This window comes from Lissotriton helveticus, chromosome 12 (assembly GCF_964261635.1).
Source record: "Lissotriton helveticus chromosome 12, aLisHel1.1, whole genome shotgun sequence".
Taxonomy (NCBI): Eukaryota; Metazoa; Chordata; class Amphibia; order Caudata; family Salamandridae; genus Lissotriton; species Lissotriton helveticus.
The window spans coordinates 761460789-761581434 of NC_136073.1; the positions used below are offsets into that span (position 1 = coordinate 761460789).

Genomic DNA, 120646 nt, shown 5'->3' on the forward strand with positions numbered 1-120646 from the left:
TAACAGTAAAAAGAGGTGTAACTGGGAGTATACATAGACATGTGATGCAAACGTAACAGAATATGTCATGAATGGGCGGAAACATAGGAGGGGGCTACCTAAGGAGCCGGGACCTCTAACCTAATGGTGCGCGAAAACGGGCAATGACGTGTTACTAGGAGAAGCTGGGGGCTACGAACTCTGTGCTAGGAGCAGAGACTAGAGTCTGGAGGGTCGGAGCGACATGCACCTAAACCTTATCTAGTATCTGATGTTTAGGGAACATGTTGATATAAACTAGAAGTCATGAGGGGAAAGCTAACTTGACTCTAAGACTGGACCATGCATTATTCTACATGTAGTGCGTGATGAAGAATATTAAATGACCATTAAATACAGTATTTCTCTAACGTGGAGACGAGAAGGCTAGACAATGACGGAAACTATTGATGCAGTTCAGTAGCTTAGGAATGCAGAGAAGAAGGACTGAACTGATAGCTGGAACTATAACATACTCTTGGCAGACTCAGAGGCAGAGCCGGGCTGCACCGGGCATTGCGAGGCAGGAAGTAAGTGAAAGGTCGAGGATACAGGTGGGGGCTGTATCGCTCCTCAGCGAGGCTTTCAGGAGACAGGAGCTGAATCTGTGGTCCGGGCCCTGTTGAGGCCTGGAAACGGGGACTTTATAATGGAATAACGTGCACACTGAGAAACGTGGCAACATAACTTTACATAGGCCTGATATTCGTATTATTCACGAGGACTGGAAAATGACATATCAGAGGTGGACACAACTGTAATTGCGTCAGTAATCAGACATGGGGAATAACATATGCATATTGGTCATGCACACATAACATATGATGGATGAGGCGTAGGGACACAGAACATGGCAAAATTTACTTTTCCACATTCCCTCCTTGTCACTACGTTTCCATCAGGAAACATCAATTTTCATGATACCATCTATCATTTCATACAATACCATTTGCTCGTCTCGAATTGTCTTGGAACGGGATTTAGAACGGGGCTTGGGACTAGGAATACAAGAGGTAGCACACATGCTGCAAATCGCAGGGCCACATTGTATACAGGGGCAGCAGCTGAATATGATCGCTACTGCAATACCTAGAAAGGACAGGACTTTCCATCCCCATGCGGAAATTATATTCCAGAACCAACCTGACCATGTCCAGGTGCCTGGATCTTGGTGTAACAGATGGGCAATTTTATGGAGTCTGGTTATAGCTGAATAAACAGACGGCGCGTTATTTGGAATGAAAATACAGCAACTAGATCCGATGACTCTACAGGCCCCGCCCCTATCGGCCAGTATGACGTCAAGGACGAGACGATTTTGCAAAACGACAAATCTCATAGCAGATTGTTCTTCGGTTAGGTTACCTAGAGCAGAGGCAGTCTCATTTACTACAGCTTCAAGGGTTCTTGTTAACCTACGGATCAGTTTACTATTCTGGACAGGTCCTACAAAGAAGAAGAAACCTTTATTGAAATCTGTATACTGTTCTAGAGTAGTTTCAGTATAATCGACAATTGGGGACTCCCTTCTATGTCTAATGTGTACTAGATGTGTGTTTCTGTGATAATCAGATGGGGCTAGGAAAACAGGTGGCAGTAGGAAGGCAATGTAACAGGTTCCCTCCCAATCGAGGGGCAGACGGACATATGCGGTCTGACCACAAATAAAATAAGAGTGACGTGAAGCTTTGAAAACAGATTTCCCACTGTCACTATACTGGATAACAGTAGTACATTCACTATGACCTACATGTACGGAACCATAACTACGGACACATAATTCGCCTTTGACAGGTAGTACTGAAATAGCAGGTAAGTCTGGAGTAGTATCAGACTGAACATTCAGGACCATGAAATTCGACGAATAATTACCTAAATTATATACTTCATTTTCTAGATCTAAACCTGTTCTGTGGGGGAAACCTTTCTTGTCTGGAAAACATGTACTGTTAAGAAAAGACATATCTGTTGAGGATGACGTTAACGTGGACCATGCTCCACACGAACCATTGTGTGAGAATGGATAAGGAAAGAGTGGCAGAACTCCTTTCGGTGTCTGGAAAGGGGGGAGTCGACCACACACCCAACAATTAGTGGCATTGCTGGTCTGGTGTGAGTAATGTAACATACGGATAAATGAGTTGTTGCGCATAGCGAGGCGGTAAGAGAGTTCATGAGGAGGCAGATCACTAAACGTGTGCTCTACTGTAGCATTAGCAGACATATTTACATGAGGAACTGGAAAATACAGATAGAACGCATAGCTGGTGCAGGAAATCATTATGCTGATGAATAATATGAAACTCAGAAAAACGATACATCTGATTGAACTTTGACTGACTCTCTCACTATGGGGGTCTATTTTATACATGTCAGAAACAGTCTAACCGTTTCACCTAGGGGAGGACTTATACAATCAAACTGACTGACTTATTTTACTAGACCTGAGCTTTAACTTATACTCCTGCTGCGGAGTTTTCTCTACCAAGGGAGGGGTTGTAATAATGTCTTGTGCGGGACAGTCCTTTAAAATAATGTCTTGACAGTCTTTCGAATCTTGGGAATCCTTGGAAATGTTTTTAGAAGCTGGTTTCAGTCCTTTAAAAAGTTTAACATGGGACAGGTGGATCCATCCTTTTCTGCCTTCCAACTTGACGGCTGTACGGGTGGTGAGGAGGACCTGACGTGGCTCCTTCCAACGTGGTTCCAGCGGACTTGATCTGTCAAAATTTCTGATCATCACCAAGGAGCCTGGAACGATCTCGTGCGGTGCCACCTCGGTATTGTCTGGAAATGCGGCAGCAACCTGTGAACGACATGAGTTGAGGGCAGACATCAAGGAAGCTAGGTAATCTGTCAGCATATTACATGAAACATCGGTAATACTTCGGGGTCTAGGAGTACCCCACATGTTAGGGGGGCGGCCGAATACGACCTCATACGGGGATAGACCTGATCTGGAATGTGCGACCATGCGCATATAAAACAGGGCGACTGGCAGAGCTACTAGCCAGTCCACACCTTTTTCTTTACAGACTTTAGCAATGCGGATTTTCAGGGTCTGATTATGTCTCTCTACGAGACCGGCTGCTTCAGGATGGCGTACACAATGGAACTTCCACTGGTACCCTAACAACAGGGAAACGTGCTTCATTAACTCTGAGGAGAATGGCTGACCGTTATCAGAATATACGACTCTAGGGAGTCCATATCTAGGGAAGAATTCACGAACCAACTGCTTGGCAGTGGTCGCGGCTGTGTAATCTGGGACTGGATATGCTTCTGTCCACCTGGACAAAGCGCATACAACTACAAGGACATACTTGAAACCTCGACATCGCTCCATCTGAATATAATCCATCTGGAGGACCTCAAAAGGGTGGTCAGGGGGCTGGAAACCACCTTGTTCCACCGGAACACTTTTACCTGGATTAAACTGACAACATATCATACAGGTACGGACTTTCTGCTTGGCTGCAGCTCGTAAATGCTTGTTGAACCAAATGTTCTGAATACTGTCTAACATAGCTTTTTCTCCTAAATGGGCTGGACTATGTGCGGTATTGATAATGACTTGAACCATAGAATCGGGGAGAAACCATGTGGCTCTACCCTTCGTTAACCATCCTTGATCTGTCTGGACCCCTCCTTGTTCGGACCATTCCTTGATTTCATCGGGAGTAGCATGTAACTGGATATCTATGACATCTTGCGTAGGGTCCTTAACTGTCATACATGTAGTCGGATCTGGAGTATGTGTCATGTTAACTGGAATATCTGGAGTCTGTGCTGTAAGCTTGGCTGTGCGATCTGCTAGATCGTTACCTTGAGAAATAATGTCAGTAACTTTCGTATGTGCTTTGCATTTCATGATAGCAATAGATGTCGGTAAATGTATGGCATCTAACAGGGCTTGAATAAGGAGACCATGCTGAATCTTGGTTCCATGAGAAGTCATGAAACCTCTCTCCTGCCAGAGCACTCCGAAGTCGTGTACAACTCCGAATGCATAACGTGAATCTGTGTAAACATTAACTTTCAGGTTCTTGGCATGTATACAGGCTTGTGTCAGAGCGACTAGCTCTGCTGCTTGAGCGGACAGGGTATCAATACGGTGTGTTTCAATAACTTCGGTGTCAGTAGTTACTGCATACGCGGCGACTAGTTCTCCTGTACTAGTTCTCATACATGAACCATCCACATAAAGTGTCAAGTCGGGATCTGGTAACGGAATGTCTGTCAGGTCTTGTCTTGGCTTTGTCGTAATGTTGACTACTTCCACACAGTCATGTGGGTCAGGATTTGAACTAACTGATGGTAACAGTGTAGCAGGATTCAGGACGTTGCAGCGTCTAATTTCTATGTGTGGCTGGAACAGTGTCAATTCATAACCTGTTAAACGTGCAATTGTCAAGTGCTGTGTTTGTGTTCGATTTAAAAGAACTTCTACTGAATGTGGAACTTGTACTGTCAGGGAATGCCCTAAAACTATGGAATCACTTTGTCTGATAGCTAGTGCTGTGGCTGCAACTGACTTGAGGCACGCAGGCAACGCCTGGGCGACTGGATCTAATGTGCTCGAAAAATAAGCACAGGGCTTGTATTGTCCTGCTTGATCTTGTGTGAGAACAGATAATGCTGTACCTTCGCGTTCAGTAACGAAAAGTGTAAAAGGCTTACTGTAGTTCGGTGTAGCTAGAACTGGAGCTTGACATAGGGCTTTCTTTAACTCGTTGAAACTAAGTGTATGTTCAGATGTCCAAGGGAGGACAGTCGATACGGCTGCCTCCTGTGTCGTTAACTGTATCAGTGGCTTGGCTAGAAATGCATACTGGGGAATCCATTGTCTACAATAAGAAGTGAGGCCGATAAAGGCACGTACCTCCTTCTGGGTTCTGGGCTGGGGAAGACTCGCTATTAACTGGATACGGTCTGGTGTCAACTGCCTACCCCTCTTGGACAGCAAGTGTCCTAAGTATACCACTTGCTGGACACAGAATTGAAGCTTCGAAGGTGACACCTTGTGCCCCATCTCGGCTAGAAAATACAGGACTGTAAGGGATGCTCGCTCGCAGGCACGTTCAAAACGGGCTGTGATCAGTAGATCATCGACATACTGGAGCAGGGCAGTGTCAGTTGGCATGTGAATGTTGTCTAGTTGTCTCTTGAGTGCTTGACTGTAAATACTAGGACTTTCTGTGAAACCTTGAGGAGCGCGTGTAAACATATAGCTCCTTCCATTTAAACAAAATCCGAAAAGAAACTGGCTGTCTGGATGAATCGGAACACTAAAAAATGCATTCTTGAGGTCTATGACAGTGAAAAACATGGCTTCGGAATCAATGGCTGTTAACAGGGAAGAGATGTCTGGGACAACTGGATACTGAGGAATAATACATTTATTAAGCTCTCGTAAATCAATCACTAATCGATATACTGGGGGTGCATTTGGATCAGTACGTTTCATGACTGGAATGATCGGAGAATTACATACATTGGAGTCAGTTTCTACAACTACTCCTTGAGCCATGAGCTCGTCAATAATTTTGGATAAGGCTGCTACAGCCTCAGGTGGCAATCTGTACTGTCTGATTCGTGGTAACACTACACCTGGCTTGAGAGTCACACGATGGGGTGTGATTTGCATGTAACCTACATCAGTTGGACCTTGCGCCCATAAATGCTGTGGAACATTAGACAATCTCGAATCAAAATCTCGTAATACATAGTGACCCTTAAAGTCACGTAGGAACAGACGTATTCCCTCTGGGGAACAGCAAATAACTGCACCTAATTCTTTCAGTGTCTTAATGCCTAATAGGTTTTCTGGACATGACTTAGTAAGTAACAGATCAGTAGTGCGGGACAATGGGCCTACTTCTAGAATAACTGGCTTAGATATCTCATTAACTATTGGCTTTCCTGAAAATCCAAGGGAAACATTTCTTGAGCCTGAGAGCGGAGCCCCTGGAACTTCGGCATGACTAATTGTGGTCCTACTTGCCCCTGTATCGATCAAAAACTTTCTATCTTTCCCTAATACTTGACTGTGAACATAGGGACCTTCTTGATCTACAGGTATCTCGATGAGAGGCAAGCCTACCTCCCTCTCTAGGCTGTTTCATGAATATGACTGGTACTCTGGATACTCAGACTGCGCATACTGGTACATCTGCGATGTAACGTGCTGTGTTGCAGCGATAGGCTGCGGTACTGTAACTGTCTGTTGTGCATTCTGTGACTGAGGAATCTGTGAAACTTGTTCTTGTCTAGGCGGACGTGGTCTTTCTTTAGTCTTACCAGTAGCTATGTTATGTTTCAGAACTGCACACTCGTTTATAAAATGACCTGGCTGTTTACAATAATTGCAGTTCCCTTTAACGGGAGCTGCAGGATGACTGGCTTGATTCGGACCCCTCTTCTGACTGTCTTGAGGAACAGATTGTGCAACTAGCACTTTCATTTTCGTGTCTTTCATACGTTTTCTTTCGTGTTCTTGCTCTTCCCTGATTCTATTCTGGTGATACTGGAGCATCTGGAGCATCTGGGACGGGGTATTTGCTTGCCAGGTGCTTTCGACTTTCAAAACTCGATTTTTAATTTGTGGGCTTGAATTCTCGACTAATTTGGTAACGAAAAGATGAGGGTATGACTCACTACTTGTCTTGAGACCACTATTAATACTGAAACATTTCTCGAATCTAGAATAAAAATCACTAATATCTTCATCTTGTTTCTGTTTACAGGCTGAGATTGCATCCCAGTCTTCCTTCCTCGTTGTCAATAATCTGGGTAAAACTTGAATCAATAATTCTGGTAATTCTTTACATTTATCTCCAAGACCGGTACCTGGTACTCGTGCCTTGTCTTCAGCTTCTAGAGCTGTCCAATCGATCTTTTTCTCTCCCACCTCCCATTCTTTTTCTTTTAACTTTTCATATACCCCTGCGGGTAACAGGACCTTTAACATTTTAATGATATCTGGGTAAGTGTATTCTCCCATACGGAGCATGTCTTTTAATTCTCTATGGAACCCTGCTGGATCTTTGTCATGACAGGGAATTAATTTCTTCATTTCAAGAAGTTCCATCTTTGATATTGGAGTGTATACAAACACTCGTTGCATTACGCCACCCGCCCCTTGGACTGGGTGGACTTCTCGTAACGGATTCTGTCTGTCTATGTAGAATGGTTTACTTTCTGGGGGTGAGACATGAACAAAATGCGGGTTCAGGAACGTTCTATATTTGTGGCGCTGTTCTAGAATGACACTAATTAAATCGGTACCTAGACCTCTCCATCTATACTGGAGTAACTCGTTCAGGACATCGTGTAACGGGCCTGGGTCAGAATGTTGACCCTCATACAGAGTAATAAGGTGTTGGATCATATACATACCCACCAGTCGTTGCTCGGCTGGGGGCAGTTTCAGAAACATTTGTGCCACTATTTCGTCTGGAAAAGTGGTAGAATCAGTAATCCATCGGACTGCTGATCGGACTAGTTCTTGTTCATGCATAGTACTTAATTCACTGTAACCGACTCGTGATTTCAGAATGTGATCGGTAGCTTGAAATACTTGTTCTAGGGAACCTTGTTCTGGTGCTGGATGATGAAAAATAGACTTGTGTTCTAGGCGTAAATGGCGATCTGGAAATCTAGATTTTCCTACATACGCTATTCTGGCGGGATTCTCTTCCTCTTCTTCAGGATCAGAGATACTTTCTTTCTCGCTTACTTGTGCTGCTTTACGCTGTTCGTGTAACCTTATTATTTCTTTACGAATTTTCTTGTACATACTCTCCATGGCACCGACGGTCTTGTGCTTACCCTCGGCTATATTATCACTCCACCTTGTCAGGATTCTCATTTCGGCGGGATCTTTAGACGGGTAATCTTGTTCTCTTATTAGACAATTGATCAGGAACTTTAATATCATGAGCTGGATCTCGGCTTTCCTTTGAGACATAATCTCGCCAATACTTTCTGGATCATCCCCTGTACGGATGAAACGATATATTCTGTCTAGATCTTCTTTCATATTCGGTAAGGTGACTAGATACTCGGTCACTCTCCTTACACGTACGGAATATAAAACCATATTATACTCGCCTGCGACTGGATCATAGACACATTCGCCAAGGGCTTGTCTGATTTCTGTGACAGACTTATTACTTTTAGGAGTACGCTGTGATGCTTGGGCATGTAATTCGAGTGCTGATAAACGCTTGTGTGACGGCGGGGTTTGAGGAAGACCTCCTCCCGCGGCCCCTAAACTGGAATCGTCGACTGACATTCTTCGTCCTGGCAGGGTCGGTAATTGTAACGTGGGCTGGACTTGTATAGCGGACTGGGCCGGGGGAGCTGTTAAGGGCACCCCGGTGTCTAGAGGGGTAGGAAGTGCCTGATTTACAGGGACTGGCGGAGCGCGAACAGGATTTGCATATTCGGGGACTGTGTCGTCCAAATAGGACGAAATAAAAATATCAGCTGCGGTCTGTTTGTGACGTAGCTTGGTCGGAACTAATGGCGGCGGGAAATTACTGGATGCCTCTGGGGTCGCTTTTGGCAAACCTTCGGCAAGGAGAGGATACATACCCTTAATTAGGGCATGCCTCTGTCTGTCTGACTGTTCGGCTTTGACTTGTTCACCTATCTCGATTAATTCTCTTTCTTGGGCTCGTTCCTGGGATTCTCTACTTAACTCTGACTTTCTGACTTCCTTTTCCGTTCTTCTGTGCGCTTCTTTCCGCCATAACTCGATGGCATCTTTCTGTGACTGTCTGGCTTTCTTTTTCCATAATGCTTCTTCTACTCGCATGATACATTCGGCATCCCATGTACCCGATACGGGCCATCTATACTTTTCTTCTAACTGTTTGGTATACTCTACCCATAAATCTAGATACATTATGGCGCTTATGCCATGTTTCTGATACATAAAATGACCTGGACTGTCCCTAGGCGGGACAGGAACTGCTTCCTCTAACAGACCCTTTCTAGTTTTTAACTGACATAATCTTGAAAAGAGCGGCATTGTAAACTTGAATCGGAACACAATACAATACACGAAGAACAATAACAATTGGGAAAACAATTCAGGCATACCACGATATTAGAAATACATTGAACAACATCATAACATAACAGTTCGGACAGAATACTACCTGAAAATACTGAAAACAGAAACAGAACAGATTTTCTCGAGAACGGAACAGACTAGAGTTACTGGATGCACTGCTGTAACAGTACGGAACATACCGGTCCCACAAAGGGACGCATCAAGACCCGTATCCACCTAGGTGAACACTTCGTTTGTGAGTCTGGGCACCACCAACCCACGGACCAGGAGTCAATTTAGATTGGTCCTGTCTAGATACTACCCCAGCAATGGTACTCACCGGGCAGCACGGAACGGAAAGCCTCGGACGGGACTGGACTGCTACGACGACGAACTTCGGACTTCGGACTTCAGTTACGGGTGGGCCTCCGGATACCTCGGACCTTGGACTCTCGGCTTGGGCTCTGGTCGGGACTCGCCGCGTTCCTCCACCGTCTCGTTCGGATGCTGGACCGCCTCCTCCGTCTCCTCCGTGGGCCTGAGGGATACTTGAAGCAGAAATATCTGCACGTGGCCGGTATGGTTCCGTCACGGCTGCAGAGGGTCAGGGGGTCGGCGTGGCTTCACCGACGCGTGGGGAAAGGGCAAGTCCCTATTCGGGCGCCATTATGTGGTATATAAATAAATAATACCGGATCTATTTTTGGATGAATGAATGAATAACAGATAGCTCAATAAAATAAGAGTCAAGATTCGAGGTAGTAGGAGTTTCTGCAGGTTTATTACAGCATAAGGACAGGATCAGGACAACCTGCATAGGAACAGAGGTAACAGGGCCCAGCAGGACAACTGGGGCCCAGCAGCTGCCGGGGCTTGGTCTGGGATGAGCGCGCTAACTTTTAATAACAATACATTGACTTATATACATAGCGCAACACATAGCATTACATTGCAGTAGGCGTAACAGTGGGTGGAGCAGAAGGCGTGACGCGTAGCAGTCGCGAAAGATAACAGTAAAAAGAGGTGTAACTGGGAGTATACATAGACATGTGATGCAAACGTAACAGAATATGTCATGAATGGGCGGAAACATAGGAGGGGGCTACCTAAGGAGCCGGGACCTCTAACCTAATGGTGCGCGAAAACGGGCAATGACGTGTTACTAGGAGAAGCTGGGGGCTACGAACTCTGTGCTAGGAGCAGAGACTAGAGTCTGGAGGGTCGGAGCGACATGCACCTAAACCTTATCTAGTATCTGATGTTTAGGGAACATGTTGATATAAACTAGAAGTCATGAGGGGAAAGCTAACTTGACTCTAAGACTGGACCATGCATTATTCTACATGTAGTGCGTGATGAAGAATATTAAATGACCATTAAATACAGTATTTCTCTAACGTGGAGACGAGAAGGCTAGACAATGACGGAAACTATTGATGCAGTTCAGTAGCTTAGGAATGCAGAGAAGAAGGACTGAACTGATAGCTGGAACTATAACATACTCTTGGCAGACTCAGAGGCAGAGCCGGGCTGCACCGGGCATTGCGAGGCAGGAAGTAAGTGAAAGGTCGAGGATACAGGTGGGGGCTGTATCGCTCCTCAGCGAGGCTTTCAGGAGACAGGAGCTGAATCTGTGGTCCGGGCCCTGTTGAGGCCTGGAAACGGGGACTTTATAATGGAATAACGTGCACACTGAGAAACGTGGCAACATAACTTTACATAGGCCTGATATTCGTATTATTCACGAGGACTGGAAAATGACATATCAGAGGTGGACACAACTGTAATTGCGTCAGTAATCAGACATGGGGAATAACATATGCATATTGGTCATGCACACATAACATATGATGGATGAGGCGTAGGGACACAGAACATGGCAAAATTTACTTTTCCACACCGCCATGCGGGAGGGGTAGGACCACGCCATGAGGCCGGGTCCAACACGTAGCAGCTGCCCACTACTTGCTGGGCAGCTGAGGATAGGGACAGAACAGGGCCTAAACGCTGCAGCTGGCACTAAGTGCTGCTCAGCTGGAGAAGGCCAGGGTAGGGAGGAAGGCGTGCGTCTCAGTCCAAAGTACAAATCCATAGGAAGAAGGAAAACCTAAACGGTGCAGCTGCCCACTACTTGCTGGGCAGCTGTGAATCAAAAACTGTGGCGGGGCCCTCACTGGACCCCAGGACAAGGACTGGGCAAAAGGGCTGGAGCCCTCGGGCTCTGGGTAAGTACTGTGCATTTTGGGGAGCACTCTAGGCTCTAGAACAATACTGCGGGGCCTCGGAACCCTCTGGCTCTGTCAAATTGGTTGGAGCCATCTGGGCTCTAAAAATATGGTGTCCCAAGGAGCCCTCTAGGCTCTTAAAAGAATGCTGCGCCCCCTCTTCATGAAGGAGGACTCGCCCCCCCAGTACTGTGGCGCGCGACGGTACTTTAAATACAAATGCCCAGGGTAGGAGCCACACGGGGCACCTGAAATTACAGTCAAAGTGGTGGGGGAAGGAAATATGCCTGCTGAAACGTTGGGGTGGCCCACAGCCATCCGGGGCCGCCCGACATGTAACTGAGCCACTGTGCAGTAAAGGCACCACGATGCCTACCCGGAGCTTCTCCCCGCAGCCCTCCACACTTACCGGGCTGTTCTCTGGCGGGGGCTCCTCCGGGCGGCCATAGCTCAACTCCTGGCACTTGCGGTGGGGGCAGGCACCGGCAATGTGCCTCGCGCCCCCACCCGCTGTCCACTGCTGCTTGCTGGTGCTCTTCTTCACCCAGTCCCCCATCTCGGGACCGGGACTCCAGGAAAGGTGCCTGCTGGGTCCGGCTCGGCTTCTTTTCTCTCTCGGCCCGACACCAGGCGGGGGTGGGACTTTACTTCCGGGGCTCCCTCCAGCACATGGGAGCCCCGGGCTGCGGGGAGGCCATCAGTCGACCGGCTTCGTTTTTTTCTCTTTCCCGGGTCAGCGGGCAGCCAATCGTGGCGCGGCGGCGGGTGGGACTGTCGTGTATTTCTATAGGTTCTGAATCAGTCCCCCTATTCCTGACCCTATTCTGGTTAAACTAACTATCAAGTTAACTAACAGTCAGCCCATGAGGCAAGAAAACCCCAATGATGCAGATACCGTTATCTGACGCAGTCACACTACGGCACAGGAACGTGTTATCTGATTAGGTCATAACGCTTGAGATCTAATTAGACAAGCGACATTCCTCCAGCCCCTGATAAGGCATACGACGTTCTCATAACAAATCAAACCTATGACAACCTGGAAATCCGTGCGGCCATTGTTTTGATTTCACAGAGAACTTTAGTAAAGAATGTGCTAACGAGCAAGTCGTATGACATCTTTATTGACGTATCTATGTCCATCCTTACGTCAATCTCGGCACCTTTAAGGTATAAATATTGCCGACCTTGCCCTATGCAAACACACGCGTGGTGACAAGACGGAGCAGCCACACTTGCCGAAGCCGAGAGCAGAAGCAGACCCCGCTGGCAGCAGCCCCGCCTTCCTGACGCGCTGAGAGACGCGCTGCTATCTCAAGCCGAGAGACCCAGCACCGGCGCTTTCGGGCAGCCCTCGCAGGCAGCCTGGAATATCGAGAGCAGAGAAAGAGATACTATTCCTCATCCATCCTAAATTCCAGGTACAGAACTGAATAACCCCTCACAGAGAATTCTTTAGTTATTCACTTGGCAAAAACAAACTTAACTTAAACTGTAACTTTCTATTCCCGCCCACGCATTAGACTTAGGTCAGGTACACGGGGTAGGCGTATTTAGAAACACCAGTTGAGTACGTTTAGTCAAATGTATATGTGTATGTAAATATATTTTAATCATTTTAAACATCATATGGCTCAGAAACCATATCAATGTTTTTACAGTATTATTTTATACTATTGCTTTTAATGTATGCACTTTACTTAACTATAAGTATTGCAATAATATCGATCCATTTCTCATGTATGAGAAAAGAGACTGATCAATAAATAACATCTTTTATTGAACACGCCCGTCTCTTCCTTTTCTCTACATTCTGATGAGACTAAGAATGCACGTACTGACTGAGTAAAATAATTGCCTTGTGCTCACACGACTCTCGAGATTGACTCTTGATTAGGGGAGAGCAAAGTTGTCATGTTCTATGGTTGTCAGAAACTAAATCCCTTCTTGTCTAATCAGGGGAGTTAATTCCTTCCTTGAACATTCGAGAAAGTTTCTAGCGAACTCTGAGCTTAGCTGGCAAACCCAAAAATTAAGTCTAGTATCGACAGTAGTAGACCTAGTTAACGTCTGGCCTAGGCCTTTACTGCTGTAGGTACTATTCCAATGCGCAGAGCCTATTGGGAAAATAGGAGCTACACTACATGGCGCCCAACGTGTTTGGAAAGGGCGATAAAACTAACGTAAGACATTTAGAGTAACTCAGTCGTGCTTTCTCACTCAGACCCCTTTTCCCAAAAACTCCAAAGACGTCTGGAGTGGGTGAAAGGTTATATCCTCCAAAACCTCGCAGGAGGGAACTCCTATGTATGGTTCTTGGTCAAGTCAACGTTGAAGGATAAACAGTTCCAAAATATTGTGCATCTAATCTTTGTTCCATAAAGAAACCTGATCTGCAAATAGACATAATACCATCCTGTCTGTAAAATGGGAGACAGTGATGAAGAAAGAGAGGCAGTTAGATTAGCAACTGAACTCGCAGATGCTGATGCTACCATGCAAGCAGCAGACCCGAATATAACACTCATTCCGGTCATTAAAAGGAGATCTATAACCTTAAAACTTATAGAAAATGGACTGACACCTAGAGGTGGCACAGTCATATTCGTAATTGAGGCACACGAATATCGGCAGACAGAGGTATACTATTCATGGATACATTTTCCGGCAGCAAATGCTGTAACAAAGTACTTCCACTATTACAAAGTAGAGGAACCTCCTGAAACGTACACTCCTTTCGAGGAGGTGGAAGTACCACTCAAATTCCAAGAGCATTTGCTCTTATTTGATGGTGCCCTAAAACATAACAATCACATTACAAGGCTCGGTCCTTTAGGAAGACCAGGAGCAACGTGGCCGGTCTTAGCCGGATACACACCACATCCAGACATCGAAAGAATGCCTGCAGCAGAGCTGTTAATACAGCTAAAACAACTACTAAAAATTCATAGACAATTAGTTCAGTATGTAATGCGGACTTCAACAATTCAGCCAGCGATTAAACTTCCACAGCTGACCCCTCACCAGGGGAACACAAATAAAATTACACCACAGAACATCCAATCCTGCCTAGGTAAAGTTCCAGCTAAACGGGAACAGATACCATTCTGGTTGGCACAGAAAATTACCCAAATAGAGGCGGTGTTTCCTGACACCACCCCATTAGAAAAACACAGGATTCTGACTATATGTCTCCCAATGGGAATCGCACCACACATTGAGGACTGTGACACTTGGGGTACAGTCTTTGCTTCCATCTACACAAAAACGCACGGTGTTCCATCCATTTCGGTAATACCAGATGTGCTAAAACAAATTCAAGATGAATACGGTCCAGAACCTGCTTTAACTCTTGGTATGAAATTACTGAAAGACTTCAAGCAGGTCTCGGCTATATTACTAGCCAACATAAAAGGTGAAGCAGCAAACGTGGCGATCCGCCAGAGGTTAAAAGAGACAGATATAGCAGACCAACCAGCTGAAATTGCCAGAATCATAGAAAAATCCTATGAGGAACTAGGTAGAGATAGTCTAGGTGGAATACCAGTAAAACCGCAACTGACTACAAGTCCAGAAAAAATATTTTTTAATAATAATAATTCACCAAAAAAGAACTGGGATGGAAACAAACAATCCAATCCTAAAGAAAAGAAATTCCAGTCCCGAGGAAGGTCTCCTAGGCGAAGAGAGAAATCTCCAAACCAAAGACAAAGGTCACCGCAGAGTGACCCCTCTGGGAATAGATATAACCTTAGAAATAGGGATAATATTAAAAAACCTGATAGATATCAAGACATTGATACACGTCCCTCTCAATCTTTTCAGAATTCCTCGCAGAAATCGGAAAGAAGAGGACGATCAGAAGAGCACGCCAAGTCCAAAGACAAGGAACCTGCTCAGCTAAAAAAGAAATTACAATTTCCAAAAAAGAAGGTAGCCAGTATCAAGGTAGTTAAAAATGCCGAGAATACTGAGGACACAACTGAAAAACGGAGAATGGGCTCAGACAATGCTAGACAGCGCAGCAGAGGTGAGCATAGCTCGCAAAGTCCTTATGAATCATCTGGAGACAGTGGACACGAATGAATACCTTCAAGTGGAAACTGCAGACACCAGAGTTAGCAAGCCCCACAAGATATACGAGATAACATTACGTATAGAGGGAGATAAGACTAGGAAAATTAGGGGACTATTTTGGGATAACCTCTCAAAGGGTTATGACATCCTTCTAGCTGAAAAAGACTGGCCACCAGAGTTTGTCAGGGAGTGCCCTCATGGCGAAGAAGTAATTATGCCTGCCTTCTCGAATCAAATACCGATTCATAAAAAATACACACTTGCTAGAAAGTGGGCAGTGGCCTTAGCACCTGCTTTATATAAAAATCATGTAGGATGGGATGAGGACTCCCCTCCTCACAAAATCCAGTTAAAATCACAACCTACTGCACAAAGGCAGTACCCAATTAAGCAAGAAGCTAAAAAACAGGTAAATGAAATACTAGATCAGCTAGAATACCAGGGGGTGATTGAAACTTGCACCTCACAAATGAACAATCCTTTGTTTCCGGTCTCCAAACCAGACAATTCATATCGTCTAGTTTTGGATTACCGACACCTTAACACATGTTGCAAAACCTTTGCAGTGCAAAACTCACACAGTGCTGCACTAATGAATAACATAGTGCGCAAAAAATACAAAACAACCTTGGACATCTCCAATGGATTCTTTTGTCAAAACATAGCACCAGAGAGCAGATATTTAACTGCATTCTCAGTAAATGGCACTCAAAAGCAATTCTGTCGGTTAGCCCAGGGGTACAAGAACAGCCCGGGGGTATTCTCAGCGAGAGTAACAGAATTACTACAACTATATGATGATGAAGCATTATCTTATGTCGATGACATTTACTTAACAGATGATGACTTGGAGACTCACTTGAAAAGGGTGAACACCATAATACTTGGGTTCGCTGCAGAGGGTTACAAATTCAACTTTAAAAAATCCAGAATTGCCCATCTGACAGTCTTGTACGTAGGATATGAATTATCAAGTATAGCCTGGTTGACAATTTTCTAAGAACTAGAAGAATTAAAAAATCTGAAATATGAAAAGACGTATCCTCTGCCAATCGACATTCTTCCTCTACGACATTACGCCTGTGTAATCTATACAGACGGACATGCTCAACCCTCCGTTTGGGGAGAACATGCATACAACCCCACATGTGAGATTACAAAAGAAGTGTGGCGCGGAGGTAAACTAAGACCTCTATTAACAAAATCACACTCAGTAGAAACTAATTCAGAACTACAAACTGAAATAATAGCATTAAAAATGGCGCTAGATAATGCGGATCGCGAATTCCCGACACGTATAGTTTCAGATTCATATTACTGCGTCAAAGCATATAACAAGGATTTGCAGACATGGATTCAGAACGGTTACAAAGATGACACAGATGCACCAATAAAGCAGAAACTGCTCTGGGAACAAGTAGCTCTTTTGAAAAAAGAACTACCAAAGACTCACGTGACTCACTCACTGAGTCATCAACGTGATGGCGTTCACGTTGTGGGGAATTCATTGGCTGAAGCAGCCGCAGCGGCAGCCACTAAACCGGCTCCCGTAGATCGAAAAAAGCGTACATTAAAATACATTGACGGTGAAACGATGCTGGCGGTGAAAACGTCATCAAAAGGCGACTGCTCAGCGTTACCGATCAACTATCCACTCAATTATACATACATAATCGATGCAAACTCCGTCCCTTTTGCTCGAATCCCTGGAGTGGGGGATAGAGTGATTCCAAACATGGACAGGAGAAACTTGTTAATCGCAGACGCACACATGGGCGAGGGTCTCAGACACCTTAAATTAAAAGATTCTCTGGAAGAATTACAATCACGGTACTGGTGGCCAGGCATGAGCCTGCACTACACCATGTTTGTAAAAAACTGCCCAAACTGCAACAGAGATCGCAGTGGGGAGAGAAACAGTTTAATACCTCGTCGTATCAAGGCAGATAATATTACCAGCAAAAAGAATGGCTTGCGATTAACATATACAGGCTAGTTTCCACTTATAATGTAGATCACCAGCACTCGGCTGACGTCCGGACTATTATACAAGATTTGCGAGTCTAAATGGCATATACGCTAAGAGCATGCTACGTTCGACCATTGTTTTCACTCAGGCAATCCAGCCTGGGGGGGAAACATGGCCAAATGAGCACAGCCCAGCGGGAATCTTCTCACTTCCTTCCTGAGGGTACGGGATGGTGTAAAGAAAAAACCAAGGCAGAAAGCAATCTATAATAGAAAGGATATTAGGTTCGGGAGCTGGGTGGGTCAAACATCTAATAAGTGTCCAACGTAGTCTAAATAACTTGCCAAGAAATTCTCTGAAGGGATTCAGTCCGTACGAATTATTATTCGGAACTAGGATGTTGATCTCTGACCTTGATAGTCAGACTTCAGTGGTAATAGAAAAAACCTTTGATGTCAAAGACCGTTTGGCTATTTTGCAGGACTTAAACAAAACAAGAAAAGACCTGAGCAACATACAGTTGAAACAACAGCCAACGACCACTGAAGAATCACCACCTGTCCCAGCAAGACCTGTCTGGATTCCAAAAGTCGGGGATCTAGTCAGGGAGAAGATCGCGGTAAAGAAGGAATTTGGGCCTTCTTACAGAAAAGCAGTTCTTGTCTTGTCTGTCAACGGGACAAGATCAGTTGTACTACCGCCACTTGCTGGTAAAAAGGAGAACCGAGTTGTATCCATCGACCTGGTAAAACCACAACATGTGGCCGATAACAAACAGTAGGCCAAGTGGACTCCCAATAAGTAGCAGAACACCAAGGTTTGCTACCAGCACAGAGGTCCTAACAAAAAGGCTAATCACATTCGAAACGCCTAAAGAAGAACAAGAAGGACTATGCAACAATGCAATAGAACTCAGACCTCTTAAAACCCAAATAAAGACATTTAGCAGAGACACACCAATCTACAATGAAGTGCCGAGTGACAATGCAGAAAACAAAAATCCTGAACCAATTGGAACAATTGACAGAACTGCATCCGGTTACTTCATCAACTTCGATGATTCCTCTGACGGCTTCAGTGAATCAAAGACACAGCCATCATCAAAATCCTTTAAAGACAAAGCGAAGGAACTTTTGAAACAACTGAAAGAAACATATCTGGTTTCTCCATGGATTGAATTTTGGGTGGGTTTTGGCGCATTTATCCTCATACTTTGGCTCATCATGGTATTTACTTTGGGACGCTTCATTGAGGGAAAATATGCTAAAATGGACACAGCAAGTCAGAACATCAACTTGGTCCTCAAACCACACACATCTTCACACGTCAAGAAAAGAGAACTTTCTTCAGAACTTTCTTCAGCCAACTTCACAGCCAATCCGATACCTGGTGGGGTAGCCTGGGACAACACTGACTATGAAATTTATGGTCCGGTCGAGATCCTGAAATATCCACACCAAATCAAGATCTCCTTGAGTGACTTTGCAATACCAAACTCATTTGCTGATGATTGGGACTTCGAAAGTATTAACAACATGATGTCTGACTTAGTAATGTCTGCTAAATTTACAAAACATGATTATTTGCAAGGTTCTACAAATTATGATAGTATGTATTGCTATAACCATTATGGTAACCATTTTTTACATAAATCTGCACAACCTAGAAATGTTTTAAGTTATAATCAATGGGAACATTGTGCGACACCTCCAAAAGGAAGCTCTAGAACCGTGTATGACAAATATTCATATTTTTCAGGTTTTAACACAAGTAATGCTGAAACATTTTATTTTAAATTGTCAAACAAGACAGGGATGAAAACCATGATAACCAACACAAAATTGATATATTCAGATTCATTCTTTGAAAAAATGAATACTTTTGGATTTGATTATTGGGACAAAAATGTTGATTTGAAAAGTGTTTGGGGTACAAAAGAATGGCAAGTACAGGGTATAGAAGCTTTGTTTAGAGCCTGCATGATCCCAGAACAAATGATATTTTTAAATGACACTGTTCAAAAAACCACCTGTCTTGGCTTAGCCAAAATCAAAGATTTAAATAAACCGTCTATTCCAAAGCCAACAATGTTCAGCAATAGCTCTGATACAGATGAAGAGATAGACGTAAACCATATACTAAACCAAAACAGAACACATCCTGATTGGAAACAATGGTTGATCTGGCCCACAGATACAAATCACTGTCAAGATAGATTCCTGAATAAAACACAGGGTTTCAAAATGACCAGGCCAGACCCTAGATATCCCCAAAGAAATCACCCAGGGATAATAACAACCTACAGTGTGGGCAAATTATGCCTTCAGTGGCTACAAACTTCCACACTGCCTGAAATTAAGCAACACCTAACTTTACTTACTGATGGTGCTGACTTGCGTGATTTCATAATGGGACCACGCAAACAGCGTCAAAAGCGTTTCATAGCAGCCTCTGTATATGCAGCATACAATGAGGCCTGGAAGGTTACTCAAATTGAAACAGCAGAAAGAATACGGGAAATTGACCGTATCAATTTGGAAAAATCACTTTCTGTAGTGGACAATGGGTTAATGACTCTGTCCTCCAGAATTTTTTCATTGGACAGCATTGTGTCTTCAGCAATCGATATATTATCGCAAGACTTACTGTTATTACAACATGGTCAGTCACAATTGCGTTCTATTGTACAGCTTGGCTGGACGTTACAAAATCTGCGTTCAGGCTATGTGCCTTGGCGTTTAATCAACACAACGTCACTATTCCAAATCTTTAACCTTACTGATAGACAAATCGGTATGGCGCAAAAGGGTGCTGATTATACAATCTTGAGCATTGAAAAACTAGAAAGATTACAAATGACAATGTCAGAACGACCTGTCAGTGAATGGATAATCCACGGAATCATAAATATTCCAATCTCAACCTTCAGGTTTCAATACTGCCAAAAATATATACAGGCTGGCATGTACGAGAAATTGGGAAAGGGGTACCTTAAAACAACTTGGAACCTGCCCTATTCACATGCATGTGTCAGTAATAAAGGACAGAAAGTGTTTCTTAGTGGCAACAATTGTGCTATGTCACTAAGCGGCACGCTTCTGTGTAACGGAATTAGTTTGCATGGAGCCTGTGAAGGGAATTCATACAACCTTTCATGTCACCAGCAAGGCGCACCTGCAACTGAAATAGAACCATTCTTTCAAAGACTCTATAATGGGAGTTACATTCTTATTGTAGACCGCAGATGTTGCAGTCTTATGCCCGGGACTCCTTATCTAGTAACTACAACGGCGAAGGTCAAGTGCTGTGGACGTTCTTTATTCCCCAGCTCCTTTCCAGACAGGGAGGCAAGGGCATGGCCCAGTTTGAAAATTACTTCTATTCGAATAGATACTTTAAGCAGAATGAAAACAGTGCTTCTTCAGACGCCTACAAGGCTCACGTCATCAAAAGAAACGTATGATCTACAAGTCGCAAGGACGACTGCAGAGATACATACATTATTATCAACTAATTCCCCCGTACATTTCGCGGAAATCCTGAGCGAAATCTTAAATATTTCTGATACCAATGGGATCTCAGGGGTATTTAAGAAAGTATTTTCGATGGCATTAACACCATTCAAAGCCATACTGGGTATTTTTCCAGATTTCGTCCATTCGATTTTTGGCGGACTTCCCCTGATCTTGGGACTAATTGCAGGAATCCTATTCCTAGTCCTTATTTTTCGTTATGGCAACCCATGTCACAGATCAAACTCTCGCGACAATGGAAGATACGATCCTAGCCATTGGATACCGGAACCGGATATCAAAAATCCTGGGACTCTCCCGGCTTAGAGACCTAAACATGACTTGGTTTCTATCATTTCGACCAATGTGGCAAAGGTGTGTTTTACCTGTACTAAGGTGTCTGCTATGCGGAGAAGAATGCGTGTTAGACACCTGTCTGACGCTACAATCGGATGCGCCAGTGGATGCAGATACACTGTTGGTTCCTACCAAGGTTCACGCTTTGTGCTGCCCTCAAAGGCTGCCAATCCTGATGACGGCATTCCTGGAATCTTCACCACTGCGATTGAAGAGTAGTGAAGTTCAAGATGAAAGCAACATCGAACAGGTACGACCTTCTGTCAGCAATGCGAATCAGAATGTCAATGGAGACAATCATGCGCACGAATGCATGGTTACCCCTATTTCCGACTTAGTGGAACTTTCCCATGAAGCTGTTGACAGTTTTTTCGAAAGCCTGAATGATGTGATGTTCTCTCTAGAACAGAAATAGAGACTTTTGAGTAAACTCGCACACGGCGTTCCCTGAATTCGGCCTTCAACTTTAAAAATAAAGTCACATGAACAATTTCACTCCAGCTCACGGACAGCAATATTTTTCAGCAAGCCCCTTAAAATATTTTTCTACATATTTCTTCCGGGACACTGATCTTCTGCTTAAAGTAAGAAACTATTCCTAGAGAACTAAAATTTCTATTTTTAGATACTTTATAGACTTTAGCTGCTCGCTGGGATGTTCACAAATATTTTATTATGTGATGAAATGGTCTCGAACTTCCTTTCTGTATAGCAATATTAAGAGCCATTTCATGTGTATTTCTCATATACCAATAAGCAATAATGCATAACAATGCGTGTTTACTTTTGCATTTAAATCATAGCTTAAGTGCATACAATATATATGACTGCAATTTTTCAGTATATTTGAAAATTTCGAAATGCATTTATGTATTTTGGGGTGGTAAGGTATACACTATACTCTATAGTATGTTGTACTATGTTATACTATGCATAGATTAGTAGATATGACCATAGTTAGCGTGGAGTGGGTGTCGTGTATTTCTATAGGTTCTGAATCAGTCCCCCTATTCCTGACCCTATTCTGGTTAAACTAACTATCAAGTTAACTAACAGTCAGCCCATGAGGCAAGAAAACCCCAATGATGCAGATACCGTTATCTGACGCAGTCACACTACGGCACAGGAACGTGTTATCTGATTAGGTCATAACGCTTGAGATCTAATTAGACAAGCGACATTCCTCCAGCCCCTGATAAGGCATACGACGTTCTCATAACAAATCAAACCTATGACAACCTGGAAATCCGTGCGGCCATTGTTTTGATTTCACAGAGAACTTTAGTAAAGAATGTGCTAACGAGCAAGTCGTATGACATCTTTATTGACGTATCTATGTCCATCCTTACGTCAATCTCTGCACCTTTAAGGTATAAATATTGCCGACCTTGCCCTATGCAAACACACGCGTGGTGACAAGACGGAGCAGCCACACTTGCCGAAGCCGAGAGCAGAAGCAGACCCCGCTGGCAGCAGCCCCGCCTTCCTGACGCGCTGAGAGACGCGCTGCTATCTCAAGCCGAGAGACCCAGCACCGGCGCTTTCGGGCAGCCCTCGCAGGCAGCCTGGAATATCGAGAGCAGAGAAAGAGATACTATTCCTCATCCATCCTAAATTCCAGGTACAGAACTGAATAACCCCTCACAGAGAATTCTTTAGTTATTCACTTGGCAAAAACAAACTTAACTTAAACTGTAACTTTCTATTCCCGCCCACGCATTAGACTTAGGTCAGGTACACGGGGTAGGCGTATTTAGAAACACCAGTTGAGTACGTTTAGTCAAATGTATATGTGTATGTAAATATATTTTAATCATTTTAAACATCATATGGCTCAGAAACCATATCAATGTTTTTACAGTATTATTTTATACTATTGCTTTTAATGTATGCACTTTACTTAACTATAAGTATTGCAATAATATCGATCCATTTCTCATGTATGAGAAAAGAGACTGATCAATAAATAACATCTTTTATTGAACACGCCCGTCTCTTCCTTTTCTCTACATTCTGATGAGACTAAGAATGCACGTACTGACTGAGTAAAATAATTGCCTTGTGCTCACACGACTCTCGAGATTGACTCTTGATTAGGGGAGAGCAAAGTTGTCATGTTCTATGGTTGTCAGAAACTAAATCCCTTCTTGTCTAATCAGGGGAGTTAATTCCTTCCTTGAACATTCGAGAAAGTTTCTAGCGAACTCTGAGCTTAGCTGGCAAACCCAAAAATTAAGTCTAGTATCGACAGTAGTAGACCTAGTTAACGTCTGGCCTAGGCCTTTACTGCTGTAGGTACTATTCCAATGCGCAGAGCCTATTGGGAAAATAGGAGCTACACTACAGGACTTCCCTCCAAAACAGGTAGTCCCGCCCCGCATTAGGCACCGTTCTGCCTGGCTTCCTGTTTTGCAGCGCTCGGGCCGCGACGGTGAAAACTCAGGGCATAAATGAGGGGTGGGCACCCTCAAAGTCTAAAATAAATGGCAGAAGCGAGGTGGGCACTCGCAAAGAACCATATAAACGGGGTGGACACCCGTAATTAAATAAATAAATGCGAATAAAGGCGCAGGGTGGCACCTGCGCGTTCGGGGGCAAAGAAAGGGCAGGAGCGCTTCCCTCTTTGGGAAAACGACAGCGCTCTGCCCAGTGATGAGAAATAAAGCGCCCTCAAGGCGCTGGGGGGCACAGACAGCACCAGGGCACTCTGGGATGACCCCATAAGCAACCAGGGACCCAGCAACTTGGGTAAAGAAGGAATCCTGGGGTAGGGAAAGGGGAGCAGGCAGCTCCTACCAAAGAAACAGTCCTCCAGTCCCCCCAGGTCCAAAAGAAGTCCATCAACAATCCAGGGGCTGGGCAGGTCCCAGGGAGGCAAGCCTTCCCCTGGGCCCAAGCAGCAGCACGCCCCTGGTAGATTCCAGTCAGAAACAAGAACATTTGACAAGAGGTCACAGCCTCCTTTTATACAGAGAAATCCTTTGTCTAAAGGTGCAGAGTGGGGGAAGAACCAGTCGCAGCTGGTCTGGGATCACCCTTGATGTGCTCAGCCCCTCACTCTATTCACTGGCAGGGCTAGGTTCGTTAGACGCACCACAGGGGGCAGAGCCAGCATTGTGTGGGGAAAGCCCAGCCCTATTCAGGACCCAGGTGCACCCCTCCCTCACATCAGCATGCTAATCTCTCCACTCACCACTGGGCAGGCCCACCCAGACTCCTGGAGCCTGGCTCACCAGCCAATCACATGCCAGCACCCTTACTGCACACACACACCAATGTCTAGAAGTGCCACTTCCACACTGGACACAATCATGCAGCATACATCATTGCGCAGCATTCAATCACATGAGTCCGCACATAACAGACTCGAGCCTGCACACCCCACACATCAGGAACTACCAGGGACACATACATTTCCAATGCATTCCTATAGGAGGGCACGCCTACCTTACCACACGCACGCACTTTACCCTGGGACAGAGTAGTAAAGTGCGCAGAAACCAAAAATCACTAACACCATGTCACAAATAAAAGCAAAAAGTTCAGGGGTGAACCTGCCAGAAGGGCCAAGTCCAACAGTGTGTGAGGGTGAGAGGGTGTGTTAGGGTGTGTGTGAGGGTGAGGGTGTGATGGGGTGTGAGGGTGAGAATGAAGGGGTGTGAGGGTGAGAGGGTGTGTGAGGGCGAGAGGGTGTGTGAGGGTGAGAGGGTGTGTGAGGGTGTGTGAGGGTGTGTGAGGGTGAGGGTGTGGGGTGTGAGGGTGAGGCTGAGGGGGTATGAGGATGAGGGTGTGAGGGTGAGAGGGTGTGTGATGGTGAGAGGGTGTGTGAGGGTGAGAGGGTGTGTGAGGGTGAGAGGGTGAGTGAAGGTGAGGGTGTGTGAGGTCGTGGGTGCGTGAGGGTGTGTGAAGGGGTGTGAGGGTGAGGGGGTGTGAGGGTGAGGGTGTGAGAGAAGGTGAGGAGATGTGAGGGGATGTGAGGGGGTGTGCGGGTGAGGGGGTGTGAGGGTGAGAGGGTGTGTGAGGGTGAGAGGGTGTTTGAGGGTGAGGGGGTATGTGGGCATGAGAGGGTGTGTGAGGGTGAGGGTGTGTGAGGGTGAGGGTGTGTGAGGGTGAGGATGAGGGGGTGTGAGGGTGAGGTGGTATGAGAGTGAGGGGGTGTGAGGCTGAGGAGGTGTGTGAGGGTGAGGGGGTGAGGGTGAGGGGATATGAGGGTGTGGGTGAGGGGGTGTGAGGGTGAGGGTATGTGAGGGTGAGTGAGGGGGTGTGAGGGTGAGAGGGTGAGGGGGGGTGGGGGTGTGTGAGGGTATGTGAGGGTGAGTAAGGGTGTGTGAGGGTGTGTTAGGGTGTGTGAGGGTGTGTGAGGGTGAGGGTGTGTGAGGGTGAGGGGGTGTGAGTGTGAAGTGGTGTGAGGGGGTGTGACAGTGTGAGGGTGAGGGGGTATGAGGATGAGGGGGTGTGAGGGTGTGTGGGTGAGGGTGTGTGGGGGTGTGAAGGTGAGGGGGTGTTAGGGTGAGGGTGAGTGAGGGTAAGGGTGTGCGAGGGTGAGGGGGTGTGTGAAGGTGAGGGGTGTGGGGGTGTGAGGGGGAGTGCGGGTGAGGGGGTGTGAGGGGGTGGGGTTGTGAGGGGGAGGGTGTGGGGTTGTGAGGGTGAGGGGGTATGAGGATGAGGGTGTGTGAGGGTGAGAAGGTGTGTGAGGGTGAGAGTGTGTGTTTGAAGGTGAGAAGGTGTGTGAGGGTGAGAGGGTGAGTGAAGGTGAGGGTGTGTGAGGTCGTGGGTGTGTGAGGGTGTGTGAAGGGGTGTGAGGGTGAGGGTGTGTGTGAGGGTGAGAGGGTTTTTGAGGGTGAGGGGGTATGTGGGCATGAGAGGGTGTGTGAGGGTGAGGGTGTGTGAGGGTGAGAGGGTGTTTGAGGGTGAGGGGGTATGTGGGCATGAGAGGGTGTGTGAGGGTGAGGGTGTGTGAGGGTGTGTGAGGGTGAGGATGAGGGGGTGTGAGGGTGAGGTGGTATGAGAGTGAGGGGGTGTGAGGGTGAGTGAGGGTGAGAGGGTTGTGAGGGTGAGGGGGTGAGGGTGCGAGGATGAGGGTGCGAGGATGTGGGTGAGTGAGGGTGAGGGAGGGTGTGTGAGGGGTGAGGTGGATGTGTGAAGGTGTGTGAGGGTGAGAGGGTGTGAGGGTGTGAGGGGATGAGGGTGAGGAGGTGTGTGAGGGTGAGTGGTGAGGGTGAGAGGGTTGTGAGGGTGAGGGGCGTGAGGGTGTGAGGTGGTGAGGGTGTGAAGGTGAGTGAGGGTGAATGAGGGTGTGTGAGGGTGGGTGGGGGTGTGAGGGTGAGAGGGTGTGAGAGGGTGAGTGAAGGTGAGGGTGTGTGAGGTCATGGGTGCGTGAGGGTGTGTGAAGGGGTGTGAGGGTGAGGGTAAAAGAGAGCGTGAGGAGATGTGAGGGGATGTGAGGGGGTGTGTGGGTGAGGGGGTGTGAGGGTGAGAGGGTGTGTGAGGGTGAAAGGGTGAGTGAGGGTGAGGGTGTGAGGGTGTGTGAGGGTGTGTGAGGGTGAGGGTGTGTGAGGGTGAGGGTGTGAGGGGGAGGGTGAGGGGATGTGAGGGTGAGGGGATTTGAGGGTGAGGGGATTTGAGGGTGAGGGGATGCGAGGGTGAGAGGGTGTGTGATGGTGAGATGGTGTTTGTGGGTGAGAGGGTGAGTGAGGGTGTGAGGGTGTGTGAGGGTGTGTGAGGGTGAGGGTGTGTGAGGGTGAGGGTGTGATTGAGGGTGAGGGGATGTGAGGGTGAGGGTGTGTGAGGGGGAGCGTGTGTGATGGTGAGGGTATGTGAGGGTGAGGGTGTGTGAGGGTGAGGGTGAGGATGAGGGTGTGTGGGGGTGAGGGGGTGTGAGAGTGAGGGGATGTGAGGGTGAGGAGGTATGTGAGGGTGAGGGGGTGTGGGGGTAAGGGGGTGTGAGGGTGAGGGTGTGTTGGGGGTGCGAGTGGGTGAGGGTGAGTGAGGGTGAGAGGGTTGTGAGGGTGAGTGAGGTGAGGGTGTGAGGGTGAATGAGGGTGAGTGAGGGTGTGTGAGGATGGGTGAGGGTGAGTGACAGTGTGTGAGTGTTTGTTAGGGTGAGAGGGTGTGAGGGTGTAGGAGGTGTGTGAGGGTGAGGGTGAGGGGGTGTGAGGGTGGGGATGAAGGGGTGTGAGGGTGAGGGTGTGTGGGGGTGTGAGGGGGTGAAGGTGAGTGAGGGTGAGAGGGTTGTGAGGGTGAGGGTGTGAGGGTATGAGGGTGACTGAGGGTGAGTGAGGGTGTGTGAGGGTGGGTGAGGGTGAGTGACTGTATGTGAGGGTGTGTGAGGGTGAGAGGGTGTGTTAGGGGTGTGTGAGGGTGAGGGTGTGAGGGGGTAGGGTGTGTGAGGGTGATGGGGTGTGAGGGTGAGAAGGTGTGTGAGGGCCAGAGGGTGTGTGAGGGTGAGAGGGTGAGTGGGGGGTGTGAGGGGGTGAAGGTGAGTGAGGGTGAGAGGGTTGTGAGGGTGAGGGTGTGAGGGTATGAGGGTGACTGAGGGTGAGTGAGGGGGTGTGAGGGAGGGTGAGTGACTGTATGTGAGGGTGTGTGAGGGTGTGCGGGTGTGTTAGGGTGTGTGTGAGGGTGAGGGTGTGAGGGGTGTGAGGGTGATGGGGTGTGGTGAGAAGGTGTGTGAGGGCGAGAGGGTGTGTGAGGGTGAGAGGGTGAGTGAGGGTGGAGGTGTGAGGGTGTGTGAGGGTGTGTGAGGGTGAGGGTGTGTGAGGGTGAGGGTGTGAGGGAGGGTGAGGGGATGTGAGGGTGAGGGTGTGTGAGGGGGAGCGTGTGTGATGGTGAGGGTATGTGAGGGTGGGGGTGTGTGAGGGTGAGGATGAGGGGGTGTGGGGGTGAGGGGGTGTGAGAGTGAGGGGATGTGAGGGTGAGGAGGTATGTGAGGGTGTGGGGGTGAGGGGGTGTGGGGGTGAGGGGGTTTGAGGGTGAGGGTGTGTTGGGGGTGCGCGTGGGTGAGGGTGAGTGAGGGTGAGAGGGTTGTGAGGGGGAGGGAGGTGAGGGTGTGAGGGTGAATGAGGGTGTGTGAGAGATGGGTGAGGGTGAGTGACAGTGTGTGAGTGTTTGTTAGGGTGAGAGGGTGTGGGGTGTGTTAGGGTGTGGGTGTGTGAGGGTGAGGAGGTGTGTGAGGGTGAGGGGGTGTGAGGGTGGGGGTGAAGGGGTGTGAGGGTGAGGGTGTGTGGGGGTGTGAGGGGTGAAGGTGAGTGAGGGTGAGAGGTTGTGAGGGTGAGGGTGTGAGGGTATGAGGGTGACTGAGGGTGAGTGAGGGTGTGAGTGTGGGTGAGGGTGAGTGACTGTATGTGAGGGTTTGTGAGGGTGAGAGGGTGTGTTAGGGGGTGTGTGAGGGTGAGAGAGTGAGGGTGTGTGAGGGTGTGTGAGGGTGATGGGGTGTGAGGGTGAGAAGGTGTGTGAGGGCGAGAGGGTGTGTGAGGGTGAGAGGGTGTGTGAGGGTGAGTGAGGGTGTGTGAGGGTGAGGGTGTGGGGGTGAGGGTGAGGGTGAGGGGGTGTAAGGATGAGGGGGTATGAGGGTGAGAGGGTGTGTGAGGGTGAGAGTGTATGTGAGGGTGGAAGGGTGTGTGAGGGTGAGTGAAGGTGAGGGTGTGTGAGATTGTGGGTGCGTGAGGGTGTGTGAAGGGGTGTGCGGGTGAGGGGGTGTGAGGGTGAGGTGTGAGAGATGGTGAGGAGATGTGAGGGGATGTGAGGGGTGTGCGGGTGAGGAGGTGTGAGGGTGAGAGGGTGTGTGAGGGTGAGAGGGTGTTTTGAGGGGTGAGAGGGTATGTGAGGGTGAGGGTGTGTGAGGGTGTGTGAGGGTGAGGCTGAGGGGGTGTGAGGGTGAGGTGGTATGAGATATAGGGGTGTGAGGCTGAGGAGGTGTGTGAGGGCGAGGGTGTGTGAGGGTGTGTGAGGGGGTGAGGGAGAGAGGGGTTGTCAGGGTGAGGGTGTGAGGTTGTGAGGGTGTGAGGGTGTTTGAGGGTGGGTGAGGGTAAGGGATGGTGTGTGAGGGTGTGTGAGGGTGAGAGGGTGTGAGGGTGTGTGAGAGTGTGGGGGTGTGAGGGGGCGAGGGTGAGGAGGTGTATGAAGATGAGGAGGTGAGCGTGAGGGGGTGTGAGGGTGAGTGGGTGGAGTGTGAGGGTGTGACAGGTGAGGGTGAGTGAGGGTGAGAGTGTTGTGAGGGTGAGGGTATGAGTGGGTGAGGGTGTGAGAGTGAGTGAGGGTGTGTGAGGGTGGGTGAGGGTGAGTGACAGTGTGTGAGTGTGTGTGAGGATGAGAGGGTGTGAGGGTGTGTAAGGGTGAGGAGGTGTGAGGGTGAGGGTCCGAAGTAAATGGTGGCAGGGCAGACATCATAAGACAGAGAGAAGAGACTGCTTTGTGACTGCGTTGGTCAGTTTCCGAATCAGGATGGGCGAAGTCAGCACAGTCTGCGAGGGATCAACGTGTCTAGAAGCAAAGCATAGAGGATGTAGCATTGCAGCTAGCAAGTCGAGTGTTTTCAAGCTGAGTGTCCCTAGAGAGATGGCAATACAGCAACAGCATTTGAAGAGCAAGGCTACTGTAAAGAAGCATAGTAGGCTTTCCCTTTCGTCCTGAAAAAAAACACGAGAAAGGTGCAGAGAAAGCCAAACGAAACATGACTTCTCCGCGAAATGAATGCAAAGAAAAAACAAGCAAAGCGGACATCAAAGGAAGGGTCGGAGGGAACGAGCATATGGGGTGTGAGCGATAACGAAAGTTAATTGTTGTGAGAGGGGAAGCAGGAAGTGAAGCAGAGCGCGCTCTGGCGAAAGCCGTCTGCTGCTTTCAAGTCTGTTGGACCCGGCCTCGTGGCGTGGTCCTCATTGACCCGTGCAGCTCCCCATGGCCCTGATTCACCCGACCATTCCCTCCATGACCCACATCCCCGACACTGGGCTTCCCCGTCCTCTCCCTCCATTTTCCCTGGTATCCGAGGCCAATGCCCATGTCCCTGCACCTAAGATGGCCGCCCCGGCCCTAGCCCGACCTCGGCCTTCGACGCCATACCCAGCCAGGGGGTAGAGCACTCCCTGTGAGCGAGAGAGGGAGGAGTAGCTCGATCACACCTCCCACCTCCCCTCGAGAGATGAGTATCGATCACCCCTCCGGCCTCCCTGAGGGCTGGCTCCAGGCCTGCTGAGTGTCTGGGATCCCTCCAGACCCAACTTGAAAGGATGAAAGGAGCCGCCGAGGCGGAACCCGCAACAACCGGCCCCCAGGTGCTAAGACCTCCGCCTGCGAGGACTCCGGACATCAAAGGCGAGGAGTCCTATATCAAGGGTTGCTCTGGAATGATCAAGTCAGTTGTATCCTGGACTAAGTGAGCCCTGCTGACCTCGTCGCGGCTCCTACCGAGCAGAGAAGGACTTCTACTCGAGAACCACCTGAGCCCTGCTGACGCTGTCGCGGTTCCCACTTGGCAGAGAAGGACTTCTGCCCGAGACCACCTGAGCCCTGCTGACACTGTCGCGGCTTCCCTGCTACCTTGAGAACCTCCTGAGCCCTGCTGATTCGATCGCGGCTCCCTACAGACCGTAAGAACTGCTACATCCTTACTCCAGCCCTGCTGATTCGATCGCGGCTCAGAAACTATCCTGGTCCGGCTGGACCCAAGATCACCCCGTATCCCCCGGCTCGAAGATTGAGAGCTGTGTGCCGGATACGCACCCGCAAGTGACTTTGAACCTTAAGACTGTCCCGCTACCGTATCCCGACCGAGACTCTTTGAGCCCTTGCTCGCCTGTACATAAGAATCTGCGGATCATAAAGATCCATTTTTACTTGAAGATAAAGAATACGTTCTCTTAATCCTACGGTGTGGTGTCCCTTTGTCGAGTGGTGCTAGCGCAGCGCGTACGATCCTAGATTCGAGGTCCTCTCCCTGAGGATCTCCCACCATTACTCGGCTGTGTTCCTAGGAGAGGTGGATCACACGGTGGTCAGGTGCCAAGTCTGCCCTCCCCTGGGATAGCCCCTCTAACATTGGTGGCAAGCGACGGGATCCGAGTTCACAATCTAGAGATCGTACAGTAAGCAGCTGACGCACTACCAAACGAAGATGACGGAAAAGAACACCAAGAGTTCCACTGAAGCCGACGCGAGTACCATGTTCCGTGCGGAACGACTGGAAGAGTACACGCACAAAGAACTGAAAGAATTTTGCAAAGCACGAGGCATCGCTACCACAGGCCTGAATACGAAGGAAGACATGCAGAAATCCCTACAAGCTTGGGTAGAGTCCGAGGAAAACCCTCCCCCATCAGGAGGAGGGGCAGAGCAGCCGACCGAACCCGACCCCAGCCCAAGAGTAGGCAGCAGCGCTCCAGTACGGAGCAGCGCACCAGATGGGGGCCTCTCCCTGGAAGAACTAGAGGACAGAGACCGAAACCGAAATCATGAACTTGAACTGGCAAAACTCAAAATTGAGTGCGAGTTAAAGCTAGCAGAGAAGAGGCTAGCGGTAGAGCAGCTACGAGTGCAAGGAGAGTTGGAGGAGAAGAAACTACAACGGGAACACGAAGACAAGAGACTCCAGCTGGAGCACGAGCGCGGCCTGAAGGAGATCGAGCTAAAGGCCCGGAGCGAAGAAAACCGACCCCCGGGAAACCGAGAAGCCGTTCCCCCGGTAGAGCCAAAAGTCCACATCCCCAAGGATGTGGTGAGAGAATACTATAAGAACGACGATATCCAGCAATGGTTCAAGGCCTACGAAGTCGCCATGACCTCCCACCGAGTTCCACAGAAGGATTAGGGAGCTGGGTTGTGGGGTCGATTCCTGAGCGAGGGGAGAGACACCCTGCTCGATCTGCCGTCCTCAGTACAGACCTCCTACAGCCACATGAAAGAGGCCCTCCTCACAAGATACGGACTCACCCCTGAAATGTATCGCCAGCGGTTCCGAGAGTGCAAGAAAATCCCTGGCACCACGTGGGTGGAGTACGTGAACTTTTGCAGTCGAGCATTAGAAGGGTGGATCAAGGGCAGCAAAGTTACCACCTTTGAAGGACTTAACGACCTCATTGCATGGGAACACTTGCCCGCGAACTGTTTTGTGGACCTACGCCAGCATTTGCTGGACAGCAAGCTTGCAGACCCAAGGAAGCTGGCCGTGGAGGCGATCGCTGGGTGAACAACCGGGTCCCCTGGGGCCCCGTAGGAGACTACCCCCGTAGCAGTCAGGGATCTCCTCGCCAGAGGGGAGGGGGGAACCAAGGAAGACTGAGGGATTCCCAGTCAGGACCCCAGCGTAGCCCCCCCCCCCCCGAAGCCAACCCCAGACATTACCAGCACCCCCTCCAGCCAATCCCGCTCCCCGGGTAACCGTGGGCACCGGGTCACCATTTCCTGTTTCCGTTGCCTAAAGCCAGGGCACTACGCCAGTGACCCCCAGTGTCCCATGGCCCCGAAACCCTCTACAACAGCTCCCCCAGCCCGACAGGTAGCCAACGTAGCCCTAGGGGAGGAGATGGAGGACACTGAAGACTGGGAACCCGCTGCCATGGCCCTAGTCTCCTTAGGAGACAGAGAGATGATTCCCGGGGCCCACCTACCCAACAATACCAAGAAATACCGGCAACTGGTGACAGTGAACGGCCACCGAGTGGAGGCCCTTCGCGACACTGGAGAGAGTATCACCGGTGTCCTCAGCCACCTAGTCAGAGAGGATCAGATCATTCCGAATGTCCTGTGCCCCGTACTGTCCGCTGACAACACCGAGAGTGAATGTAGAATGGCCCTAGTACCGTTCGAATGGGGGGGAGTGATAGGAAAATTATGAGTCGCTGTCCGAGCCTCCCAACCTGTAGACTGTCTCCTGGGCAATGACCTAGAAAGTACCCCGTGGGGACAGGTGGAGCGCAAGACCCACCTGGGCATGATGGGCCTACCCGAGTGGGTGTGCGCCACCACCCGATCCATGTCCGCCCGACTACCCCCCCTCGGGGCGGTCGACGCCGAGCCTCCCAGCCACCGCCCTGTAGAAGAAGATAGGGACGACCGAACTGAGCCCACCCGCCTCTCCCCTGGAGGAGAGCCCATCACCGACAACGAACCCTTGCATCCCGAGCCCGGACAGATCCCGGAGCTAGATGACCTGCCCGAGTTGGCGCAGTGGTGTCACGAGGGGGGGCCCTCCCGAGAAGAGTTCTGCCGGGAGCAAGCCACTTGCCCATCCCTGGTCGGACCCCGGCAACAGGCCGCGGCCCAAGCTGCGGGCGACCAAACTGGAACACATTCCGTGTATTAGGAGAATGACCTCCTGTACAGTGAGCAGAAGTCTTCCGAGCTAGGGTCAGCCCGAGTGCTGGTGGTACCCCTACGCTTCCGAGACTTCCTCCTGGGCCTGGCCCACGATGTACCCCTGGCGGGACACTTGGGCCAGGACAAGACCTATGACCACCTAGTTACGCACTTCTATTGGCCCAAGATGCGAGCGAATGGAGAAGCACACTGCAAGTCCTGTCTCACATGCCAGGCTAGTGGAAAAAGTGGAGGAACGCGCAAGGCTCCCCTCCAACCCTTCCCCGTCATCAGTACCCCCTTTGAGCGGGTCGGGATCGACATAGTAGGGCCCCTGGACCCTAGAACCTCCCAAGGTCACCGATTCATCCTAGTCCTGGTGGATCACGCCACCCGATACCCCGAGGCCATCCACCTCCGCACCATAACGGCCCCCGAGTGGGTTTTCCCCGCGAGGTCGTGAGCGACCGCGGCACAAACTTTATCTCCAAATACATGATGTCCCTGTGGCAACAATGTGGAGTGTCCTACAAATTCACCACCCCGTATCATCCCCAAGGAAATGGCCTAGTGGAGCGGTTTAACCGGACACTGAAGGGGATGATCATGGGCCTAAAAGAGCCCCTCCGGCGTAAGTGGGACGCCCTCCTCCCCTGCCTCTTGTTCGCCTACCGGGAGGTCCCCCAGAAGTCCCTTGGGTTCAGCCCATTTGAGCTGCTGTACGGGCACCCCGTGCGGGGGCCCCTCAGCATGGTCAAGGAGGGATGGGAAACGGCCCCCGAGAACCACCTCCAGATGTGTTCCGCTACATTCTCACCCTCAGAAACCAGACAAGGAAATTCCGAGCGCTGGCCGAAGCCAACCTCGAAGCAAGTCAGGAGGAGATGAAGCGCTGGTATGACCAGAATGCCACTCTGGTCGAGTTTCAACCGGGCCAGCAGGTCTGGGTGATGTCCCCGGTGAAACCCTGTGCCCTCCAAGACAAATGGACCGGCCCCTTTAAGGTCGTGGAGAGGAAAAGCCAAGTGACCTACTTGGTGGACGTCCAGTCCCCTCGGAACCCCCTTCGAGTTCTCCACGTGAACTGCCTCGAGCCTCACTTCGTGCGGACGGAGTTGATCCTGCTTTTGGCCACCGACGACGGAGCGGAAGAGGAAACGGAGCCTCTCCCTGACCTCCTGTGTGCCAAAGAGAAGGATGGCTCCGTAGACGGAGTGAGCCTCTCTCCCTCCCTCACTCCTCAGCAGCGTGAGGACTGCCGCCAGCTCTTGGGGCAGTTCCCTGATTTGTTTTCCTTGGTCCCCAAAATCACCGACTGGTGTGTCCATGACGTGGACACCGGAGACAGCCCGCCGGTGCGACACCGAGCCTACCGAGTGCCTGACCGAGTCCGGACCTGCATCCAGGCCGAAGTCTCGAAAATGCTCACTCTAGGAGTGGTCGAGCCCTCCAACAGTCCCTGGGCCAGCCCAGTGGTACTGGTCCCGAAAGCCGCGGCCCCTGGTGCTGTCCCCGAACTTCGGTTTTGTGTGGACTACCGGGGGCTCAACGGCATCACCCGAGCAGATGCCCACCCCATTCCCCGCGCGGACGAGCTCATCGACCGCCTGGGGTCTGCTCGCTACCTGAGTACCTTCGATCTGACCTGCGGCTACTGGCAAATTGCGCTCACACAGGGAGCCAAGGAGCGGGACGCCTTCTCCACCCCGGACGGGCACTATCGCTTTCGAGTGATGCCGTTCGGGATGAAAAACGCCCTGGCCACCTTTCAGAGACTGGTGAACCGAGTCCTGGCCGGGCTGGAAGAGTTCAGCGCCGCATATTTGGACGATATTGCGGTGTTCAGTTCACACTGGGACGAGCACCTCCGGCACCTCCAGAGGGTGTTGCTAGCCCTGTGCCAGGCAGGCTTGACGGTGAAAGCCAGCAAGTGCCAGATTGGGCAGGGGTCAGTGACCTACCTAGGCCATCAGGTCGGAAGCGGGCAGGTCGCCCCTCTCCAGCTGAAGATCGATGCCATCCTGGCCTGGGAACCGCCCACCACCCAAACCGAGGTCCGAGCCTTCCAGGCCGCACCGGCTACTACCGGAGGTTTATAAAAAATTACGGCAGCATAGTAGGTCCCCTCACAGAGCTGACGTCCAAAAAGCAGCCCAAGCGCGTGCACTGGACCCCCTCCTGCCAAGAGGCGTTCGACGCCTTGAAGACCGCTGTGTGTTCCGCCCCCGTGCTCCAAGCCCCGGACCACTCCAAGGAGTTTGTGGTCCAGACGGATGCCTCCGAGCATGGCATCGGAGCCGTACTGTCCCAGCTCAGTGAGGAAGGCATAGATCAGCCCGTAGCCTTCATCAGCAGAAGGTTACTGCCCCGAGAACAGAGATGGAGCACCATCGAACGAGAAGCGTTTGCAGTAGTCTGGGCCCTCAAGAAACTCCGACCCTACCTGTTTGGAACCCACTTCCAAGTCCAAACAGATCATCGACCCTTGAGGTGGCTCACGCAGATGAGAGGAGAAAACCCCAAACTGCTACGATGGTCAATCTCCCTCCAGGGGATGGACTTCACAGTAGAACATCGCCCTGGTACCGACCACGCCAACACTGACGGCCTCTCCAGGTTCTTCCGTCTCAGCGAAGAGAACCCCCAAGAGGATGGGTAGTTCTCCCCGACCTTTAGCTGAGGGGGACGAGTGTTGGACCCGGCCTCGTGGCGTGGTCCTCATTGACACGTGCAGCTCCCCATGGCCCTGATTCACCCGACCATTCCCTCCATGACCCACATCCCCGACACTGGGCTTCCCCGTCCTCTCCCTCCATTTTCCCTGTTACCTGAGGCCGATGCCCATGTCCCTGCACCTAAGATGGCCAACCGGCCCCAGCCCGACCTCGGCCTTCGGCGCCATACCCGGCCAGGGGGTAGAGCGCTCCCTGTGAGCGAGAGAGGGAGGAGTAGCTCGATCACACCTCCCACCTCCCCTCGAGAGATGAGATTCGATCACCCATCCGGCCTCCCTGAGGGCTGGCTCCAGGCCTGCTGAGTGTCTGGGATCCCTCCAGACCCAACTTGAAAGGATGAAAGGAGCCTCCGAGGCGAAACCCGCAACAACCGACCCCCAGGTGCTAAGACCTCCGCCTGCGAGGACTCCGGACATCAAAGGCGAGGAGTCCTATATCAAGGGTTGCTCTGGAATGATCAAGTCAGTTGTATCCTGGACTACGTGAGCCCTGCTGACCTCGTCGCGGCTCCTACCGAGCAGAGAAGGACTTCTACTCGAGAACCACCTGAGCCCTGCTGACGCTGTCGCGGCTCCCCTGCAACCTTGAGAACCTCCTGAGCCCTACAGACCGTAAGAACTGCTACATCCTTACTCGAGCCCTGCTGATTCGATTGCGGCTCAGAGACTATCCTGGTCCGGCTGGACCCAAGATCACCCCGTATCCCCCAGCTCGAGGATTGAGAGCTGTGCGCCGGATAAGCACACCCGCAAGTGACTTTGAACCTTAAGACTGTCCCGCTACCCTATCCCGACCGAGACTCTTTGAGCCCTTGCTCGCCTGTACATAAGAATCTGCGGATCATAAAGATCCATTTTTACTTGAAGATAAAGAATACGTTCTCTTAATCCTATGGTGTGGTGTCCCTTTGTCGAGTGGTGCTAGCGCAGCGCGTACGATCCTAGATTCGAGGTCCTCTCCCTGAGGATCTCCCGCCATTACTCGGCTGTGTTCCTAGGAGATGTGGGCCACAGGGTGGTCAGGTGCCAAGTCTGCCCTCCCGTGAGATCGCCCCTCTAACAAAGTCCGATGCCAGATGCCAGCTTCGCGCTTGAATGACACACATGCACTGGCCATAAACCACATTCCAAAGGTCTTTGTGAGCATTTTCTGGTGCCCCTTACTAAATATCTCGCTAACAAGCATTGCTAAATCAATGCCTGAGGCTCGACTTAAAAAGGTGAGATACCCATGAGGTATATTTTCATCTAATCATTGTCAGTGGTGATGGTTTCAATATCTCTTGGTCTGCCTTACAACCTGCAGAAATATTACTATTTAGTGGGCTGGCAATATGAGTTCTAAATGTTAAAAGCAGCAACAGAATGAGTTGGTGTTCAACCTGGCCCTCTAAGCCAGGTCACCCCAGATGTTTGCCTTCCGTCGCTGAACACAGCTATGTTGGCTTTTAGGACTCTGTGCACATTCCTCCTGCTAATCACTGGTAAACTGAGTGTGCTTTCCCTTTAAAACAGGGTAAAATTGGCCTACACCTGACTGGTACATTTAATTTACTTGTAAAACCCTAGTACATGGTACTAAATGTACCCACTGCTGTAAATTAAATGCTACTAGTGGGCTGTAGCACTCATTGTGCCCCCCTGTCCCCCACTAAGGTAGCACTGCAAAACATATCTTACCTCTGCCACTAAATCTGTAGTATAATTTTTAACTAAACTGCCATTCCAACCAGGCACAATAAGCCTTTTGCTAGGCCTAAGCATTCCTGTTTAATACTTGTAAGTCACCCCTAAGGCAAGCCCTAATGGCGCATAGGGCAGAGTGAAATTTATTTAAAAAGTAGCAAAGGTTTACTTCAGTTTTACATGCCCTGACAATGAGAATATCTTAAATGCATGACTCACTCTCTCACCTTTGTTATCCTAAACAGTTTTGAGCCAAATATAGAAAAGAGTGAAGTTTAGACAAAGGGGCCATCCCTCACCTGCAGACTGGCACTGAAAATGTAAATGGTACCTTCAAAACCTCTCATCAGAACACTCCTTGACCTGTGGAAGATTAAGAAGAAGAACTGCCCTGCTATTTGAAGATGGAAGATTGGACCTATTTGACTTGAGCTCAGGCTCCATGGAAATGACTCCAAGAGTTAGTTGACTGACCTCCTGTTTGAGCTACAAGGACAAGGCAACCTTCCAGGGGCCTCCCTGCAACTGCAAAACTGACCAGCACCAACTGGGCCTGCCTGAGCCCTACTGCCGGCCTCTGCTGGAGTGAACTCTGATCCCTAACAGGTTCCCATCCAAGTCATGGACCCTTGGCTAGCATCAGAGTGTTCCCTCCTTATCTGAAACCACAAGTCCTAAGTCCCAGGTGAAGATTCAAGTTTTTGCCCACTCTGCGACTTTGAATGGACTCCTCATGTCACACGACAACCGTCTGCAATGCCTGCCAACTTGAATCTCCTGCGACGACTTTCTCTTCATGTCTGCTCCTAGATCCAGCACCACGCAAAGAAACGATGGATGGAATGCTGAATGAATCAAACATTGACCCCCCACTCAAGAGATCTGGGTTAAATTCATCGTTATTTTGCTCCCCATGCCATCCCAGTTTAGACACAGCGATATGCAAAACAGTCTTGACCCTGCTGTTCATGGTTACAGTCCTGTCGAATGGCCAAGCCAGGCCATCCGTGTAGCAGAAACAAGCATCCTAGTATCTGCTTAGGGGTATCACCCCTCGTCAGCAAGGCTAGCTTCAATCCAGTGGCACCGTGTGCAAGGGACCCATGCCTGGGCATACCCATCCTACTTATGGAGAAAAGTGCTATGCAAACAAATGATGGCTGGAAGGCTGAATTAATCTAAATCCATTGTTCCTTTGCTCACCATGCCACCTCAGCTTAGACCCAGCCAAATACAAATCAGTCAGGATCCTGCTCCTCATGGAAACAGTCCAGTCTGAACTTGCTTAATTTAGTGCAATTCCGTTCAGGACTACAGGCTGTAGCCTTGTCCAAAGTTACCTATGGAAATGAACATGGAGAAAATGGATTTTGGGACCATCCATTTTTCTCGGTCCCCACTTGACGATTCACCACAAACCTTTCAAGACAGTAGCTGAACGGAGCACCTCATTAGTTTTGAAAATTTTGCGAAGATTCATCAAAGGGCCCCAAAGATATTGTAAAAAAAAAAACTATTTTTGTAGCCCCAGCATGCGTCTGCCTGGTTGGTTTGAGTGCAGCACACCTGAACATCGTTAGGCTGAGGAGGGTCGAGAGACCACCTGATGGGGAGTGGCCACGATATTTAAATCTGTGCGTTTGGCCCCCCTGGAAGAAGGAGCCCTTGAAACCGGCACTGATGAAGCCATTTGAAGGCTGAAACGCATCTGTCTAAGCGTTTCATGGACTTTAGATACTTGTGCAAAACAAGAGCTATTAAAGCCTTTTTAATCCCCGGAGCTGAGTCGTCCCTTTTTCCCTACCTGGGAGAAAGTTTTGGTGTCTATGTTTCGCCAGGAAGCAGGCGCTGGTTGGCGACTGCCCTCTCGGTCTGGAGCAACGCTGAGAGCCTGTGATTTCTGGTAGCTGTATGAAACTGCAACACGTCGCCCCCCATACTTTGGGGGAGAGGAGGCAACACTGTTTGCCTGAGAAGGAGACAAAGGAAGGCAAAATCATTCCAAGTACATCTGGCGGCGTTGAGATCCTTAGCCAACCAGTTGGGACTTCACATGTTGTTAGGAGATGCCCTGTCACTGAATGGGCTTCCTCTGAGGACTCCCAGCCCCAGCATGCATCTGCCTGGTTGGTTTGAGCGCAGGACACCTGAACATCGTTGGGCTGAGGAGGTGGGAGAGACCACCTGATGGGGAGTGGCCATGATATTTAAATCAGTGTGTTTGCCCCCCCCCCCCCCGGAAGAAGGAGCCATTGAAACCGGCACTGATGAAGCCATTTGAAGGGCTGAAACGCGTCTCCCTAAGCGTTTCATGGACCTCGCTTGTGCAAAACAAGAGCTATTAAAGCCTTTTTAATCCCCGGAGCTGTGTCTTCCCTTTTTCCCTACCTGAGTGAAAGTTTTGGTGTCAATGTTTCGCCAGCAGCAAGCAGGTGCTGGCTGACAACCGCCCTCGGTCTGGAGCAACGCTGAGAGCCTGTGAACTCTGGTAGCTGCATGAATCTGCAACGTGTCGCCCCCATACTTTGGGAGAGAGGAGGCAACACTGTTTGCCTGAGAAAGGGACATACGAAGGCAAAATCATTCCAAGTACATCTGGCAGCGTTGAGATCCTTAGCCAACCAGCTGGGACTTTACATGTTAGGAGATGCCTCCGTCACTGAATGGGCTTCCTCTGAGGACTCCCAGCCCCAGCATGCATCCGCCTGGTTGGTTTGAGAGCAGGACATCTGAACATCGTTGGGCTGGTCAGGGGCATGAGACCATGTGATGGGGAGTGGTCACGATATTTAAATCCATGCGTTTGGTCCCCCTGGAAGAAGGAGCAATTGAAACCGGCATCGATGAAGCCATTTAAAGGCTGGAAAGTGTCTGCCTAAGCCTTTCATGCACCTCACTTGCTCGCACAAAACAAGTGCTCTAAAAGCCTTTACAATCCCCAGAGCTGTGTCGTCCCTTCTTCCCTCCCTGGGAGAAAGTTTTGGTGTCTATGTTTCGCCAGCAATCAGGCGCTGGCTGACGACCGCCTTCTCGGTCTGGAGCAACACTGAGAGCCTGTGAACTCTGGTAGCTGAGTGAAACTACAACTCATCGCTCCACATACTTTGGGAGAGAGGAGGCAACACTGTTTGCCTGAGAAGGGGACATAGGAAGGCAAAATCATTCCAGGTACCTGTGGCGTCGTTAGGATCCCTAGCCAACCAGTTGGGACCTCACATGTTGTTAGGAGATGCCCCGTCACTGAATGGGTTTCCTCTGAGGACTGTCAGCCCCAGCATGCCTCTGCCTGGTTGGTTGGAGCACAGGACACATGAACATCGTTGGGGTGAGGGACCACCTGATGGGGAGTGGCCACGGTATTTAAATCTGTGAATTTGGCCCCCCTGGAAGAAGGAGCCATTGAAACCGGCACTAATGAAGCCATTTGAAGGCTGAAACACGTCTGCGTAAGCGTTTCATGGACCTCACTTACTTGCGCAAAACAAGAGGTATTAAAGCGGTGTCGTCCATTTTTCCCTCCCTGGGAGAAAGTTTTGGTGTCTATGTTTCTGCAGCAAGCAGGCACTGGCTGACCACCGCAGTCTCGGTCTGGAGCAACGGTGAGAGCCTGAGAACTCTGGTAGCTGCATGAAACTGCAACATTTTGCCCTCCATACTTTGGGAGCGAGGAGGCAACACTGTTTGTCTGAGAAGGGGACATAGGAAGGCAAAACCATTCCAGGTACCTGTGGCGGCGTTGGGATGCTTAGCCAACCAGTTGGGACTTCACATGTTGTTAGGAGATGCCTCGTCACTGAATGGGTTTCCTCTGAGTACTCCCAGCCCCAGCATGCATCTGCCTGGTTGGTTTGAGCACAGGACACCTGAACATCGTTGGGCTGAGGAGGGGCGAGCGACCACCTGATTGGGAGTGGCCACAATATTTAAATCTGTGAATTTGGCCCCCCTGGAAGAAGGAGCCATTTAAACCAGCACTGATGAAGCCATTTGAAGGCTGAAACGCGTTTGCCTAAGCGTTTCATGGACCTCACTTACTTGCACCAAACAAGAGCTATTAAAGCCTTTTTAATCCCTGGAGCTGTGTCGTCCCTTTTTCCCTACCTGGGAGAAAGTTTTGGTGTCTATGTTTCGCCAGGAAGCAGGCGCTGGCTGACGACCTCCCTCTCAGTCTGGAACAATGCTGAGAGCCTGTGAACTCTGGTAGCTGCATGAAACTGCAACGCGTGCCCCCCATTGCCTGAGAAGGGGACATAGGAAGGCATAATCATTCCAGGTACCTCTGGCGGCTTTGGGATCCCTAGCCAACCAGTTGGGACTTCACATGTTGTTAGGAGATGCCCCGTCACTGAAAGGGCTTCCTCTGAGTACTCCCAGCCCCAGCATGCATCTGCCTGGTTGGTTTGTGCGCAGGACACCTGAACATCGTTGGGCTGAGGAGGGGCGAGAGACTCCCTGGTGGGGAGTGGCCACGATATTTAAATCTGTGCATTTGGCCCCCCTGGAAGAAGGAGCCATTGAAACCAGCACTGATGAAGCCATGTGAAGGCTGAAACGCGTCTTCCTAAGCGTTTCTTGAACCTCACTTTTCCTGCACTCCGCGTTAATCGGAGATCACTGAGTTCCAAAAAACTCCACTTCGCGTTGTGTAGCAGAGTTTTTTACCTCGTTAGCAATCGTCAGCATCAAGTTGGCGAGCGCGAGCTTGGAAAATCAACATCCCGGCAAGATTTCTCAATGCAGGGGGCAACAGGTTTCTCTTGCAAGTGGTCGCGAATGCTTGTGACAGCTCGCGTTGAGAAGCTGCCCGTTCCCGTTAAGAAAGCTGGCGCGCGAGTAAAAATCTACTTGAGCGGCACAAAAGGAAAGCAGAGACCACTTGCACTGTGCATGGTGCCGTTCGCAATGATTGCACAGTGCGGACAAGCATTCGGCACTGTCCAATCACTGCAAACAGCGTTTTCCTCTCATACTCCGCCACTCGCATAGCTCTGCTTAGTGCGGCGGAGATTTGTTTGCAGTTCGCATAGTGCCGCATAGTGAAACTCCGCAAACTCCGTCCAGGTTTAGTGCAGAGGCATTAGGCAGGAAATAAAGCAAAGATATATCAAACAATGTTGCTATCATAATACTTCATAATAAAAGCAACACAAAATAGTGGCCAAAAATTATTACAACATGCAAAAAGTGTGCAAATTGCACACTGCACGCTTGGTTATTACAACCATTTTCAAATGGTTTAAAACATTGAAAAAAAATAGCAATACTCCACAAGAATTGACAACAAATATAACTGTAAATTAGGAAACCCTTCCCATGATGTACATGGTTAATAAACAATGTATGCTTTTTCATTAAAGTGTACGGAAAAGTGATGCATGGATGTTTGAATTAATCTCATTCATTGGTAATTACTTGGGACGCATCCCAATCCATCATTATTTTCCATACCATGCCACTTAAGTTTGGATCCAACCATATGCAAATCACTCTTGACTCTGCTCCAATGAGAACAGGCTAAGTTCTCCCTGAACCGGAACCAAGCAACCCAGGAGTGGTTTTACCCTGGTTAGGGCTCATCAAATAGGTATAGCTTTGTCCCTGTGACACAGTGTATGTCCAGACGTGGTTTCAGTGACACTGTGCCACTGGAACAAAGCTTACCTGAATTCAAAATCTTGTGGGCATTCCCATATTGAGGAACGATGACCTTTCTGCATTTTAAATAAGGATAATCCTGCTTCTTTTGTTTGTTGGAATTTCCCACACACCAGGATTCTCAATTCATCTTCCAACCTCTCCAGATTCTGTGTGTGTGACATCATCAGACATTGCCAAGGAGCAGAAATAGAAACATAACAAACAGATGGTTGCTGATAGTGTCATAAGGGCTCCATTAGTGCTGCCTAGGAAACTGAGGCTAAGAGTTCTAGATCTCTGGTGCAGTGGTCACTTTCCTTGGAGACTTGGAAGGAGGCAGTTGGAGCTGTGTTAGCTTGTGAGAGCTGCAATTTCTTTCAATACTGACATTTATTAGTGAGCTTGAATACTACTACAACTGGTAAGGTCATTTATGTGTTAGAGTGCTTGACTGAGGGTGTTATGTAGAGGTTTGTGGTTGGGATACTCAGTCAAAATGTGACAGATACTTCTTCCCCAATGTTACAAGTGCTTTAGATTATAATACACTTGAAATTTAATGGATGGGATATCTGTGATGTTTTGAATCTAAAACATTGTGTTAATATTAAACTTAAATAGAATATAGACATTGTTCTACCTCCAAAGGCCTGTGTATTTAAAGAATCCATGCGCACTTACATAAACACACACACATACTGGGGACAAATGATGAAACTTTACGTTAAAGTTCAGGGACTAGTGTTTATGCATTAGGGGAATAGATGTGAGGTAATGTGGTTTTAGGTTAGAGGTTTAGGGGTATAATAGTTAAGATTTTGAGGTACAGATTTAAGTGTTATGGGTTTTGGGTATAATGTTAAGGAGTGAAAAGGTTAGGAGTGAGGGTTATGACGGTTATAGGTGCTAGGGTTTAATATTGTGGGATATACGGTATTAGGATTGACACTTTTGGGTATAGGGTTAATGGATTAAGGGAACAGAGATTAACACATTGAGTTTAAGGTATAGGGCCTAAGGGTATGGCTTGTGTATTTCAGGAATCTTTTTAAGGCTATGGTGAAGAGGGTTAAAAGTATAGGTTTAGGATTAAAGAAACCCTGATATTACATCTCTTTAATAATATAGAGGAACATGTTTTACATATGAGTTATGCTAATGAGTATTTTTTACAATTTTATTAATCTGTATGAAAAATACGCAGGTTTACTTTTCATACTAACATTGCACTCAATTTATTTCAATGGAACACACATGACTTTCCAGCCATCTATTTCTCAGTAAACAACATGAGTTATCTAGGTACACAAACACATACACTCAAACACGCACCTCTTGAGTATGTAGTTTTATTGTTATCTATAATAGTTCCTACGACAATCATAGATGTCTCTCTGATCCTCTTCTTTCTTAGCTTTAAACTAAGTACCCATAGAATTTTGTTCACTAAGCACCAGTTTAGATGATTTCTCATTTCAAAAAAAGATTATTATTTATGTTAACATGTTTAATTTGTTTATGATTGGTTGTGTTTGCTTGTATATTTTCAAAACATCTATAAATGTGGTAATTGTGCGTGAAGTGTTTTAATTGATAGGGGCTGAAGTCTGTACATATTACGACCTACCTAATTTGTAAATTTATTTTATTGTCAAACATTCCCTTAGTGGTTCAGAGTTGATGTTCTGAAGTGAAAAATACTTTTGTTGATTTATTGTCCTCAAAATGTTACAGGCATATCTAGTTTTTGCTTAGCTATTTCGTTTACAGGTACGTTGTGTTTGTTGCTGCACTGTTGGGCTGGTATTGTTGTTTTTAAACTCTGCTCTTCCTTCTGTCTGTTCATGTGAGTCTTGTGTTTGAGGGCTGTCAGGCTGTACACCCGTGTTATGAACCTGTGCATTGGTACGGTATAGGAGAAAAAATTATAGGCTGTGGGGAAAAGAAGAAAGATTACTTGTGTTCTGTTCAAACACTATTTACCATCTAGAGATATCTAATATATGTTGACGTTAGAGTTGGGCTTGTCGACCTATCAAATAGGAAAAGATGAGATACCTATGAGGTATATTTGCATCTAATCAATGTCAGTGGTGATGGTTTCAATATCTCTTGGTCTGCCTTACAACCTGCAGAAATATTACTATTTAGTGGGCTGGTAATATGAGTTCTAAATGTTAAAAGCAGCAACAGAATGAGTTGGTGTTCGAACTTGCCCTCTAAGCCAGGTCACCCCAGATTTTTGCCTTCCTTCGCTGAACACAGTTATGTTGACTTTTAGGACTCTGTGCACATTGCTCCTGATAATCACTGGCAAACTGATTGTACTTTCCCTTTAAAACAGAGTAAAATTGGCCTACACCTGACTGGTATATTTAATTTACTTGTAAAACCCTAGTACATGGCACTAAATGTACCCATTGCCTGCAAATTAAATGCTACTAGTGGGCTGCCGCATTCATTGTGCCCCCCTCTTCCTAACTAAGGTAGCACTGCAAAACATATCTTACTTCTGCCATTAAATCTGTAGTACAGTTTTTAACTAAACTTCCATTTCAACCAGGCACAACATGCCTTTTGCTAGGCCTAAGCATTCTTGTTTAATACTTATAAGTCACCCCTAAGGCAAGCCCTAATAGCTCATATGGCAGGGTGCAGTGTATTTAAAAAGTAGCAATGGTTTACTTCAGTTTTACATGCCCTGATAATGAGAATATCTTAAAGGCATGATTCACTGTCTCCCCTTTGTCACCCTGGACAGTTTTGGGCCAAATATAGGAAAGAGTGAAATTTAGACAAATGGGACATCCCTCGCCTGCAGACTGGCACTGAAAATAAAAGTGGTACCTTCAAAACCTCTCATCAGAACATTCCTTGACCTATGTAAGATTAGGAAGAAGAACTGTCCTGCCATTTGAAGATGGAAGATTGGACCTGCTTGACTTGGGCCCAGGCTCCATGGAAGTTACTCCAAGAGTCAGTTGACTGGCCTCCTGTTTGAGCTAAAGGGACAAGGCATGCTTCCAGGAGCCTCCCTGCAACTGCAAAGCTGACCAGCACCAACTGGGCCTGCCTGAGCCCTACTGCCGGCCTCTGCTGGAGTGAACTCTGATCCCTAATAGGTGCCCATCCAAGTCATGGACCCTTGGCTACCATCAGAGTGTTCCCTCCTTATCTGAAACCACAAGTCCTGAGTCCCAGGTGAAGATTCTGAAGTTTTTGGCCACTGTGCGACTGCGAATGGACTCCTCATGTCACCCGACAACCATCTGCAATGCCTGCCAGCGTGAATCTCCTGCGACGACCTGCTCTTCATGTCTGCTCCTAGATCCAGCACCACGCACACAAATGATGGATGGACTGCTGAATGAATCAAACATTGATACCCACTCAAGAGATCTGGGTTAAATTTATCGATATTTTGCTCCCAGTGCCATCCCAGTTTAGACACAGCCATATGCAAAACAGTCTTGCCCCTGCTTATCATGTTAACAGTCTAGACCAAACTGAAAAGCCAGGCCATCCTTGGACCAGACACAAGCATCCTAGGACCGATTTTGGAGTATTACCCCTCATCAGCCATGCTAGCTTCAATCCAGTGCGACAGTGAGCAAGGGACCCATGTCTGGGCATACCCGTCCCACTTAGGGTGAAAAGTGCTATGCAAACAAATGATGTCTGGAATGCTGAATTAATCAAACATTCATCCCCAGTCAAGAGATCTGGGTTAAATCCATTGTTCATTTGCTCACCATGCCACCCCAGCTTAGACCCAACCATATACAAATCAGTCTTGATCCTGCTCCTCATGGAACAGTCCAGCCCGAACTGTCAAGCAAGGCCTTCTCTGGACCAGAAGCAAGCATCCTAGGACCGGTTTCGGGGCATCACCCCTCATCAGCCAAGCTAGCTTGAATCCAGTGGCACAGTCAGCAAGGAACACACCTCTGAGCTTACTCATCCCACTTAACGTGAAAAGTTCAGAGCAAACAAATGATTGACGGAATGCTGAATGAATCAAATGTTGACCTCCAGTCAAGTGATCTGGGTTATAGCCATTGTTATTGTGCTCACTATGTCATCCCAGTTTAGATCAAGCCAAATGCAAAACAGTCGTGAACCTGCGTCTCATGGTAACAGTCTAGACCGAACTGAAAAGCCAGGCCATCCTTGGACCAGACACAAGCATCCTAGGACCGATTTCGGAGTATCATCCCTCATAAGCCATGGTAGCTTCAATCCAGTGCGACAGTGAGCAAGGGACCCATGTCTGGGCATACCCGTCTCACTTAGGGTGAAAAGTGCTATGCGAACCAAACGTTCATCCCCAGTTAAGAAATGTGGGTTAAACCCATTGCTCTTTTGCTCTCCATGTCATGCCAGTTTAGACCCAGCCATATACAAATCAGTGTTGATCCTGCTTCTCATGGGAACGGTCCAGCCTGTACTGTCAAGCAAGGCCTTCCTTGGACCCGAAAAAAGTATCATAGGACCAATTTCGGAGCATCACCCGTCTCAGCTAGGCTAGCTTAAATCCAGTGGCACAGTCAGTAAAGGACACACATTTAGGCTTACTCATCCCACTTACAGCAAAAGTGCTCAGCAAACAAATGATGGACGGAGAGCTGAATGAATCAAACATTCACTCCCAGTCAAGATAACCAGCACCAGCACAGTAGACTGCAATGACTGCCAAAGAGAAGCTCTAGCAACATCAATAGATTTGGGATTTGTCTTGCGTTGTGTTATCACTTTATTACTTTGTTTGCGTGCTGCATAAGTACTATACACATTTACCCTATCTTAAGCATAAGTGATCTTGTGCCAAGGCACCAGAGGTTAAGCATAGGTTTACTTAGTGACTTTTGTGGTTAACCAGACAAGGATTATGTTTATTACTTGAGTGGTGCTTCCACCCCTCTCACCCAGTTTCTAACGCTTGGTCAGTTTAAATTATTTGTTTATGAATGAAGCCAAAGCAGAGTTATCAGTACATGCCTGGGAGGTCTCTCAGGTGCAAGGAATTCTTTTAAATGAGACCACATGGATGACCTCAGAATGAATCTATCCTTTGTGGCAGAGGGGGCATTGACGCAGGGTTTTCAATTATCGCTATCCAGACCTTTTCAAATGATTGTCGCTAATGGTGCTTAAATCAGACATTTTAACATAACACTCTTAGGCTAAACAGGACCATAGGAATTTCGTGTGCACCTGGCAAAAAAAAGTTATTGCAACAAAGTGCCATCATCACTTGTATATTTTCCCCAAAATATTTAGCCATAAAGGACACTTTACAGTTCTTCAAATTTAAGTTGAACCACAAAGGGCCATCACCCTTTACATGTTGTTTTGTTCCTATTAGCGGAATAATATTTATAGTGAAATTATCCGTTTAACCCACTAATACATTTTGAAGCTGATTATTGAATTAGATCTCTTGCAATTTCTCATGCATCAACTAAACATTTCGGACTAGCGATCATTTAACACAACTGCCATGTTTTGCACGCAGGGGTCCTAGGTAGCATCAAATAGATGATGAGATGGAAGCTTGAGTTGTCTATGATCAGGGCTGGACTGAGAACCAAAACTAGACCCAGCAAAGTGCTCGGCGGACCGCCTGGGGGGTTAGGGGTGAGACCGAGTTGTTTGCCAGTGCCGGTTTCGGAGGATTTTGTTACAGGGTCCGATATTATAGCTGTGCTGCAAAAACGGACCTGTAACAAAAACAACACCCCACAGGCCAAAACCATCCCTCACACTGGCGACTCACCGGGGAAAAACCTAGTGCCCGCTACGCCCAGTCTGGCCTTGTCTTTGATGCATCTCAGAACCCTGAGGCAAAAGCCATTGCCTTACTCACTGATAAGCCTGGTATGTTGCCTCCCACCACACCTCTCTTTAAATCTTTCTCCTGCCAAAATATAAAAACATTATTCCTGGCCTCTGGCTACCCTACCACATTTCTCTCTAGAGCTTTCCTTTCCTTCCTTGCTCCAAGTTGTGCTCTCTGCTCTTCATCCAATGCTGACAGGCTCTCTGAGAGCCATGGCAGGATAACCTGGAACTGATTTATCAGTTTGCAACAGTATGAAACAACTTTTTTCTCCCAGTTTTTCTGTCATAGCAATAACAGGATTTGGAATTCGGTATTCATGCTAATGGCTCTCCCTTATAGTCATACATAGCAAAATATTAATGGCTGGTGAACAAGTCACATAACAGACTAGATATTTCACAGTCAGGTCGGCGGTAAAATGTTTGAGTCTGGTGCGCAAGGCACAAACATTTATTTATAAAGTTTTGTATAGCGCCAACGTGACCCTTACGGGTATCAGAGCGCTTCACAATTTTGGGTAAGAGGGATACAGTATTGGGAGGCAAAATATTCATTACATAATTATGCAAAGACATGTGCAGGACTCCTGTAGGTGTTGGAACTCATCACATATGGGTACAGTAATGGGTGAGGAACATTCGAACATATGTATGTACAGTGCATGTTAACAATGTTGTTCACAATGTGTGGGAGTAGCTTCTGAATGTAAGTCTGAATATCTTTTCCCACTCACGCAAGACCTTGAATCCTAATGTTGCAGCAAGATGGGCTTTCCAGATCCCCTTGCTCTAAAGCTTTTTACCCTTTGATAACACTCCAGATTGTGCCGACTTCATCATTTATTGGTTAAAGAAACTTTTGGAGGAACTCGTGTGATATTTGACTTATATGATTGATTATCCAGCCAACAGTTGTTAACCCAGCTGTTTAGTTTGTTGCGCACTACTAAGTTTGATTTTATCCGCGTTAAGCACTGGATAGGAAACAGACTCAAAAGAAGCCAAAAGGCCTAAAAGAATCAGGAATGCAACAGATGGAGGGCATTGGTCATCAAGGCTTAATCAGAGGAGTGCATTGGTCTAAAACCTGATTCAGTTTGGTGGCAAACGATAAAAATGATACAGGTCGGTAATTGACATAAACTTTAATTATGCTCCAAAGGCAGCAGCATTTTCCCACCCATTAGGTACCTGGCCTGATACATTAATTCTGTAAGTTTATTTCAAATAATTTCACAAACTGTGTGAATGATCTTCATCTTACAGATATCCAGAAGAGATCTTGATAATATCTCTTTCAGCTGCTCAATTAGCTCTTCCTATTTTATAGGCTTATAACGCATAAAAGTGTTTCCTTGAGAAGTAGGGTCCAGTTAAAATGTTATTGAGGGGTCTGCAGAGGGTGAGCTAATTTCTAAAATGCTTCCTGCAAAAAAGTAATAGAGTTGGTTGTATAAAGTGTAGGAGGGCAGAGACTTACATCTTTCACAGTGAGTGGGCCAAACTCTCTAACAATCTCCAAAATCTGTCTAGTCCGAGAGGTGAACTTATTACTCTGAGCACAAAGTGAGTCGAATGTTTTGTGTTAATGGTTATTTTATAGGTTTTAAAATCTGGAAATGACATTCTTATTAGGGTTTGAGTTAAAACCTTTCCTCCAGTGTCTTTAGACTTTCTTACATGCTTTCTAGCAACATCAATTTGCTATTGATACACACTTCATACAACTTTCAAGAGGACAACAGAATCAAGACCAGTCGGCACTACAATGTCTTCATCTACCTTAAACAGATGCATCAGGTGGATGATTGAACAAGGGAGGGTAGAAATTTGCAGGTGTGACCCACAATCAACAGGAGTTTCCAAGGCACTAAAAGCCCTGGTAGTGGGAGCTGGATTGGACAACATTTTCAAGGATGTCAAGTGGTGTGGGTATTCTACGTTTAAGTGGTTTTATTTTAAAGCTATGCAGTACAGTCGGTGGTGAGTACGCTTTAAACTATGCATAATCCTTCCCTACGGTCTTGACAAAAACTGAGATTTTCATAGACATTGCAGAAAGAAGCTCGGATAATTACCATTCTTTTCTTAAGATGATGAGACAAATAGTTCCTTAATGGATTTCCACCTTTTACTGAATGGTTGGAAAGTAAGACTTGGGGGTTCAATGAAAGCAACAGGTTGCTGTGACAGTCATGGCGACATGGATGATGCTAGAGCAAATAAAATTGTCATGACATGCTGCTGTTTTAAGGCTTCTGGTAGGCATCAGACTGGATCCAGATATTTAAAAGCAGCAGTACTCTTGTATACCAGTAGATGGCGGTGTGCACCTCCGTTCTGACGTTGTTCCACTCAGAAGACTTGGGTGTAAATAACCACCATCCAGGCATGCTGATGCCAGTTCCTTTGTATACATGCTTTTTGAGGCGGAAACAGAGCTTACTCCTCCTCTCTTTGACAACTATTTTTCTCCCAAAACGTTCTTTTTCAGAGTCCCAGGGACAATATGTCACCTACCAAATCAACAGGGCGTAAACATTTCAGGGAAGGTTGAAAACCAATGTCTGTGACAGATCCCCATGAACTATGTCTGTGGTGCCTAGGGTCTGAGGAGGTCCTTCACCTGACCCTACCTACAACAGAGGTGAAAACTAACATCTTGACGAACAAGTTACTTACATTCCATAACGCTTTAGCTGGTAGAGACTCTATCAAGACGCTGATTCTTTATATGAGAACATTCCCTAGTGTCAGACTGCATCCTGAATAATTTTTTGCAATTTCCCCTTGCATGCTGGTAGTTGGCATCGTTTGGCACTGCATCGTATTGTTGGCGCAGTCAGCAGCAGATGTGACATTCGCGGTGCCAACATAGGCCCCGGCCCAGGGAGCAAACCTCCGTTCATAACAGTCTTTTTTTATTTTTAATCCTTGCAATTTATTATGATATGAGCTTTGCAAAAGGAAGAAACGAAAAGAAGATGTGTACAAAGAATGTGTTTGTATTGTGGTAAATCTGGATATTATGTAAAAGATTGTCAGAGTAAACATAGAATTGGTTTCAGGACTTCAGGTCAGGTTTAGGTGTCTCAGGGAATTATATGGTTATCAAGTTTGGACAATCATTAGAGATACCTTTGATCACTAAGAATGTTCCTGCAGAGGTTAGGGCAGTAGATGGTTCAGCATTGCCTTCAATGTTAATATATGCACACAATCTTTGTGGTGGGTTTTGCAAGTCACTATGAATAAAATAGTTTTGATCTGATTGATGCCCCTCATTAGGTGGAGCCTAGCTATTGCGTTAGCAATCGCTATGAGAGATTATAGTAAGGGGAAAAGAAAAGTCTACCAAAGACCTCTGGAATGCGGTTTATGGCCAGTGCATGTGAGGCATTCAAGTGCGAAGCAGGCATCTGGCATTGACTTGAAAGCAGCAGACTGCTTTCGCCAGTGCGCGCTTCGCCTCAGTTCCTGCTCCCCCTCTTACAGCAATTAACTTTCGTTCACTCACACCCCCATATGCTCGTTCCCTCCCACCCTTCCTTTGATGTACGCTTTTCTTGTTTTCTCCTCCCTACCCCTCTCTCTCCACCCTCCAACTCTACCCTCCACCCTCCAACTCCACCCTCCAACTCCACCCTCCAACTCCAACTCCACCCTCCAATTGCAACCTCCAACTCCACCCTCCAACTCCAACTCCACCCTCCAACTCCACCCTCCAACTCCATCCTCCAACTCCACCCTCCAACTCCTACTCCACCCTCCAACTCCAACTCCACCCTCCAACTCCAACTCCACCCTCCACCCTCCACCCTCCAACTCCACCCTCCAACTCCAACTAAACCTCCACCCTCCAACTCCACCCTCCAACTCCAACTCCACCCTCCAACTCCAACTCCACCCTCCAACTCCACCCTCCAACTCCAACTCCACCCTCCAACTCCACCCTCCAACTCCACCCTCCAACTTCACCCTCCACCCTCCAACTCCTCCCTCCAACTCCTCCCTCCAACTCCAACTCCTACTCCAGACTCCACCCTCCACCTCCACCCTCCAACTCCAACTCCACCCTCCAACTTCAACTCTACCCTCCACCCTTCAACTCCACCCTCCAACTCCACCCTCCAACTCCACCCTCCAACTCCAACTCCACCCTCTAACTCCACCTCCACCCTCCAACTCCACCCTCCAACCTCAACTCCACCCTCCAACCTCAACTCCACCCTCTAACTCCACCCTCCAACTCCAACCCCACCCTCCAACTCCACCCTCAAATCCTCCCTCCAACTCTACCCTCCACCATTTAACTCCACCTTCCAACTCCACCCTCCAACTGAAACTCCACCCTCCAACTCCACTCTCCAACTCCACCCTCCAACTCCAACTCCACCCTCCAACTCCACCTTCCAACTCCAACTCCACCCTCCAACTCCAACTCCACCCTCCAACTTCAACTCCACCCTCCAACTCCACCCTCCAACTCCAACTTACCCTCCAACTCCAACTCCACCCTCTAACTCCACCCTCCAACTCCAACCCCACCCTCCAACTCCACCCTCAAATCCTCCCTCTGACTCTACCCTCCACCATTCAACTCCACCCTCCAACTCCAGCTCCACCCTCCAACTCCACCCTCAAACTCCAACTCCACCCTCCAACTCCACCCTCCAACTCCAACTCCACCCTCCAACTCTAACTCCACCCTCCAACTCCACCCTCCAACTGCACCCTCCAACTCCAACTCCACCCTCCAACTCCACCCTACAACTCCACCCTACAACTCCATCCTCCAACTCCACCCTCCAACTCCACCGTCCAACTCCAACTCCACCCTCCAACTCCAACTCCACCCTCCAACTCCACCCTCCAACTCCAACTCCACCCTCCAACTCCACCCTCCAACTCCAACTCCACCAACTCCACCCTCCAACTCTACCCTCCAACTCCACCCTCCAACTCCAACTCCACCCTCCAACTCCACCCTCCAACTCCACCCTCCAACTCCAACTCCACCCTCCAACTCCAACTCCACCCTCCAAATCCAACTGCAGCCTTCAACTCCACCCTCCGACTCCACACTCCAACTCCACCCTCCAACTCCAACTCCTCCCTCCAACTCCAACCTCCACCCTCCAACCCACCCTCCAACTCCACCCTCCAATTCCACCCTTCAACTCCACCCTCCAACTCCACCCTCCAACTCCAACTCCACCCTCCAACTCCAACTCCACCCTCCAACTCCAACTCCACCCTCCAAATCCAACTCCACCTTCCAACTCCAACTTCACCCTCCAACTCCACCCTCCAACTCCAACTCCACCCTCCAACTCCACCCTCCAACTCCACCCTCCATCTCCACCCTCAAACTCCAACTCCACCCTCCAACTCCACCTTCACCCTCCAACTCCACCCTCCAACTCCAACTCCACCCTCCAACTCCGCCCTACAACTCTAACTCCACTCTACAACTCCAACTCCACCCTCCAACTCCAACTCCGCCCTCCAACTCCACCCTCCAACTCTACCCTCCAACTCCAACTTCACCCTCCAACTCCACCCTCCAACTCCAACTCCACCCTCAAACTCCACCCTCCAACTCTACCCTCCAACTCCACCCTCCAACTCCACCCTCCAACTCCAACTCCAACTCCACCCTCCAACTCCACCCGCCAACTCCAACTCCACCCTCCAACTCCAACTCCACCCTCCAACTCCAACTCCACCCTCCAACTCCACCCTCCAACTACACCCCCCAACTACACCCTCCAACTCCAACTCTACCCTCCAACTCCAACATCCGCCCTCCAACCCACCCTCCACCCTCCAACTCCACCCTCCAACTCCACCCTTCAACTCCACCCTCCAACTCCAACCCCACCCTCCAACTGCACAATCCAACTTCACTCTCCAACTCCACCCTCCAACTCCAACTCCACCCTCCAACTCCAACTCCACCCTCCAACTCCACCTCCACCCTCCAACTCCAACTCCACCCTCCAACTCCAACTCCACCCTCCAACTCTAACTCCACCCTCCAACTCCGCTCTACAACTCCAACTCTACCCTCCAACTCCACCCTCCAACTCCACCCTACAACTCCACCCTACAACTCCAACTCCACCCTCCAACTCCACCCTCCAACTCCACCCTCGAACGCCACCCTCCAACTCCAACTCCACCCTCCAACTCCACCCTCCAACTCCAACTCCACCCTCCAACTCCACCCTCCAACTCCACCCTCCAATTCCACCCTCCAGTTACAACCTCCGATTCCAACTCCACCCTCCAACTCCACCCTCCAACTCCAACTCCACCCGCAAACTCCACCCTCCAACTCTACCCTCCAACTCCACCCTCAACTCCACCCTCCAACTCCAACTCCACTCTCCAACTCCAACTCCACCCGCCAACTCCAACTCCACCCTCCAACTCCAACTGCACCCTTCAACTCCACCCTCCAACTCCACCCTCCAACTCCAACCTCCACCCTCCAACCCACCCTTCACCCTCCAACTTCACCCTCCAATTCCACCCTTCAACTCCACCCTCCAACTCCACCCTCTGACTCCGACTCCAATTCCACCCTCCAACACCAACTCCACCCTCCAACTCCAACTCCACCCTCCAACTCCACCTCCACCCTCCAACTCTGCCCTACAACTCCAACTCCAACTCCACCCTCCAACTCCAACTTCACCCTCCAACTCCACCCTCCAACTCCAACTCCACCCTCCAACTCCAACTCCACCCTCCAACTCTACCCTCCAACTCCACCCTCCAACTCCACCCTCCAACTCCACCCTCCAACTCCAATTCCAACTCCACCCTCCAACTCCACCCACCAACTCCAACTCCACCCTCCAACTCCACCCTCCAACTCCACCCTCCAACTCCAACTCCACCCTCCAACTCCAACCTCCACCCTCCAACCCACCCTCCACCCTCCAACTCCACCCTCCAACTCCACCCTTTAACTCCACCCTCCAACTCCAACTCCACCCTCCAACTCCACCCTCCAACTCCACCCTCCAAATCCATCCTCCAACTCCACCCTCCATCACTCAGGAACACCACGACATCCCTCAGGGACACCACCACATCACTCAGGGGCACCACCACATCACTCAGGGGCACCACCATATCACTCAGGGATACCACCACATCACTCAGGGACACCACCACATCACTCAGGAACACCACCACATCATTTAGGGACAACACCACATCACTCGGGGACACCACCACACCACTCAGGTACACCACCACATCACTTTGGGAATACCACCACATCACTCAGGAACACCACCACATCACTCAAGGACACCACCACATCACTCGGGGACACCACCACATCACTCGGGGAGACCACCACATCACCCAGGAACACCACCACATCACTCTGGGACACCACCAATTTACTCTGGGACACCACCACATCACTCTAATACACCGCCACTCCACTCAGCCCAACCACATCAGCACTCAGCACCACAACAGCACTGTCCTTGCTTGCTACCAAAAAGCATTGCCATAGCCAATAGGACCCTCCAACTCCAACTGCACCCTCCAACTCCAACTCCACCCTCCAACTCCACCCACCAACTCCAACTCCACCCTCCAAATCCACCCTCCAACTCCACCCTCCATCTCCAACTCCACCCTCCAACTCCACAATCCAACTCCAACTACACCCTCCAACTCCAACTACACCCTCCAACTCCAACTCATTGAACTCTCACAATACGTCTGTCCTCACATCCAGTTCAAAGATATACACACACACACACATAATCTATTACAGGGGCACTGGGTGGCCTGCATTCATAAAATATCATTGTCACCCACACATCCATTCTGCGAACAGGAGGAGTGTAATGCTCCCCTACAAGTCGCTTATGCCAACTACAATCCCTCCAAGAAACCTGCCCATTCCTTATTTTGATTCATCTACATACTTACTCCAGTAACTTATAAATTAGCTGATTAGGTCATTTTAAAGGCTTTTTGAACAGCCTAGGTGCCATCTTGAGCTGCTCTTACCATCTATTTCCTTCATATTATACATTTAACTTGCAACTTGAAAAGCAACCAAAAATATGTTTAAACAATGACGCTGTAGTAGACAGAGAATAGTTGTGTCACAAGCAGGTGATGTTTTAGGGCATTATTCTCATATAGCAAAATGAAGCTGATTCCATGTAATAAAAGCACTTGGGATAGTTAAAAATCATTTACAAGGTTCCATAGGGCCAACATGTTTCATCCCAAGTCTAGACAATTTTTTAGTAGTCACTTATAGAAAGGGAGTGTTACTTGATGAAAATAGGAATCCCCACAGTTTCTGATATAGGCCAATCCTTTTATGAAAACAGTAACTTAAGGTCTGGGTTTTAGGGATGAGAAGTGAGGAATTCTTTTGTACAGCACATTGCAGTGAAGGTGTTTTCTCATTCTATTTGGCGAAATGATATTGAAATATTTTGGTATTTGGGGATTTAGTATAACAACAGCATAGGTGAGAATCAAGTTTTCTTTTCTCCTCTCGCCTCCCCTGAACTGAACCTTGGATATAGAGATAATATTCTTTCTCTTATAATCCCTTTTAGACATCAGAAATTATTCATGTTAAAAAATAAGGTCGTAGTTCACAGGCCCGTCTTGAATCTCCAGTGTTTATAAAGCATATATTGTATACTGTTGCCTACTATGGGAGGCTAAGCCACTGATCTCCGACTTTCAATGCTCATGAAATCCTTTGATCTAAAATTATTGTGACAACTGAAGTTCTTGACTCAACTCATTACTTTTCTTTCTTGATTCCTAGTTAATTGTCTACAGTCTAGTTGAGTGAGCACCATCAACCACAGTTGAAATTTGAATTTTACTCAATTCAGGATGTCCAACAATGTGAGTTTTGATTTCATGCCTGTAAGTGTAAATGAGGTATTATGCTTAATTGTCATTATCAGGGTTTGAGTTTCTGAAATAAAGATGAGTAAAGCTATTTGAGTGAAAATTCACAAGTTAAGTCCCGATTCTAAAAGAAGCTGCAGGTGAACAAAGGTAAAACATAAGACATGCAATGTTTTAAAACAGGAGAGGAAACAATATAGTGTCACCTACTAAAAACACAGGGAGCGAGAAGAGTTTTTGTAGTGACCTTTGAACTATGTTTTTGCTTGATGACTGAGAAATGATTGGACCTAAATATATGGGAGCAGATTTACAATCCCCATGTGCCGCGGTGCATCTAGTTGCATGAGGCACTTGTGGCGTAGCCTGCTGAGTGATATTTACAAGCACAGGTAAAGTCATTCTGCGTGACTTAACCTGGGCTCGTAAGTATCGCCCCAGTTCATGAAACACTTTGCGTGTTAGGGGCGGGACATGGGTGTTGATATGGGTGTTCCCACGCAACACCCATGTCCACTGATGCATTTCCAGATTTACAAGAAATCCTAAATCTGGAAATGTGTCAGAATGTCAGAAGGTGCCCCTTCCTGCACAAGAACAATCTCCCCATGAAGCAGGCATCCTTGCACCACTTTGCAAGGATGCCTGCGCCGGCGCATGGCAGCTGTTTGTGTGCCAGCGCAAGGGGAAGCAGAGAGATGCAACATACTGTTGTAAATATGTTGCATCCCTGTGCTTTGAAACTAACGCAGTGCAGCACAGCAAAATGACTTGCTTCATCTTGCTGCGTTAGTTTCTTTTAGATCTGCCCCGCGGTTTCTTCCCAACTTACAATGTTAGTTTAAAAGTTCGGGAGGATAAGTAGTGAGCACATTATAGTGCCTACTTTAAAGTTTTCACTTTCATGAAAAGAGTTGTCATTTGGATGTTCTCAATTTTGTTGACAATCAGTTTAGTTTCTTCAAAAAAAAGTAGGGATGTGATCTCTTTCCCATAGTTGTACAATCATCATGTTTAGAGCTCGCTCCACTACAGGCCTTCAATGTGAAGTGAAAGAGTTACACTTGGTGAAACAATTTACTTCCCCTTCAAGGCAGGAGTGAGATATAGGGCTGCTCACCGAGGAGGCTCATAGAACGTGAAACAACACCGAATCAACCCCAGCCCACAAAACTACTCCTGACCCACCCACCAGCCAACAAACCAACCCGACCCACCCCCTCCAGCCGGCAAAACAAAATCTGACTCACCCCCAGCCTATAAAACTACCCCAACCCCACCAGCCTACTAAACTACAACAAAACAACCCCCAGCCCAAAACTACACCCAGCACAAATAAACTCACCGCTTCCTGCAAGGTCTTCTTGCTATTGTCCGTAGCAGGCAGCAGTTAGTATGCATATTGCCTTAACCACACATATGCGTGCTTAGGGCATATGTGTGATTAAGGCTGTAGATCTAGCGGAGTTGGAACACTCATGGTTTAGACCACAGTGTTCCGACTGTTCCCCGACCATGGCATTTTAATATAGCGTATTCCCTTCAGTAGTTAGCTACTACATTTCAACGAGAAAATGGCTGAGCGGCACAGGGTGTAACATTGCATATCAATATAATGAAATGGTGAAATCTGGTTTTAGAGAGAAAGACCAAATGATTCTTTCTGTTTCTCTTGTAGTTCCGCATGCAAGCCCGCCTGAGGGCAGTAATCTGCTGCTGCAGACCAGTCCCTAAGGGAGGTAAGTGGTCGAAAGCAAAACCCCTCATTACCTCATGCCACTAGACATAAATGTACTCTGAGGGGCAGATTTACAAGCCCCTTGACACACCGGTTCATCATTTTTTGTGTTGTACCGGTGGTGCATGCTAACGCTCCATATTTACAAGGACAGGAAAAGCCACCCTGTGTGACTTTACTTGTCCTTGTAAATATGACCCCTTTACACGCAGCACTTTGCATGAAAGGGACTTTCCATGGGTGTTGCTATGGGTGTACACACACAGCACCCATGGAACCAGACACATTTTCAGATTCACAAGGAATCATCAATCTGGAAATGAGTGTGAATTCTACGCCTCCCCAGTGGAGGAGTAGGGAGGCCCAACAAGGAGAAATGTATAATTTTTTCCCCGTTTTCTTTTCCTCTTTCTATGTGTGCTGCATTTTGCAACACACATAGAAAGAGGAAATCACCTCTAATGATTGTTTATGTACAGGAAGGGTTCCCTTCCGGCACATCAACAATCATTGAAACAATGCAGTTTTTCAACTTCTATGGGTGCTAATGCAGCACACATAGAAGTTGAAAAACGGCATTTCAGATTGTTTTTGTGCAGGAAGGGAACCCTTCCTGAACAAAAACAATCTCCCCACAACGCACGGCAGCAGTTTGTACGCCAGCGCAGAGGGAAGCACTGAGATGCGACATATTGTTGTAAATATGTTGCATCCCTGTGCTTTGAAAGTGACTCAATGTGGCTTGCATTAGGCACTGAGGGGCATATTATCAAGGACCGAGGACCGGTTTTAACATTATCGCCATTTTATCGGCAGGAAACTGCCGATAAAACGGCGATAATGGGCTTTATAATACGCCCTTGTTAATTCCCATAGAAGCCCATGTTAATACCAGAACATGGGCTTCTATGGGAATTAACCGCATGCGTTACATGACGAGCTCAGCTCGTCATCAGCACACGGCAGGTAACGCCGATGACGAGCTCAGCTCGTCATCAGCATAGAAGGGGTTAACAAGGGCGTATTATCAAGCCCATTATCGCCGTTTTATCTGCTGTTTCCTGCCGATAAAACAGCAATAATTTTAACACCGGTCCTTGATAATATGCCCCTGGGTCACTTTCTTGTAAATCTGCCCCTGAGTTTTCCCCTTTGTGTGAGTTCTTTGATTGTTTATAGTTTTAATGAAATGAAGGGATGCATTTCTGTAAAAAGTACATTTTCAGCACAGAACACACTGTCCTTGAAGCTATTATGTAATAATATAGTACGTGAAATGCAGGTGAATCAACCCCTCAATATTCAAGTACATGCGGATATGGAGGCAACAGTCACTCAATGTTACAATGTATGGTGCCGGCATTGATCATTTAGTATTTCATTTCTGAGAGTGTTGGGCCACAGTCATTGTGGTGGGAGGTACTGGCTGTGTTTCAAATCCTGGCACCACCTCGGCAGAATGGTCATTCAACAACCAAATGCAGCATTGACAAATTATTGGAGCCTTATGGCATGTGTGTGGTAGGCTTGGAGGCCACTGGATCACCAGGCAAGATGGTCAAAGACGTTTTAAGGCATAGGCAAATTAGGCAATTGCCCAGGGCCCCCACCTTCCAAGAGGCACCATGGGAAAGTGAACTTTCTCACTATTTGATCTTAGACTATTCTGTTTCTCTGTTAAAACTCTTCACCTCATGCCACTACTGACTCTTTTGAGTCATTTTAAGGACTTTTGGGATCCCTGTCAGGGCATATTTAATCTGTTATTGTGTGCTCCTGTTATAGTGTGACATATGGTTTAGTATTGTTTGGCATCAAGCAGGATTGAAATAGTAGGAAATGGGTAATACATTTCAAATGTGTACTGTACAGATGCCCTCAAATTATGTCTTACCCAGGGCCCCCCAAATCCTTATGAGGACAATAAAGATGATCAAGTGTAGTGTGGGCTGTGAAAATGTGCAGCCAAATGCTGTTGGTGGCCGCAGAGCTACGTTAGACGGCAGGTGTCTTTGGAAGTACCTGGCTCACAGAGACCGAGGGACAGTGTATGCTGATGGCAAAAGGAGAAGCCTGGGCTCGCTCACAAATGGAATCTTTGTTCAGTAAGGATACATTTTTACAGAACTCCTAGGCTGTGGATAGGAGGTACCTAACCCCAGAAATATAAAGCAAAATGAACAGTTGTAGGCTGGGCCACCAAAAATGCTGACATTTTAGAACTTTCATAGATGTGGCAAATAGCTTCGAAGTTATTGTCCAAAACAGTGACCCGGAGAAAATACATTCCAATGGGGAGCATAGGAGCAGGAACACAACTTGTAAGCCTCACTAACAAAATGCAGTGATTTGCTACATGGGCAAATTAGAAGAGGCTGCCATAGCAGGGCCTTCTAAATCTATATATATTGATCTCTTATATTTGATACAAAAGTCACAAACAGCTGCACCATTCCTGGGTTAAAAAAAACCTTATCATAAATTCACACGTATGGTCACATAACATGAACAATTGTTCAGCTGTATCTGAAGTCTAACATAGATGAGTTGAATTGACCATGCATGGTCCCCCATCACCCATCCTGACTCAAATATTCACATTTTGCAAACAGAGAAAGGCAGGCAAAAACTATACAATTGTGGGAATAGGGAGACCCAAGTTGGAGTGCCTTTTTCACCAGGAGCATTACAGGACTGGCAGTGAAACGTGTAGCTACCGAGTTTCAGGACATTTTTGTATCCATCTTTAAACTGATTAGTTTTCAAGCAAACATGGCTTTTAAACTCTAGTAGATTAATAAGTTATGTTATGTTATGTTAGTTTATACTATGTTATTATATTGTATTTAATGTTATAATTTCAATCAGCAGCAACTTGGGGCATGAAGGGAGGACCATCCGAGGAGCCACTTTCTTCAGTTTGTGCAGACATATGGGACTCTGTAATCGAAATTGACATTCAATCTAGAGATACTTGTGACCTCATAATTACCCTAATTTCTGACCAAAGGCTCTTCGTGATTAGCAAATGCCATTGGTGTCCTTTTGGATAGGTTAGAGAGCTCCTGGATATGCTGTCTTGTATGCTGGGGGCTTTAACACAGCATAGCATTTGAGGAGTCTCATTATAAAAATGGAGAGTAACAGCTCTAGAATTTATCATGAGAGGCACTTTTATTGCGTCTGTATAGTTATGGAAGCTTTGTTGGGAGTGCTAATTCTCTTTACATTTCCCTCCGTAGGCTTCCTCACGTGCAAGGTGTAGTTCAAGCAGTTAGATTTACATAGAAGTAGGATACAGGAAATAACCAAACCTGAGCAAGACAGTCTGCCTTTCTCCCACAGAATGCGCCGAAATAAAATCAAGCACTCTATCACATAAATTCAACACATTCAAGATGAATCTATGATCAGTTATCATGGGGGTCTCAACTGCACTTAGGAAACGCCACACAACTCCAACAGAACACATAAGACGGAACATGTTTCACAAACTCAACAAAGACAAGATATGTAATTTAGCTGGCCAGCATGTGAGTTACAGTAGCCCTACTGATTACGAAACTCACAGAGTTCCACAACATATTAAATAGAACACCACCCACATATTCAGCATGCCACACACTGCAGGCATGCAGTATGATGGCTATCACAGTAGCTCCTCCAACAGAAAACATTAGCATACATTGAACACAGATTCGGATACACTATACAACCAAAAACATTACAAACACCGCACACACAGCACATACACAGAAGCACATGCACACCTATACTTAGCTATTTGGAGAATGTATGCGCTGTTGGTGAACACATACAGCCTTAAACCTTAACTATCCAGTTCACCCAAAGTATGACCAGCCCACAATACCAATACCACATCTTTACTCCATAAAGCAAAGCAGAGGCTGATCTGCTTTGTTAACACTTGCATCACGTGGAAAGCCACCAGATTGCGGACAGCACCATAGGACAAAGCCAAAGGCAAATTGTGCACTATGCAAAAGCTCGAAATATAGTTTAACATGCAGATAAACTAAGCTGTCGCTGATACATTTGAATAAATATGAAATATGAGACAACCTGTAGAGCAATGATGCAAAATACCAAACATTTAGCTTTGTATCTCAATTTAGGTTTTGAGTTTAGAAAAGGTTGATATATGAAATGTATGATGGGAAGCTTTTAAGTAGATCCTTGGAGTTGATCATCAACATTTATTAGAAGTGAGCAAATAATTCCACCATTATTTTGCTATATCATCTGGTCCCCTTTCCACATATATGTTTTCACCTTTTAGGCCTCGCCCCATTTTTTTGGTACCTACTGGTGGTGGGTCAGGTTAAGCGGATATATTTTGTCAAGTGACCTGGTGTTCACTTCTTAGACAGGACCTTCTGTCCCCCCACCTGACCTAATCGTTGCTTTCTTCTTAATGAAATACTTGTCATTTGTCAACCTGGATATACAGGGCCCTCGGGGAGCCACACCTACCTGCACATTGTCTAATGCTGCTTTATCTCACTGCTCTTGTTTTCAGCATCTGTTACCCCTTACACTACTTAACTTCTGTTCTGACAATTTTGACTTGACGCTGCAGTTTAAGCAAGTGCTGTTTCTGAAGGCCCAGATAAAGGGCGTTTCCATAGTCCAGTCTGGCCAATGCCAAAGTTGTTACCAATGTTTTTACTGCAGGTGGGGGAATATAAGGTTTCACCTTCTGAATTAGTTTTAGAGTTAAATGTACCTGAGAGGTGACCTTGGTTTGATGTTGGAAGGTGAGACTGTCATCGAAGATGAAGCCTAGATTTTTAGCTTTCCGCACTGGGGTGGGAAGTATTCCCATAGCTGGGGGCCACCATTTCTGAGACCAAATGGTGGAGTCTGAGCCCAGCAGAAGCACCTCTGTTTTACTTCCATTAAGCTTTAGGCAATTTGCCCGCATCCAGTGATCCATGCAGGTCATACACTGTTTAAAGCTGGCCGCCGTTTCTTCCAGATTGCCTGGGATGGATACTACAATCTGGGTATCATCGGTGTAGGACACTAGCGAGAAGCCAAACTGCCTGATGACGTCAGCTAGGGGGGTGACATACTGATTGAACAGCTTAGGGCTTAAAGATGAGCCCTGCGGTACCCCACAAGGAAGTGAAAAAATGTTTTGAACAAGAATCATCAATCTGAACCTACTGTCGCCTATTGTTAAGGTAGGATTTGATTAAGCTTAGTGCTAAGCTTGACACTCCCAACTTCTGAAGCCTTAGAATGAGGATGTCATGGTTCGCGGTGTCAAAGGCCGCTGAAAGATCCAAAAGGATCAAGGCGGCCTTTGCACCGGAAACCAGCATAGAGCGAAGCTCCTCTGCTGCCATGCTCAAGGTCGTCTCCGTTCCATGCCCTTGCCGGAAGCCGTATTGTGAAGAGTCCAGCAGATTTTCTGAGAAAACAAAAGCCGTAAGTTGAAGATTTATTATTTTTTCCAAAACTTTAGCTGGGAACAGAATCCTTGCTATGGGTCGATAATTATTGTGATCGCTGGTGTCTAGGTTTTTCAGCAGGGGGAGGATGGAGACCTTCTTCCAAGCCTCTGGCAAAATGCTGGACATAAGGATCTCGTTGAAAATCAGACAGAGTTGCTCGCTGATCTCATCAGCTGCCTGTTGGAATATTTTAGGGGGGCAGGGGTCAGATGGAGCCACTGCTTTCACCAATCTGACTATCTGCGAAACCTGTTCTACATTTGGGGGGATAAAAGCATTCAAGCCATGGCCAGGATGTCGCGTAGGTGAAGAGGGTTGATTCACTTGAGGCTCATTGACTTTTCCACTGAAGAAATCATAGATAGAAAGCACCTTGTCCCTAAAGGAATCTGCGAGTTGATTGCAGACAGTAACATTGCTATTCAGTGCTAGTGGGGTGGGAAGTGTCACTAATTCCTTTAAAGTTGAGAAAAGTAATTTACTTGAGTTGCCCGCCTGCTCAATTTATCAGAGAAACAGCTGCTTTTTTTCTCCAGAATCATCTTTTTATATTCGGTCAGTGACTGTGTATAAACCATTTTTTTGGCTTCCGTATAAGTTTTTCTCCAGCGCCTTTCAGCTTGTCTGCATAGTTGCTTCTGGATGCGCAGTGAGTCACAGACCAAGGTTCTGATTTCTTCAACCATTTGCTAGTAAATGTTTTTCTGGAGCTAAAATATTTACTGCGGTTGCTAAATTGCTACAAATATTGGTGGATGTATTTACTTCGGGCATTAGTGTCGGTTTAGAGGCAGCTAATGTTAATTGCAGCTGCTGTGGGCTGATTTCCTTCCAATTTCTCCCTTAAAAGTCCTAAGAGCAGAATGAGGACGAGTAAGATGATGGGACGAGGTAAGTACCAACCGATTGGCCTTATGATCAGAACATGGGATTGGCAACCTCTCCTGCACTTTCAATTGAGGATTAGATATGAATATTCCATCTAGGGTGTGTCCATCCTCTTGGGTAGGATGCTTGATCAGTTGTTCCATCAAGACACTGGCCATAAGCTCTAGAAGCGAGATTGTATATTGGTCATTTATATTTTCTAAATGGTAGTTGAAGTCGCCTAAGATAGAAAATTCCTGAAAGTCAACACTAGACTCGATGATATGACCTTTTGTCTCTACAAACTTGTTCTTAGCCCCTGGTGGTCTATACAGCAGTATGCCGTTAAATATATAGTTTTAACTGATGGTGATTCCAAATGAAAGCAGTTCACAATCAGGACCGCTTCCTGAAGTAGAGCTTTTCATCGACAAGGTGTCCTTGATAATAATCGCTATTTCCCCTCCCCGCTTATCCTGTCTATCATTCCTGATTAATAAGTATCCTTGGGGAATGGCTAATGATAGCTCCGGATCAGATGTTCCATCTGCCCACGTCTCCGTGACAAATGCCATATCTATATTGTGAGCTTCCAGCAGCTCGGCGAATTCAATGTTGTGTTTAATTAAAGAGCGTGTATTCAGGAGTAGGCCCTGGAGGGACTTTTGCAAAACTGTTTACGGGTAAAGGACTTGATGCGAGTTAAAGCTGCATTTTGTTTTGGTGAAAAGGAACTTCATGTCACACAGAGGGCACACCTTAGGCTCTTTCAAAGGATCGAGTTGCGGACAGGAATCCTTCATCTGGGGGTTAAGACTTACAAGAGTATCTCTTGTATATTTTAAACTTGGGCCCAAGATCAGTAGGGAACGGACAGGGGGGGGTGGCCTTGGGCCCGATCTAGGCACGGATGGGCGCAGACGGGCTTGCCTTTGGTGTGCCAGCGGCGCGCCCTCTGTGCATCCGCTCTGGCATGCTGCTTAAATAGCTGTGATTCAGGCGTCTCGCGCACACATCAGTTGTTTCCAACCCAGAAGTACTAGTCAGGCATGTCCGGTCCCTTAGCCCTCCGCAACAAACGGCACAAGCCATGGCAGAACGGGGGCGGGGAGGGAAGATCACAACAGCTGCCACCCTGATTAGCAAGCTAAAACAAAGTGCCGGTAAGCATGTGGAGTGAGGTACAAAAACCAATTACGATCCCAGCAGGTGGAGTAAAAGTCTAAAATGAACACAAAGTGTCAATCTCAATGCAGTTTTTAAAAATAGCAGCAGGGCAAAATGATAGGTGACAAGACCTACTGCTGGTGTTCTCGCGTCCGCGCCGGCATGCTGCTTAAATAGCAGTGAGTCAGGCGTCTCGCGCACACATCAGCTGTTTCCAACCCACAAGTGCTAGTCAGGTATGTCCGGTCCTTTAGCCCTCTGCAACAAACGGCAAAAGCCACGGTGGAACGGGGCAGGGACGGAAGATCACAACAGCTGTCACCCTGAGTAGCAAGCTAAAACGAAGCGCCTGTAAGTTTTGTGGAATGAGGTACAAAAACCAATTATGATCCTAACAGTTGGAGTAAAAGTCTAAAATTAACACAATGTGTCAATCTCAATGTGGCAAGACCTACCGCTGAATTCCAGATATAATCAATCTGTAAGAAAATAACATGAAACTTAATTTGCACAAGCACCAATGCATCTTGGACAAGTGTCCTTTCTTTAGTATTTCATGCAAATTTTGCTGCAAGTTAAAAATATCTTGTGACACTTTTTTCTAAACTTCTGAAAAATGTCAAGTAACCTCTGTTTGGGCATTATTTGTACATGTGTCTGTTTCTCTGGGTTGTCATTACAGTTCGACTGATGGAATCTATCTGGCGCATGGACATGAACATCCTTATGTTTTTTTTGCATACATCTGCTTCTGCAAATTCAAATGAGAACATCTTGTTATGTTGTAAAATCCTGGAACATCGAAAAAAGGTAACTGTGATTCTCCATTGCTTTACCGGGCATTCTAGGGAATAAGAGGCAATGTGCTTCATTTAAAAATGTGGTTGTCTCATGGTATGATATATTATGTATGTGAGAATTTCAGAGTATTATGATATGGCAGTAGAAGCCTTATCATGGAATACAGTCACAAAAACTGTCTTGGGTCCAGTGAAGCTTGTTTTTATCACCTTTGTTCAACCCTGGGTATCTGGGGCTTCGAGCAGCAAAGCTTGACAAAGGAACTTAGTGTAAATCATTTAAGAGCACCAAACAATGGAATAAGAAAGTCACACAAGAGATACAACAATACTTTATGAAAATAGAACATATTTTTGTACATTTTTAGAATCCATGTTCATCAAATTTCATTGGAGGTTCCAGAGAAATGTATTTTGAAAACAATAAAAAAAAACTTTAAATACAACCACAAAACAGAACTGGTCAACAAAAGTTTGTAATTTTTTTTAATGTTTAAAACAGTTAGTTTGTCAACTTCAGCCTGACTAAAGGTCACTTTGGGCAATGACATGGCCACCAGACCCTTTTTCAGTTCAGTTCCAGCCTTTAGAAAACAACCACTATATAGAACAATGAAGTGGTTTCTATGCTGGGGATGCAGGCAGAAAAGATGTTCACATATCATCCTGGAGCTGTGCAGTCGACAAGGGTGAGCTGTGGGTGATTCCTTGGTGCATGGGTCAAGTGGGGCAACTTTGGCCACTGCATGTGAGGTCCCATGGCATTCTCTTTGTGACAGTCGAAGGCAAGCAGCGGCTGGGCTACTGTGCTCCCGACACATCAATCACTGCTAATATCCTTGGTAGAGGCTAGTGTCCCTCTAAGGCAAGAAATCCTTTGATAGCAGTCCTGGGTCCAGCAGACTCGAGTGCAACTTTTGGCTACATCGGAGATGTCTCTAGGAGCACCCAACAGCAGTCAGTGGTGATTCCTCTGAAGAGGATACTGCTTTGCCGGTTTCGGCTTTCTCAACTTTGGTATCCATGGTGCTGTTCCAGGGGGGCAACCAACTAACCCTTGGAGTCACTGCTTCAATCTGGCTCTGGGATCAATGTTTTCCCAAGCCGAGAGCCGCAGGCACCGTCCAAATTTTACTAGTCCAAAGTGCAGCAGGTGCAGTCCTTCCAACAGTGAATCCTCTCTTTGTGCTATTCCAAGGGCAGGAGGACAGTCTTTGTTGGGTTATTTTTCCAAATCCAATGTGTACTGAGGTTTAGCATGCCAGGGTTGCCTATTTTATCCTGGGAAAGCGCCTGGGGGGACAACGTGGTCACTATTCAATGGGCTTGTAGGCCCACTCCTTTTTTGCGACAAAGTTCAAGTTATGTGTGGCATTTCGCAATCCCAGCATGCAATATGTTTGCTACTGTCAAGCCCACAGGAAAACAGGTTTGAGGACAGTGTTTTCCTCTCCGTCCCTGCCTCCAACTTGTCTGCAGGAACAAAAGTCATCCTGCTCGGGTGTGTTGTCACCCTTTAAAGGGGGCATTTTCTTTGAGCCTGCCTTTTGGGCTAACACCTCAGTTGGCCTTTCTGGGAGAGGAGGTGACACTTCAGTCTGCGGCAACTGCCTTTGTGCTTAAGCCTTGGAGTTGTTCACATGTCTCCCCAGGTGGGCAGAAAGCTGTCTGTTGGCCCGGGCCTGCACAAAGCCACTGGACTATCTAGGGCACAGAGTGTAAACTTTTTAAAAGCTGCCTAACTTTAACAGTGACATTAATTTCGATTTGGGCATCAAGTTGAATTTGATGTAAGGTAGTCCCATTCAGAAAATAGCCGGACTAACTTTCCTAATCAAAACGACAACTTTAAGGGTTTTGCGGCTAAGGCTATATAAACTTATATGTCTTGCTTAACAATATACAGCTCCCTGCCATAGGGGTCTATATGGCTTCCTTTGGGGTGAATTACATATATCATTAAGGGAACGGGTGGCTTTGCCATTAATGGCAATGCCATAGTCAAACTAGGATTGTGAACACTACCCTTCTAGTCTGCAGTGGGAGGCTGGTAGCCTTCTTGTCTTTTGTCACACTCTGCACCATATACTAGGGACTCACAAGTAAGTTAGTGCTTGCAAATTGGGGTCACCCAATTCAAGAAATCTTTTATAATGGGTCAGTACACTGGCACTGGGGTCAGGTTAACAGGCCTAAGTGCACTGAGTCGAAAAAACAGCAACTAGTACTCAAATAGGGTCAAGAACTGGGATGGGAACATGCAAAAAGCCCATTTCCTGACAGTTTAGGGTTGTAGTGTGATGTTTATGGGCCCTAGGGTACTGCAAAGGACTATGTGGTGTGAAGTAGAGTTGTATAAGGTTAGGTTGTCTTGGCTTGTAGTCAAATGCTTTGCTATAGTGTACAGAATAAGTAAGTTAGTGTGGTGTTGCAGTGTTATATCATATTTTTGTGCAGTGTGTAAAAAGGCAGGGCCGAATTCGACCAAGAACCCTTCAGTATTTGCCCAAGTTAGCCGCCTCTCATACCATTCAATATTACCAAACAAAGAGGCAGGCGCTGGAGACTGGAAGGCAGGAAACAGGAGTTTATTCCGACGGAGCAGAACACGTCAAATCAGACAACAGGGTATCTTCTCGAGGTGCTCTAACCGCATCTCTGAGGCCTGGCCTCTTATACACAAGTTTATGGCTTTATTACATTTATGACATCCGTGGTATTGCTTTGAAGTACGAAAAAGGCATCTTTGGAATCCCCGGTTCAGGCCCGTTCTCACACATATCTACAGTAGGGGTCCCCACCCAAATCTCAGCATGATGGCTATCGCGCAGCTGGACATTCCGCTGGGAACAGGAATGCGGGCGATCGGTCGGATCTAGGGGTGTGAAGGCATTGATTAATCCCCGCTCCTTTGATGTGAGGCGAGGTCCTACTGTAGGGGGCAATAAACTGCATCTGTTGGGCTAGGTAATGGCCTGGGATCAGGCCGGACAATCGGGCAGGGAGGAAGAGGTTATCAAAGGGCCTGTTCTATGAATGAGATGAAAGAGTGAGGGGGTTCAGCACGGGATGTGGCTCGGAGACAGGGTCGCGCTGGAGGTGCGTTTATGGCCCAAACAGGAGAGACCGGGGGCTGTCGGGGTGCGGGGGGGATGCTTGCGAGGCCGGGGAGTGAGGGGGAGAGACGCGCAGGCTATTGGCAATGGGCAGAGAGGCCATGGCACACAAAATGGCTGCCACTTACGTGCATGAAGGGGCCTAAAAAGGGACAAGATGGCGTGGCCACTGTTTCACGATTTTCACTTTACTTTCAACAGTGGCTGTGGTGAACATAAATGAACACCGCTTATGTATACCTAATTTAGTCATTTTCCACAGTGTACTATAGTCTTGTGTAGTTTGTCAGTGTCATGCTGTGCTGTAGTGCAGCTATGTGTGTTTTGTGGTGTTATGTTGTAGTATGATGCATAGATGTATTGTAATGCATTACATCGCTGTGTTGTGTTGTAAGTGCCTGGAATGACAGATTTTCATCTAAAGCATCCATTAAGTATACATATTGATATCATACTTTATGGATGAGTCATTAGAGAAAACAGTATTGTAACCTTTGTTTGAACATTTCAACTCTGTTCGGTCAGAGACTGTGGGAGAAAATGGCAGACACTAACCTCTCACCGAAACATGTCAAGGCAAATTCTTTCTTGGAGTAAAGAAAGAACAGTTACACTGCTAGTTTGCTGTAAAAATACTTCAGATCTTGGGGTCTACAACCTAGAACCAGAAAGACTGGATCCTGCCAGGTATTCAAGATATCCCTGTATAACAAATGTACATAACCTCATCGAAATGAAGATCATTTAAGCACTCTGGTAAATCCAGAAATGTAACCAGAATCTTGCTTTGAGGGACTTATTGTGAAATACCCTGAACCTGATTACCGCAAATCTGTGAATGGAAAGCTCTCATGTCAGCTACTTTTGTCCTTACAATATTATGTTGAGTGTCATCTAAAGGAGCCGTTTGTGAGACGTAAGAATGCATGGCTAGTTTCTACTCTGGATAGGAATAATTGAGAAAAATGTGGCACAAGGAAAAGGTCAATAATTACAGGTCAAAAAAGACTATCATCCCTATTCACAAAAGTAGAAATACCGGCAAACGTGCACATTTACTCTTGGACTTTGTAGTAACTTTACTGCTTTTGGCTATTCACCGTTTTCACATGTAAAGTTACAACACAGTGGAAATGTGCATATCCTCGATCCCTGAAACTAGAGGGTGGAGGCAAATTTATAAGTGACTAGTTGCCACTGGTAACCTTTCACACTTATTTCACCAGGGCAGAGTTCTCCCTATGGTGTAGTATTGGGGATTTTTAATCTTTAAAATAAGTTAATGAAAATATTTTAATGTATTTTATAGTTTTTTTAAACCTAAAAGAAATTGAAAATAAATCCTACAGCAATACTATCTTGAAAGTATGTTAAAATATTTCCTGTAAATATAATAAGCTAATACAAAATTATTTATTTAAATATTTATTTTAAAAAATCAACCAGAAAGTAAAATGTATATTTTTATTTAATCTGAATTACAAATTACTAATTGTTTGTTGTTAAATGTATTTAAATTATAATAACTGTGTAATTCGTTTATATATATATATATATATATATATATATATATATATATATATATATATATATATATATATATATATATATATATATATATATATATATACATACACGTTTCCCACCAGTTCCTCTGAACTCACAACTGGTGCCTCCAATTAGCGGGGGTGTGACCCATTTCATTCAACAACCAAAAAAGCAACTGGAACACTCCCGGGGCTTTCAACATAACTTTATTGGCCACATACGCGTTTCAGCAATCAGCCTTCATCAGTGTGGCAAAAGTAGGTGTTCGACATAGGCAGAACCATGAGAATGTAAGCAATTTAATGTCACAATTGACTATTTTCTATCCAATCGGGAGACAGTAGTTGAGCCAGTAGGCAGATGGTGAACCAACATCTCCGTTTGTTATTTTAAGGACTGTGTGACTTGTATGCCCAATGGAAAATTTGAGATGTCAACAGTGATGTCACTGAGCATGTCACAAGTGATGTAATATGTGACGTCATCAGCAGTGCATTGCATGGGCACGAGTTAAAGTTAGGTCTACTGACTATTTCTATGGTTTTGTACGAGTGAAATTTCCAACTAACTATAACGTCCCTGAAACCTATGTTTTTTTCAGTGTGGGGTCCAACTAGCCTGCTCAGTACATCCAGTAAGTGCCACAGTGGAGCTTGCCTCTGATTGGCTGCCAACACTTGTAACCAGGAAGTGTTGACAGCCATCTTTTCACTTGGTACGAGGAGAAAGAAAAACGATTAAAAAAGAAGAAAAGATGGCAGGGTAAAAGCACCCTGACCGCATAGGCCTGATCAGAGGGTCCCACAGGGCCAAAAGAGCATTTTTTTTGGGGCTGTATTTTCACACCCAACGTGACTCCGGATGAAAATATTTTTTAAATGAAGCGCGGGAGCCTTATGTATGTGGCGCTCCAGAAGGTGGCAGACCAAAGGGTCCATTAAGGGAACCATTGACTCACATGCATGCCACAGGATTAGGATATAAGAGCATGACCAAGGAGATGAGCGCGGTAGGGATTCCCAGTTTGATCAGAGCTTCTTTCAAGAAGGGCCACTCCAAGGGGTCAAACGTCTTTTCGGCATCCGTTAGGGTAACTAAAGCAGGTGTTTGGCAGGAGATTCTGTTGACCACTGCAAAGAGATGTGGGTGACATGTTGTTTGAAAGCTTTATAGAAAGCTCTCATAAGGCCATCAAGGCCAGGGCCATTGGACCTGTCTAAAGAGTCGATCACCTGGGTGACCTCCTCGCAAAAAATCAACTTGCTAAAAAATTGTCATTGGCCATCAGTGGGCCAGACCTATGGCGATCTTCACCAAGTATGATGGGATCTCTGGTGCATTGTCAGGAGTGCAGGATGTACAAAGGAGTTCATAATAGCATTGGGACTCGCCAGAACATCTTCGCCAGCAAAAACAGAGGACTCAGAGACAGTGCGCAATTCATCGACATAACTACCTAGGCGATTAGGGTGGATTATCCGCACAAAAGTGCGGTCGGGTGTGCCCCCTCACCATAGCACGGAGCCCTAGTGTGTTTCCCTAGATATGCGATTTCCCTATCAGCCAGATCGCGAAATTCAGTCAACAATACTAAACGTCAATGGAGTTGGAGGCCGCCGCCTTAGGAGGCATTTAAGTCTATACCTTGGAGGTTTAAAAGCATTGCGGTTGGGAGTGGATATCTCATAGGATACAAAGTTGGCATCTGCATGGCCCATATGGGCCTAAAACTCCTGAAAGAATTGTGGATACTCAGTGTTCGGGGCGTATATGTTGACTAATAGTACTCGTTTGTCAGTGAGGCTGCCTTGTAGGATTAAATAGCATCCATTTGGGTCCGAGTGACATTTATGGAGGGAATAGGGGCTGCTTTTATGCATGAGGGGGCAGAATCCACAGGAATAGGAGCCATGAGAGGAGAAATAGCGGGGTGGGGGCTCCAAGTAGTCGCATATGATTGGGCGCCATTGGGTAGGATACGTGTTTCCTGAAGGAAGGCTATGTCGCGACAGATATGAGAGGACTTGTTTGCCTTTACGTGGATTATTGATGCCACATATTTTTCATGTAAGGGAAGTAATGTCTATCACCTCTACAGGCCCTTTCTGAGATGGCATAGAGTAAACAGGTGTGAAAAGAACAGCGCCATGTCATAAGCTGGCATATAGTGTACCTGTTGTGCAAAGGGTAACAAACAAATACATAACTGAAGAGAAAGCAGAAAGGGCCCACACCTATCCCCCCCCCACTCCCACTATATAGAAAACATCCAATAAAGCCCCAAAAAGGAGAAACAAAGAACTAAACAATCCCAATGAGGCTACTGCAGTGTTCTCCATGGGGGAGAGTTGACGTGTTTGCTTGGTGTGGCCCGTTCCTAGAGGAATAGCTGAAGCAGAAAGGAAGAATCAACCACATATAAACAGCATTTGTATGGAAAAAGTAATAAGAAGGCAATGATTAGCAAAGCATACTGTCTGGGGCAGTCCACATGTGTTATGCAGAAGTAGTCCCTATTTTGAGGGAGAATCCAAATACTGGAGGCCATATCAGCTCTAAGGGGACTAAGGAGCAGGAGTCGGTGATCCAGTAATTTGTAGTGTGTTCTGTCTAGAAGAGGAGGACTTGAAAGCAAAGTGTTTGCAAAAGTCGTTTGCCTCTGCTGGCTTGTCAAGGAGCGAGGCCTCCCATTGACCTCAACTCATAGACAGGCAGGGTAGAGCATATCATATTTAAAGCCCAACTTGCGGAGAGAGTTCTTAACATCGCTGAATTTCCACCAGTTTCAAAACCTTCAAGGTGGGGAGTCATACCCTGGGTAAGGTCCCAGCTTTCTCTTACCTGCTGGTGCTATTTGACGCTAATATGAGTTTTAAACCCCTAGTTGAGGGTAAGACTTGTGATTTGGTCAAGACCACGGGGACTGTAGCTAGTGTTGCACAGAGGTTGGCCTCATGGTGACTGGACCCTCTAGTTAAGTATTTTAAGTCCAAGTGCATCTCCAAGGAGCTATATGACAGTGATGTATGGGGTTACATGACGGTCGATAAAATTGAACTCACAGAAAATACATTTTAAGGTTTATTCTGCGGGTCCTCAAAGTACCCCAGCTTTTTTTGTTCGTCAGGAACTTTGTTTTTAGATACATTGGTGACCTTGTTGCTCTCAGACCCTTGCTGTGCTGGATCAAGATATAGACTGGGGAGGGTTGCAAAATAAATAGACTGATTTTGTCTGATTGTCTGACCCTTGACAACATGCATCAAATCCTCCCTTGGATTGCTTATATGAAGGCAGCTTTTACCAGCATGGGTTGGGTGAACATATACTGCAGTTATTAGTCCCCGTACCCCCTGGAACTCAAAAGAGGGAGAGACTTGTTTCTCAAAAGTCCCTTATTACAACATGAACACATAGAGCTTGTGAAACCCATTGTATAGGGGCATTTATTTTTAAAAACTGTTCAGGGTATGGAGCTTTGCTTTCACTCCTATCTAATGAAAGGGATAGATTTCTGTTGGTACGATTCAAGGTTAATGTTAGACCTGTCAGGCCTAGGGTGGTCTTCCCTATTTTTTTTCGCCTTGGCCTCATTTTTCCCACCTACTTTTTGTTGGCCTTAGGTCTCTGGGCACCTTCCCATTGTTTCCCAATGTTAAGGTGCAGATGCTCTCTTCCCCTAAGATGGCTGCCACTGACCCCTGCTACTGCAGCGTGGTCTTTTTAGGCGCACTGTAGTAGCCAGGAGCTGACTGGAACCCTTAAACTATGTAGCAATGCCAGCCTTCCAGCCTGCCCATAGCTAGAATGAGGGAAGCTCCTGGAACCTTCTAGAACAGGGGAAGTGACACCAACTGCCACTGCCAACTGCCAACTGTCGCTATATAAGAAAAGGGAGGGAAACTTTCCAGTCAGAGCAGAGTAGAGAGTTGGGGCATCACTGACCTGGGGGGCCCACGCAGGAGATTTAGCACTGGGAGTGACAGGGCTTAGGTGCTGCCTTCCAAGTAGAGTGAGGAACCCTGAACTAGCCCACTGATCTGGCCCGGCGGGAGGGGAACCCAGGGACCACCTGAAGTGACCTGCTGTCAAGCCTTCAACTCTAACCCCCCCTCAAGAAACCAAGGAACTACAAACAAAGGGCGTCAGAACCAACACGCGCCAAGAAGAAGCTTTCCCGCGCTAATCAGGAATCTTGGGGATCAACCAGGTACTGATCTGCCTGCCAAGCGCTCTCCCCTCTCTGTGCCAACCCCCCCTGACTGAACTGCGAGCCTAAACCTGAAGTGACTTGGGCCACCTGAGAAGCGCTCTTCCCCCCCCTCAGCGCTAGAATGCTGACCTGCCTGATAGCTGCGACGGCTATTTTGCCAGCATTATCTATCCAGCACTCGTCAACTGTGCCCCCACTGGGAAGCGCTGTGAGGCCAGAGCCCCTGTCTGTCACGAAGAGCTGTGAGGCCAGAGCCCCTTTATTTCATGAAGCGCTGTGAGGCCAGAGCCCCTTTCTGTCACAAAGCACTAGAGTTGAGACTGCCCCCTCAGCGCTGGAAAGACTGAGCGCACTGCGGAACTCACCGTCGCAGCCTGGCACTCCCTTGGCCGGTGCTGCCTTCATCACCCCCTCGGTGGCCCCCGGGACCAGGAGAGGGCCGCCGCCACATTCCACAAGGCCGCTCCGGGCCCGAAGCCGTTGCCTCCCCTGTGACATGGTGAGGGGACGCCTGCCGCGTCACCAGCCGCGCCCCCTCCACCACTTCCTGCTGTCGAGCGTGAGGCCTACACGCCCCCGCAGGCTGCTCTGCAACCCGCAGCTGCGGGCGCACCTCCTCCCTGTCTCCTACGATTGGTCCTGGGCCCAGTGAGACTCGGTAGGCCTGGGACCCGGGGCAGATCCCGCAGCAGCGCTCGACGAGAGCGAGAGATCCTCTCCTGCTTGCTGCACCCGCGGGGCCTCGTGAAGCCCGGCTGCACCTCGCGACTGCCCCCCACAGTGCCAGACCACCGGAGAGCTCCCGAAGGAGCCCGAGCCCTCCTACACCAGTTGACCCGCCGCAAGGGCCCCGGAGGGCCGAAGATAGAAGGTAACCCCCAGGGGAGGAGGGCGGAAGGCCGGAGAAGGCCCCGAATTCGCCCCTCCCCCGGGGAACATCGTGGTTGGGCCCTGTTGGCCTTAGATGACTCTGGGTGGGGGAGAAGTTCTTGCGAGACTGCCAGGCCTCTGAACTGGGCCAACACATTGGTTAACCCCTGCCTGGGGTCCAGACGAATGCCAGCTGGTGTAGGCCCTGATGCTTGGGTAATGGTGGTATAAGGAAGTGCTTTTGCTGAATACAGGGGCATCTGTGCCTTAATGAATCCCCAGTTCTCTCGCCTAATGAGCTGATGCCCAATCTTCACTGTGATGTCCATTAATACAGAATGAAATGTTTTACTCCTACTTAATGGACGGTTTACTCTTGTCCAAGGCAAAGTTTCCTGGATGATTTTAGTCACTAAATGAGATGGTTGCTTATATGTAGAAATGGTTATTGATGCTTGATGCAATGTTATTTGAATGTCTTTATAAAGATTGCCTTGCAGGTGCTGATTAGGAGCAAGGTTGTTACCAAGCCCACGGTTATCTAATATTTAATATTTATTCATTTAAGTATTTATTGCAGAGTGATGAGACACATGTGCTTTTAAGGGAAACTAATAAGTTATTGCTACTGTGAATTTTTGATTTACCTGATTCTAATCTTATATAAAAGCTTATTAATTTGAATCAAACGTAACTGGTGGGGTCTATGTCCTTGCCTGCACTTATTGTCTCAGTGGATGCGTGTGCTGTGTAGTCACTTAACACCTGAGCTTTCAGGTGCCTACCTGCTCATGCCAGGCTACCCCAGGGGAACTGGTGACCTCAGTTCCTACATTTGGTGGCGAGCGGTGGGATCCAGGACCTGTGACTATACAGCACCCTCCAGTGGGACAGAGTGCGCTGCAATTAGACTGGACACCTATCGTGCCTACAACCTTTCTCAATTAACCCCCCCACTGTCTAGCCTGTAGAGTGTGTAGAGACCTGTGTTGACCCAGTATTGTACCCACGTCCTAATATCTTTCCATGATTTTATCTGGGTCCCCACCTGGCAAAATGGAGTTCCAGCTAGGTGATCTGGAGGAGTACACAGTGGTGCAGCTTAGGGAATTTTGTCAGGGGATGGGGGTGCCGGTTGGGCGGAGAGCCGCAAAGGAAGAACTCCGTACCGCCTTGAGGGCATGGTTAAGGGCCCACCCAGAGAAGAGAGGGGATGGGGAACAGGAGGGACAGGTCACGCAATGGGAGGCGGGCACTCCAGAAGACCCAGGCCTGCTCAACATTGATATGTCCGACAATGTGTTGCCAGGAAGACGTTCCGGGGCAGGGAGTAGTGTATCTGGGGGGAGCGCGTCATCGCAGGAGTATGAGGACAGGAGGGAGGAGAGGCGATTGAAGTGGGAGCTTGCCAAACTAGAGCATGAAGGAAAGAGAAAGGGAAGATAAGAAGCTTGCTTTGGAGGAAAAAAAGTTAGCTATGGAAGAAAGGAAGTTGGCGCACGAGCTCCAGCTTAAAGAAATTGAGCTGCGAGCATTGCAATTGGGTGCGCCAGGAAGTCCCAATGGTGGCAGCGTACAAGGGGTTCAACAGGAGCCCAGATTTTGGTTACCCAAGGAGGTGATCGCGAGCTACACACAGGGGGATGACATTGCTAGGTGGTTGGAGGCGTATGAAGTGGCCTTGACCGCCCATGGGTGCCTGAGAAACACTGGGGAGGTGGCTTGTATCGTTATATACCTCCCAACATCAGGGACACCCTCCTGTACTTGGATAAGACAGACCAGTTCAGGTATTCCCCCATGAAGGAGGCGCTCATTAAAAAGTTCGGCCTCAATCCTGAAAGGTATCGCCAAACGTTCTGTGGCAGCCATAAGCTGTCCACTCAGAATTGGGTGGATTTCTTTGACTATGCCCGTAAGGCTCTGGATTGTTGGGTGCGTGGCAGCGAGGTGCATGATTATGAGGGCCTGTACAATCTTTTTTTGAGAGAGCACCTCTTGGATAAATGTTTTCCGGAGCTGTGCCAACATCTGGTGGACCGCAAGCTGACTGATCCCCGTGAGCTCGCGGAGGAGGCGGATACTTGGGTCTGCACCCGGGTGTCACACAAGGCCCCCGGGGGAGATGGCCCGAAAGGCGGACAGGGCGGCCCCTAGAAGAAAGAGGGGGAGATAAAAAGAAGGAGTTCTCACAAGGCCCACAAACTAGACAGTTTGGGAGAGGAGTAGGTGCCCCACCTCAGTCCAGTTCCTCAAAGCCCACTTACCTTGTCAAGAGTCAGCAGCCAAAAGTTGTACGGTGCTATGAATGTGGGGAGGTTGGACACTACAAGGGAGATGCCCAGTTTCGCAAATGACCACTAGCCCCCACAGGTGGCAAGAGTCCTGGGGTGGTTAGTGTAGCGCTTGGGATAGAGCTGCCCTTAGATAGGGAGGGGGAGTACACAGGCCTGACCCTGGTTTCACTTGGGGATAGAGAGATGGTCCCAGTGACGCCCTTACGATGGAATACTGCTAAGTACCAGCAGAGGGTGAAGGTCAATGGGGAGGAGGTGGACGCTCTGAGGGACACAGGTGCCAGCATGACCACCGTAGTGAGGCGGCTGGTGTCCCCTGAGCAAGTAGTACCTGATGTGTTCCATCCGGCTGTGTTGGCTGATGGCAGTCTGAGCTACTATCCCGTGGCTCAGGTTCCCTTTGAGTGGGGAGGAGTTCAAGGCCCGTTGAGAGTTGCGATAAGCCCTGCCTTTCCTGTGGACTGTCTGCTAGGAAATGACCTGGAACATACCGCCTGGAAGGAAGTGGAGTTTAAGGCCCACACTGAGATGCTGGAGTTACCAGAGTGGACTTGCGTGGTCACGCGGTCCATGGCTGCCCGTCAAGAAACTCAACTTGGGTTGGAGCCTGAGACAATGGCCCAACCCAATGCTGGTCCTGAAGGGGAGAATGGAGTGGAGAACACACCCCGTGTGATGGATGGGGAGCCTGTGGAGGTACCCCCGGAGTCCGTGGAGGTGGATGTTGTTCCCGTGGGGGACTAGCCGACCCTTGCCGAGTGGCATGTGGAAGGAGGGCCTACCCGGGAGGAATTCTGTCCGGCGCAAAAGAAGTGCCCCACGCTTGAAGGCATGCGGCGACAGGCCGAAGCCCAAGCGATTCATCAGGAGACCGGCAGTTTTCACGTGTACTGGGAGAATGGCCTCCTTTACAGTGAGCCTAAGGTTCCGGTGCATGGATCCTCGAGGGCCTTAGTGGTCCCCAATGCTACCGGGCCTTCTTATTGGAATTGGCGCATGAGATTCCTTTAGCTGGACACCTGGGCCAGGACAAGACCTTTGCGAGGCTAGTCCCACATTTTTATTGGCCCGGGATGAGAGTTGCCTCTGACACCTACTACAAGACCTGCAAGACTTGCCAGGCAAGTGGCAAGACGGGGACCAAAGTGAAGGCCCCTTTGGAACCGCTCCCGGTGGTCGGGACCCCTTTTGAGCGGGCCGGTATCGACATCGTTGGGCCGTTAGACCCTCCGACCTCTGCGGGACACCGGTTCATCTTGGTGTTAGTGGACCACGCCACTCGGTACCCAGAGGCTATTCCTCTGAGGACCATCACTGCACCTGTGGTGGCGCGGGCCCTGATGGGGATATTTACCAGAGTGGGATTCCCCAAGGTCGTAGTGTCAGACAGGGGCACAAACTTCATGTCGGCCTACATGCAGGCCATGTGGAAGGAGTGTGGAGTGACCTATCGGTTCCCCACTACTTACCACCCCCAGACTAACGGGCTCGTAGAGCGCTTCAACAAGACCTTGAAGGGTATGATTGGGAGCCTGCCAGAGGAATTGAGGTGGAAATGGGACATCCTCCTCCCTTGCCTGCTGTTTTCATACCGCCAGGTACCACAGAAGGGAGTCGGGTTCAGCCCCTTCGAATTGCTCTATGGCATCCCGTTCGGGGGCCCCTCAGCCTTGTTAAGGAGGGGTGGGAGAAGACTTCGAAGAAGCTTCCCCATGATGTCGTCAGCTACATGTTGGCATTCGGCAGCCAGATGGCCAAGCTGTGGAAGGAAGCATCAGACAACTTGGAGGCTAGCCAAGCCATCATGAAGGAGTGGTATGACCGCAACACTCGGACGGTGGAGTTGGACGCTGGACAGAAGGTGTGGGTCATGGAGCCTGGGGAGCTTAGTGCCCTCCAGGACCGGTGGACTGGTCCGTACGAGATTGTTGAGCGTCGAGGCCAGACCACCTACGTCGTGGATTTGAAGACCCCCCGTCAGCCCCATCGGGTGCTCCACGTCAACCGCCTGAAGCCTCACCATGAGCGATCAGAGCATGCTCTCCTCATGGTGACGGATGGGAGCGAGGAGGAGGAGAGTGAGCCTCTTCCTGACCTTCTGGCAGCCCAGGAGAAGGATGGTTAAGTGGAGGGAGTTGTCCTCCCCCCATCCTTGACCCCAGAGCAACAGAGGGACTGCCGCCAGGTATTGGCGCAGCACGCCTCGTTGTTCTCCCTCAAACCTGGAATTACACATGTGTGTACCCATGATGTGGACACAGGGGACAGTCCGCCAGTAAAAACCAAGTCTTACTGGCTGTCCGAGAAAGTGAAGAACAGCATCCAGGGTGAGGTGGCCAAAATGCTGGAGCTGGGGGTGATCGAACCCTCCAGCAGTCCGTGGGCTAGTCCGGTCATGTTGGTGCCGAAAGCGGCCCCACCGGGCACCACACCAGAACTTCGGTTCTGTGTGGACTATCGGGGATTGAACTCTGTCACCAAGACAGATGCTCACCCGATCCCATGGGCGGATGAGCTGATTGACCGGCTGGGAGCAGCCAAGTACCTCAGCACCATCGACTTGACATCAGGGTACTGGCAGATTGCCATGGCCGATGGAGCGAAGGAGAAGAGAGCGTTCTCCACCCCCGAGGGCCACTTCCAATTCAGAGTGATGCCCTTCGGGCTCAAGAATGCTCCGGCCACCTTCCAGCGGTTGGTGAACCAGGTGGTGTCTGGCCTGGAGTCCTTCTCAGCGGCGTACCTGGATGACATAGCTGTCTACAGTAGCACCTGGGAAGACCATCTGCAGCATCTCCAGGAGGTGCTGCAGGCTCTGCAACGCGCCTGCCTCACCATCAAGGCTAGCAAGTGCCAGATTAGACAGGGATCTGTCATGTACCTGGGACACCTGGTGGGCGGGGGTAAGGTGCAACCCCTCCAGGCCAAAATTGAGACCATCATGGCCTGGGAGCCCCCCAAAACCCAAACTGACGTCCGAGCTTTCCTCGGCCTCACAGGATACTACCGCAGGTTCGTCAAGGGATATGGTACCATCGTAGCCCCCTTGACTGAGCTAAAGTCCAAGAAGCAGCCCCGCAAGACGGATGGTCTTGCGGGGCTGCTGGACGGCTGCTTGCCAGGAGGCATTCGAAACACTGAAGCGCGCGATGTACACAGCTCCGGTGCTGGCCACTCCTGACTTCCAGAAAGAATTAATTGTGCAGACGGATGCCTCAGAGCATCTGTGGCCAAATAAAAAAATAAATAAACAAGTACAGTCTCCTGTGCTTGTTTTCTTTAATTCCCTGGGCGGGTAAGGTCCCATGTTTTTTTTTTTACAGAATTTTATATAGCGCGAACTTGACCCGAATCGGGTATCAAAGCACTTTACATAGCACCAGTTGTATTATTTGAGGGCACATTAATTTTTGTATATGCATATAGGTCAGAGGTGTACGTGGCCCACTTCCCAAGGATGAGCCAACCCTGATGTCCCCATTTCCCGGGCCCAGCTTTATAAAATATTGAGAGGGCAGCACATAGGCCCCCTACCGTTTTCAGCCTCGGACTCCATCTTCTGGGGTACAGATAAAGGTAAGAAGGGTGAGGGGGCACGCAGACACCCTCCCCGGGCTGATTCAAGCCCTAGGGACCCCGTTCCCAATGGCCCGGCACTGTTACTAATGGGGAATGACTATACCTTGTGCCCTAAGGCAACTATAACTCGCAAGGTCACCATGCACCTCACATTTTACTTCACTCGTGACATCTTCTCTGATATTATTGATAATATCAGTGCAACTTTTGCTGTCAAATTGTTGATGAGATAACAGTTCATGGCTGGGTTGAGTTATAATTACCTTAGGCACAAGTTATAGTTACTTGAGATAACTCTAGCTATAACTGCTGAATTTCTATGGTTTTGAGTGTGGAAAATCTGAACCTAACTGTAACCTCCCTATAACCTTTGGTTTTTAATGAATATATATACCCAATCTACCTTTACCTAAAGCTCTCCCATTTAGTAATAACTATTACCTGTTTTCCAGCCACTCACTCCCATCCCTCCCACGGGTAGTAAAAAATTATAGTTGTATGTGTAGGGCAAAGATCTCGTAGTAAAGATAAGAGAGGTGGAGGCAGAGGTCTTCAGACAAAGGTTTTGGGATAAGCATTTTGCAGTATGTTGCAGTTTGTGAATAAGTTCCTGATTGACTCTGTTAATCACATGTATGAAATTTACTTTTTCTTCCAGTTAACACTCCAGCAGGAACTAGCCATTGTACATTGTATGTATACTACCATCACTCAAAGGGAGGTGACAATGAGCAACATGTTGGTGACTGCTGACACTCTGGATAGCATCTTGACGGACTCGGTAAGCAACAGGTTCTCACCGACAGATGGTGATCGTTCATTCAGTCTTGGAAAACCTCAGAACCTTCAGGGCAAAGCAGAATTACTTCTGATCATTCAGTCAGAACTTTGGTATTCCAGATAGTTCCATCATGGTCTGCAGCCGGTATGGAAACTAGCAGTGTTGCGATTGAATGGTTAACAGGGTTATACAGATGGCTCTCTCAAAGTATCTGAAAAATTTTGCACAGGATGATCAACTTGTCGCCACAATGGATGTGAGTAGAGAGCCTGGCAGAAGTAGTGCATGGGAGACGTAATGGGGCACAAAAAAAACAAGATATTACTGACATGAAAAAGTCTAATCAGTTACCCAAAGGAAATAGAAGGGATTTTGTTGGATTGGGGATATCATGGGAGTTACAAGAAATATAGCAGCTCTTATAACGAGAACACTGTCTTAGTTTTACAGTGGGTGGGAATGTAGAAATCAACAGAACTATATATCAGAATATTACATATAGAATATCATTTGACAGAGGCAATATGGCGGCCGCCAGCTCAGTCGTGTGAGATGGTAGCCCTGTCCTCCTACACCCGTGAAGAAGATGTGCTGTGGATAGTGAGAGGACGAGAGGGTGAAAGTGGGTCTGAGCACTTACCGAGGTGTGCGAAGCTCAGTCCTGGTACTATTGGCATGTTCAGGTTATCTCAGCAAAATCCGACTTGGATACATTGTAGCCGCAAGGGTCCGGGCGTAGACGCCGAGCCGAGAAGCAGCAACTGTTGCAGGCAAAACTGCTGGAGAGTCGAGAACAGGATATCACAGAACACCGATAATGCCGCCTAAAGGAGCTAGAGGGAAAGCCCAGGCCCTGGCTGATGGTGCTACCGCTGCTGCTACAGTGGCAGCCGTTGGAACTGTCTCCGGAACGGTAGGAAAAACCGCGGAGCCGCTGAGCCGTAAGAAAGCCTCTAATCTCAATGGTAAAACAAATAAAGGCGAGAGCTGTGCCCGTGGTAACTCTACGGGCATGGTCAGTCCCGCAAAATGCACTATCCCGCAAATGTTCTCACAAGGCAAAGGTGGGAAGAGTGGGAAAACGGGGATCCAGGGTGTTCCGAATCCCCAAACAGACAAGCTCCTAGGAACATTGGGTGTTGAAGCTGTTGTTGGTTCCCCCGGTCATCATGAAGGAGAGTTCAGGTGCTCAGCAGATTTCTCTGTATGACGCTGTTGCCGTGGACAATTTAATATCTGGCAGCAATATGGATCTGGCTAACGGCGCTGGTAAAAAGGATGGGCGCAATCCTGCAGGAGTGAACAACAGTGGGGTGAACCCCTGGAACTGGGTTGCCAAGATACTGAACCAGTTGTACCACAGAAGCTTTGTAATGATAATAACATTGTGGTTAGAAGCGAAAATGGCTCGGTTGGCTTGGCTGGGGCTCTTAATGGGACAGAGTCACACAGTCTAGATTCACTAACGAAGGAGGCGGAGTTGGTGGATCTTGTGGATAAGTTCTTGTCACTATCAGAACATTCGGATATATCCAGTGAGGAGATGATGAGAAATGGGAAAACGCATATGGCTCAACATTGGGATGAACTGAGTGAGCATAGTGCTACACCCTGTTGGAAAGGCGGCCCCAGGGGAGACAGAAGGTGTCTGACTGTCCGCCCCGAGACCCACCTCTCTATATGGAATAGGCCGAGCACCGTAGGGAGGCCTCCTCGGCGAGGCTCCTCTCCTACAATCGTAACAGCCGGGTAATCACACTACTTACAGATAGACACTACACAGGAAGGAGGTTCACAAGAATCTTTATATAAGTACTCAAAGCAAGTTCTTGGCAGGATAGCGGCAAGGATCGAGGGATCCGTAATGTCTTGAACTCGGGGGAAAAGGGGGTAGCGGGACAGTCTCGGCACCCACTGGTGCTTGGATAGTTCAAGGGTTCAGGCCGCGACAGCGTCAGCAGGGCCTCAAAGGTAGTTCAGCTTGGTCAGGCCGCGACAGCGTCAGCAGGGCCTCGAAGGTGGTTCAGCTTGGTCAGGCCGCGACAGCGTCAGCAGGGCCTCGAAGGTGGTTCAGCTTGGTCAGGCCGCGACAGCGTCAGCAGGGCCTCAAAGGTAGTTCAGCTTGGACAGGCCGCGACAGCGTCAGCAGGGCCTCGAAGGTAGTGCAGCTTGGTCAGGCCGCGACAGCGTCAGCAGGGCCTCGAAGGTGGTTCAGCTTGGTCAGGCCGCGACAGCGTCAGCAGGGCCTCAAAGGTAGTTCAGCTTGGACAGGCCGCGACAGCGTCAGCAGGGCCTCGAAGGTAGTTCAGCTTGGTCAGGCCGCGACAGCGTCAGCAGGGCCTCGGAGGTGGTTCAGCTTGGTCAGGCCGCGACAGCGTCAGCAGGGCCTCAAAGGTCGTTCCAGGTGCAAGAGTTCGGATCAGGATCAGCCGCGACGAGGTCAGCAGGGCTTCGACTCCAGATACAACTGCCGTCCTGATCCAGGGCTGGCCCAGATATAGGACTGGAGTCCTTTGATGTCCGGACCCTCGCGCCTGGGGGTCAGAGGGGCCGGGATGACGGTGTCCAGACACCCAGCAGGGGGGTGGAGCCAGCGCCCAGGGAGGCTGGAGGGTGATCGATACCAGGCATCCGGGGACGGCTGGAGGGCCATCGGAACTTCCCGCCCCTTGGATCTGTCAAGTGGCCACTCGACCACCTGGGAGGATCTTGGTGCCCCGATGTCGGGGCTTCGCTGGGGCCGGGGCCAGGGTGGCGGCGGCCACGTGCTCGGGACGTGACGGCCCAAGATGGAGTCGGGCCAGAGATGGGGCCAGGCATGGTGGCTGGACCGGCGGCGTTGGCGAGCAGGGCCCGCCGGGGACTAGGGGGAGGGAGAGCCGTAGGTTGCCAGGGGGCGGCCCTCCTTGCGGGTTCGGGACTGTTCGTGTCAGGGGGGTCGACAGCAGCTCGACGGCGGCCCGATGTCGTCCGGGGGCCGCCATGTGGGAGGGGTAGGCCCACGCCACGAGGCCGTGTCCAACACACGTCCCCTCCAGCTGAAGGCGGGGAGAGTCACCCATCGTCCTGGGGACTCTCTTCGTCGAGGCGGAAGAATCGGGACAGGCCATCAGCGTTGGCGTGGTCGTTGCCAGGGCGATGCTCCACAGTGAAGCCCATCCCTTGGAGGGAGATGGACCATCGCAGCAGCTTCGGATTTTCGCCACGCATGTGCATCAGCCACCGTAGGGGCCGGTGGTCTGTCTGCACCCGGAAGTGGGTGCCGAAGAGGTATGGCCTGAGTTTCTTGAGGGCCCACACGACGGCGAAGGCCTCTCTCTCGATGGTGCTCCATCGTTGTTCTCTGGTCAGCAGCCGCCGGCTGATGAAGGCGACTGGATGGTCAATTCCCTCAGGGTCCATCTGAGATAGGACCGCCCCGATGCCGTGTTCCGAGGCGTCGGTCTGGACCACAAACTCTCGGCTGTAGTCGGGGGCCTGGAGCACCGGGGCGGTACACATGGCTGTTTTCAAGGTCTCGAAGGCCACCTGACACGCGGGTGTCCACTGCACTTTCTGTGGCCGGTTCTTCGAGGTCAGTTCCGTGAGGGGCCCCACAATGCTCCCATAGTTCTTGATAAAACGCCGATAGTACCCCGTGAGCCCCAGGAAGGCTCGGACGGCGGTCTGGTTGGCCGGGGGTTCCCAGGCTAGGATGGCGTCGATCTTGGGTTGGAGGGGAGCCACTTGGCCGCTCCCCACTTGGTGTCCCAGATAGGTCACGGACCCTTGGCCTATCTGGCATTTGCTGGCCTTCACAGTTAGCCTGGCCCGGCGGAGGGCGGTCAGGACTTCCCAAAGGTGTTTCAGGTGCTCAGCCCAGTGGAGGCTGTAGACCGCAATGTCGTCTAGGTAGGCGGCACTGAACTCTTCTAGCCCCGCCAGTACTTTGTTTACTAGTCTCTGGAAGGTGGCCGGGGCGTTTTTCATGCCGAAGGGCATCACCTTGAACTGGAAGTGGTCGTCGGGTGTGGAGAAGGCTGAGCGCTCCTGGGCGCTAGGGGTGAGGCCGATCTGCCAATACCCGGCGGTGAGGTCGAAGGTACTGAGGTACTTGGCGGCCCCCAGGCGGTCGATCAGTTCATCGGCCCGGGGGATGGGATGCGCATCGGTTCTCGTAACGGCATTCAGCCCCCGGTAGTCGACGCAAAACCGGAGTTCTGGCGGGGTGCCAGGGGCGGCGGCCTTGGGGACCAGGACCGCTGGGCTGGCCCAGGGACTGTCGGAGGGTTCGACTACCCCCAGGGCCAGCATCTTGGTGACTTCCTTCTGGATGCAGGCCCGAACTCGGTCGGGGACCCGGTAGGCCCGGTGTCGTACTGGCTGACTGTCCCCGGTGTCGACATCGTGGACACACCATTGGGTACCCCCGGGGGTGAGGGAGAACAGATCTGTGAATTGACCCAACAGTTCCTGACAGTCTCGACGCTGCGCGGGGGTCAGGTCGGGGGAGAGAGAGATCCCTTCGACGGAGCCGTCCTTCTCAGTGCACTTTAGGAGGTCGGGCAAGGGCTCGGAGTCGTCTTCGGTCCCATCGTCGGTAGCGAGTAGCAGGCTCAGTTCTGTACGGGCAAAATGAGGTTTGAGCCGGTTGGCGTGCAGAACCCGGAGGGGGTTCCGTGGAGACTCCATATCCACGAGGTAAGTGACGGGGCTCTTGCGCTCGATCACCTTGAAGGGCCCCGACCATTTGTCCTGGAGGGCACAGGGTTCGACTGGGGACATGACCCAGACCCGCTGGCCCGGCTCGAACTCGATGGAGGAGGAGTGCTGGTCGTACCAGCGTTTCATGTCTTCCTGACTGGCCTCCAGGTTGACCTCTGCAAGGGCCCGGAACTTCCGAGTCTGGTTTCGGAGGGTCAGGAGGTATCGGTAGACATCCGGGGGTGCGCCTTGGACGGTAGTTTCCCAGCCCTCTTTGACCAGGCTGAGCGGACCTCGGACAGGGTGCTCGTACAAGAGTTCAAAGGGGCTGAACCCCAGGGATTTCTGTGGTACCTCCCGATAGGCAAACAGGAGACAGGGCAGCAGGACGTCCCATCTGCGTCGTAGTGGCTCCTCTAGGCCCTGTATCATCCCCTTGAGTGTCCGGTTGAACCGCTCCACAAGTCCATTCCCTTGGGGATGATACGGGGTGGTGAACTTGTATGTGACCCCGCACTGTTGCCACAGGGACCGCATATATTTAGATATAAAGTTCGTGCCTCGATCGCTCACGACCTCCCGGGGGAATCCTACTCGGGAGAAGATCCCCATCAAGGCTCGCCCCACCACGGGAGCGGTGATGGTTCTGAGGGGGATGGCCTCAGGATAGCGGGTGGCGTGGTCCACTAGGACAAGTATGAAGCGGTGCCCTTGCGAGGTTTGAGGGTCCAGGGGCCCCACAATGTCTATTCCCACTCGCTCGAAGGGGGTGGTTACTACTGGAAAAGGTTGGAGCGGGGCCTTCACCTTCCCCCCGCTCTTTCCGCTGGCTTGGCATGTCGGGCAGGTGCGGCAGTGGTTATGTACATCAGTGCGCATTTTGGGCCAGTAGAAATGGGTCACCAGGCGGCTGTAAGTTTTGTCCTGCCCCAGGTGCCCTGCGAGGGGCACATCGTGCGCCAGGTTCAAAAGGAAGTCTCTGAATCGCAGGGGAACCACTAGCACTCGGCTGGCCCCCAGCTCGGCAATTTTCTGTTCACTATATAGGAGGTCGTGGTCCCAGTAGACCCAGTGGGACCCTGAGGTGTCCCCGGTAGCTTGGGCAGCGGCCTGTTGGCGGGTCCCCTCGAGGGAAGGGCAGGTCTTCTGCTCCTGCCGAAACTGTTCTCGGGTGGGACCACCCTCTTGGCGCCATTGGGCGAGTTCGGGGATGTCGCTGAGCTCGTGGTGGTTTTCGGGCTCCGAGGGTCTGGTCTCGGAGTCGCATTCTTCATGGATGGCCGAGGGTGGTGGCACGGGCCACTCTGGCTCTTCGGTCGGGGCGGCCTCGGTCGCTGCCGGGGCTCGGGCCGCCATAGATCGGGTCATCGCACAGACCCACTCTGGCAGTCCCATCATTCCTAGGTGCTCTCTCCGCTCGACTTGGGCCCAGGGAGAGCTCTCAAGGTCGTTCCCAAGGAGGCAGTCCACGGGGGCGTCGTCCCGGACGGTCATCTTGAGGGTGCCCGACACTCCCCCCCATTCGAAGGGAATTCGGGCCATCTGGCATAGAGTTTCGGAGTTGTCGGCGGCCCTCACGGGGCAGCGTACGTTCGGGATGATCTGTTCGGGGGTCACCAAGTGGCAGCGGACGGCGGTCACACTGGCTCCCGTGTCTCGGAGGGCTTCGGTCCGTCGTCCATTGATGTGGACCCACTGACGGTATTATCGAGTGTTGCTCGGTAGCGGGGCCTGGGGGACCATGTCTCTATTGCCCAGGCAGGCTAGGGCCATGGCGGCCGGTTCATACTCGATTTGTTCTTCCTCGTAGACCTCTACGTCTTCTTCTCCCTCTCCTCCCAGAGCTGCACCAGCGAACTGGCGGGTCGGAGGCCCAGTGGTGCCGGGACGCGGGTTCATGGGGCAGAGGGGGTCACTGGCATAGTGACCGGTCCGCTGGCATCTGTGGCAAGTAATGTTCGGGTGGGGCCCCGGCCGTGCTGGGGGGTCCCTCCTCAGTGACGGCGAGGTATTACTCGGGGGGGACGCGGGAGGGGGCCCCCGGCCCGAGGCTGGCGGGAAACTTCGGCTCTGGTTCTGTCCTCCTCCGCCTCCCCGCTGGCGGGGGTGCCCCCGGCCGCCCTGACCGGTTTCTCCTATCGGTGTTCGGGGGACCCGGGTGCTCACCCATCGGTCGGCCTCGACGGCGAGTTTCCGGGGCTCGGTTAGCTTGCTGTCGAGTAGATGCTGTCGGAGCTCGACAAAGCAGTTGTTGGAGAGGTGCTCCCAAACGATGAGGTTGAACAGCTGCTCGTAGGTGGACACTTTGCTGCCCTTTATCCATCCTTCCAGGGCCCTGCTATAAAAGTTCACGTACTCGACCCACGTGGTACCGGGGATTTTCTTGCAGTCTCTGAATCTCTGCCGGTACATCTCGGGGGTGAGGCCATACCGGACAAGCAGGGCGTCCTTCATGTGGTCATAGGAGGACATTACGTCGTCGGCCAGCTCCAGCAGGGTGTCTCTTCCTTCGCTGACGAACCTCCCCCATAAGCCGGCACCCCAGTCTGATCGCGGAATGCGGTGCGCGGTCATGGCAACTTCGTACGCCTTGAACCATTGCTGGATATCGTCATTTTTGTAGTACTCCTTGACGATATCCTTCGGGATGTGGACCTTTGGGTCGGCAGGCGGTGAGGGCTTCCGGGCTACCGTGGCGCCAGTTCCTTCGAGGTTGGCTTTGATTTCGAGTTCTTTGAGGCCACGCTCGTGTTCGTATGCGAGTTTTTTTTCTTCCAATTCTCTTTGCCGCCGCCTCTCTTCCAGATCTCCCTCCAATCGCCGTTGTTCAAGGGCCATTTTTTTTTCTGCTAATTGGAGTTCTCCGTCCAGCCGGAGTCGGGCGAGCTCTAGTTCATGGAGCCGACTCCTCTCTCGCTCCCGGGCATCTTCATGGGAGAGGCCCGGGTCCCTGTTGGCGGTTCTTTCCTCTATGGGGGCTATGACGGTACTCCCGGGTACTTCATGGACAATGTCATCGTTCGGTTGGGGCGGGGTCTCTCTGGTCTCCACCCAGGTTTGCAGCGCTTCTTTGAAATCGTCCTTTGTACTTAGTCCAGTGGTAGCGATACCCAAGTCTTTGCAAAATTGTTTAAGTTCTTTATGGGTATACTCCTCTTACAGGTCTTTCTGGAATTCTGCGGTCGTTCCGGCTTCCTTAGTAGTCATCGTGGCTGTGGGTCTCTGTCAGTAGTGACGTGTTACTCGCTGTACGATTTGCGTGGGCTCGGATCCCGTCGCTTGCCACCAATGTTGGAAAGGCGGCCCCAGGGGAGACAGAAGGTGTCTGACTGTCCGCCCCGAGACCCACCTCTCTGTATGGAATAGGCCGAGCACCGTAGGGAGGCCTCCTCGGCGAGGCTCCTCTCCTACAATCGTAACAGCCGGGTAATCACACTACTTACAGATAGACACTACACAGGAAGGAGGTTCACAAGAATCTTTATATAAGTACTCAAAGCAAGTTCTTGGCAGGATAGCGGCAAGGATCGAGGGATCCGTAATGTCTTGAACTCGGGGGAAAAGGGGGTAGCGGGACAGTCTCGGCACCCACTGGTGCTTGGATAGTTCAAGGGTTCAGGCCGCGACAGCGTCAGCAGGGCCTCAAAGGTAGTTCAGCTTGGTCAGGCCGCGACAGCGTCAGCAGGGCCTCGAAGGTGGTTCAGCTTGGTCAGGCCGCGTCAGCGTCAGCAGGGCCTCGAAGGTGGTTCAGCTTGGTCAGGCCGCGACAGCGTCAGCAGGGCCTCAAAGGTAGTTCAGCTTGGACAGGCCACGACAGCGTCAGCAGGGCCTCGAAGGTAGTTCAGCTTGGTCAGGCCGCGACAGCGTCAGCAGGGCCTCGAAGGTGGTTCAGCTTGGTCAGGCCGCGACAGCGTCAGCAGGGCCTCAAAGGTAGTTCAGCTTGGACAGGCCGCGACAGCGTCAGCAGGGCCTCGAAGGTAGTTCAGCTTGGTCAGGCCGCGACAGCGTCAGCAGGGCCTCGGAGGTGGTTCAGCTTGGTCAGGCCGCGACAGCGTCAGCAGGGCCTCAAAGGTCGTTCCAGGTGCAAGAGTTCGGATCAGGATCAGCCGCGACGAGGTCAGCAGGGCTTCGACTCCAGATACAACTGCCGTCCTGATCCAGGGCTGGCCCAGATATAGGACTGGAGTCCTTTGATGTCCGGACCCTCGCGCCTGGGGGTCAGAGGGGCCGGGATGACGGTGTCCAGACACCCAGCAGGGGGGTGGAGCCAGCGCCCAGGGAGGCTGGAGGGTGATCGATACCAGGCATCCGGGGACGGCTGGAGGGCCATCGGAACTTCCCGCCCCTTGGATCTGTCAAGTGGCCACTCGACCACCTGGGAGGATCTTGGTGCCCCGATGTCGGGGCTTCGCTGGGGCCGGGGCCAGGGTGGCGGCGGCCACGTGCTCGGGACGTGACTGGCCCAAGATGGAGTCGGGCCAGAGATGGGGCCAGGCATGGTGGCTGGACCGGCGGCGTTGGCGAGCAGGGCCCGCCGGGGACTAGGGAGAGGGAGAGCCGTAGGTTGCCAGGGGGCGGCCCTCCTTGCGGGTTCGGGACTGTTCGTGTCAGGGGGGTCGACAGCAGCTCGACGGCGGCCCGATGTCGTCCGGGGGCCGCCATGTGGGAGGGGTAGGCCCACGCCACGAGGCCGTGTCCAACACACCCCCTGAGGATACGGAAAGGGATTCATCGGAGGGGAGCCCCCAGACAAAGCGGAAGAAAAGGGCTTTGACAGAGGAGTCTTGCTACTTTGCCAATTCCTCTTTACCGGTGCAAAAGTCAATGGTTAGAACCCCGGATAAATCTGACCCCTCTGTGGTGCGTAGAACACTAGAGTCATCAGAAGAGGTATCCTTGAGTCTTATATATCGAACAGTGATTACTCATAGGGAGGAAACGTGATTAGAAAGCCAAAGGACACAGAATGTCTATCGTAAATTAAAAAATTCAGTACGCGTATCGCCAAGACTTGCTCAGAGTTTACTGCAAGAATTACCGAGGCAGAAGCCTGTATTTTGTATTTGGAGGATAAACTAGCTTCACAAAAGATGATGCTATGGAAACTTATTGATTTGGAGAACAGAGCTCGGCGGAACAATCTGCGAGTCTTCCAAATTCCTGGGGGGGTTGAAGGACAGGACCCTCGTAAATTTATTATTGAATTGTTTACTGAGGCGTTTCCAGAATGAACTCAATGGGACTGGCAGACAGAGGATTCAGAGGGCTCACCATTTTCCCTTTTCTGTCCGGGCCCGGCCAGGTCAGTCGGCAGAAGTGGCTAAACCAAGGGCCATACTGATTTAATTTAACAACTTTTTGGCACGAGAAGCAGTTTCCGACCTTGCCCGTCTCGATAGGAAAAGAGTTGACAAGGGGGTTGAATTTTTTGTTAGGCCAGATTACGGCCATCAGAGGGTAGAGAAACACTGGCAATTACCTCAATTTATTCTACCATTTCAAACTAAGGGGGCCCAAGCTTTCTTACTACAACCAGCCAAACTTAAAATCATCCATAAAGGGAATACTAGGTTTTTCACCTCTGAAATTTTGACGAAAGAGTTTCTGCAAACCCTCAAAGAAGGATAAGGAGGGATTAGGCTTATAGAATTATTATCAAATTTGCAGCTCCCTTTTGTGCTCTTATTCCTAATTATTTGCATAACTCTTGTTTATCAAGTTGTATACCCCCCAGCTGTTGCAACAGGTTATGTCGTGGGGGAAGAGAATGAGTATGCATACTGTCTGTGGCCTATTGATCTGTAGGTTAATGTTTTTTTTGTTAGGTTCAATTGTTGGGGGACTTCACGGGTGTGGGAGGGACTTTTGGGTGTAGGGAGCATGTCACCGCTAGGACTAACAGTCCTAAAGCCTCGAGGTAGTGGGGCTGTGGGGTGTGCTGTTGGGGTGGTGTTGGGGGTGAGGGTGGTGGAGAGGGTAAGGAGGAGGGTGGGGGGTGAAAGTAAAAGAAAAAGGAAGATTCATAGCAGCAAATAAAAGTACAGAGGGTTAAAAGGTTTGCGTATAGGCCTGTAGGTATGGCAACCTTGAATTTATGGCAAATTTAGGCCTTCGAATATGCACACTGAATGTGTGCGGGTTAAATCATTATAATAAAAGGCAGAGGGTCTCCAGAGAGCTTCGGGTGGTTCAGCCAGATGTGGTGTATCCACATCGGGCTGATTTTGGGCCATTGTGGAATGTAGGACAGGAGGGGTTATATTTACCCTCTGTACAATATACGGCTCTACCCTTGATGAAGCCCCAATATTGGAATATTTAAATGGGGAGCTTGCTACATGGCCCATTCTGTTATTCTTGTGTGGGGATCTTAATATAAATTTGACCTCCGAAGCTTTTCAAAATTGGAGGCGAAACTATAAAGGTAGGAAACCCCGGGTCATCAAGGCTCTATTTCAATTACTAAATCTGTGTATACCCAAGGGTGACATTGGACCATGCACTTGTGGTAGTTGAAATCCCGGACCTTGCTCGGTGTGTAGCCCCGAGAACGTTTACATTTGACAGGAAGCATTTGATGGATGAAAAATTTATTGAACACATGAAGGTGTGGATAAAGGAATTTTTGCAAATTAATCGACACTCCGCGTCCTGAGGGACTGTATGGGATACATCTAAAGCTGGATTTAGAGGGGAAACACAGAGCCTTGGGTATTTAAAATGTAAATTAGTGAAACAGGCATTGCAGGTTTTTTATGATGAGTTTAAGATTGTCGAAGAGGAATTAGTTAATGGGTTAGCTGCAGGATATAACACCACACCACTTCAGAATAATCTAGCGAGATGTAAGGCCAAAATTAATCTAGAATGGAGCAAGGAGAGCGCCATAAAATATCAAACATATAGAAAAGAGTGTCATGAGTATGGCGAGGCCACGGGCCGATGTTTAGCCTAGAAATTGCAAATATAAGAGGATGAATAAAGAATGGATGGGGTTATTGTGTCTGATCCCTAGAAAATTCTTATAGTGTTTCATGATTTTTATACAGAATTATATACAGAGAACGATACTGGGGGCCTTTCTCCGACAGATATGGGACTTCCAGCCACTTTATGGGGCAAATTGGCTCAAACGGATGTTGAACCTATTAGGATGGGGGAATTAGAGCAGGCCATAAATTCTCTTGAAGTAGGGAAAGCTGCGGGACCAGACAGACCCCCCTTGGAAGTATTTAAGATCTTTTTTCAGGAGATAAAAAATGATATGCTTAACGTTTATCAAACTTCACAAAAAGGGGAGATTCCACAAACCTGGTCTGAGGCCAATATTTGTGTGTTGAAGAAAAAGTGGAAACCATCTGAATTATCGGGGTCTTATCATCCAATCTCTCTTCTTAATGCCAACGGTAAAATCTATGCAAAAATCTTTGCCACACGGTTGGCAAAAATTATACCATCAATAGTATTGTTAAAACAACACAGTTTTATACCTGGGAGAGGGACCGTAGACCATGTGCGTAGAGTAATTACTCTCCAAGATATCGTACAGGTAGAATCTCGAGAACTTGGCCTGATTTTACTCAATGCCGAAAAGGCGCTCAACCGGGTTTTGTGGCATTTCCTCTCATGGGGACTGCAACACATGTGTTTTGGGCAGGGCTATATACGTGCTTTAAACGCCCTTTATCATCTCCCCTCAGTGAAAATTTGCTCAATGGGATATCACTCAGAGACCATCGCGATTTCTAGAGGCACGAGACAAGGCTGTCCTTGTTCACCACTTTTATCTACGCTGTATATTAACCCTTTTATTCTTATGCTAGAACAAAGTAGAAAGATTTTGCCTTGTAAAGTACAACAAGAACAGTATTCTGTAATGGTTTATGCCAATGATATAGCGATTGTTACTTGTAATCCCTGTCTCGCTATACCTGAAATAGAATCCCTGGCGCAGACTTTTGGGGCACTTTCTGGGTATAAACTTAATACTGCTAAAACCCAAATTTTATGTACAAGTCAAGCAATGGATGGGGATGCTAGGTGTGTTAAGGAAGCTATCTATCTGGGTATTAAGATCCGTACCTCTGTTAAAGAGATCATTGAGGTTAATTGGGGCGATATTATTTGGGGAGTAAAATGCTCACTTGAAAGGTAGGAGAATCTCCATCTGTCATTAGTGGCAGAGCTAACGTTCTGAAAATGAATGTCTTACCGCGAGTTATGTATTTTTTTAGGGCTGTGCCCCTGGAGGTATCCTATAAGCAAATTCAATATTTACATATTTACAATCTCTCTGTAGTAAGTTTATTTAGGCTCCTTGGAAACCTCGTAGGGCTGCTCGATATATGACTCCTTCTTGAGAAAGAGGAGGATGGTCTATCCCTGACTTTGCTTTGTATTACTGTTCCTGTATTTTGGTTAATGTACGTATTTTACGTACTGTAGAAGAGATTAGTAATCTGGCCAAAGCCCCCTCAATTTATCAGATGATTCTAGGGTCAAAGGTCAAGCATTGCCTATTCAAAAGAGTGGACAGCAGTTATTTTAAAAGACCACACTTCAAGGTATTAAATGCTGTGTTTAAAGTCTGGAAGACTGTACGGAAAAGCTTCGAGATTCCAGTACTTTCCATGTATACCCCCACTAATGCCACAGGAGTGCTGCCCCCGATCTTCTGCGACCAGATGGCCTTAGGCTTGAGAAGGAAGGGGATTACCTGACTTGGCGACTTATAACTTGGAGCCCCCAGACAGTGTCTTGCGAGTTTAGCGAGCACACAGGCAGCATATCACCCTACTGCTTAGCACAACGCTTGAGGACTTTTCTAAGCTGCATTTTACTCGAACTGAAATAATTTTAAAACTGCATTTCTTAGCATTTGTTTGAACACTTTATATTTGTGTTTTTTAAAATTCACGAAATTGCAGACAGCACACTTGTCGCTTACCCGCAATTACCTACAGCACACACTCGCTCGATACATGCCGATTTAGGGCAAGGCACCGAGCACCAGGGATTTTAGTGGTGGCCATCTTAGGGCGGGACAGAGCGGTGAGAGCGCGCTAGTCTCCGTGATAAAAGGAAACAGGCCATCTCCGCGCTAGCGGACGCATTTTAGCGGACACGCCTCGTCTACGCCGGAGTCTAGCCTGAGTCAGCCCGGCTGTGCCCGTCCAGGTCGGGACATAGGGCATAGATCTCTGCCCAATCTTATTCAGGTATGATAACATGTGAGCGACTTAGGGCGTTACGCCCCAATAGCCATGATAAATGCATAACACTGAACCCGCTATTAGCTGGAATACAAACATGCCCCAATTGTACCCTCTCTTTGACAAGTCATCAGCCCTATCCTGACACTCCCCATGGTACCTTTCACAAACCTCACCGGCAGGGAGAGAGTCCCAATAACTTTAAATTTTACTTGGTAAATTGTCGCTCATTACCACAGCATAAATTAGATATTTTCCATCTTTTAATGGAAGAAAAGCCCAGCGCGATATTCTTAACTGAGACTTGGTTACACGATGGTGCAGGTCCAGATGTTGCAACTGCCCTCCCCCCGAGTTACGCTATTGTAAGGAGGGACCGTGTTGACCAAATAGGAGGGGGCATTGCTATTATTCACAGTAGAGATCTTGTGTGCAATTTTGAACCTGCAGACATTCCTAACTGCGAAGCAGCATCATTTAAAATTACCCTCAGTCCTAATTTTATTTTCTCTGGCTTACTTATCTATCGACCGCCAGTAAATAACCCCTCATGGTCAGACAATTTGGTAAATTTCATTCTACCTCACCATCTGAACGCCCAAAATTGTACGGTACTTGGAGATTTGAATCTTCATTTAGAAGACGACAATAATAAGATCTGTAAAAACCTAATTGATGACTTTATGGTCTTAGACATGACTTTACGTAATAAGGGTCCCACCCACAAAGCTGGACATTTGTTAGACCCTATTATTTCAAACATGAGAGAACTCTTATGGCTGAATACCACCCCTATTTGCTGGTCAGACCATTTCCTCACACTTTTCTCTATTTCACTTAAATCTATCAAACGCCCTGCCATGATTCCCTCTGAAACTTTCAGGAGAAATTGGAAAATTCTAAATACGGATGATCTCAACAATGCATTGAGGAAAGATCACCCATGTTTAGATGGGGATATGGAAAGCATATCGGAGGCCACACAGATATGGCTAAATGGCGCAGTGAATGCCTGCCTGCCCCTATCCCGTTGCAAAGGGAAAGTGCATCGCCCCCCGCCCCCTGGTATACAGAGGCCCTTAAGAAAGAAAAATCTACATGTAAGGCTCTAGAGAGGCAGTGGCGTAAGAACTATGAACTGCATCAAAAAGAGGTTTATCGCAAGGCCAGAAATAGCTACCACTCAGCATGCATGAAAGCTAAAGCATGCTATGTTACTACCACTATTAATACGGCCGTAAACAAATCCCAGACTCTCTTTAACACTGTAAAAGAGTTGGCTGGAGAGAATTCAAGAGCGGAGATTACCCCTCTCAATACTCAGCAGTGCCAGGACTTGGCGTCTTTTTTCACTGGAAAGATTGAGAATATTGTCTCTAACATTAACAGAGACAGCATTATCACACATAAGCAAGACAACATCCCCCAAGTCTCCAGAGGAAGTTGTCACCTTGATGCTTGGCCTCCCATTAATTTGGACAATCTGAAGGAACTATTAAAATCTATTAAATCGGGTTCCCCACGTGACCCCATTCCTATCAGTATAATCGGTCAACTAGAGGACTCGGCCTTGACTTCCATAGCAGAGATACTTAACGCCTCTATAGAACAAGCCACAGTTCCTGCTTTATGGAAACATGCCATGGTCAATCCTCTGCTCAAAAAGCCGGCCGCAGATCCTACGATATTGTCCAATTATCGACCAATATCGTTACTGCCTGCTTTTTCTAAAATCATGGAGAGGCACATCCATAAGGCTCTTTCAACCTATGTGGAAAATAATGACCTACTTCATCCGTCCCAATCTGGCTTTAGGAGTGGCTACTCCACCGAGACTGCCTTGCTCGGGGTTACAGAAAATATCAGGGAGCTCATGGATGATGGCCAAACGGTAGCACTGGTCTTGTTGGACTTAAGTGCAGCCTTTGACACCATTTCTCACTCCAGACTACTTGTCAGGCTGGAGGAGAGTGGTGTCGAGGGCAGGGCACTGGAGTGGATTAGATCATACTTATCCCTCCACACTTTTCAGATCTCCTCGTCTGTGGCATGCTCTGATGTATTCTACTCTCCCCATGGTGTACCACAGGGATTTATCCTAAGTCCTTTATTTTTTAATTTGTACCTACGACCACTGGCCAACCTTGCAGAAAATTTCGGTCTTATCTTAATGACCTATGCAGACGATTCTCAAATTTTGTTTTCACTTTCTAAATCTGACTCGTCTGCTCCATCTGCACTAAAAATTGGCCTTCACGAAATATTTAATTGGATGTCGGCCAACCAACTTAAATTAAATGGGGAGAAAACCGAGATCCTCCTCTTAGGGAATAGTAAAGATCTTTGGAGTGATCCCCATTGGCCGTCGTCGTTAGGTAAGCTCCCGCCACCAGCTTCTCAGGTCAGAAACCTAGGGGTCATCATAGATGACAACTTATCTATGACACAACAAGCCAACAAAGTGGCAGGCATATGCTTTACCATTCTTAGATGGCTACGCAAAATTGTCTGGATGTTACCATCTACTACCCAGAAGACCGTAGTCAATGCCTTAGTGACATCTCGGCTTGATTACGGTAACATCTTGTACCTGGGCTCAAACAAATCAGTAATAAGACGCTTGCAACTCGTGCAAAACGCTGCTGCCAGACTGCTTTGCAGAATCCCCAGATACGCCAGGATCACCAAACATCTTAGGGATCTGCACTGGCTCAGGGTTGAAAACCGGATTCGTTTTAAAACCCTGAACTATCTGTTTAAAATTAAAGCTGGTACTGCCCCCAAGTACCTACAAGACCTTGCCAAGCCCTACCTCCCCAATCGCAATCTCCGTTCATGCACAGCAGCGAATTTTGCGGTGCCAAGGTACAAACGGGCTAGAATGGGCGGGAGATCCTTTGCTTATTTGGGTCCAACTCTTTGGAACACATTGCCCATTCATATACGCAAGGAAGAAAACTATATGAGATTCAGGAAAAGCGTGAAAACCTGGTTGTTCGATAAATAAGTGCCTTTTGATTGTTCTCTCTTGAGTTGTGTTTTGTGCCTGGCTAGTTCGGCGCCGGGAAACCCTTTGTGGGTAGCTGCGCGCCTTATAAGTGCTATAAAATAAATAAAATAAAATAAATAAATATCATGATGATGGGAGATTACACTTATTTGCGGAGTTGGCGGATAAATTCCATCTACCCATAACTCAATTTTTTAAATACTTACAAGTAAGGGACTTTCTGGGAAAACACCCTATTTGCATTATGAAGTTTAAAATTGTAGAATCTATTAGACAGCAGGGAAACATCGAGCTAATTTATAAAACACTGTTAGAGGGCAGAACGGATGATCTAGAAAAATATAATATGAGATGGAGAACATGGTTGGGGAACCCTGAAATCTCATTGGAAAAATCTATTGATTTGACAGGGAGGATCTTTCCTGCAGCCAACCTTAAAAGTCATCATCATAAAATGTTATTCAATTTGTATTATACCCCTCTTAAAATGATGAAGTGGGGGGTCAGCATGGTGGGAAGTGTTGCCGCTGTGGAAAGGATAGTGCAGACATTGTGCATGTGTTTTTTGCATGTGCGGTATTGGACACTCTGATAGAATCTATAGAGAGGTTGTTGTCAGAAATAACCGGGGACTGTGTTAAAATTTCTCAGTCTATGATGTTGCTTGGTATTGGGGAAGATTTCCGCCAGGGGCAGCTACTATATGAACACCGTTATCCTATTTTTATGGCCATGGTGGTTTCTCAGTTGGCAATTGCCTCACTTTAGCTACAGCAAGAGGCTCCGCCCTTTAAGATGTGGCGGGCCAAGTTTCTCAATGAGTACCACATGGAATACAGTTTATATCCTGTTAAAGGATATAGAAAAAGGAGATTAGGGTTAATGATTTGGGGGTGGTGAGGGAGGGGGAACATCCTTTACGACACGGATGTTACCCCGCAGTACCGTTACAACGCGTATTTTAGAACGCAAGTTGTAACCACGACTTGCGCTGGAGGGCGCTAAAGGACAAGGAATAGTAGATTTACTATTCCAACACCTTCCCTACTGTACATAGGCTGGTGTTGGAATAGTAAATTAAACTATTCCTAAGTCCGCACCCCTACAGCACAAGTCGTGGTAACTACTTGCGTTGTAAAATACGCGTTGTAACAGTACACGTGGTAATACCACGCGCCGTAACAACGTACATCCGTGAGGGAGTATATGACGGGGTAATTAAGTCTATTATGTATCATATAGTTTGTACTTCATGTTAACTTGATGTCGAGGGCATTGATTAGGATTGGGGCTTAAAATGGGCAATGATGGAAGTCTTGATGTATGTGTTCAGTTATGTATTATTTATTTTGCTACTATGGAATTCTAATAAAATTTAAAAAATAGTCGATCATTTGACATAAATATCATGTCCTAAATGTGGCAATAATGTTTATGAACAATGTTTAGTACAGAGTATTATGTCAGTCAATATTCTGACCATGCTATTCAGGTACAACACCTTCAATAGAATTTGACAAAGGATGACAGATTTAATAAAATAAGGGCTGTTAGCAGGAAAATCAGTAGCGCTCAGACAGGCTGATGTACCGTAGGAAAATCCAGTATGTATGGCCACATGTTGACCTTGCACTTGGGGCCGTTCATTGAAGGCAGAGCAGAAAAAATCTATGTGCAGTACTGCATTGACACCAGCTGCAACTGTGTCATAACATTATGTCAGATGGACCCATATGATAGATTAGGTGCTAGTTCAGCTGTGTCTGCAGCAAGAAGTTATATTTGATTTCACAGAGTTTGAAATTCAGCGATAGTATTTCTATTTCAATTAAACTGCAAACACTTAACGTAACACTGTATCCATACACATTATTTTTAAAATGGCCTTATTAACTAAGTAAGTTTAAGTAAGTCCGTTTTATTTGTAAAGTGCATAGTTAATTAAAACCATTGCACAGATAAAAAATTAATTAACTATAAAATATGGCATGTTCCAAACAGTTTTGTTATGTACACACCGGTTTCTCATGTATTTCCATTAAGAATTCTTTAGTAAGGAGTAAAATGCAATGTGCTGATCTTTTTAACTACCATCTCTGATACTATTGTGGGTGCAATATTCAATTATTCCCTTTTAATAGTTTTAGTAAGGAGTTTCTCTGCTGTTAGCACTCAAAAGACAACAGTTAATTTTGTGTTATCTAGTGTTTGAATGTTATGTTTTTTATCATTCCAGGTCCTTTAGTTTGGTGTAGTAGTACTTTGGAGTTGATAGTGATGAATTATTATATTGATATTAGGGTGTGTCCTGAGGAAGAAAGAAATAGTGTGCCTTAAATGGTCTGCCTGTAGAAAATGAGTGTACTCAACATCATTATGCAATGCACATTAGGGTAAGCATGACACTCTCATACTTTTGTAGGGAAATCTGACACCACCAGCTAAACTATAACCTGCATCTACACTGCACTTCCATACCACACTTTCACTACCTACATCGTACATGAAACCTACATCCCAATGTTTGCTGTTCTACACTCCTGCATCACAAAAGACATCAGTTACAACTAGCTAGCATATACTTCTTTCCTAGAGTTCAATTACACTCTTTAAATCAGGAGTCTCAAACCTTCCCTGAGCTACTGTCTAATATAGGAATTTTATAAATGCACACAGAGACCAAATAACTTAAACACTGCCCCTAGAGTACCCTTAAGTTCTTCATTCCAGATACAGGGAGCATAAAGTATTGATAGAACAGGAGCTGTAACGCAAAGGTTTACAATTGGGGTCCCTGAGGATCAGTGTTGTCCCTTTGCTCTTGAAACACCTAAATAGAGAGATGAGTATAAGAGAGGAAGATAAATAAAACAAAAAGAAAGAATGACAAAATAGAGAAAGAAATCAGGAAAGAAAAACAGAAAGGAAGGAAGAAAGAAAGAAAGAAAGTAAGGAAGAAAGAAAGAAAGAAAGAAAGAAAGAAAGAAAGAAAGAAAGAAAGAAAGAAAGAAAGAAAGAAAGAAAGAAAGAAAGAAAGAAAGAAAGAAAGAAAGAAAGCAAAGAAAGAAAGAAAGAGAAATATAGGAAAAGAAATATCAAAATAAAGGAAAAAAACAACGAGGACAAAATACCCAGAGAAAAGAGTCAAATGCAGGAAATGAAGGAAGAAAGCAATTAAGAAGAGATGAAAGACGAAAAAACAAACTAGGAAAGGTTGAATGAAAATACAGGAAGAAAGAAGACATGGTAAAAAAGAAGTACGCAAAAGAATGAAGAGCACAACAGAGAAAGAATAAAGTAAGAAGGTGAGAGAAAGAAAAAGACAGCGAGAAAACAATGGAAGGAAAGAAAGAAAAAAAATAAGAGAAAAAAAGTAGAAGAAAACAGAAGGGAGAAGATCAGATCAGAGGTGGAATTAAGAAAAGATCCTTGTGGATGAAGAAAGGAGAACAAGAAAGAAACAGAACAATAAGTAATAACACCAAAAGGAGAAATACAGAAAAAGAATAACAGGGGAGGGAAGATGAAGGCAGAGAAAACAGATAAGACTGAAAAAAAGAAGGGAGAGAAGGAAACAACCAGAGAAAGAAAAACATTGAGAAAGATGGAGATAGGACAAAAGAAAAGAAAGAGAGAAGGAGGGAAATTAAGTAAGAGTAGAAGAAAGAATAATAAACGAAGAAAAGAGAAAAACAGAAATTGGAGAAAAAAGAAAAAATTAAAGAAGAAAGGAAAGAATTACTGAGAGACACAAGATTGAAAAAGAGAAGAAAGAAATAGTAAGAAAGATACAAAGAACTGGAAAATGGAGGAAAAATTGAAAATAGAGGTTGAAATGAGAAAAAAAGAAAGAAAAATATCAAGAAGAATATTAAGCCAATAAGAAAAAAAGAAAGAGAACTGAAAAAGAATGCACAACAAAGGAGGGAAGGAAAGAGATAGTGTAAACAAATAGGGGGGAAGCGGGAAAGAGGGAAAAATAAAGAAAGAGGACAGCAAGAAAGAGAGAAGAAAATACATTGAGAAATGAAAGAGAGACATAAAAACAAGGAAAACAGAAAGACATGTAAAATGAGGCTAGAAAGAAGTAGAAAGCGAAGAAATTATTTTCAGAAAAGGGTAGTCTGCATCCTCAAGCACTGTCAGCGTTTGAGTAAATCATAGGAACGGGAGCTGTGTTTTAAATAGCTGTGTTATCAGGTGGGCACCTGTATATTCTCAAGCTTGTTGACAGGCAATTATCATATGTGAGCTACTCAATGGCAGTCTGCGAGCTACTAGTAACATGTGATTGATTAGTTGGAGACCATTGCTTTTAATCCACCAATAGGAAACACGCCACTTCCTACTCTTTAAGTCTCGCTTACTTCTGTAACTACATTCCACCTCCTTCGGAGCCCTACATTAACACCTGCACCAGACATTCTATATGGTTTTTATTTTTTTTGAAAACATATTTTATTAGGTTTTCATGCAATGCACAAACAATTCACCGATACATGAAACTTCATTACCTTAGTCTCGCAACACTTGACCAATAATTGTATCCCCATCCAGATTTTGCCTCGCCCCGCCAAGTCTGTGTTAGTCCATCCATTTGTTCCACATATAGAGTGAGGCCTTTCTAATAGCAAGAGTTATATCCCAGTGAACCCGAGACACAGTTCTACAGGGCTAAATTATGTTGCTCTGAGCCTATTCAGGCACTGTCAGCCTCTATGTTTCAGCACGGATTAAAACAAACAAAATTCCCCCCTTCAACTCAAACTCCCTGCCCTCTACCCCCCCCGAACCCTACCACCTACCTCCCCTCAGACATGTCGCTTTCCCTAGCCGCGCATGTAATGCTCATAATGTGTTCTGCATACTCCACCCTAGTCCTATGTCAGTAGCCCACATCTCCGCCGCAGGGACACTCCCACTTCCACGCTTGCTCCTCCCATTCTCTCAACTCACTACCTGTTGTTGCAGTCTCATATAATAAAGAGGGCACCCATAGCCGGCGAGGTCAGTCATCATCCTCAGTCGGATTCTTGAGCAAATCCTCCAACGCCACCCAGGCTCTCGCCGACTCCCAGAATTTGTCGTTGTCAGTCCTCCGAGCTAATTGGAGGCGGAGCGTCCCCTCGCAATCCGCCCACTTAGTAAAGTCACTTAGCCAGCGCGCAACGCTAGAGGCCGTGGCCGCCTTCCAATGGCTAGTGATTTCACGCTTGGCTAGAACTAACCCCAGGTCTAGGAACTTACTCGTGGTTTTGTTGTGGGAAGTGTGGGGGAACCAGTGCAACAGGCATACCCCTGGAGTATTCTGCAGGTCCCTCTCCATCACCTCCGTCAGTTTGGCCAGTACCTCTCCCCAGAATCCCCGAAGCAGCGCACAATCCCAGAACATGTGTATGCATACCGCACCCTCCAGTCTGCATCGTGGGCAGGTAGCGTGGGAGCCCAAAAACTTTGTGAGGCGTAAGATACGCCCGATGAAACACATAAAATTGAATACGTTGGAATCTCGCGTTTCGGGAACATTTCCAGGTCCGTTCCATTAACAATTCCCAAGGTTTCTCCTCTATAGACGTTCCCAGGTCAGTTTCCCACTTAATACGCAGTCCCTCCAGAGGTGTCCTCAAGCCCTGGATCAACCTCCGATACAAGCACGTCACCGCCTTGATCCTACCTACAGAGGTGACCACATACTGGCAGGGAAGGAAGACCCGTGGTTTCGCTAACCCTTTTTTCCAGTGCTTGCGCACAGCAGCTGTTAATCCCGCGTGCAAGAGAAAGTCCTGAGCAGGAAGTTCGTGCCTCTGCATGAGGTCTTGAAATGGTAAAAGTGCACCATCTTCATACAGATCTCCAATGAAGGAGATCCCCGATTCCTCCCAGTCATGTAGCCGCTGTCAATCTCCTCCATGGGGGAGCTCCTCACAGAACCACACCGGGATCTCAGGGGCATATGCCGGACCCCTTTATTGCGTCGTATAGCCCTATACCAACATTGCCTCAGGACCCATAGATCCCTGGATACCTCACGTTCCCGCATAGGGAACGGTAGCAAAATCCGACTCAAGTGACGAAGCTCTAGGTCCCTTCTTCTCTGGTTTGTCTCCATTCCCAGCTTCCCTGCCAGCCGTTGTGTGAGCCATTGGAACTGGGCTGCATTGTAGTAAGCCTCAAATCCGGCACTGCAAAGCCTCCCTCCCGACGCGGGCGCATCATGGTCGGCAGAGACACTCTTCTTCGTCCCATTCCCCACAGGAAGCTCGAAACCATGGAGTTGAATTGGGCAAAGCACTTTCCAGGTATCCAAATCGGCAGGGTAACAAAGTAATAGAGTAAACGGGGGAGGGTTATCATTTTTAATAATGCCACACGCCCCGCAACCGACAAAGGCAGGGAGGCCCAGAAGTCAAGGTTACTCCTGGTTGAGCGCAGAGCCCTCCATATGTTACCCTCAAATAAATCAACTGCCTCATGGTAAATTCTAACCCCCAGACCAGACATCCTATAATTTATACCTACATACTGACCAACAACTCCTGCACCACCACTGTCACTCTCAATACCCACCAAATCATAAGTCTCACAAACTTTACTCTATACAGCTTATCTCAAACATAAACACAACATCCCGCACCGATGCCCATAACAAATGCAACAATAAAACTGTTCTGCTTTATCTCTGATTCCATTAAATAATGGTATACTTGGTTGTGATTTTTGTAACTATTAAATACATTTTTTGCATATTGTGTTCAGAGGTTTTCAATTATAAATACATCTATACATTAGAAAAACATTAATCTGGTCAAACGGAAAAAGTCATAACATCTCAAATGTTATCCACTCTATTTTTTCTGCACATTGACAGTAAAAGAAAGAGAGGTTTATTTCACAACTAAGGACAAAAGAAAGCTGTAAATACATAAATCAATTAAAAAGTAAATGAGCATTCATCAAAGTAAATATTTCTTTGTAACAATATGATGCTCAATATATATCTAGGAGAGAAACCGGTGGATTTCAACGCAGGTCTATGATTGTTTCACCTCTTTATATATTTTGCACAGCCTTTAATAAGACTATAACAAACATTAGGCCCCTGATTTAGAGGTTGGCGTACAGGTTATACCGTTGCAAATATGACGGAGTACCCTGCCCTCCAAGCTTTTGTCCACCTGCCTTATTTACAGATGGGCAGACTACAACTTTTCAATCAGTGGATTTCTTGATGGCTCAGTTGACCAAAGCCTGGAATCATTTTCTTTTGCCAATCACTGCAAAAAAACTTGCCTGTGAGGGACAGAAAAAAAACAATAATGATCTCCACACCTTGGGAGAAAACTCCCAGAGTGTGGAAGTCATGAATCTTTTGTTTTTCAGGAACTGCTGCTTCATGGGTTTCTGAAAAAAAAAGTTAAATAGTTGGTGAACGGCTGTCAAACCGAGGATGGCCATCCACCAAACCTTTTGTACCTTGATGGAAACCGCTGTGACAGTGGTTCCTTTCAAAGTACAGAGATGATCGCTGGGCAAGAGGTCAGCTTGAAACATAACAACTCAAATACCATTGGGGTGGCGGACGCAATGTCCTCTGACACCCTGGAGGACACTGCTTTGCCTGTCAAATACAAAATCAGGCCCCAAATTCCATATTTTTACTCCTAAAGAACTTCTGAAATATCTTAACAAAGGTAGCAATATTGTAACACCGAGAATCGGATTCTTCTTTACATTCCACAGGTAGGCAAGGGCTGAGAACACAAAATAGAGTCAATCTGTATATAACAAACTAATAGATTCAAAGGTAAAGCTCTCTCATAGATCTTGATTTGTATTTTGTAGAATGAATTGCCTATTTTAGTACCAGATTTGCACACAGAAATGTGTGTGCATGTCTGTACTGGTTTGTGTGTGTAGTTGTTTATGTGTGTGAGAAACTGAGAGAAGAGAGAGTAAGAAAGGGGATGAGAGTTCGGGGCTGCACTCATTTTAAATCATGGACTAGATTGGCAAAAACCACAGGAGGTAGGTGGTGTTTGTTTTGCAGCAGATTCTGACAAGGCATGTGCTGGGCCTTTTGTAACAAGCATTGTACTTGCACCCATTTCACCCCCCACACTGTGTCAAGATGCATTACACCATTTTCTAGGAGGCTAGGGCCCATACAAATGAGGGAACACTTTTGTCCAGGTGTTTCTGTCAAATTACTAAGCACTGGCAAAGGCAAACTGGATCGCAGAAGATGTCTAACTCTAAGGGAAGCAGTGCAAAGGTATCACGCCTACCGAGGCACACTTTGGGAGGTGCTACGGAGATTCTCAGAAACCCAGTCATCCCCATGAAAATGAAGTTAAGTAATATACCCACCTCCAAATGTGTTCCGATATGCTGGCAGTACAAAACAGAACAGCAGCTTGGAAGTGCCACACATCTTTCACTGTTGCACCCTCTCTGGCCTCTGAGACTTCAGGACTTCACTAGCAAGGTCATGTTTTTATCAAGATATACAAGGAGATGAAACAACTGTAGACCTATTTCGTAACACACCACATTGTTATTAGCATGTAGTTCATGTATTATACCATTACAGTACTGTTGATTTATTGACATTGTGCTTTATCATGTATTTCCATGTATTTTTATCTAAGACAGTCCATCCTAATTAGAGTGTTTAAAATACATTTGTTAGACTTAAAATAGGTAAAATATTTGTCAATATAATCATTCAGTGTTTTTAAAGCCAGTTTACCTTTTGTTCCGCTCAAAAAGATATTGCAGTCTCTAAGACCAGTATTGTGTTGAAAGGAGGTTAAATATTTCACAAACTTATACCCCTAGTACAGATATTTCATAAGTATAAAACACTAAGGTAATCCAGGTCTAGAGAATAGCCAAATAGAATTAATTATTTCTGATGATATATGCCCCATGCCAATACAGAAAGCGACTAGGTCGAATAGCTCGCACCTCTCAGCATGTACCAAGCAATACATTTGGTGCACATCCTAAATGGTATAAGTCACTTTTGGATACCTCTGCAGTGCAGAAAGACATTCATTTATAAAAATAAGAAAAGCCTTTTTGATGTGAAATTAAGAAAAGACAAGAATTTCTGATATTTTGATGGACTTATTTATTCATTCATTGGGGGTACCAATATATTTATAATTTTATTATGACCCATTTTTATCCTGTAAACTTTCTTGCTGCTAGGGGTCAAGAAATCTCAGACTACATCCTTATTTTCAATCTGTTTTGGCAACTGCTGGTTCTACTTGGTCTATTTCAAGGAGTGATTACATTGTTGTTATTTGCTCCGCTTCTATCTTATTGATAATTGAGTCTTAGGGCCTGATTAGGAGTTTGGAGGACAGGTTTACTCCATAACATACGTGAGGGATATCCCGACCTCCGTATTACAATTCAATTATATCCTATAGTTGGAACATGTAATATGGCGGACGGGATATCCGTCACGTTTGTGATGGCGTATCCCATCCGCCAAATTCATAATCAAGCCGTTATTGATTTGTTCAAGCATCTCCTGTTTCACAATATTCCCTCTATACCTGATCCATGGTACTTAATACTTGTTTTGGATTTGTTTTTCTCCTCTTGTTTGTCACAAATGTTTCAAATTACCAATATTTCCTATTTCTGCATATTTAGGAGAATTCGCCTGAAGTTGAAAGGATGGCTTTAATGTGTCAAATTTCTCTTACCAAGTGGATACCACAGTCAATATCTTCTAAGATTGTAAATCTGTTTACGGTGCCTTCTATTCCAGAGGAGATTGTTTTTTGGGCCATTCATCAAATGACAATTCAATACGGTAATTTGAAAAAATGCTATGTTGTTGTCAAACACTGTGCTCTGTGGCAGTCTACCGGATTCTACATTCATTTTAGGTCTGTCTGCAAATATTTTATCTGTCTATGGCTCATGTCATCACAACACTCAAATACACAGAGTGGGCTCTGAAGCATGTGGCAACATGTTCTTTCAGTTCCCTTACTCCATTGTTCTTTCAGTTCCCTTACTCCATTGCTTGTTTAAAGTATTTCTACATTTTGTACAAAACCCATAACAGTATGGCGAATTTATGCATTTTACAGTGGTGATTGAGAATGGATCAATCACTAGCATTGCATATACAATGCAAATTGAAAGTGGAAAGAAGCCACAGGGTATATTTAAGTTATTTTCTACATATATTTCAAACTGATTGTGGCATTCAGAATAGAGTCCCATGCCCATGCCTTTGCCATTTCAGCCCGCATAGTTAAAACAATTAATTTTTTAAGGAAGTGACAATTAATTGGAAGGAAATACAACAGCACCACTATGTGTTGCAACCCCATGTCATAATGGTAATTCAAATAAGCTCTAAAACGATTACTTTCTGTACAGTGCTAATTAAAGAAACAAGCATCTCCGTGCTTATGCCATCAGAAGGCTTCAAAATATGGAACTCCAGCAAGAGGCTTTAGAAGTGAATGGTTGCATCTTAAATACAGGTCCACTGACAGCCACTTTTGAAAGATGCAAATGTATTGCTGCTATTTTGGTTATTATGTTCAAATGATACATATTTTTTTAGATTTGTTGAAATTTAGTAATTTCACATTTTAGATTCACATTTTAGCACCACATACCAGTACCAGATGTCCCTTACAGGTTTTGTTTCATTATGTCTCTTGAGGAAAAACTGTTAAAAACTGAAACAGCTCTACACCAACCAGCTACTTAACTATTAAGCCTTTATTTGTACAAGGATTTAGAATTTCTGTAAATGCAGCAACTCTGCTATAATGCCGAACTCCTTCATCACCGTCATAAAAAGGTGCGAGTGAATCCTGGGAAAAGACAATGTGAAACGTTCTTTTCCGCTTCTTGCATTACGTTTTATGTTCTGCTGGGTGGAAAATATACAAGGCCATGCATCAAGATTTTTTTACAATATGTTTCATGACCAACACCAACTTTGCAGCACACTCATCATCTTAAGTTAGTATTAGTGTTTAGTTTAATTAATTGTTTGTCCTATTTTCTCTTACAGGACCGGAAATGGAACCATATCTAGATCTGATTCTCAGAACGCTCTTTCCTGTAATGAAGACTGCTTCTACAATCAACCAGAAATATTGGTTTAGCCTTGGTGTGCACCTGCGCTGGTGGAGCGGTCGGGTTTGGTTTGATGGTTGGGAGAGTGTTGGGAAAGGACACCTTTATTAAGTTCACTTTTGTAACCTTTCCTGAGAGCACCCTTCATGCAAAGAGATGCAATTTCTTATGTCTGATTGGTGCAGAGAATAACAGTCCCTATTCATCCCATTGTTTTCAACAACTGATTACTTATCTGCATTAAACTTTCATTTGTGGCACAAATCAGAACTCAACTGCAACAATGGTCTGCATAATGTGTAACTCCACTACTTTCTAGTACATTTGCCAATTGGACTGGCATGCTGAGCTGCTGTGTCAAGTTTGCCATGTAATGACTGGAACACATCTCTAGTCTGTATAGTGCACCTCCGGGAAAACCCCTATTCTTTTCAGTAATAAAACACGAAGGGCTTGATTTAGAGTTCGGTGGACAAGTTGTATCCTATTGTATGTGTAATAAGAGGGACGGGCTATCCCATCACGTTTGTGACGGGATAACCATCTGCCACAGCCTGAATCAGGCCTTATGTTGTGAACTTACCTCCCTAGGAAGTGGAGCATTAAAACCTGTAGAAATTATACATCATTTCCCAGAGGTAATTGTTCACTTCAATGGCACAGACATCTTGTTGCAACCTAGAGCTCGCACAATTGCAAACTAGTCACCGTGTTAAGTAAAGATTAAGACTGGTGCAAATCATGGAGTAAATATATTTTAACCATTTTTGCCTCTTGAAAAATAAAGAATGCAGGAAGCAAGATTTGCTCCCAACTAAACATTTTCAATATTATGACAGAAAAAGGGGCAATGTGATTTCACACGTTTTGCTATGCTTAATATAGGAAATTGAATGAATCAGTGTTTATTTAGATGTGAGATTAAAACCAATGTAGTGTCTTCCTGCCTGATTAGCAGAAGAGTGCAAAATCATTACACCACTTTTTACTCTGGTGATATCTGAACCAGCACTTCTTTGTAACCACATAAAATGATTCACAAAATTACTGATGAGGAATGCTCGGATGCATCATCTTTTATATTTTTACATACTTTTTTTTATTTTGCCAAGAGGGCAAATATCGTCATACAGTAATAACTTGTGCAAAATCTGATTTCTCCACTCTTATTTCATAAACAACAAAACTGTACAAACTAAATTGCTTTGTTGCTAATTGAATGCAAAAAGTACTCTGGTGAAACATATTCTGCCTTTCCTTCATTTTAGTTCAATACAATGAGTTGCAGTAATTTGGAATTATTACCATATATTGTCTAGAATGCTTCAAAAGTGCAATAGGATGCATGATCGAAACGGATACCATTACAGTATCTATGAGAGTCAGAGAATACCTATGTGAATTGAGTCTAATACCTGCTAAAACTCATTTCCTATCAGCAGACGCATTGAACTGTTTTTGCTCAGTATGTCCTATGCACTACCAGACGAGCTGGTACATGTGTAGATTAATGCAACACTTAAGCCTTTGAACTTAACTGTAATTTTTTTATTTTTGTGCAGTCATTGAGATGTTATCAGGCCAGTTTGCTTCCAGTGTAGACACTCCTGTAGTCACACTTTTCTTTGAAGCCTACTCAACCTGTAAGGTATTTCTTCTTGAAACCATCCCCATTCTCCAGGAGGTGAGTTGGTAAAGTGGGGAAAGAACAGAGTGCAGTGGATGAAGGTTTAGAGCTGTTACATTTTGTGAGATAACTGATGCATACACATTGACTGCCCCTTCCTCTGCCTTTGCATATATACTTTATTTGATGAAATACAAAAAAATATGAAATTCATTCTCTTGACCCAGACTTGTGATCTCTATTTATGTAGCTGAATAAAATGTGTAAAAACCTTTATTGTACCCGACCAAGTATCAAATTCCTATCAGGTCAGATATATAAAACAAAATCAAAGCTAAACCATGCTATAATACTTAAGTATTAGGGAACAGTAAGTGTAATAAGTATTTTTGAAAAAGAAAGTGACAGAATTAGATTCTAGGGCAATTTAATAAAATCGCAGCTGCAGTAGTGTATTTTCTATGTCTACTACAACCTGTCCATGAATAGGAGGCAGGGGAAATATATTTTTTAAAAGAGCTGGGGAGAGGGAGAAAATAGAGAGAGTGGGTGGGGAACCCTCATCCAAATAAGACAAGAGCGAAACAAATTCATGGATAACATTTCTATTTTAGAGAATCAGTTTTGTCTATTGGAATATTCTGCCAGTGACAGAAACCACTACCTTTGCATGACAGAATCACTTCCTAGTGAACAGATGTCAAGTGCAGCTGCCTCTCCAGGGAACCCTCTACTTCCACATGTGGCTCATCTTTTCTTAGTAGTTAATGTCTAGTGTGTGGAACTGAAAACCTGGTGTAATTTATCTTAACAGGTCTGGGGGCAGGTCATCACCACTCTGGGACATTTGGCCTCCATTCTGCCAGAGGAGCAACTAGATAAGGAGCTTCCTTGGTTGGTCAATGAAGTTGAAAGGCTCCAGCCCCAGCTGCCTGCTGATATGGCATTTCGTTTGCTCACGGTGAGTGTGACCTTTATTTGCTGTCCATGCTTGCCACTTCAACCAATCCCAAATGATCCACTCATAATGAACACTGTATCTCATAATGAGAGATTAGCTGCAATGAAACACTACATTATTGAGAAATGAGGGTAAATACAGAACTACAGGATTCCATTGGTGAGTTAGTTACACCACAGGTGGAGTTGTGAGATGGTTTAGGCCTCCATCATGTGTACATTGGACCAACATATTGGCATTCCGCTCCCAACAGTACCAATGTTGTGGGTATCAGAAATTTTGGGATGTAGGAAAAATGTATGATTCCAAGTTTGCCCCTTAGGTAACCCTGAGAAATAGAACCACCACACCTATTCGGACAGTAATTCCCCACTATTTGACACATTCACGCCTAGTAATTATTTCAGTTTTGAGCTGGTGTATTGTTTTGGGAGATGAAGGGATTACAGGGAATATAGTTTTCCAACATTAATTCCAAATACTGAACCAGCTCAATTGTGATTAGTACACAATCCATGAAGGCAGCCAGAGAAGCAAAATGCACATTAGTATTTGTTACATATGAAATCGGGATTAATAAAGGAGAAATGTGGACCAAAGCAATTGTGCTAGATTTTAAATAAACATCAACAGTGCTGAAATTTGCTTCACCTGTTGTTGTGATACTGGGTAAGTAAAATTGGTTATGGAAGTGAAATTGAGCATACTGATGCTCCATCTTGATGCGTTAATCATAACAAAACAGCATATCTTCAGTCACTAGAGCCCTGACATAGGTCCCAAGCAGTAATTGGGCTTACTAAAGCCCTAGTGACCTCTTATAACAAACAGTGTGCCATTGCATTTTCTCTAGTCTGAGAGGCTGCTTACACCCTGTGAAATATAAGTACATTTACAAATGACCTTCACTAAGGAGCCCCATGACTTTGTATTGCACTCCTGGTGACCGAACATACAGGTAAAACAGTGAAGTCTTAAGAGGAGCACTGGAAATGTATCATGTTGGTAATCAATAATGTGTTGGAATTATAGAATACTACTTTTAGTTGCTATAAAAACAAATATAAGCAAAGGAAAGAGTCCGTAGTTAGAGACGTGCAAACTGTAGTAGCTGAAAAAGCAAGAGTGACGTAGACCTTGGTGGACACAATATTAGAATCATTACGTCTCCAATCTGCCAATTTTCATTTCCACAGAACTATTGTTTTTAAGGCTCGAGAATTGTAGATTAATGTTGAGGCTCTAAGTGGAACAGTTTCTGCTAGGTCTCAGCACTTACAGTTAAAAGGAGAGGATGTTCAAATTTCCTTACAAGTCCTTCTTTTGACAGTCTCCACTTGTAATAAAAATTTGAATACCAGCTACAAACATAAAAACATGACAGAATTTTGTTGTATGGCATATTGACCATATACATAATTTAAGGTTGTTCCCCCAATGAGTCTTACAAGCCTTCATTGCAGGTGATCATTCTCCTCATTAGCATCTGTGTAGCTAAATGTGTTCCTAAAACTGCTTTTAGTCGTCACCCATCTTCTGTGTTGCAGCTCCTGCCTCCACGTTGCCTTTGATTTTCATAAGCAAACACTATCCGTTTAGGCTCCTCTGTACTCCCATGGTTCACAGTGTGCAGGGGTGCAAGAGGGACATTGAGCAATCCTGGTCCACAACTGTTAATAGTGAAACAGATGTAGCGGCGCATACATGGATTCACGTTTTAGAGGAGCACCCCAATTATGTCTGTATTTTACTATCTAACAGCAAAAAAGGGGAAAATGTATTTCCAATAGTGTTCATCCACCCATGCTACATCTAAGTGTGCCCTTTGGCTTGAGGGTGTATTTTGCTGACTTTGGATGTGACTACATGAGTGGAGTGTGGATCACTTGGAGAAGCAGGCAGATAACTAGAGGACCTGTAGGATGAACAGGGAGAAACAGGAGGCTGAAAGGGAGGTCAAACAGAGGAGGCGGACAAGGGAACAAGACTCTCCAAAAAGTTCAGTACAACTGAATGGAGGAGGAGGAGGAGGAGGACCAAGATCATTTAGCAGGATTAGGAACACACGGAACTGGATTTCCAAGATAATGAAGAGAAAGCAATAGCAGGAGGACCATGGCAAAAACCTGGAGGATCAGGCAGCCAAAAACCACAGTCGACCAGGATGACTGAGACCCCAAGGATATAAGGCCCAGCATGCCCAAGACAAAGAGAAGGATCAGTAAAACCAGGAGAATAAGTAGAATGAAGTAGACCAGAAGGACCAGAACCAGGAGGCCAAAGAGGAGAAGAAGTACAAGTAGCCACTTTATTAAGCGCCATAGAAGCCAGAAACTAGCTGACTCCAAACCCTTTCGGTGGTATAACAATGAATGTAGGCAAGCAAGAATTGCCCTTGGCAATGCTATCAGGGTTGGGGAAATGGGTACAGTCCGTACTGCAAGATATGAATACAAAAAAGCTATCCATAAAGCCAAGTGCCTATCGGATGAGCTTAGATGGCAGGACCTAAAAGAAGCTAGTTTGCAGAATAAGACCAAATTAGTTTGGAATATCATTAAGTGAGGCAGAGGGGGTCAACCTGATCAGCCCCTAATTCATGTCTCTCATGAAGGATGGGTTAATTACTTTAGGTCCCAATATGGGCGTAACCCATTAGATGATCAAATGGAAGAAGTTAGTTATGTTTTTTATACTGATGAGGCTTTTAATGACAAAGAAGTTTTAGCAGCTCTTAGTGCAGTTGCTGGAGGTAGAGCGCCAGGACCCGATGGTGTCCCTGCAGATGTGTTCCTCTACGACAAAATACGATGGGGTAAATACATCTTGTTGGCAAATGCATCGGCCCAGTGTGGCCCGATCCCGGTTTCCTGGAAAGGGGCCATGATAATTCCAGTATATAAAAAAGGAGATAAAACTCAACCGGGGAACAACAGATCAGCGTGATGGATACAATTCAGAAGGTAGTTGGGAGGTTGATCCTAAACAAAATCTTAGATTGGATTGAAGAGAATAGTATATTGCCCCCTTTCCAATAGGGTTTCCTTAAATACACTAGCACCATTGATCAAGTCATTCATTTTATTATTTTATAGTGGAAGACTGTTACATTGGGCAAGGGCAGCCTTTATACTGCCTTTGTCGATCTACGTTCAGCTTTTGACCTTGTCCCCCGTTCCCGGTTATGGGTGACGTTGAGGGAATTAGGCCTTTCGGACGAGATCCTAACCTTCGTAATGAGGCTGCATGAGGGCAATCATGCTAGAATCCGCTGGGGAGGGCAGGGTAGGGTCACCACCCAGTTTCCGGTTGAACGAGGGGTACGGCAAGGCTGTGCCATGGCACCAACGTTATTCTCCTTTTATATTAATGGAATAGTGGACCGTCTGTTGCCAGTGAATACAGATGCCCCTTCTCTAGCAGGTGTAAAAATTCAGATTTTAATGTTTGCAGATGACACATTAATTATTTCCAAGACTCCTAATGGCCTCCAGTGAGCTCTATCAATTTTTGAAGATTTTTGTGCTGCTTGAGGCCTGGAAGTTAATGTGTCAAAAGCGAAATTCATGGCTTTTAATCCGCATTGAAGTTTTAAGGGGAGGGTTTTTATGAATAAACAACCACTTGAACTGGTCAGGGCTTTTACCTATTTGGGTATACAGTTAGAGAAGAAACTTAAGTGGGACTGCCATATAGATTTAGCAGCCCTGAAACATCGACAAGTTATGGGAGCTTTAAGTCTGGAGCATAAAAGGTCTCTAAAAAAAAACAATTAGACCAGTCCTCCAAGTTTATGAATCTAAAGCTGTTAGCCCCGCTCTTTATGGTGCCGAATTATGGGGGTTTGAGAAAGCAGCACCTTTAACTCTTTCTGAAAATAAGTTCCTCCGTAGCATTACCAATTTCTCAAAAAGCACCCCTCTTAAGCCACTTAGATATGATTTGGGTAGAAAAGCTATTATTGATGTCGCCAAGTTGCGTCCGATTTTATATAACAACACATGAAGTCTCATCATATGCCTCAGGTTTTCTGGATGTAATAAAATCTGATGCCTTCCATAAAATCGGTTGGTTAAGAGGTGTTAGGAATAGCCTGATTGGCCTGGGAATGAGAATGCTATGGGAGAACCCATTAGAGGCTTCTTTTCCCTCTAAACATCCTAAAAGAGAAGTATTGGGAGTGGGCTGCTTTTAATGCTTGGAGTAACTCTGACTCATCTTCTATGGTGGGAATCTTCTTAGAAACAAAACTCACACCCAGATTAGAATCCTATTGGGATAATATCACCAGGCCGAGAGATAGGAAGCTTTACTTCCAACTCAGGGCAGGCTCCTTACCTTTAAAGTCCCTTATGTCCAGGTGGACTCCCACAAGTGATAACATCTGTCCTGCCTGTGGGAGTCATAGCGAAACAGTTGCCCACCTGCTATTTGCCTGTCCCGCCTATGCACTCGCTAGGCGAGTTTGGCTGGCTCCAGTGTGCAAACTACTTTGCACACTTAGGAGCGCCAAAGCGGAAAGGCTTATGCGCACCAGCACTTTACCATTTATCACAATAGCGGTAGCCAAATACCTAGGATGGGCGTGGGCTATAAGGCTGAAACCTAAATCTGGGTAATTCTTTGGTGAGCATTAATTTTAACTTCCCTTGCCTGGCCACTGAATGTAATTGATTATTTTAAATTGTTTTTGTCTGCTGTAATGTATTTCATAATGCAAAGAAAATTGAATTAATGTAACTTTTATCTCGTCCATTTGCTCTGAGATCTACGTTTTATCAAACATTTTTAACTATCCAGTCAAGGCATTTTTAACTGTATCTAAATGTTGTTTGTTTTGTGCTTTTATGAGTATACTTCGAATAAAGCTACTTTGGAATGGAATGGAATGGAGAAGAAGGATGTGCAAGTGGAAAGGGAGGGTCATCAGGAGGACCAGGATCACCAGAACAAGAAGGAAGAAGATGGGCAGGTCGACACGGAGAACCTACACCACTGTGAAGACCCTACACAGAATGAGGAGGAGGAAGATGGCCATGAGGATGAGTAGAAGGGAGGTGAGGGTCCAGGACAGCCAAGAAGCTTGGAAACTCCAGGACCACCAGAAGGATTTGGAAAACTTGAACCAACAGGGGACCAATACCATGTCCAAGAACTAGGAAAACCAAGAGGATCAATACCAGGAAGAATAGGAAAAGGATTTCTAAGAGGACTGGGAGAATAATGAGGAAAACCAGGAGGAG

The 120646-nt window shown here is 47.3% G+C and overlaps 1 protein-coding gene across 1 annotated transcript; it reads left to right on the forward strand.

Moving 5' to 3' along the window:
- Positions 1-31483: 31483 nt before the first annotated feature.
- Positions 31484-113418, forward strand: LOC144798125 (uncharacterized). Its single transcript, XM_078668881.1, has 6 exons — positions 31484-31900; positions 60009-60069; positions 68265-68392; positions 84664-84786; positions 111361-111523; positions 112751-113418. Exons 1-6 carry the CDS (start codon positions 31484-31486, stop codon positions 112924-112926), a joined length of 1068 nt encoding a protein of 355 aa, XP_078525007.1. The 3' UTR covers positions 112927-113418.
- Positions 113419-120646: the final 7228 nt, after the last annotated feature.

Coding starts and splice junctions, on each gene's coding strand:
- LOC144798125 (XM_078668881.1), top strand. CDS start 31,484: ATGCAGAAATCCCTACAAGCTTGGGTAGAGTCCGAGGAAAACCCTCCC. Junction 84,787..111,360: donor ATAGCATCTTGACGGACTCG/GTAAGCAACAGG, acceptor CTGCATATTTAG/GAGAATTCGCCTGAAGTTGA. Junction 111,524..112,750: donor TCAAATGACAATTCAATACG/GTAATTTGAAAA, acceptor TTTCTCTTACAG/GACCGGAAATGGAACCATAT.